General features: G+C 40.1%; 6 protein-coding genes, 1 non-coding gene and 2 pseudogenes across 9 annotated transcripts; 7 read left to right on the forward strand and 2 right to left on the reverse strand.

The window, feature by feature from the left end:
• The first annotated feature begins 52987 nt into the window (after positions 1-52987).
• Positions 52988-55676, forward strand: LOC122032901 (G-type lectin S-receptor-like serine/threonine-protein kinase At2g19130). Its single transcript, XM_042592215.1, has one exon. The coding sequence runs from the start codon at positions 52989-52991 to the stop codon at positions 55362-55364; it is 2376 nt and encodes a 791-aa protein (XP_042448149.1). The 5' UTR covers position 52988; the 3' UTR covers positions 55365-55676.
• A 649-nt stretch (positions 55677-56325) lies between these two features.
• On the forward strand, positions 56326-64501 carry LOC122031519 (annotated as a pseudogene).
• A 2130-nt stretch (positions 64502-66631) lies between these two features.
• On the forward strand, positions 66632-72817 carry LOC122030820 (putative disease resistance RPP13-like protein 1). 2 transcript variants are annotated; one of them, XM_042589865.1, is made up of 3 exons: positions 66632-67287; positions 70659-70734; positions 72651-72817. In XM_042589865.1, exons 1-3 carry the CDS (start codon positions 66675-66677, stop codon positions 72775-72777), a joined length of 816 nt encoding a protein of 271 aa, XP_042445799.1. In that variant the 5' UTR covers positions 66632-66674; the 3' UTR covers positions 72778-72817. The 2 variants fall into 2 exon arrangements, 1 of the variants encoding a protein (XP_042445799.1); XR_006125622.1 differs by lacking the exon at positions 66632-67287 and adding an exon at positions 70852-72235 and having other exon boundaries at positions 69152-70734; positions 72651-72739.
• Positions 72818-73459: 642 nt separating this feature from the next.
• LOC122032619 (50S ribosomal protein L15, chloroplastic-like) lies at positions 73460-76369 on the reverse strand. The gene is made up of 4 exons (XM_042591930.1): positions 76208-76369; positions 75781-76132; positions 74738-74889; positions 73460-73850 (listed from the first exon to the last, which is right to left on the reverse strand). The coding sequence occupies exons 1-4, from the start codon at positions 76280-76282 to the stop codon at positions 73623-73625; spliced, it is 807 nt and encodes a 268-aa protein (XP_042447864.1). The 5' UTR covers positions 76283-76369; the 3' UTR covers positions 73460-73622.
• Positions 76370-76678: 309 nt separating this feature from the next.
• LOC122030961 (protein CASP-like) lies at positions 76679-88822 on the forward strand. 2 transcript variants are annotated; one of them, XM_042590011.1, is made up of 19 exons: positions 76680-76874; positions 79118-79228; positions 79621-79799; positions 80031-80180; positions 81493-81581; positions 81890-81999; positions 82124-82218; positions 83181-83236; positions 83697-83859; positions 84102-84194; positions 85342-85470; positions 85659-85778; positions 85979-86056; positions 86421-86528; positions 86610-86741; positions 86829-86927; positions 88114-88193; positions 88398-88490; positions 88570-88822. In XM_042590011.1, exons 1-19 carry the CDS (start codon positions 76790-76792, stop codon positions 88616-88618), a joined length of 2019 nt encoding a protein of 672 aa, XP_042445945.1. In that variant the 5' UTR covers positions 76680-76789; the 3' UTR covers positions 88619-88822. The 2 variants fall into 2 exon arrangements, with proteins under 2 accessions (XP_042445944.1, XP_042445945.1); XM_042590010.1 differs by having other exon boundaries at positions 76679-76874; positions 86421-86741.
• Positions 88823-89770: 948 nt separating this feature from the next.
• On the forward strand, positions 89771-91137 carry LOC122030963. The gene is made up of 2 exons (XM_042590013.1): positions 89771-90234; positions 90643-91137. Exons 1-2 carry the CDS (start codon positions 89848-89850, stop codon positions 91135-91137), a joined length of 882 nt encoding a protein of 293 aa, XP_042445947.1. The 5' UTR covers positions 89771-89847.
• Positions 91138-109454: 18317 nt separating this feature from the next.
• LOC122030962 (serine/threonine-protein kinase PRP4 homolog) lies at positions 109455-115844 on the forward strand. Its single transcript, XM_042590012.1, has 11 exons — positions 109455-109513; positions 111509-111581; positions 111683-111839; positions 111939-112230; positions 112337-112451; positions 112646-112809; positions 112949-113023; positions 113125-113523; positions 113941-114203; positions 114816-114904; positions 115065-115844. Exons 1-8 carry the CDS (start codon positions 109463-109465, stop codon positions 113284-113286), a joined length of 1089 nt encoding a protein of 362 aa, XP_042445946.1. The 5' UTR covers positions 109455-109462; the 3' UTR covers positions 113287-113523; positions 113941-114203; positions 114816-114904; positions 115065-115844.
• Positions 115845-130144: 14300 nt separating this feature from the next.
• On the forward strand, positions 130145-142948 carry LOC122031520 (annotated as a pseudogene).
• Positions 142949-143931: 983 nt separating this feature from the next.
• LOC122033034 lies at positions 143932-144092 on the reverse strand. The gene has a single exon (XR_006126316.1). It is a non-coding gene; the product is annotated as a U1 spliceosomal RNA (small nuclear RNA).
• Positions 144093-144179: the final 87 nt, after the last annotated feature.

Raw genomic sequence — 144179 nt, forward strand, 5'->3', positions numbered from 1 at the left:
ACTATGTGTCCGAGCGGGCGGTCGTCGCCTTATAATATCCCTTGAGCCGTTCGGCCCTTATGCCAAATTCAGCCGCTCGGCTCTTCGTTTTGAATGTCTTGGCGCTCCACGTAGATGTTTGCTTGTCTAAATCTTCTCGAAAATCACGCAAATCCTTTTCATTAAGTCGAAGCACGCGCGGTATGGGCACATTAATTGCGCCTGGTGACAGAGCGCCACGTGGCTCTTCTCGTGTGGCGGTGATGATCCGTACGATGGGACGCCGATTGTTTTGAAATGGACGGCCCGATGACGTCCTTGTTTCTCGTGACCTGGATCGGACGATGGAGGCCAATCGACTTCGGCCGTATAAAGCCTTAGTCCTCCTCCTCCGTCGCATCTTTGCTCGTGCTTTGTCCTTCTGACTCCTCTGTTGCTGCGGCCTCCGGCGATCCAGTTCCCGTTTTTCGGTGGCTATCATCTCACCGGCGATCTTCTCCGCCCATCTCCTTCTTAGTGAGCCTTCTTTCCTCGCTTACCAGGTCTTTCCTAATCGTTTCACCTCTCTTTCGTTGCTATCCTTTTGTCTCTTCGAGATGGCGAGCTCTTCCGAACCCGCTACCCATGTTCACGGTCCATGGTATATGAGTATGGAAAGTAAATTTGTCGAGGAGGGCGCTCGGCGTCTTGTTCGGACGTACGGGATCCCGGACGACCATGAAATAGTTATAGCCGACCCGACCGATCGGCCCCATAACCCGCCGATCGGTACCATTTGCTTTTTTCTAGACCAATTCCAGGGCGGCCTTAGATTTCCTACCCATCCATTTATTTTGGAAGTTTGTAATTATTTCCGCATCCCGTTCGGCCAACTTGTGCCGAATTCCTTTAGGCTGCTGAGTGGGGTGATCGTCCTCTTTAGGCTGCATAGTATTCCACTTGACCCCAAAATATTCCACTTCTTCTTCTACCCCAAACAATCTGAGTTGGGCACCTTTATTTTCCAAAGTAGAATAGGCTTCAAATTTTTTGATAATATGCCGACCTCCAACAAGCACTGGAAGGAGTTTTTCTTCTATGCATTCAGAACTAAATGGCGGACCGCTGTGTCGACCCAGCCGGAGCTCGGCAAATTCAGAAGCAATCCAGCCTACCTTCATGCGGCAAACTGGTTGTCCGGTCAGCGGTACAAAATCGACCAGTTGCTTCTCAAGGGGGTGTTGTACATTTTTGGATTATCTCCCGTTCGAGCCAATCTTCCCTACCGCATGAGTAAGGACTCTTTACTCACTTCACCTTTTTTTGTCTAACTGATTTTAATTTTTTCTACTGCAGCTGAAGTCATGTGGCACTCCAAGGCTACTGATCATCGAAGTTGAAAGCCGTGAAATTGAGGCGGCTACAAAAAGAACTCGGGCGGTCTAATCCCCCGCCCGGCGGCTACAGGAGAGGGGGCGCATCGCCTTGCAAGCAGTTACTCCATCCGCTTCAGCAGAGGTTGAGGCGGATCCTACCTTGCCACCGATGCGGAGTCCCCAGTGGGGATTCACCACGGAAGTTCGGTGAAGCGTCGAAGAGACCCGACCTTCACCGACCCAAGAGGCGAACCACGGCGCCGATCGAGGTCGCCGCGGATCGCCGCGTCGCAGATCGGGACCTCGGTGGCCTCGCCCACCGCACAACCCTCTGGCTCTCCTCCTCGGACTCGTCGTCGCTTACGACGGTTGGGCGAAACATCAACCATAGGAGAGTCCTCGGGCCAGGCGATTGCGGCTGAGGAAGTGCCGGCCGGCCACTCGACCGTCAAGACTACCCTTCGATTCCCATCGGAGGAATATTTATTGTCTGTCGATCGGCCTTCAAGCCCCGTTCATGAGATAACCTTGAGGGGTCCGCTCGCCAAGCTTTTTGAGGACGCTCAGATTAGGGTGGCCCTCATGACGCCCAAGCAGCTTGGTGATAACCACATGCAGCAGGCCACTCAGGTAGGTTCATTTTTCTTCTTGTGTCCTGCTACTGTTTGGTTTCTGATTTTATTGTTTCCCTTACAGCATTGGGCCGAGCAAATCGCCACTAGCCATCGGCTGGCCGAGCTGGAGGATCTCATGGAAAAACTCCAAGTCTCGGGGGGTCCCTCGGCCGAGCGGGAGAAACAAGCCCGTGAGGCCGAGCAGAAGAAGGCCGCCGACCTGGCTACAGAGGTGGCTCGACTAGAAGGCCTTGACATTGTTGCCAATTAATAAAATATCATCTACGTATAGTACAAGAAATACCACCATGTTTCCGTTACACTTCTTGTATACACAAGACTCATCCGGACACTGAATAAATCCATATGACTGGATTACTTCATTAAACCGGATGTTCTAAGACCTTGAAGCTTGCTTCAGTCCATAAATGGACCGATTGAGCTTGCACACTAGATGCTCTTTGCCTTTTTCAATAAACCCTTCTGGTTGCTTCATATGGATGTTCTCTTCAAGACTTTCATTAAGGAAAGCTGTCGTGACATCCATTTGCCAAATCTTATAATTCATATGAGCAGCAATGGATAAGAGTATTCGGATAGACTTAAGCATGGCTACCGATGAAAAGGTCTCCTCATAGTGGATTCCCTCTTTCTGAGTGTACCCTTTCGCAACAAGCCTAGCTTTGAAGGTTTCTACCTTCCCGTCTGTCCCTCTTTTCCTTTTGTAGATCCACTTGCATCCAACGGCTTTTACACCATCAGGTGGTTCTACAAGCTCCCAGACCTTATTAGAGTGCATAGACTCTATTTCAGAATTTATTGCCTTTTGCCAAGATTCTGCATCTATATCTTGGAGTGCTTCGTCATATGTTCGGGGATCTGGTTCATGTTTACCCGGGATCAAGTCCGAAGACTCTCCCAAAAACATGAATCTTTCAGGCTGCCTTACAACTCTCCCACTACGACGAGGCACTATCTATGGTTATGTATCATGTGTGACACGTGTTTCAGTCTCTTATGGTACTTCATCTTGTACTGTTGGTACTGAAGTAGACGTGTCCTCTCTAAGTTCTTCTAAAACAACTTTGCTACTGGGCTTGTGATCCATTATATAGTCTTCTTCTAAAAACTGGGCATTGGTGCTAACAACGACCTTCTGGTCTTTAGGACTATAAAATAAACCACCTTTCGTTCCTTTGGGATACCCTACACACACGCGAACTTCTGTACGAGATTCTAACTTATCAACATCTGGTTTCAGCACATGTGCTGGACTACCCCAAATCCGAATAAGTCTTAGACTGGGCTTTCGCCCATTCCACAATTCTGTGGGAGTAGTAGAAACTTATTTAGAAGGTACTAAGTTCAGAATGTACACTATTGTTTCCAGAGCGTATCCCCAAAATGAATTTGGTAATTCTGAATAACTCATCATCGATCTAACCATTTCCATAAGAGTCTTATTCCTTCGTTCTACCACACCATTCTATTGGGGTGTACCAGGTGCAGACAGTTGGGATTGAATCCCGGCCTCTAATAAGTAATTCCTAAACTCTCCTAAGAGGTATTCGCCACCACGATCAGACCGTAGTGTCTCGATACTTTTACCTAGTCGTTTCTCCACATCAGCCTTGTATTCTTTGAACTTATCAAAGCACTCGGACTTGCGGCGCATTAGGTAAATGTATCCATATCTTGAATAATCATTTATAAAAGAGACAAAATATTCAAAACCTCCTCTTGCCTGGACAGACATAGGACCACACAAATCAGAATGAACCAATTCTAACACTTCTTTGGCTCTATACCCCTTGGCCTTAAAAGGTCTCTTGGTCATTTTACCTTCCAAGCAAGATTCATAAGTTGGAAAATTTTCCAACTCTAATGAACCCAAAAGTCCATCGGCTATAAGCCTCTGAATCCTACTTAAGTTAATATGACCAAGCCTTAGATGCCAAAGATATGCTTGGTTCATTTCCGAAGGTTCTTTTCTCTTATTAGAGTTAGAAGATGAGTTATAAATTTTCTTGTTTTGCTTTGTGGGAGAAATTGGATTTAAAGTATACAAATTGCCAACTAATGCACCAGAACAGATAATCACTTTATTTCTCTTAATAACTATATCGTTACTAAAGGAAACTGAATATCCATCCAAAAATAGTTTAGAAACTGAAATTAAATTCTTTCTGAAACTGGGTACATAAAGACAATTTTAAAACCAAATTTCTATTTCTATTAAAAGATAAGTAGACGTCTCCCACTGCAACAACCGCCACCTTAGTAGCATTGCCCATGTAGACGGTAATCTCTCCTTCAGTTAGTCGTCGGGTTTCCTGGAACCCCTGCAAGGAATTGCAGACATGATCAGTGGCTCCCGTATCTACACACCAGGTGCTGGTAGATAACACCGCTAAACATGTTTCAACAACTAGAGCATGAGATATACCTTTATTGTTCTGATTCCTACGAGGACAGTCCGCCTTCCAATGCCCTGACTGCTTACAGATGAAGCACTTGCCCTTCGGCTTCTTCATTCCAGCTTTGGGTCCTGTACTATGAGATTTATTCACTTTCTTTGCTGAACCAACTTGTTTCTTCTTCTTCTTTCCTTTCGGTTTAGAAGTAGAACCATTTTCAGCATAGTGAATATGAGAATTGTGACGAAACAAACCTTCTGCTGCCTGAAGTTCTGTCAGTAGTTCCGCCAATGAATATACCCTTTTGTTCATATTGTAATTCAGGCGGAATTGCTCAAAACTTCTAGGTAGTGTTTGGAGGATCATATTGATCTGGGTTTCCCCATCAATTTCTCCTCCAAGGATCTGTATTTCGTTCAGATAAGCCATCATCTTTAGGATATGATCCCTCACAGGAGTACCCTCTTGCATGGTAGCTGTCATTATCTTTCTCATGGCTTCTTGTCTAGAAGCCCGATCCTGATGACCAAAGAGTTCCTTGAGATTGTTCATAATATCATAAGATGTTGGTAAATCTTGATGCTGATGTTGCAATACATTTGACATTGAAGCCAAAATGTAACACCACGCCATCTCATCTGCCTTTATCCATTTCCTATGATATTCAATCTCTTCTTGGGTAGATTCACCAGTGGGTGCATCAGGACAAGGCTCAGTCAGTACAAACTTATAGCTTTCAGCAGTAAGAACAATATCCAGGTTTCTTTTCCAATCTATATAGTTAGGACCAGTAAGTCTATTCTGTTGTAGTATGATGGACAGTGGGTTGAAAGTCATCCTAAGAATCACAAATAACTTTTGGTCAGAACTCTAAATTTAGAATAATATTGATTCCTCAAACAATACTATTTTAAATTAACCAACACCTTAAAACACCACGAATATTGTATGCCACGATAGTGTGAACGTATACAAATTCAGCATTTGTAAAAGGAGGGTTTTAACCCATTAATTTTATTATCTTGTCAACCTAACTTTTTGACAAATAAAATTAATAGTTGGTATCCTTTGGTCACACAAATAATAGCAGTGACTCCGATGGAGAGGATACTATTAGATGTGCCTAAGTGTATACCATTACTTGACACTAAGTCCATTAATAAGATTGTGCCCCTTCCGATGGGGAAGATCACAAGCTCTTAATTAATTTTCTATAGTCATCCTAAATGGAAGTTTGTTCTAGTGATCCACAAACAAGCTCATCCGATATGGAGGAAGGCACTCAGAGCCAACGCGCAAGCTTGTTTGCACCACTTACAAACCAATAATGGAGACCGTGGAATTTATTTAAAATCCCTCTCCCACTTAGTTATTTATAAATGAGGAATTTTAACTATGCTAGCCTACTAAACATGTATACTAACATACACACACAACCAATATAAAAGCAATAAATAGAAAATCTAATTTTCAACTATTATGGCTTTTATCTATGGTTGTCCTCCGTGTGTTGTCATCCCAAGCTGCTGCCATATTTGGCCACCGCTACCGGGTCTAGCTGTCGCATCCATCTTGCTCCTTGTTCCGTTGTGCCTCTGGTCCTCAAAAGGTTCCACGTCTTGCAAGATTCGATCCGCGACATAAATAGAATTTTACATTTTTCGATCCTATATTCCTCGAAGGAATGTACATGTAAACTAGATCGAACATAAAATAAAAATTTACATCCATCGATCCTATATTCCATAAAAGGAATGTACATGTAACTAGATCAAAAATAAAATCCTAATAAAAACTAAATACAGCTCATACTGTATTTTATAATACAAACATGCACACACATATAAATGCCCTTGACATGTCCAAGGGTCCAATCACACACATAAAAAACTATAAGCCATAATAGTTGGATCCTGCATCCACAAAGTTAGCACATCCTACTATTAACCTGCCTAAATTATGTATGACATGTGCATAATTAAACTAATACCAAATACACAGAGGCAAAACCCTAGCTCTGATACCAATTGTTGGTTGCTACTCGGAAAACCTAATGGTTCCACTGTACAAAAATTTTGTACAAAGGTCTAAACCTTTTCCTAGCTACCATGTGTTCTTTTAAATTAAACTTGGATCGCCTGCGGAACTTAACACGTTTGATCCAAATTTAATTTATTTGTTCTTTTAGGTTTTGACTTGGATCTCCTACGGAACTTAACACGTTTGATCCAAATCACCTAGGTTATTAATTCCATTAAATATTAATTTCCAAAATTGATTTCCAGTACCGACGTGGCGAGGCACATGGCCTTCTTGGATATGGGAGCAACCACCACCGACTAGACAAAACCTTTTAAGGAAAGCTAATATTTAATTTCCTAAAATAACTTTAGGTTAACCGAAAGGAACAATCAAATAACAAGGAAAAGAAAAAACCAAAAAAACACAACATCGAAAAAAAATTCGAAATACTAGAATCACATGCCTCTTGTATTTGGTATTATTTCCAAAAATAATTAGTATGATGCGGAAAGGAAAAATAATAGTTATACCTTTTAGAAAGACCTCTTGATCTTCTACCGTATTCCTCTTCTAACCTCGGACGTTGTGTGGGCAACGATCTTCCGAGATGAGAAACCACCAATGCACCTTCTTCTCCTCCTTGCAAGGTTCGGCCAAGTCAATAGCTCCTCCAAGGATGAAGAAAAAACACCACCAATGCTCCAAGGGATAAAGCTTTCTCTCCTTCTTCTCCAAGCTTGAATCCGGCCACCACTTATTCTCCTAGAGGAAGAGAAGGTTCAGCCACAACAAGGGGAAGAGAGAACTTGAAGGGGCCGGCCACACCAAGGAAGAAGAGAGAGAGAAGAATAATAAAAGTTGTGTGTCATGAAGGCACCCTAACCCCTTCTTTTATATTCCCTTCCTTTGACAAATAAGGAAATTTAATTATAATAAAATTTCCTTAACTTTCCTTGACATGAATTAATTGAGAAAAATAAAATAAAATTTCTCAATTAACCTTGTAATGGTCGGCCACCTCATGGAGATCAAACAAGATAATTTTCAATCAACAATTAAAAATTCTTTATTTGTCTTCGGAAATTTTAAAAAATAAAATTTCCCTTTAAAATCCCTTCATGGTTGATAAAAAGAAATTTCTATAATTTTAATTTTTCAACATGTGAATAATTTACAAAGAGAAAAAATAAAATATCTTTCCTATCTACAAATAAGGAAAGAGATCTAATCTCTTTCTTTAATCTTTTGTAGATCCTTTTAAAAGAGATATTTTAATTTTTAATCTCTCCAATAAATTATATCTTTCACATAAGAAAAAATTAAAATTAAAATTCTTTTTAATTTAATGGGGGCCGGCCACCTAAGCTTGGGTTCAAGCTAGGGCCGACCACCCATGAACCAAGGCTTGGCCGAAGCTAGCTTGGCCGGCCCCTATATCATGGGTACGAAGGTGAGTATAGGTGGGTATAGTACTCTATAAATAAGAGGCTACGATAGGGACCGAGAGGAGGAATTGGTTTTGGTCTCCCGATAAAATTAAGCATCCCGTGTTCGCCCCGAACACACAACTTAATTTTATCAATAATAATTCATTCCACTAGAGAACTATTATTGAACTACCGCACCAATCCCAAATTACATTTTTGGGCTCCTTCTTATTATGAGTGTGTTAGTCTCCCTGTGTTTAAGATGTCAAATGTTCACTAATTAAGTGAGTTACTGACAACTCATTTAATTAATATCTTAATTCAAGAAAAGTACCACTCAACCTTATCGTCATGTCGGACTAAGTCCTCCTGCAGGGTTTTGTTAGAGTGTATACTAAAAGCCTAGCTTTTGGTATAAACATTTATCTAAAAATAAGAATCACATTGGTCAAATGTCTACATTTATGATAAATGTAGTTGCTCAATTAATTTATATTGTAGATAACATGGTGTGTGGTGTCACACACAGAAGATCATGTTATTGGTTCCTTATAAATTATAAACAGTAGCTCACGACCAAAATGGAAAGGAACAAACCATTAGAAGGTCGTAGTGTAATTAAGTATTAGTTTATCTTGACTATATAATTACACTAGTACACTCAGAGTGTATTGAGTAGGACCATTTGAGGTCGTTTCTTTTATACTGACTTTATAAAGGAACAAAGACCTCGATTATTATGGAAGTGTGTGCTCTTAATCCTAATATAATAACAAGCACATATATTTGATATTTATTTCTTTAATTTATCAATGGGTGAGATTTAGTTCGATGAATCAATAAGCCCGATAAGTTGGGAAATGATATCACTTATAGTGTGTGTTGTTGATTATAGAAGGAAACTGTGTCCTAGAGATACTAGGTTGATAATGTCCTCAAGAGGAGCTCATAAGGATTGTCATGTTAAACCCTGCAGGTGGACTTAGTCCGACATGATAATAAGGTTGAGTGGTACTACTCTTGGACTAAGATATTAATTAAATGAGTTGTCAGTAACTCACTTAATTAGTGGACATTCGATATCTTAAACACAGGGAGACTAACACACTCATAATAAGAAGGAGCCCAAAAATGTAATTTGGGATTGGTGCGGTAGTTCAATAATAGTTCTCTAGTGGAATGAATTATTATTGATAAAATTAAGTTGTGTGTTCGGGGCGAACACGGGATGCTTAATTTTATCGGGAGACCAAAACCAATTCCTCCTCTCGGTCCCTATCGTAGCCTCTTATTTATAGAGTACTATACCCACCTATACCCACCTTCATACCCATGAGAAGGGGGCCGGCCAAGCTAGCTTGTGGTTCAAGCTAGGGCCGACCAAGCCTTGGTTCATGGGTGGCCGGCCCTAGCTTGAACCCAAGCTTAGGTGGCCGGCCCCCATTAAATTAAAAAAAATTTTAATTTTAATTTTTATTATGTGGAAGATATAATTTATTACAGAGAATTAAAATTAAAATATCTCTCTTTAAAAAGATCTACAAAAGATTAAAAGAAAGAGATTAGATCTCTTTCCTTATTTGTAGATTGGAAAGATATTTTATTTTTTCTCTCTGAAAAATTATTCACATGTTGAAAATTAAAATTATAGAAATTTCTTTTTATCAACCATGAAGGGATTTTAAAAGGAAATTTTATTTTTTAAAATTTCCAAAGACAAAAAAGGAAGTTTTAATTGTTGATTAAAATTATCCTATTTGCTCTACATGAGGTGGCCGGCCACATACAATTAATTAGGAAAATTTATTTAATTTTTTCTTAATTAATTGTTGTCAAGGAAAGTTAAGGAAATTTTATTATAAATAAATTTCCTTATTTACCAAAGCCAAGGAATATAAAAGAAGGGGTAGGGGTGCCTTCATGGTGAACAACCTCTATTATTTTTCTCCCTCTTTTCCTTGGTGTGGTGGCCGGCCCTTCCCTTTCTCTCTTCTCCTCTTGTTGGCCGAAACCTATCTTCTTGGTGGAGCTTTTGTTTGTGGCCGGATCAAGGAAGGAGAAGAAGGAGAAAGCAAGTCTCATCTCTAGCATCCCTTGGAGCATTGGTGGTGGCCGAAATTATTCATCCTTGAAGAAAATTATTGTGGCCGGCCATCCTCTTTCTTTCTTCCTCTTTTGTGGTGGCCGAAACTTATCTCTTGCTTGGAGTTCTTGTGGTGGCCGGATACTACTTGTAGAAGAAGAAGAAGAAGGAGAGAAAGCTTGTATCCCTTGGAGCATGGTTGGTGTTTTGTTCTTCGTCCTTGGTGAAGCTTCTTTGTGATTGGCCGAACCTAGCTAGGAGAAGAAGAAGGTGCTTGGTGGTTTCTCATCTCGGAAGATCGTTGCCCACACAACGTCCGAGGTTAGAAGAGGAATACGGTAGAAGATCAAGAGGTTTTTCTACAAGGTATAACTAGTAATTTTTCTTTCCGCATTATACTAGTTATTTATGGAAATAATACCAAATACAAGAGGCTTACGATTCTAGAATTTCGAATATATTTTTCGATGTTGTGTTCTTTTGTTTTTCTTTTCCTTGTGATTTGATTGTTTTTTTCGGTTAACCTAAAGTTATTTTAGGAAATTAAATATTAGCTTTCTATAAAAGGTTTTGTCTAGTCGGTGGTGGTTGCTCCCATATCCAAGAAGGCCGTGTGCCTCGCCACGTCAGTACTGGGAACCGATTATGGAAATTAATATTTAATGGAATTAATAACTTAAGGTGTGGGTCGAACGTGTTAAGTTCCGCAGGAGATCCAAGTCAAAACCTAAAAGAACAAATAGATTAAGTTTTGGATCAAACGTGTTAAGTTCCGCAGGCGATCCAAAATTTAATTTAAAAGAACACATGGTAGCTAGGAAAAGGTTCAGACTTTTGTACAAAATTTTTGTACAGTGGAACCTCTAGGTTTTCCGAGTAGCAACCAACAGGTTTAACATAACAATCTTTATGAGCTCATCTTGGGGACATTATCAACCTAGATTACTAGGACACAGTTTCTTTCTATAATCAACAACACACACTATAAGTGATATCATTTCTCAACTTATCGGGCTTATTGATTTATCGAACTAAATCTCACCCATTGATAAATTAAAGAAATAAATATCAAATATATGTGCTTATTATTATATTAGGATTAAGAGCACATACTTCCATAATAACTGAGGTATTTGTCTCTTTATAAAGTCAGTATACAAGAAACGACCTCTAATGGTCCTACTCAATACACTCTAAGTGTACTAGTGTAATTATATAGTCAAGATAAACTAATTCCTAATTACACTACGACCTTCCAATGGTTTGTTTCTTTCCATTTTGGTCGTGAGCTACTGTTTATAATCTATAAGGTATTGATAACATCATCTTCTGTATGTGGCACCACATACTATGTTATCTATAATATAAATTAATTGAACAACTACAAACAAATGTAGATAATTTGACCAAATGTAATTCTTTATTCAAAATAAATATTTACAAAAGCTTAGGCTTTCAGTATACACTCCAACACCAGCCGCAGGGAAAGCTACATCCAGTCTTCCCGTGATTAAATGAGCAAGATGTCGTTTCTGCTACCTTGCCGAGTGGATGAGCCATCGACATATATCTTCCATGTTGCCTATGGCTCGACATTCTAAACTTTTATGATGAAATTCGCTAAGGTTTGTGCCTTGATTCCCATTCGGGGTTGATATTGTATGTCGAATTCGCTTAACTCCATAGTCCATTTGATTAGCCTCCCAGATGCCTCGGGATTGAGAAGGACCCATCCCAAGGCATTGTTATTCAGCACAATAATTAAGTGTGCTAGAAAATATAGACGAAGCCGCCGAGCGGCGAGTATTAACGCATAAGCCAATTTTTCCAGACTGGTGTAGCGAGACTCAGCATCCTTCAATATATGGCTTTAAAAGTATACAGGCTGTTGTTCTTGGTCGTTCTGCCTAACTAGAGCCGAGCCAACCGCATGTTCGTTGGATGATAGATAAATCTAGAGTGGCTCACCAACAATTAGCCTGGCTAATACAGGCAAGGAGTTAAGATATTCCTTTAACTCTTCCAATGCCCGATCACACTCAGTGCCCCACTAGAATTTTGTAGCTCGGCGAAGCACTTTAAAGAATGGCAGGCTCCGGTCGGATGACTTGGATATGAACCTGGATAATGTGTGATCCGACCGGTCAAACGGTGAGCTTCCTTCAAGCTCTAAGGCGGCGAGATGTCTTGTAGCGCCTTAACCTTGCTTGGATTGGCTTCGATGCCCCGCTCGGTGACGATGTAACCCAGGAAGCAGCCGCTCTTTGCGCTAAACAAATATTTACTCGGGTTCAACTTTATCCCATAAGCCCTCCGAGTCTGGCAAGTCTCCTCGATGTCTGCGTACAGGTCAATAGCTCGGAAGGATTTTATTAATATGTCGTCGACGTATACCTTCATGTTACGATCGATTTGCCGTTGGAACACCTTGTTCATCAGCCTCTGGTATGTGGTGCCGACGTTCTTCAGTCCGAACGACATCACATTATAACAGTATGTCCCGTCGGTCGTAATAAAGCTGACCTTCTCTTGGTCTTCTCGGGCGAGCGGCACTTGATGATACCCTTGGTATGCGTCGAGCATGCGAATCAGTTTGGAACCCGCCATTGAGTCCATCATCTGGTCTATCCTAGGTAACAGATAAAAGTCTTTTGGGTACGCCTTGTTCAAGTCATGGAAGTCGATGCAGACCCGCCATTTATTGCCCGGCTTGGAGGCTAACACGACGTTAGCGAGCTAGCTCAGGAATTGAACTTAGCCGAGTGTCTGGTCAGACATGAAGCTCATGCTGAGCCACACTTGGGGAGATACTGGGAAGTTCGTGTGTCGACCAGACGATCACATCGTGATTATTTCTGAGACGTGCGGTCAATTCTGCCTTCTTCCTGCTTTCCAGATCGACGGCGATGAAGGTGGTTGCCTCCGTCCGGCTTGGGTAGATCTGAACCTCCTCCTTTTCTTCATATACCAATGCAGGAGGCCTCTAGATGACAACGTTCACCTCCAAGCACGGATTCTTCCGAGCGCTTCTCGCTTTGGACTTGACCATCCCGGTTAGTATTTTGGTTTTCCTCCTTGGTGAAGTTTTTCCTTTGTGGCCGAACCTTGCTTGGAGGAGAAGAAGGTGGTTGGTGGTTTCTCATCTCGGAAGATCGTTGCCCACACAACGTTCGAGGTTAGAAGAGGAATACGGTAGAAGATCAAGAGGTTTTTCTACAAGGTATAACTAGTAATTTTTCTTTCCGCATCATGCTAGTTATTTATGGAAATAATACCAAATACAAGAGGCTTACGTTCTAGAATTTCGAATATGTTTTTCGATGCTGTGTTCTTTTGTTTTTTCTTTTCCTTGTGATTTGATTGTTCTCTTTGGTTAACCTAAAGTTATTTTAGGAAATTAAATATTAGCTTTCTATAAAAGGTTTTGTCTAGTCGGTGGTGGTTGCTCCCATATCCAAGAAGGTCATGTGCCTCGCCACGTCAGTACTGGGAACCAATTATGGAAATTAATATTTAATGGAATTAATAACTTAAGGAGACTTGGGTCGAGCGTGTAAAGTTCCGCAGGAGATCCAAGTCAAAACCTAAAAGAACAAATAGATTAAGTTTTGGATCAAGCGTGTTAAGTTCTGCGATTCAAAATTTAATTTAAAAGAACACATGGTAGCTAGGAAAGGTTCGGACCTTTGTACAAAATTTTTGAGTGGAACCTATAGGTTTTCAGAGTAACCAACAATTGGTATCAGAGCTAGGGTTTTGCCTCTGTGTATTTGGTATTAGTTTAATTATGCACATGTCATACATAATTTAGACAAGTTAATAGTAAGATGTGCTAACTTTGTGGATGCAGGATCCAACTATTATGGCTTTTAGTTATTATGTGTGTGATTGGACCCTTGGACATGTCAAGGGCATTTATCTGTGTGTGCATGATTGTATTAAAATACAGCAGGAGCTGTATTTAGTTTTATTAGGATTTTATTTTTGATCTAGATACATGTACATTCCTTTTATGGAATATAGGATCAAAATGTAAAATTCTATTTATGTCGCGGATCGAATCTTGCAAAGCGTGGAACCTTCTAAGGACCAGAGGCGCAGCGGAACTAGGAGCAAGATGGATGCGACAGCTAGATCCGGTGGCGGTGGCCAAATATGGCAGCAGCTTGGGATGACAACACATGGAGGACAATAAGTGATAAAAGCCATAATAGTTGAAAATTAAATTTTCTATTTATTGCTTTTATATTATGCTGTGTGTGCATGTTAGTTTACAAGTTTTAGTAGGCTAGCATAGTTAAAATTCCTCATTTATAAATAACTAAGTGGGAGAGGGATTTTTAAATAAATCCCATGGTATCCATTACTGGTTTGTAAGTGATGCAAACAAGCTTGCGTTGGCTCGAGTGCCTTCCTCCATAGCGGATGAGCTTGTTTGTGGATCACTAGAGCAGACTTCCATTTTGGATGACTATGGGAAGTTAATTAGGCGTGTGATCTTCCCCAGCGGAAGGGGCATAATCTTATTAATGAACTTAGTGTCAAATAATGGTATACACTTGACACATCTAATAGTATCCTCCCATCGGAGTCACTGCTATTATGACCGTAAGACACCAACTATTAATTTTATTTGTCAAAAGTTAGGTTGACAAGATAATAAAATTAATGGGATAAAACCCTCCTTTTACAAATGTTGAATTTGTATCGTCCACACTAACGTGGCATACAAAATTCACGGTGTTTTGAGGTGTTGGTTAATTTAAAATAGTATTGTTTGAGGAATCAATATTATTCTAAATTTAGAGTTCGACCAAAGTTATTTGTGATTCTTAGGATGTCTTTCAACCTCTGTCCATCATACACAGAATAGACTTATTGGACCAAACTACATAGATTGGAAAAGAAACTGGACATTGTTCTTCTTCTGAAAGCTATAAATTTGTCTTGGTGAGCAATGCCCGATGCACCTCTTGGTGAATCTACCCAGAGGAGATTGAATATCATAGGAAATGGGTAAAAGCGGATGAGATGGCGCGGTGTTACATTTTGGCTTCAATGTCGAATGTATTGCAACATCGACATCAAGATTTACCAACGACTATGATATTATGAACAATCTCAAGGAACTCTTTGGTCATCGGGATAGGGCTTCTAGAAGCCATGAGAAAGATAATGATGACCACCATGCAAGAGGGTACTCTGTAAGGATCATATCCTAAAGATGATGGCTTATCTGAGCGAGATACAGATCCTTGGAGGAGAAATTGATGGAAACCCGGATCGATATGATCCTCCAAACGCTACCTAGAAATTTTGAGCGGTTCCTTTGAACTATAATATGAATAAGAGGTTTATTTATTAGCGGAACTCTTGGCGAACTTGACGCGGAAGGATTATTTAGTCATGATGCTCAAATTCACTATCTTGAAAATGGTTCTACTTCTAAACCAAAGGAAAGAAGAAGAAGAAACAAGCTGGTTCAGCAAAGAAAGTGAATAAATCTCAGAGTACGGGATTTAAAGCTGGAATGAAGAAGCCGAAGGGCAAGTGCTTCATCTGTAAGCAGGCAGGACATTGGAAGGCGGACTGTCCTCGTAGGAACCAAAACAAAGGTATATCTCATACTCTAGTTGTTGAAACATGTTTAGCGGTGTTATCTACCAGCACCTGGTGTGTAGATACGGGAGCCACTGATCATGTCTGCAATTCCTTGCAGGGGTTCCAGGAAACCCGACGACTATCTGAAGGAGAGATTACCGTCTACATGGGCAATGCTACTAAGGTGGCAGCTGTTGCAGTGGGAGACGTCTACTTATCTTTTAGTAGAAATAGAAATTTGATTTTAAGAAATTGTCTTTATGTACCCAGTTTTAGAAAGAATTTAATTTCAGTTTCTAAACTGTTTTTAGATGGATATTCAGTTTCTTTCAGTAACGATGTAGTTATTAAAAGAAATAAAGTGATTATCTGTTCTGGTGCATTAGTTGGCAATTTGTATACTTTAAATCCAATTTCTTCCACAAAACAAAACATGGAAATTTATAACTCATCTTCTAACTCTAATAAGAGAAAAGAACCTTCGGAGATGAACCAAGCATATCTTTGGCATCTAAGGCTTGGTCATATTAACTTAAGTAGGATTCAGAGGCTTATAGCCGATGGACTTTTGAGTTCATTTGAGTTGGAAAATTTTCCAACTTGTGAATCTTGCTTGGAAGGTAAAATGACCAAGAGGCCGTTCAAGGCTAAGGGGTATAGAGCCAAAGAAGTGTTAGAATTGGTTCACTCTGATTTGTGTGGTCCTATGTCTATCCAGGCAAGAGGAGGTTTTGAATATTTTGTCTCTTTCATAGACGATTATTCAAGATATGGATACATTTACCTAATGCGCCATAAGTCCGAGTGCTTTGATAAGTTCAAAGAATACAAGGCTGATGTGGAGAAGCGACTAGGTAAAAGTATCAAGACACTACGATCCGATCGTGGTGGCGAATACCTCTTAGGAGAGTTTAGGAATTACTTATCAAAGGCGGGATTCAATCCCAGTCTACACCTGGAACACCCCAATAGAATGGTGTGGCGAGCGAAGGAATAGGACTCTTATGGAGATGGTTAGATCAATGATGAGTTATTGAATTACCAAATTCGTTTTGGGGATATGCTTGGAAACAGCAGTGTACGAACTTAGTACCTTCTAAATCAGTTTCTTCTACTCCCATAGAATTATGGAATGGAAAGCCAGTCTAAGACATATTCGGTTGGGGTAGTCCGGCACATGTCTTTGAAACGAGATCTTGATAAGTTAGAATCCGTCTGAAGTTCGCATGTTTGTAGGATATCCCAAAAGAGCGAAAGGTGGTTTATTTTATAGTCCTAAAGACGGAAGGTCATTGTTAGCACCAATGCCCGATTTTAGAAGAAGACTATATAATGGATCACAAGCCCGAAGTAAAGTTGTTTTAGAAGAACTTAGAGAGGACATGACTACTTGAGTACCAACAATGCAAGATGAAGTACCACAAGAGCGCAACACGTGTCACACATGATACACAACCACGAGACGGTGCCTCGTCGTAGTGGGAGGGTTGTAAAGCGACTGAAAGATTCATGTTTTAGGAGAGTCTTGGACTTGATCCGGGTAAACATGAACCTCCGAACATCTGACGAAGCACTCCAAGATATAGATGCAGCATCTTGGCAAAGGCAATGAATCCGAAATAGAGTCTATGTACTCTAATAAAGTCGGGAGCTTGTAGAACCACACGATGGTGTAAAAGCCGTTAGATGCAAGTGGATCTACAAAAGGAAAAGAGGGACAGACGGGAAGGTAGAGACCTTCAAAGCTAGGCTTGTTGCGAAAGGGTACACTCAGAAAGAGGGAATCGATTATGAGGAGACCTTTTCACCGGTAGCCATGCTTAAGTCTATTCGGATATTCTTATCCATTGCTGCTCATATGGATTATGAGATTTGGCAAATGGATGTCAAGACGACTTTCCTTAATGGAAGTCTTGAAGAGAACATTCATATGAAGCAACCAGAAGGGTTCATTGAAAAAGGCAAAGAGCATCTAGTGTGCAAGCTCAATCGGTCCATTTATGGATGAAAGCTTCAAGGTCTTGGAACATCGGTTTAATGAAGTAATCCATCGTATGGATTTATTCGGTGTCCGGATGAGTCTTATGTATACAAAAGTGTAACGGAAGCGTGGTGGTATTTCTTGTACTATCGTAGATGATATTTTGTTAATTGGCAACAATGTCAAGGTATTATCGGGCGTAAGGGTATGGTTGTCCAAAAATTTGATATGAAGGACTTAGGAGGTGTGCACACATTCTTGGGATCAAAATGATAAGGGATCGCAAGAAAAGAATCTTGTTGTCCCAAGCTTCATATATAGATACAATCCTTGCTCGTTTTAGTATGCGAGGATTCCAAGAAAGGTTTCTTACCTTTTAGGTATGGAATAGCTCTATCTAAAGAAATGTCTCCGAAGACATCAAAGGAGATAGAAGACAAGAAAGCTATGCTTGGTGTAGGAAGCCTTATGTATGCAATGCTATATACGAGACACGATATTTGTTTCTTGTGGGCATGGTCGTGAATATCGAGTAACCTCAGACAAGGACATTGGATGCGATAAAGCATATATTAAAGTACCCGAGAAGGACTAGAGATTATATGCTAATTTACCAAGCAGACGATTTGATCCCTGGGTTACCGGATTTCCAATGAGATAGGGACAATAGTAAGTCTACATCGGGCTATGTGTTTACTTTAGGAGGTGGAGTCATTTCATGGAGGAGTGCAGAAATGCGTGTCGGACTCAACCATGGAAGCGAGTATGTAGCGACCTCTGAGGCAGCTAAAGAAGCAGTATGGCTCAGGAACTTTCTAATGGACTTAGATGTGATTCCTGGTTTGCCCAAAATTATCACAATTTATTGTGATAATAGCGGTGCAGTTGCAAACTCGAAGGAACCACGAGCTCATAAGGCAAGTAAACATATAGAGCGCAAGTACCACCTGATACGAGATATCGTGAAGCGAGGAGAAGTTGTCATCGCCAAGATTGCATCAGCGGATAACCTGGCAGATCCTTTCACTAAGGCCCTTCCGGCGAAAGCTTTTGATCGGCATGTGGAGGGAATGGGAATCAGATGTATGGTAGAAGATATGGCAGCTTAGTCATTAGTATAAGTGGGAGATTGTTAGAGTGTATACTGAAAGCCTAAGCTTTTGTAAACATTTGTCTTGAATAAAGAATCACATTTGGTCAAATTATCTACATTTATTTGTAGTTGTTCAATTAATTTATATTATAGATAACATAGCATGTGGTGTCATATGCAGAAGATAATGTTATCAGTACCTTATAAATTATAAACAGTAGCTCACGACCAAAATGGAAAGGAACAAACCATTAGAAGGTCGTAGTGTAATTAGGTATCAGTTTATCTTGACTGTATAATTACACTAGTACACTTAGAGTGTATTGAGTAGGACCATTTGATGTCGTTTCTTTTATACTGATTTTATAAAGAAACAAAGACCTCGGTTATTATGGAAGTGTGTGCTCTTAATCCTAATATAATAACAAGCACATATATTTGATATTTATTTCTTTAATTTATCAATGGGTGAGATTTAGTTCGATGAATCAATAAGCCCGATAAGTTGGGAAATGGTATCACTTATAGTATGTGTTGTTGATTATAGAAGGAAACTGTGTCCTAGAGATACTAGGTTGAGAATGTCCCCAAGAGGAGCTCATAAGGATTGTCATGTTAAACCCTGCAGGTGGACTTAGTCCGACATGACGATAAGGTTGAGTGGTACTACTCTTGGACTAAGATATTAATTAAATGAGTTGTCAGTAACTCACTTAATTAGTGGACATTCGATATCTTAAACACAGGGAGACTAACACACTCATAATAAGAAGGAGCCCAAAAATGTAATTTGGGATTTGTGCGGTAGTTCAATGATAGTTCTCTAGTGGAATGAATTATCATTGATAAAATTAAGTTGTGTGTTCGGGGCGAACACGGGATGCTTAATTTTATCAGGAGACCAAAACCAATTCCTCCTCTCGGTCCCTATCGTAGCCTCTTATTTGTAGAGTTCTATACCCACCTATACCCACCTTCTATTCCCACTCAATAGGGGCCGACCAAGCTAGTAGGGCCTAGGTATAAAATTGGGTGGCCGGCCCTAGCTTGAACCCAAGCTAGTAGGGCCGGCCAAATTAAATTAAAAAAGAAATTTAATTTTAATTTTTATTATTATGTGGAAGATATAATTTTAAAGAGAATTAAAATTAAAATATCTCTCTTGTAAAAGATCTACAAAAGATTAAACAAAGAGATTAGATCTCTTTCCTTATTTGTAGATTGGAGAGATGTTTTATTTTCTCTTTAAAAATTATTCACATGTTGATAAAATTAAAATTATAGAAATTTCCTTTTATCAACCATGAAGAGATTTTAAAGAGAAATTTTATTTTTTAAAATTTCCGGAAACAAATTAGGAAGTTTTAATTGTTGATTAAAACTTGTCTAATTTTTTCCTTCATTGATGTGGCCGGCCATTGGTTTTAATTTGGGAAATTTTATTTTATTTTTCTCAATAAAATCATGTCAAGGAAATTGAGGAAATTTTATTGTAATTAAATTTCCTAATTTGCCTAGGCCAAGGAATATAAAAGAAGGGGTGAGGGTGCCTTCATGAGATACAACATCTATTATTCCTCTCCCTCTTTTGTTCCTTGGTGTGGCCGGCCATCCTCTCCCTCTCTTCCTCTTGTGGTGGCCGAACCTCTCTCCCTTCCTTGGAGCTCTTGTGGTGGCCGGATACTACTTGGAGAAGAAGAAGAAGAAGGAGAGAAAGCTAGCATCTCTTGGAGCTTGGTTAGTATTTTGGTTTTCCTCCTTGGTGAAGTTTTTCCTTTGTGGTCGAACCTTGCTTGGAGGAGAAGAAGGTGGTTGGTGGTTTCTCATCTCGGAAGATCGTTGTCCACACAACGTTCGAGGTTAGAAGAGGAATACGGTAGAAGATCAAGAGGTTTTTCTACAAGGTATAACTAGTAATTTTTCTTTCCGCATCATGCTAGTTATTTATGGAAATAATACCAAATACAAGAGGCTTACGTTCTAGAATTTCGAATATGTTTTTCGATGCTGTGTTCTTTTGTTTTTTCTTTTCCTTGTGATTTGATTGTTCTCTTTGGTTAACCTAAAGTTGTTTTAGGAAATTAAATATTAGCTTTCTATAAAAGGTTTTGTCTAGTCGGTGGTGGTTGCTCCCATATCCAAGAAGGTCATGTGCCTCGCCACGTCAGTACTGGGAACCAATTATGGAAATTAATATTTAATGGAATTAATAACTTAAGGAGACTTGGGTCGAACGTGTAAAGTTCCGCAGGAGATCCAAGTCAAAACCTAAAAGAACAAATAGATTAAGTTTTGGATCAAACGTGTTAAGTTCCGCAGGCGATCCAAAATTTAATTTAAAAGAACACATGGTAGCTAGGAAAAGGTTCAGACCTTTGTACAAAATTTTTGTACAGTGGAACCTATAGGTTTTCCGAGTAGCAACCAACAGTATCAACAAAAGTTCAGTGAATAGTACAATTAGCAATTACCGCTCGGATGATCAGTGCGTTGTCGTGAGGGATCTCCACTCCCTCTAAATCTCTGGGACTGAAGCTTATCTTGGCCCTTCGACCTTCTCCCTGCTGTATCCCACAGCGTGGATTTTCAGTTGTTGAGCGTACGACTTCCTGGCCCTGTTGGAGTTACCGTCGGTCGGTCCTCCAACGATCATGCCTATTTCTCCTCGGGCCACATTGCTTATGTTTTCTTCCTCCCGAGCGGAAGATCTATTTTGCTCAGCTGCTACTCGGGAGGTATTCGCGTTATCCCTCCTCTAGTGTTGATGGCGTTGCTTGGGCTCCCTTCGGCCGCCCTCTCGCCGCCCAGTAGATTGATGTCTATGTCGTCGATCAGGAGATGGATATCAGCGGAGGTATTCTCTTGGGGCCAGTCAGCTGATGATCGGTGTCAGATCATAGCAGTCGCACGTGTTGTGTGTCGTCGATTGATGAAAAGAGCAGAACATTGGCGTTCATACTTTGCCTCTTGTCATCTTCTGCCGATTGGAGGCCACATGCTGCATGACATGCATCCTGACCTCTGGGTGTCGCCTTGCTCCCTCTGCCCTTGGCCCTTTGGGCTGCTGGTAGCTATTCAACGGTCGCCACTCAGGCATCGGCGCAGGCTCGGCTGGCGTTTCCTTCTTCCTCATTGCCTGGGCTTCTTCTACATTTATGTATTCATTGGCCTTCCTGACCAGGTGGTCGATGTCCCTGGGTGGTTTCTTGATGAGCGACCGAAAGAACTCTCTTTCGACGAGCCCCTGGATGAAAGCGTTCATCAGCATCTCGGAAGAGACCGATGGAATATCCATGGCTACTTGGTTAAAAGCGCCTGATGTACGCTTTGAGCGCTTCCTTGGGCCCCTGCTTTAGGGAAAAGAGGCTGACGCTCGTCTTCTGATAGCGTCAGCTGCTAGCAAAATGGTGCTGGAATACAGCTTGGAAGTCCTTGAAGCTACGTATTGATCCGTCTGACAGTCTTCAGAACCAGCACTGCACTGAGCTAGAGAGAGTAGTGAGAAAGACTCGGCACTTCACCACATCTGTGTATTGGTGCAGCGTGGCCGCATTATCAAACTTATCCAAATGATTATCTAGATCGGTCGTTCTATTGTATTCCTAGATCGCGAGTGGGGTATAGTGCCTAGGTAGAAAGTCACACAAGATCTCCTGAGAGAACTACTGGTTGATCCATTCAGGAGAAGCGTGGCTTTTGGGCGTCTTTCCTTTTCACACATCTCGAATGAGAGCGTCGTCCGAGGATGATCCTCATTCCTGGTTCGCCTGGCTATTTCTGAGGGGGTTTGGAACAAGGCGCGGTGAAAGGGGATGGGCACGGGTGATGCTTCCCCCTGGGTACTGATCGACCCTCTGTTCTGCCCCCATATGGAAACTTGTTCCAGTCGGTCTTTTAATCCCGCTCGCCCTCCTGCTGCCGACGTCGCCAGCTGCTGCACTTGCCGATCGGCTAGTGTCTGCTGTTGCTGCTGCTCGAACATCTTCGCCGCTCGGGCTTGTACGAGCATGTCGAGTTCCTCTTTGGTGAGCGTCACAGTGGTGAGTCATCCAACGCCCTCCATCTTCTCAACTCAGATGCAGGTTAAGTTCTCACAAACGACGCTAATATGATCCTATCCGAAGGTCGATGAGATGGAAAGCTGGGGATGTGGACGTGCCGTTGACCGCTTGTAGACTCCACTTCGCCTTACAAAATATATGACATTAGTGTCGAGCCAGGGAAAGGATCCCCGGCATTGGCCCTCCGATGCTCAAGTCAGTCACCGGCGATGAAGTAGAAGGCGGAGCAACAAGAACGAAGACTGTAGCGCCAATAGTGTATTACATACCTCCGCTAATGCTTGGACCCCCTTTATATAGAGCTCCTGTAGCGCGCGTGCTCGCTGCCCAAGGTGGGCACACTTCCTAAAGTTTCCCTTAAAAAGACTTGTCAGTGAAGTGTCCCTGACACAATACCTCAACAAGCCGAGCATATCTCTGATGTGACAGTGGAAGTTTCCGTTGTACGATCTTCTGTTTGACCATGCTTGGTGTCAACGGCACTAACTCCCAAAAGGATGTCGATAGATAACACAGGGGATCTGTTACTAGGCCGAGTGGAATAGCCGCTCGGCCAGAGTTTCGCTGCATCCGTACTACGTCCGCTCGGTCGTAACTCCGCTGCGATTGCGGAATCCTATTGTCGGGCCGAGTGAGGTAGCTGCTCAGTCAGGATATCGTATCCTCCTAGCGTCCAACACCTCCTTAAGCGTCGGCTGTTCGGCGCATCCCCCAGAGTCAAAGGTAGGGGTAGACTTGGCCACAATTCGGAACCGACGGTTCGACGGTTCAGAACTACCGGTTCGACGGTTCCAGACAGGTCAACCCTTAACCTTAATTGCTTAAGACGGTTACGGTTCATGGTTTGGAACCGCCAGTTCACGGTTCGTCACGATTCGCCACAGTTCAATATTATTATGTTAAAAAATTAAAAATTATAAATTATAAATTATATATTATAAATTATAAATTAAACATTACAAATTACAAATTAGAAATTAAAATTTATTGAAAAAATGGGCTTGCACTTATTTAAGTTGCCTACGTATCCCTTTAGGAGAATCAAAGCCCACGTAGTTCTTTTACATTTTTATCCTTTTACATTTTCACTCACTTCCATTTCCTGTTCCTGTTGTATTTGTTCCTTCAATATCAAAATCTTCAACTTCGTTATCTGAAAGTTACATTCCTTGGATTGTTTTCTCCGCTCTGGTCTAATCATCCAATAATGCTTGAGCTTCCAATGAGTCAGGAGATAAAGTCGATCGTCGTTCATCTAATATGTTGCCGCCGGCACTGAACGTCTGCTCCACAGCAACAGTTGACACTGGACAAGCTAATATTTCTTTAGCGATCACGGAGAGAATGGGAATGCTTTGAGCCTTCTGTGACCACCACTTTAAGATATCGAAATTTTTGCTATCTGCTTCATTAAAATCAAAAGAAGGTGTAAAATAATTCTGAAATTCCTGTGTGGAACTTGAGGATCCTCATGGACGTTTTGTCTATTCTTTTAATAAGAATTGTGCTTTTGTAAGTTTTAAATTACTACTAGTAGTTTGTTGTATTTTAAAAATATTAATTTATGTTCTATATTTTGCATAATATTGATTATAAATATCATATAAATAAATTCTAACATTATATATAATATTAACTGGATCAGAGGAAGATGAATCTTTAATTGAAATTAAAGTGTCATAATATAAAATTAACATTTCTTGTAAAACTTCTAATTTAAATCTAGGATCTAAAGCAAATGCAATTAAATAAATTTCAGTAATCAAATAAAAATATTTTTCCCATTTAGTTTTCATAGCTAAGATGCAAGGAGATAAAGATTCATTATTAATATGTTCATTTAAAACTAATACTATATTAGAAAAAATTTCTAAAACTAATTGAGCAATGGGGTAATAAACACCGGAATGTTGTTCCGTTACATCATTAAATACTTTTAAAATTTCACAAATACTACTACAAATATTCCATTATAGTGAAAATAAATATATATTTGTATTAGTATTTTGTGCAAAAAATGAATATAATAATTCTTTATATTGAAATGAATCTTATAATAATTGGTATGTTGAATTCAACATGTTGGTACATCACGTGGAAATTTTTTAGGTCTCATTCCATTAATTTTACAAAACCTACTTCATTGTTTCATTATAGATGGATGAGATCATAAATAAGAAATTGCAATTCTAATTGGTTTAATATAACTTTCTAAAATTTTTAAACCATCTTGAACACATAAATTTAAAACATGACATACACAACAAATCTGAAAAAATAAACCGCCAATAATAGGTTGCAAACAAATTTTAGATCATCTATACAAGCGGTATTGGAACTAGCATTATCTAATGTGATCCGGTGGTGAAGGAGGGGGCCCGACCGTACAGTGGTCAGCGACCCGTGGAGGTCAAAGTCAAGATGCTCAGCCCAATGGTCTTGCCGATCGGAGAGGTCACCTCGCCGATCGGTCAGGATAGCGCCCAGGCCAAAGTGAAGACAACTCGAGCGCAGGTCGGGTTTCCGAGGCTCGGGAGTTCTTGTATAAAAGAGCCGATGCGCCGAGCGGCCTGTCTACTCGGCCGAGCTACCAAGCAACTAAGGCTGCATGCCCGTCCAAGTTTGTGACCGAGTGGCTTGCTCGCTCGGCCCAGTACGTTTTTCACTCTCGGACGCCAAGGAGGCCGATCGGCCCTCCCGCTCGGCCTAGTAACAGACAAAAGACAGAAGAGGACAAAAAGGACAACTGGTGATATCCTTCTCGAGACATGCGCCGCCGACAGACAGCATGGTGGACGACTGAACTGGATAGGAGATTGTACGGTGGAAGTTTCTACTGTTAGGTTAGAGATATACTCGGACGGTTGCGGTATAGCGTCGGACATACTTTTCTGACATGCCCATTTCGAGGTATGCTTGGGGAAGCGTACACACCTCGACAAGCGTGCGTGCGCCTCCCCGGGATCCTATATAAGGACCCATAGACTTCGACGGAGGTATGCGATATTCTTCACTGTAGCTACAGTCTCGTTACTCTGCTTCTACTTCATCTCTCCGTTACCTGACTTGAGCGTTGGAGGGTCGTCGCTGGGAACCCCTTCCCGGCTCAGCTTTGCTGCAGGTTCGCCGGAGGTCCACGCCATCTTGGAGGTCATCCGAAGACAGCTTAGAGCGCCACGTCCCCAGCATCTGTCGACTTGACTCTCGGATAGGATCCAATTGGCGCCATCTGTGGGAACGCACCTGAAACCGAGCGGAGAAGATGGAAGGAGATGGACGAACGCATGTCGTGACGCTCTCTTAAGAAGAGCTTGACGCTCTTATCGAGGCAAGAGTAGCAAAAATCGTGGAGCAGCAACAACAAAAAGCATTAGCCGAGCGGATGGCGCAGTAGGTGACCTCGGTATCGGGCGGTCGAGCGGCCCAAGAAGATCGACCGGAGCAATACTCCAGTTGGGCACAGAATAAAGGTCAGACTGGCACACCAGGAGACGCGCCGCCCGCCCCTATTCCGTTCCATCGGGCCCTGTTCCAGACTCCGTCCGAGTTAGCTTAAGCCAACCAAGGGTCATCTGATGAAGCCCCCGCCCGGGATGTTAAAAAGGGCAAGGCACCTCAGAATGAGTCATCTCCCGAACAGATTAATCGCCAATTTTCCGAAGCAATCTTGCAGGACCCGCTCCCGAGGCACTACACCCCACTGGCGATTGGGGAGTACAGCGGCGTAACCGACCCGGACGACCATCTCGGTAAGTTCGACAATGCCGCTACTCTCCACCAATATACTGACGGGGTTAAGTGCCGAGTCTTCCTTACCACGCTATCCGGCTCGGCCCAGCGTTGGCTCCGAAGACTGCCGGACGGGTCAATTCAGAGCTTCAAAGATTTCCGAATGGCATTCCTCCACCACTTCGCCAGCAGTCGACGCTATTAGAAGACCAGCGTCAGCTTATTTTCTATGAAGCAAGGGTCGAGAGAGACCCTCCGAGCCTACATCCAGCGTTTCAACCAGGCAGCCATGGATATCCCTACAGTCTCATCCGAGATAATGATGCATGCATTCACTCAGGGCTTAGTCGACGGGGATTTCTTCCGCTCGTCATCTGAAAGTCGCCCCTCGACTACAACCATATGCTGAAGAAGGCAAACGAATATATCAACGTGGAAGAAGATCAGGCGGCTAAGAGAAAAGAAGCCCCGCCCGAGCCTTCAGCTCTGGCCGAGCGGAGGCTGCCGGCCAGCCATCAACCGCCAAGAGAAGGAACGCGCCCTCATCAGGAAACAAGGCTGCACGTTGTCCAACATGTGGCAGCCGATCGACCCAAGCAAAAAAGAAAGGTATGGACTCCCATGTTTTGTTCACTTCACCAGTCAGCAACCCACAACACCCACGATTGTCGAATTCTTGGCCCGATTGCTCACCCGATGCCGAGAAGTTATCAACGCCGATCACCTTCGCCCGATCGACGCCATCGACACCAGAGTACCGAGCAACGAGTGGATAGGGAGTCCCCCGAACGGCAACATCATCATCAGCCGAGGGTCAATCACCGAGTCTCGCAGGAGCAAATGAGACCGTCCGCTCGGGAGGAAGAAAATAAGAGCAACACTGCTCGGGGTGAGATTAGCATCATTGCTAGTGGACCAACAGGCGGTGACTCAAACCGGGCCAGAAAGTCACACGCCCGGCAGCTAAGGATCCATGCAGTAGGCTACAGTCAGGAGCGGGCACAGGGCCTTGAGATCAGCTTTGGGCCCAGAGACCTTGAAGGAGTTGAAGTACCGCATGACAACGTACTCATCATCCGAGCGGTAATAGTAAATTACACTATTCACCACATATTCATTGATACAGGTAGCTCGGTCAACATTATTTTTAAGAAGGCGTTCGATCAACTGCAAATTGACCGAGCCGAGTTGCTGCCCATGACAACCCCACTGTACGGATCTACTGGCAATGAGGTTCTGCCGGTCGGGCAAACCAGGTTGGCCATCTCGCTAGGAGAGGAGCCGCTACAGAGGACACGGACCATAAACTTCATTGTGGTCGATGTCCCCTCCGCCTACAATGTGATACTGGGGCAACCGGCTCTCAATGAGTTCTGGGCGGTCATCTCTACTTTTTGTCAAAAGATCAAGTTCCCCATGGAGGATGAGGTGGGAGAAGTCCGAGGAGATCAGTTGGCTGTCCGGCGATGCTATGTGGAGATGATCCGAGCAGAATCGAAGTCCGCTTGGAAAGCGTCGTGCCTGGAGGTAAACACCATAAACGAAAAGCCTCCGACTTTAGTTTATGAAGAAAAAGAGGAGGTGCAGATCCAGACAAGCCGACCGGAGGCCACCACATTCATTGCATCCGACCTGGAAGCGGGACGAAAGGAAGAGCTGATCAAGTGCTTGCGGCACAACCACGACGTCTTTGCATGGTCGACACACGAGCTACCGGTCATCTCGCCTAGCGTCGCGCAGCATGAGCTCCAGTTCCGGCCAGACGGACAACCTGTGAAGCAGAGGAAGAGGGACTTCAGTGCTGAGCAGAACGTCATCATCCGAGCGGAAGTCGAGAAGCTTCTAGAGGCCGGCCATATACGGGAGGTGCAATTCCCGAGCTGGCTTGCGAATGTGGTGCTAGTCTCCAAGCCAGGTAACAAGTGGAGGGTCTGCATCGACTTCCAGGATCTGAACAAGGTGTGCCCAAAGGACTTTTATCCTTTTCCCTGAATCGACCAAATGGGGGACTCCACCGCTGGGTGCGAGCTGATATGCATGCTGGATGCCTATCAGGGATACCACCAAGTCTCGCTCGCCAGAGGTGATCAGGAGAAGGTAAGCTTCATCACGGCGGATAACACCTACTGCTATAATGTGATGTCATTCGAACTGAAGAACGTCGGGACTACATATCAGCGGCTCATGAACAAGGTGTTCCGGAAGTAGATCGGGCGGAACATGGAGGTATATGTTGATGACATACTTATTAAATCACTCCGAGCGGCCGACCTTTCTACATATATAGAGGAGACCTTCCAGACACTGAGGACGTACGGAATTAGGCTAAATCCCCAGAAGTGTCTGTTCGGAGCGAAGAGCAGTCACTTTTTGGGCTATATCGTCACCGAACGGGGCATAGAGGTGAATCCCAGCAAAGTGAAGGCACTGCAAGACATGTCGCCTCCCAGAAATATGAAGGAAGTACAACGCCTTACCCGTCGGATAACGACCCTTTCGCGGTTCATATCCAAAACGACCGATTGGAGCTTGCCCTTTTTCAAGATTCTGCGCCGAGCTACCAAATTTCATTGGGATGAAGAATGTGACCGAGCGTTCGAAGAATTGAAGGTTTATCTGAACTCTTTACCTGTATTAGCTAAGCCGACTATCGGCAAGCCGCTCCGCATCTACTTATCCTCGACCAAACATGCTGTTGGCTCGGCATTAGTGTGGTCGGACGGTGAAGAACAGCCAGTGTATTTTCTGAGTCACATTTTAAAGGATGCTGCATCCTGCTACACTGGCCTCGAGAAGCTTGCCTTCACGTTGGTCCTCGCTACCCGGAGACTCCGACCCTACTTTCTTGCACACACAATTGTCGTCATGACGAACAACCCTTTGGGAAGAGTACTTCTTAATCCCGAGGCGTTCGGACGATTGATCAAGTGGACAACGGAGCTCAGTGGGTTCGACATACAGTACCAACCCTAGATGGCCATTAAAGCCCAATCATTGGCAGACTTTGTCACCGAGGTACAAAACCCCGAGCCCGAAGCCACTTGGAAGGTGTATGTGGACGGGTCATCCACGCGGCAGGGAAGCGGCATCGACATTCTGTTAATTTCACCACAAGAAGAGCGTATGCATCTGGTCGTTCGGTTGGATTACCACGCAACTAACAATGAGGCAGAGTATGAGGCCCTCATAGTTGGTTTGCAGGCCGCTCGGCACGTAGGAGCCAGTAAGGTTCTAATTTATTCAGACTCACAGTTGGCCTCTCGGCAGCTCTTGGGAGCCTTCGAGATAAACAATGCAAGGCTAAAGTTGTACGCAGAGGCCTTCGAAAAGCTCAAGGCCAACTTCGACGAAGTCAGTCTGCAGAAACTTCCCCGAGCGGATAACTAGGCGACAGATGAATTGGCTAAACTTGCGAGTTCGATATCACCGATCATCATCCAACAACCGATCGAGCAAGTATCCTTAGTGGCTCACATTGACAGGATGGAGGGTCTCACGTTTCCGAGCGACTGGAGGACGACCATAGTGGAATTTTTGCGATCGGAAGCTACGCCGTCCAATCGGGAAGAAGCTCAGTTGCTGAGGAAGAGAGCTGGTCGGTTTACCCTCATTGGGGATTAGCTTTACAAAAAGGATTTTTCCAAACAGCTGCTAAAATGTGTTAGCTCAAAAGATGCGGAGTACATTTTACAGGAAGTGCATCGAGAATCCTGCGGAGGGCATCCGGGCGGTCGCTCGCTGGCAAGGAAGATTATGCTGGCCAGGTACTTTTGGCCGACTCTCCAGGAAGATGTTGCTCGGACCGTCACTACCTACCCGTCCTGTCAAAAATATCACAATTTCTCCCATCGGCCAACGAAGGAAATGAAGGCGTCTACAGTATCCTGCCAGTTCGACCAGTAGGGCATGGACATTGTGGGACCGTTCCCTATGGCGACCAGGCAGCGGAAGTTTTTACTCGTGGCGGTAGAATATTTCTCCAAATGGGTCGAGGCCGAGCCACTGACAAAAATAATCGAGCAGATGGTCAAGAAGTTCATCTGGCAGCACATAATATGTCGGTTCGGCATTCCACGTCAGCTCGTGTCCGACAATGGCTGAAAGTTTATCGGTCAGCATCTCCGAGAATGGTGCGAGGGGTACGACATTCAGCAGCACTTTACCTCTGTGGCCTACCCGCAAAGCAACGGACAAGCCGAAATCGCTAATCGGGAGATCCTTCGGATTCTTCGAGTTCGACTCGACCATGTCGGAGACAGCTGGGTGGACGAGCTCCCAGGCGTATTGTGGGCGATTCGCACGACCCTTAAGGAGGGAACGGGGGCCACTCCTTTCCACTTGGTGTACGGAGGGGAGGCTGTCGTTCCCGTGGAGGTTGGAATAGAATTCGATCGGGTGCAACAGTACGACGCGGATAACGCCGAGCGGAGGCAGCTGGAGCTGGACTTGATAGACGAGGCACGAGCCAAAGAAATCGTCCGGTTATTGGCGTACCGGCAAAGAATGAAGCAGAATTACAACAGGCGAGTAATTCCCAGAGCGTTACAGGTCGGCGACCTAGTATGGAAGAAGGTGAGGTTGATCGGCGACGTAAGCAAGCTGGAGGCTCCCTGGGCTAGGCCCTTCAAGATCATCAATAAAGCTCCGATTGGGCGCCTATTACTTTGAAGATGAAGACGGATGACAGCTAGAACGATCATGGAGCGCAAACCATCTCCAGTCATACCGAGTTGGGTGAAAGGTGCGGCAATGTAGTTCATTATGTGTATTTCCGTTCTTCGGTACCCTTTCACTGTAGGAATGAAATCATGAAATACAAGGGTATAACAAATTTACGCCGAACAGCTACGCTCCATCAAACCGTCGAGCGGTGACGTTAAACTCTAGAGTCGAACCGGAGACTATAAACCCTCCGGCCTGAAGACCGCCGAGCGGCAACATTAAACTCTAGATTCGAACCGGCGACTATAAACCCCGCAGCCTGAAGACCATCGAGTGACGACGTTAAACTCTAGAGTCGAACCGGCGACTATAAACCCTCCGGCCTGAAGACCGTCAAGCGGTGACGTTAAACTCTAGAGTCAAACCGGCGACTATAAACCCTCCGGCCTGAAGACCGTCGAGCGACGACGTTAAACTCTAGAGTCAAACCGGCGACTATAAACCCTCCACTCTGAAGGTCGTCAAGCGGCGACGTTAAACTCTAGAGTCGAACCGGTGACTATAAACCCCTCGGCCTGAAGACCATCGAGCGGCGACGTTAAACTCTAGAGTCGAACCGACAACTATAAACCCTCCGGCCTGAAGACTATCGAGCGGCGACGTTAAACTCTAGAGTCGAACCGGCGACTATAAACACCCCGGCCTGAAGACCATCGAGCGGCAACGTTAAACTCTAGAGTCGAACCGGTGACTATAAACCCCCCGGCCTGAAGACCGTCGAGCGGCGATGTTAAACTCTAGAGTCGAACTGGCGACTATAAATCCCTCAGCCTGAAGACCGTTGAGCGGCAACGTTAAACTCTAGAGTCGAACCGGCGACTATAAACCCCCCGGCCTGAAGGTCGTCGAGCGGCGGCGTTAAACTCTAAAGTCGAATCGGCGACTATAAACCCCCCGGCCTGAAGACCGTCGGGCGACGATGTTAAGCAACAGAGTCGAGCGGCGACTATAAAGCTCAGCCTTGGCATAGCTTCAACCTGACAGGTCCTACGGAAAAGAGGTGGTCTTGTACTCGATTGTCGAGCAGAAGCTCAGAGGTATAAAGAAGAGGCTCTCACGAATTCAGTAGCGATCAAGGGAACAGGTAACTCACTCGGATATATACAACGATTGAACAGGAAAACAATGGAAGGCCAAAAGAGCGCATTAATCAAAATAGGCCGAACGGCGAATACATGCAGTGAAACAGGCCGAACAATCAGTACATATCAACAACTTTACTCTAGATAAGCAAAAATTTCATCAGGGATCGTGGTAAGAAGCTCGGCATGGTCATGGACAGGAATGGTGAAATTCTCAGGAAGGCGGCCCTTTGTCTCTAGATAGTCAGCCGTCGCAGTGATGGCCAGCTCGAACGCATGGACAAGCAGAGCGCAGGCTTTCTCTACGAACTTCTCCGAACGGATATAGTTTTGCTGTGTGACAGCGAACCGGCTCCGCTCGGCCTCCTGATATTCTTTTAGGGCGGCTCGGGAGGCCTCAAGTGCATCCTGAAAGGTCTTCAGTTCACCCTGGAGAGCGATCACCTCCGCTGAGCGGCCCGCTTTCTTGGCGGTGAGCAGATCAGTTAACTCCTTGACCTTCTGCTCGAGCGCTCGGGCAGAAGACATTCTTTGCCTCCAGGTCGGTGATGACCCTATTCTTTCAGGTGTTGGCCTGCTCAATCTTTTTGTTGTAGGACCGTTGCGGTCGGCTAGAAGGGGGATTGAATTGCCCTGTAAAAATAAAACACAATCCTTCCTGACTTTTCAAACTAACACTTGCATATAAAATAAAAAAGTAATAAATCAAAACAGAAAAAGACGAGGCACCAGATGTTTACTTGGTTACAACCGGGGAGGTTGTTAATCCAAGGAAAATGATCGCTCTATTATCTCCTTCAGGTGGAGAAACCTCTTTTACAGCAATGTAGGCACAGAAAGAAAGAAGCTAATCTAAACAGTGGAAGCGCACAAGCGTTGTTACAATTTCTGAACTGATTGAAAAGCTTCTGGACCAAAGCTATATTTATAGCCTTGGTCGGGGCGCCTGGAAGGGTTTCGGGTGCCCTGAGGGGGATAAATTTTATCCCCCAACGTTTATATCGAGATAAATCTTGATCTGGTCAACATTCAAGGTCCGGGCGCCCGGAAGCATTCCGGGCGCCCCGGACTGCTCAGGGCGCCCCGGAGCCCAAAGTCAATAGAAGTTGACTTTTTCGTCCGGAACCTCTTCTCCGGTTCAGTCCCGCCTCGGTCTGGTTCTTCTACTCCAGATTCGCTTGCTTGGGTGATTTCTGTCATCCGGAAAAGGGCTCACCCGAACCCAACTTCCTGTCTTCTCAAGCGGACTTCCCTCTGGCCCTCGAAATCACCGTGTGTTTCCTTCTCGTCCGTCGGCGTACTCATCCGCAGTCTTCGTCCCTCGGACACACCGCGTGTCGTCCTTCTCGCTAGCTGCGTCTCTTGCTCCTCGAGCAATCTTCCGCTCCGGCTTTCGTCCCTCGGAACGGAGATCGGTGGCCGACTTGAAGGGGGGGTTGGATAGACAACGCCCCCAAATCGTTGATTCCTACACTTGTTAGCTTGCGCAGCGGAAATACAAAATAAACAAGCTAAACTAAAGGCAAGAATAAGAAAGAATGCAAACCGCTAACAAGCTCGTTTACGTGGTTCGGAGATAACTTGCTCCTACTCCACTGCTGTCCATAAGGTGGACGATCCCTCAATCCATCGGTGGATTAATCCCCGGAAACTCCGGCTAGCACAATCCTCCTTGTCGGTGGAGAAACCTCACCACAACTCGATCAAGAGCACTTGGATTGCTAGAGCACTAGTTGACTACTAATTAGAGGTTACCCACCACTAATTTCGTAAACTATAACCAAGCTCCCAAGATTTGGTTATATAGGTCACGAGTTGAAATCCCTGCCTACCAGTCGACTGCCAAAACATGCAGTCGACTGCCCTCTATAGAAATTCAACCGTTACATCCCAACGGCTCGATACCAGTCGACTGCTAAAACTTGCAGTCGACTGGTGCAGTCGACTGCTAAAACATGCAGTCGACTAATCCCCACTGACCGAACGAACAGAACCATTCTGTTCGCACCTAGTCGACTGCGCGGTCGACTGCACTAGTCGACTGCTAAAACATGCAGTCGACTACTACAGTACTGCTACAGTAAAACCCTAAAACTAGGATTTTACTCCGAGTACAATCTCTCGTGCACTCGTACCCTCACCCTTATGACTCACTTGACGCTTCTTTACAACCTTGACCTCTTGCCTTTAAGCTTACTTCCTTTGGCTCTCGTCCCTTGGATGCATTCAAGCCCGCGGCTCGTCCCCAATGTCATTCTTCGCGTATGCCTTGAAGTCGCTTCCCTCGCCCCTTGTCCTCGCTGCCTTGTCCACGGTCCCTCGGATGCTCCATCCTTCACCGGACCCGAAGCCATCAACTTGAGTCACATGTGTATCCTGTAAACCTGCACAACTCAAATACACATATCAAATACAAGAGTGAACCTAACTTAAACCCTTTGCCTAAACACCAAAACACATGGTCGCACGGACCATTGGGATTGCTCCAACAATCTCCCCCTTTTTGATATTTGGCAATACGTTTAAGTTAGGGAAAATAAATAGCAAATAAACATGCTAAAAATAATGGACTTACGATGCCAAGGCTACACACTTGGACTTACAACGCCAAAACAATGTATCATGCATTAGAACCTATCCTAAGGCTCCCCCTACACCTATGCTCCCCATTGAGCTAGGAATTTTTCCATATGGATTTTTAAGAACCTATTCCAAGGCTCCCCCTACGCAAAGGCACTAAGGTTTTCCCAACTAAACCTTACTTCTCCCCCTTTGCCTAACATCCAAAAAGCTTTCGAACAATATCCCAATTGTTGAAAACTTATCATCCAATTGACCCTAAACTCATGTATTTATCCCCCATGGATCTCATACATCTATACGAGTTGACCCGGTCAAAATCCAGTGCTGAAAACACTTTCAGACTAGTATCAGTCGACTGAAAGAAGTACCAGTCGACTGCCCTCATGAAAACGAGCTTACAGAGACATTCTGTGCTCAAATCTATTGTTACCAGTCGACTGGTAACTGTACCAGTCGACTGGTACACTATTCATGAAAAAATCAACCTTTTCTGGCCAACTTCATAAATACGCCAGAAATTCCACAGACCTCCAAAAATCTCCAAATTTTGTGGAGAGGTCTATTTTATCAATGTCTACTTGGAAAAAATATATAGAAAAATATATCTATCACCAATCCCAAGATTGACATAAAACACAAAACTAGCTAAAAAGTTCAATTGAACCTTGACCTAAAGTCCTAGTTTTGGCTTCCTCTTGATGTATTTGCCCATACTAACCCACAATCCATCCCTAGCATTGGTTTATATGGCATCTTTACATCCAAAACCAATTATCATGCTATATAACCCCAATGTCATATTTTCAAGCATGAAACACAACCCATGTGTGTCAATTCCCTAGGTTTGAGACTCAAATCCGTCTCCAAACCACTTGGCACATTCCATGACCCAACCTAGACTCCCAAGTAAAACCCACTTGAGATCCATTTTTCATTGGTCACAAATTGACTCTTTGAGCTCCCCCTAGAGCTCTTAACCTTAGCCACCTCCCTAGGTGGCTCACCCACAATGGCTAGGCCACATCGGTGCACCTCCGGTGACACTTGACCTACAAACCTAACTTTCTTAACCCTAACTTTCTTAACCTTGGACACTTTATCCGTGGTTAATTTTTCCTTACCTTTAAATGACTTTCCCTTGCCATTTATTGGCTTCTCCTTGCTGTAGTCATATGCAACCCTAGCATAAGACTTTCCCTTAGTTTTGGATGATCCTCCCTTGCCATGATCATTTGCCACCCTAGTATATGATCTCTCTTTGGCCTTTGAGGTGCTAGATCGGTATCCCAAACCCGATTTATCATTGTTGGGTTTTTGGCTATCCAACACCATACCTAAACCCTTAGATCCAACATTGAATCTTTCTAGGGTTTTCTCCAACTTATCAAGCTTTGCCTTCAAAGCTTGATTTTCCCTTTCTAGGTTCCTAACCCTAGAGTCAACATGTCCACCATGGACATTCCTAGACCTACCCACTTTTCTAGGCATATGTCTCCCCTTCTTGGGATTAATGCCTTGGGTCTCCCTAGGTCTATTGTTTCTAGATTTTTCATGCATAGATTTCCTAGGGTTTTGATCGACAATTACCCTAATTCTATCATGATATCTAAATCCAAAATTTTTCATTGCTACATGATGATAATCATTATTTTTCCTAGCATGCATGGAGGAATTTAAATTTGACTTTAAATTTAAATTAGGGTTTATCTTACCCTTTACCTTTGGAGCTCCCCCTTGACATGAGCCTCCATTCTTCCTCCACTTCTTTTCCTCCTTCTTCAAATGTGCCAACTTTTTGATCTCTTTCTTCTTTGGGCATTTGGTGTGGTAATGACCCTACTCACCACACGTGAAGCACACTATGTGCTTTTTCTCCTTCTTCTTCCTACAACTCAAATTAGATTCAAAATAAATTGAATTGAGTTTAGGAGATACCTTCTTCTTACCCATAGGACATCTATTCTTGTAGTGTCCCTTCTCATTGCACCCGAAGCATATTATATGGTCTTTTGACTTCACTTCGGTGGAGGTGCTTGCTAGGTTGATTTCCAAGACTTCTTCTTCTTCTTCACTTGTCTTTGATTGTTCTTCAATCTTTGAGGATGTCTCCTCATCCACACTAGTGGATGGCATTTCTTCATCCTTCTCCTCTTTCTCCTCAGAAGTTAAGTGCTCTTCACCTTCCGGTTGCTCCTCCTCTACTTGAGTTTCTTCATCCGTTTCTTCGGATTTTTCTTCTTCTTGTGTAGGCATAGGTTCTTCCCATTGAGCCTTCTTTATCTTGCTCCAGAAATCGTGAGCATTCTCGTATTTACCTACAAGGCTCATTACGTCATTAGGCAAAATATCAATTAATATTGATATTACCTTGTCGTTTGCCTTTGACCGAGAGGTTTGCTCCTCCGTCCAATGTCGTGGTCGGAGCTTCTTCCCTTTCTTGTTCTTCGGGACTTCGAACGACTCTTTGACCGCCATCATGGTGTCCCAATCCATGTTGAAGAAGACCTCCATCTTCATCATCCAATATGTGATGTCCCATAAGCCTCTACCTTCAAGCTTTGGCGGTTCAATTAAGTCGATCATCTTTGCTTCCTTGGCGGTTAGTCCAATGGAGAGCGGCCTCGCTCTGATACCACTTGTTGGGAGATCGGTGGCCGGCTTGAAGGGGGTTGGATAGACGGCGCCCCCAAATCGTTGCTTCCTACACTTGTTAGCTTGCGCAGTGGAAATACAAAACAAACAAGCTAAACTAAAGGCAAGAATAAGAAAGAATGCAAACCGCTAACAAGCTCGTTTACATGGTTTGGAGATAACTTGCTCCTACTCCACGGTTGTCCGTAAGGTGGACGATCCCTCAATCCGTCGGTGGATTAATCCCCAGAAACTCCGGCTAGCACAATCCTCCTTGTCGGTGGAGAAACCTCACCACAACTCGATCAAGAGCACTTGGATTGCTAGAGCACTAGTTGACTACTAATTAGAGGTTACCCACCACTAATTTCGTCAACTATAATCAAGTTCCCAAGCTTTGGTTATATAGGCCGCGGGTTGAAAACCCCGCCTACCAGTCGACTGCCTTCTATGGAAATTCGACCATTACATCCCAACGGCTTGATACCAGTCGACTGCTAAAACTTGCAGTCGACTGGTGCAGTCGATTGCTAAAACATGCAGTCGACTGATCCCCACTGACCGAACGAACAGAACCATTCTGTTCGCACCCAGTCGACTGCGCGGTTGACTGCACCAGTCGACTGCTAAAACATGCAGTCGACTGCTACAGTATTGCTACAGTAATGCTACAATACTACTGCAGTAAAACCCTAAAACTAGGATTTTACTCCGAGTACAATCTCTCGTGCACTCTTACCCTCACCCTTATGACTCATTTGACGCTTCTTTGCAGCCTTGACCTCTTGCCTTCAAGCTTACTTCCTTTGGTTCTCGTCCCTCGGATGCATTCAAGCCCGCGGCTCGTCCCCAATGTCATCCTTCGCGTATGCCTCGAAGTCGCTTCCCTCAGCCCTTGTCCTTGCTGTCTTGTCCACGGTCCCTCGGATGCTCCATCCTTCACCGGACCCGAAGCCATCAACCTGAGTCACATGTGTATCCTGTATACCTGCACAACTCAAATACACATATCAAATACAAGGGTGAACCTAACTTAAACCCTTTGCCCAAACACCAAAACACATGGTCGCACAGACCATTGGGATTGCTCCAACACTTCCTTCTAGTCCGCCGACGTACTCTTCCGTAGCGCCTCATCCCTCGGACGCACCGCGTGTCGTCCTTCTCGCTATCTGCGTCTTCCACTTGAGTACCTGTGCTCCTAAGCTCCTGCATACTTAGATACAAGGTTAGAAACACACAGGACCTAACTTAACTTGTTGATCACACCAAAACAACCTTGGGGTTCCAACATTTATCATAGGTCTTAACCTCGGTCTGGAGCCGATCCACCATAGTCTACAGGCCAGAGGATTTGTGCTGCTCGACCTCCAGTAGTCTCTTGGTCTTGTCAAGCTCCGCCTTTAACACGGCGTAAGGGGGGCCTTGAGGGGGAGCCCCACCAGATACCTTGAGCTTTTTGAACTCCTCTTCTAGGAGCGTCAGGCGGTTGCTTACCGCAATAATTTCCACCCAATACTGCAACCAGATCGGAAGGGAAAGGGTCAATGTCGGACCGAAACGAAAAGGAGAAGGTTATAATGAGAGTTACCCCGGTGGCCTGTTGTATGTGGTTGTCGTCGAATAGCCCCGGAGGCATCAAAGCAACGCGCACCTGAGCGTCCTCCTAGACCTTCGTCAGGGGTCCCCGGATGGTTATCTGGTGCTCGGGGCCCGCTGGCCGGTCGGTCGCCCACAGAGTTTCCTCCGTCGGAAGATGCAGTATAGCCTTGATAATCCTTCGCCCGCCCAGGGTAGACTGAGCAGAGGAGAGGATTGGCCAATCGGATCGGAGCGGATAAGAGATCGCTTGATTTTATGTTGAGCAGGAGGGAGGGTCCTAAGGGGTTGGATGGTGATGGGGTCAGAAGGCCAATCGCCCTGAGAGGGAGTCCGATCGGAAGATAGTGCTTCCACTGTCGAGGGAGCCAACGGAGGGGGAATGTCCGTCTGCTCGAACACGCGCACGGCTGAGGTGGTCGAGCGGGAGGGGGTGCCCGTTCGGCGGTGTTTGCGTCCAACCAACGTAAGTTCGTCACCAGAAGACCCGGCGTCCTCGGCCTGAATGGCCGGTTGAGTACCCGACGGAGTGGTCTCTCCTGCCGCATCGATAGTGGTGGTCCGAGCGACAGACACATCACCTGTCGTCTGCGCCTCTTCGCTCTCGCCTTCATGAGAGCCGACCGGGGCGATGCCAAGTCTCTCCGCCTCCTGCGCTGCAGCTGCCTCTATCTCGACAGCCTTGCGTTTTAGCATGCCGAGCACCACCGATTTCATCATGGTGGCTGCTGCAAGAAAGAGAAGAGAAATCAGTTAGACCCAAAGAAAATGAGAGAAAGTTATTTCTTACTGAGGCCGTTCGGAAGCTGCGTTCGGATCGGACTTAAACCGAACAGATACAGCATCCTCTCGGGCAGCAACTTGTGGATGTCTAACTTCAGCCAGGTCAGCAGGTTGGCCGTGTGGAGAAAAACGGACTCGGTCCTATACCTTTTCAGGTCGAGGGGAGGTGGCAGAGCAGTTTGCCATTGGGTTCGGAAAGGTGGCGACTCAGGAAAACTCAAAAAGAAAAAATAGTCTTTCCAGTGCTTGTTGGAGGTAGGCATTTTATCAAAGAAAACCAAGCCAATCCGAGACTGAAACAAGAAGGTGCATATCTCGGACTGTTTGGGATAGTAAAAATAATGAAAAATCTAGGGCTTAAGGGGGATGTTATGCACTTGGAAGAGCACCACTACACCGTACAGCAGCCTGAAGGAGTTGGGTACAAGCTGGCCGAGCGGAATATGAAAGTAGTTACACACTTCTATGATGAAGGGGTGGATGGGAAACCTAAGGCCAGCTACGAATTAGTCGCGAAAGAAAGTAACAGCACGCGGAGGTAGCAGCGATGGAACAGAATTCGGCGCCGGTGCTTTATAAAGATCGGGCCCGGTCAACCCTAGTCGTCCGATCTAAGTCACGAGGATCGAAGTTGGCATCCAGCCGCTGCATTCAAACCGCTGCATGTCCCATAAGATTTGACACCCTCACCTCACGATGACGTCGACGGTTCCACGTGGCGCCAGGTTACAGGGCGGCATTTAATGAAGGCCATCGTTCAACGTGGTCGCATGCTCGACTTTAATGGCAAGGATTTACACGAATTCCGAGGAGATTCTAAAGATGTCAGCATTAATCGACCTCGGGTCGGAAAGGCAATCAGCAGCAAGCAAAACTTTTCAAGGCCCAACGGGTGGGTCGCCGATCGACTGCATGGCACCCTCATAGTGCCCGAGTGGAGAAGCACTCACAACAGTAGCCGAGCGACCGTTACATCACCAAACTAATGGTCCAGTCAGTCGGACTTTCAACCTCCTTTGACTAGACTTTAGGGGAAGGCACGTGATCCGGTGGTGAAGGAGAGGGTCTGACCGTACAGTGGTCAGTGACCCGTGGAGGTCAAAGTCAAGATGGTCAACCCAATGGTCTTCCCGATCGGAGAGGTCACCTCGCCGATCGGTCAAGATAGTGCCCAGGTCTGTGTGAAGACAACTCAAGCGTAGGTCGGGTTTTCGAGACTTGGGAGTGTTGGTTGCTACTCGGAAAACCTAATGGTTCCACTGTATAAAAATTTTGTACAAAGGTCTGAACCTTTTCCTAGCTACCATGTGTTCTTTTAAATTAAACTTGGATCACCTGCGGAACTTAACACGTTTGATCCAAATTTAATCTATTTGTTCTTTTAGGTTTTGACTTGGATCTCCTGCGGAACTTAACACGTTCGATCCAAATCACCTAGGTTATTAATTCCATTAAATAGTAATTTCCAAAATTGGTTTCCAGTACCGACGTGGCGAGCCACATGGCCTTCTTAGATATGGGAGCAACCACCACCGACTAGACAAAACCTTTTAAGGAAAACTAATATTTAATTTCCTAAAATAACTTTAGGTTAACCGAAAGGAACAATCAAATCACAAGGAAAAGAAAAAAACAAAGAACACAACATCGAAAACAAATTCGAAATACTAGAATCGCATGCCTCTTGTATTTGGTATTATTTCCAAAAATAACTAGTATGATGCGGAAAGGAAAAATACTAGTTATACCTTTTAGAAAGACCTCTTGATCTTCTACCGTATTCCTCTTCTAACCTCGGACGTTGTGTGGACAACGATCTTCCGAGATGAGAAACCACCAATGCACCTTCTTCTCCTCCTTGCAAGGTTCAGCCAAGTCAATAGCTCCTCCAAGGATGAAGAGAAAACACCACCAATGCTCCAAGGGATAAAGCTTTCTCTCCTTCTTCTCCAAGCTTGAATCCGGCCACCACTTATTCTCCTAGAGGAAGAGAAGGTTCGGCCACAACAAGGGGAAGAAAGAACTTGAAGGGGTCGGCCACACCAAGGAAGAAGAGAGGGAGAAGAATAATAAAAGTTGTGTCTCATGAAGGCACCCCAACCCCTTCTTTTATATTCCTTGGCTTTGGCAAATAAGGAAATTTAATTATAATAAAATTTCCTTAACTTTTCTTGATAACAATTAATTAAGAAAAATTAAATAAAATTTCCTAATCAATTGTATATGGTCGACCACCTCATGGAGAGCAAATAAGATAATTTTCAATCAACAATTAAAAATTCCTTATTTGTCTTTGGAAATTTTAAAAAATAAAATTTCCCTTTAAAATCCCTTCATGGTTGATAAAAAGAAATTTTTATAATTTTAATTTTTCAACATGTGAATAATTTACAAAGATAAAAAATAAAATATCTTTCCTATCTACAAATAAGGAAAGAGATCTAATATCTTTCTTTAATCTTTTGTAGATCCTTTTAAAAGAGATATTTTAATTTTTAATCTCTCCAATAAATTATATCTTTCACATAAGAAAAAATTAAAATTCTTTTTAATTTAATGGGGGCCGGCCACCCATGAACCAAGGCTTGATCGGCCCTAGCTTAAACCACAAGCTAGCTTGGCCGGCCCCTATATCATGGGTACGAAGGTGGGTATAGGTAGGTATAGTACTTTATAAATAAGAGGCTACGATAGGGACCGAGAGGAGGAATTGGTTTTGGTATCCCGATAAAATTAAGCATCCCGTGTTCGCTCCGAACACACAACTTAATTTTATCAATAATAATTCATTCCACTAGAGAACTATTATTGAACTACCGCACCAATCCCAAATTACATTTTGGGCTCCTTCTTATTACGAGTGTGTTAGTCTCCCTGTGTTTAAGATAACAAATGTCCACTAATTAAGTAAGTTATTGACAACTCACTTAATTAATATCTAGGTCCAAGAGTAGTACCACTCAACTTCATCGTCATGTCGGACTAAGTCCACCTACAGGGTTTAACATGACAATCCTTATGAGCTCCTCTTGGGGACATTCTCAACCTAGATCACTAGGACACAGTTTCCTTCTATAATCAACAACGCACACTATAAGTGATATCATTTCTCAACTTATCAGGTTTATTGATTTATCGAACTAAATCTCACCCATTGATAAATTAAAGAAATAAATATCAAATATATGTGCTTGTTATTATATTAGGATTAAGAGCACACACTTCCATAATAACTGAGGTCTTTGTTCCTTCATAAAGTCAGTATAAAAGGAACGACCTCAAATGGTCCTACTCAATACACTCTAAGTGTACTAGTGTAACTATATAGTTAAGATAAACTAATACCTAATTACACTACGACCTTCCAATGGTTTGTTCCTTTCCATCTTGGTCGTGAGCTACTGTTTATAATTTATAAGGAACCGATAACATGATCTTCTGTGTGTGACACCACACACCATGTTATCTACAATATAAATTAATTGAGCAACTACATTTATCGTAAATGTAGACAATTGACCAATGTGATTCTTATTTCTAAATAAATGTTTATACCAAAAGCTAGGCTTTTAGTATACATCCTAACAATCTCCCACTTATACTAAAAGACTAAGCTGCCATATCTTCTACCATACATCTGATTCCTAACGCTTCAACATGCCCATCAAAAGCTCTTGCCTTAAGGACCTTAGTGAAAGGATCTATAGGTCATCACCAGATGCAATCTAGGCGGCAACAACTTCTCCTCGTTTATATGATTTCTCGTATTGGGTGGTACTTGCGCTCTATTGTGTTTACTTGCCTTATAGACTTATGGTTTCTTCGAGTTTGCTACTGCACCAATATTATTACAATAAATTGTAATAATCTTTGGACAAACCAAAAATCATATCTAAGTCTATCTTGAGGTTATTGAGTCATTCAGCTTTTATGGCTACCTCGGAGGCTTGCCATATACTAAGCTTCTATGGTGGAGTCCAGAAAAACACCTATGCTTATCACTCTTTCATAGTTATGACTTTACCTCCTAAAGTAAACACAAAATCCTGAGGTTGACTTATTATTGTCCCTTTCCGATTGGATGTTAAAATCCATGCAACCCACAGGGAACAAATTATCTGCCTTATAAGCTAGCATATAATCTCTAGTGCCTCTAAGGTACTTCAATATATGCTTTACCGCAGATCAATGTCCTTGTCCAGAGTTGCTTTGATATCTACAAACTATGCCCACGGCAAAATAGATATCCAGTCTCGTACATAGCATTGCATACATTAGGCTTCCCACAGCCGAAGCATAAGGAACTGCCTTCATGTCCTTTATCTCCTTTGATGTCTACGGAGACATTTCTTTAGATAAAGTTACTCCATGCTAAAAAAGGTAAGAAACCTTTCTTGGAGTTTTGCATGCTTAAAATGAGCAAGGATTTTTTTTCGATATATGAAGCTTGGGATAATTAAAATATTCTTTTCTTGCGATCCCTTATTACTTTGATCCCAAGAATATATTCATTCTTCCCAAGTCCTTCATATCGAATTGTTTGGACAACCATACCCTTACTTCTGACAACATTTTGATATTGTTTCCAACTACCAAAAATGTTATCTACGTATAGTACAAGAAATATCACCACATTTCCATCACACCTTTTGTATACACAAGACTTATCCGGTTACTCATAGGTCAGAATTGTTTTGATAAACCTGATGTTCCAAGACCTTGAAGCTTTGCCTCAGTCCATAGACTGATTGAGCTTGCACACAAAATGCTCTTTGCCCTTTGCAATGAACTCTTCTGGTTGCTTTGTATGGATGCTTTCTTCAAGACTTCCATTAAGGAATGTTGTCTTGACATCCACTTGCTAAATAGATAAAAGAATCCGGATAGACTTAAGCATGAATACCAGTGAAAAAGTTTCCTTTTTCATCAAGCCTTGCTTTGAAAGTTTCCACCTTCCTGTCTATCCATCTTTTCCTATTGTAGACATATTTTCACCCAATGGCTTTTACACCATCTGGTGGTTCTACAAGCTTCCAGATTTGATTAGAATACATATATTCTAATTCTGAATTCATTGCTCTTTGCCAAGATGCTGCATCTTTATTTTGGAGTGCTTCATCATATTTCTGGGATCAGACTCATGTTCATTTGGGATCAAGTCCAAAAACTCTCCCAAAACATGAATCCTTTTGGTTGTTTGACAACCCTCCCACTATGATGATATACTGTCTATAATTGTGTATCAATTGTGATATGTGTTGCAGTTTCTTGTGATATTTCATCTTGTACAGTTTGTACTAGATTAGACATGTCCTTTATAATTTCTTTAAGAACAAATTTACTTATGGGCTTGTGGTTTATTACATAGTCCTTTTCTAAAAATCGATCATTGATGCTAACAATGACCTTCTGATTTTTAAGACTATAAACCTACTTTCATTTCTCTAGGATAACTTACAAACAAGTGAATTCCTGTCTAACTTATCATTGTCTCTCTTCAGCATATGTGCTGGACTACCCGAATCCGAATATGCTTCAAAATAGGCTTATGCCTATTAGCAATTCTATATGAGTAGAGAGTTCTGACTTTGGAAGGTACTATGTTCACTTCCGTTTCCAGAGTATATCCTTAAAATGAATTTGGTAATTTTCCAAATAACTCATCATCAATCTACTTATTTCCATAAGAGTCCTATACATTCCTTTTTCTACACCATTCTGTAGGGGTGTACCAAGTGTAGTTAGTTGGGATTGAATCCCTACTTTTGATAAATGATTCCTAAATTCTCCCAAGAGGTACTTGCCACTACGATCTCACCGTAGTGTCTTGATACTTTTACTTTGACGTTTCTCCGCATCAGCCTTGTACTCTTTGAACTAATCAAAGCACTTAGACTTGTGGCACGTCAAGTAAATATATCCGTATCTCAAATAGTTGTCTATAAAATAGATGAAATATTCGATACTACCTCTTGTCTGGATAATCATAGGATCACACAAATCAGAATGAAACAATTCCAACATATCTTTGGCTCCATACCCCTTAGACTTAAAAGCTTCTTGGTTATTTTTCCTTCCAAGTAAGACTCGCAGGTTGGAAAGATTTCCACTACCAATGAACCCAAAAGTTCATCAACTACCAATGAATCCTACTCAAGTTAATATAACCTAGCCTTAGATGCCAAAGATATAATTGGTTCATTTCCGAAGGTTGCTTTCTCTTAAAGTTAGAAGATGTGTTACTAATTTCCATTTGTTGCATCATGGGAGTTATTATATTTATAAATTGTCAACCAATGTACCAGAACAGATAACTTCCCTCTTTTTCTTAATAACAACTTTGTTATTAAAAGAGGCAGAATATCAAGTTCTTTGAATGATTTAGAAACTGAAAACTAGTTCTTTCTAAACTTGGTACGTATAGACAATTACTTAAAATCCATATTTTATTCTTATCAAAGCATAAACATCTCCCACTGCAACAGCTGCCACTTTTACAGCAGCGCCCATGTGGACGGTGTTTTTATTTTCATTTAGTTGTCGGGTTTCCTGGAACCCTGCAATGAATTGCGGACATGATTAATGACATCTGTATCTACACTCCAGGTTCTGGTAGATAACACCACTAAACATGTTTCAACTAATGAATTAAATACACTTATATTGTTCTTAGTTCTAAGAAGACAGTCTACCTTAATGTCCAAGTCCTATTTCTAATCATTACAATTGGGACTTCTAAGTCTTTTCTATAGTATAACAACTAGGGAATTGACAAACATTTTTAATCCTAAGAATCACAAAAATATTTGGTCAAGATCAATTCTTTAAAATCCCTATGAATTTTGTATGCCACGTTAGTGTGGACGTATACAAAATCAAAAAAAAAATATATCCATTAATTTTATTATCTCGTCAACTTTACGTTATGACGAATAAAATTAATAGTTGATCTGTCTTTGATCAAATATTGGGTCAAAACCTTTTGAATTTAAAATAACATTGATTCCTCAAACAATATTATTTAAATTCACCAACACCTCAAACACCGTGAATTTTGCATGCCACGATAGTGTGGACGTATACAAAATTTAAACATTTGTAAGAGGAGGGTTTTACCCATTAATTATCTTGTCAATAAATCTTTATGACAAATAAAATTATCTCAAACACCGTGAATTTTGTATGCCATGATAGTGTGGACGTATACAAAATCAAACATTTGTAAGAGGGGTTTTTAATTTTATTATTTTGTCAACTTATTTATTTGACAAATCAATAGTTGGTTTTCTTCGGTCACACAAATAATAGCAGTGACTCCGATGGGGAGGATACTATTAGACGTGCCCAAGTGTATACCATTACTTGACACTAAGTCCGTTAATAAGATTGTGTCCCTTCCGATGGGGAAGATCACACGCTCTTAATTAACTTCCTATAGTAATCCAAAATGGAAGTTTAAGCTAGTGATCCGCAAACAAGCTCATCCGATATGGAGGAAGACACTCAAAGCCAACGCGCAAGCTTGTTGCATCACTTATAAACCAGTAATGGAGACCGTGGAATTTATTTAAAAATAAATCTCTCTCCCACTTAGTTATTTAAAGTGAGGAATTTTGACTATGCTAGCCTACTTAGTATGCATACTAACAAGCACACATAACACAGCATAAAAAGCAATAAATAGGAAAAACTAATTTTCAACTATTATGGCTTTTATCTATTGTTGTCCTCCGTGTGTCGCCAACCCTAGCTGCTGCCATCTTTGGCTACCGCCACCGGGTCTAGTTGTCGCATCCATCTTGCTCCTTGTTCCGTTGCGCCTCTGATCCTCAAAAGGTTCCACGCCTTGCAAGATTCGATCCGCGACATAAATAGAATTTTACATTTTTCGATCCTATATTCCTCGAAGGAATGTACATGTAAACTAGATCGTACATAAAATAAAATTTACATCCATCGATCCTATATTCCATAAAAGGAATGTACATGTAACTAGATCAAAAAATAAAATCCTAATAAAACTAAATACAGCTCCTGCTATATTTTATAATACAATCATGCACACACAATAAAATGGCCTTGACATGTCCAAGGGTCCAATCACACACATAATAACTATAAGCCATAATAGTTGGATCCTGCATCCACAAAGTTAGCACATCCTACTATTAACCTGCCTAAATTATGTATGACATGTGCATAATTAAACTAATACCAAATACACAGAGGCAAAACCCTAGCTCTGATACCAATTGTTGGTTGCTACTCGGAAAACCTAATGGTTCCACTGTACAAAAATTTTGTACAAAGGTCTGAACCTTTTCCTAGCTACCATGTGTTCTTTTAAATTAAACTTGGATCGCCTGCGGAACTTAACACGTTTGATCCAAATTTAATCTATTTGTTCTTTTAGGTTTTGACTTGGATCTCCTGCGGAACTTAACACGTTCGATCCAAATCACCTAGGTTATTAATTCCATTAAATATTAATTTCCAAAATTGGTTTCCAGTACCGACGTGGCGAGGCACATGACCTTCTTGGATATGGGAGCAACCACCACCGACTAGACAAAACCTTTTAAGGAAAGCTAATATTTAATTTCCTAAAATAACTTTAGGTTAACCGAAAGGAACAATCAAATCACAAGGAAAAGAAAAAAACAAAGAACACAACATCGAAAACAAATTCGAAATACTAGAATCACATGCCTCTTGTATTTGGTATTATTTCCAAAAATAACTAGTATGATGCGGAAAGGAAAAATACTAGTTATACCTTTTAGAAAGACCTCTTGATCTTCTACTGTATTCCTCTTCTAACCTCGGACGTTGTGTGGGCAACGATCTTCCGAGATGAGAAACCACCAATGCACCTTCTTCTCCTCCTTGCAAGGTTCGGCCAAGTCAATAGCTCCTCTAAGGATGAAGAGAAAACACCACCAATGCTCCAAGGGATAAAGCTTTCTCTCCTTCTTCTCCAAGCTTGAATCCGGCCACCACTTATTCTCCTAGAGGAAGAGAAGGTTCGGCCACAACAAGGGGAAGAGAGAACTTGAAGGGGCCGGCCACACCAAGGAAGAAGAGAGAGAGAAGAATAATAAAAGTTGTGTCTCATGAAGGCACCCCAACCCCTTCTTTTATATTCCTTGGCTTTGGCAAATAAGGAAATTTAATTATAATAAAATTTCCTTAACTTTCCTTGATAACAATTAATTAAGAAAAATTAAATAAAATTTCCTAATCAATTGTATATGGTCGGCCACCTCATGGAGAGCAAATAAGATAATTTTCAATCAACAATTAAAAATTCCTTATTTGTCTTTGGAAATTTTAAAAAATAAAATTTCCCTTTAAAATCCCTTCATGGTTGATAAAAAGAAATTTTTATAATTTTAATTTTTCAACATGTGAATAATTTACAAAGATAAAAAATAAAATATCTTTCCTATCTACAAATAAGGAAAGAGATCTAATCTCTTTCTTTAATCTTTTGTAGATCCTTTTAAAAGAGATATTTTAATTTTTAATCTCTCCAATAAATTATATCTTTCACATAAGAAAAAATTAAAATTAAAATTCTTTTTAATTTAATGGGGGCCGGCCACCCATGAACCAAGGCTTGGCCGGCCCTAGCTTGAACCACAAGCCTGCTTGGCTGGCCCCTATATCATGGGTACGAAGGTGGGTATAGGTGGGTATAGTACTTTATAAATAAGAGGCTACGATAGGGACCGAGAGGAGGAATTGGTTTTGGTATCCCGATAAAATTAAGCATCCCGTGTTCGCCCCGAACACACAACTTAATTTTATCAATAATAATTCATTCCACTAGAGAACTATTATTGAACTACCGCACCAATCCCAAATTACATTTTGGGCTCCTTCTTATTATGAGTGTGTTAGTCTCCCTGTGTTTAAGATAACAAATATCCACTAATTAAGTAAGTTACTAACAACTCACTTAATTAATATCTAGCTCCAAGAGTAGTACCACTCAATTTCATCGTCATGTCGGACTAAGTCCACCTGCAGGGTTTAACATGACAATCCTTATGAGCTCCTCTTGGGGACATTCTCAACCTAAATCACTAGGACACAGTTTCCTTCTATAATCAACAACACACACTATAAGTGATATCATTTCCCAACTTATCGGGCTTATTGATTTATCGAACTAAATCTCACCCATTGATAAATTAAAGAAAAAATATCAAATATATGTGCTTGTTATTATATTAGGATTAAGAGCACACACTTCCATAATAACTGAGGTCTTTGTTCCTTCATAAAGTCAGTATAAAAGGAACGACCTCAAATGGTCCTACTCAATACACTCTAAGTGTACTAGTGTAACTATATAGTTAAGATAAACTAATACCTAATTACACTACGACCTTCCAATGGTTTGTTCCTTTCCATCTTGGTCATGAGCTACTGTTTATAATTTATAAGAAACCGATAACATGATCTTCTGTGTGTGACATCACACACCATGTTATCTACAATATAAATTAATTGAGCAACTACATTTATCGTAAATGTAGACATTTGACCAATGTAATTCTTATTTCTAGATAAATGTTTATACCAAAAGCTAGGCTTTTAGTATACATCCTAACAGGGAGTTCTCGTATAAAAGAGTCGATGTGCTGAGAGGCCTGTCTACTCGGCCGAGCTACCGAGCAACTGAGGCTGCATGCCCGTCCGAGTCTATGACCGAGTGGCTTGCTCGCTCGGCCCAGTACGTTTTTCACTCCCGGACGCCAAGGAGGCTGATTGGCCCTCCCGCTCGGCCTAGTAACGGACAAAAGACAAAAGAGGACAAAATGGACAACTGGCGATATCCTTCTCGAGACATGCGCCGCCGACAGACAGCATGGTCGACGACCGAACCGGACAGAAGATCGTACGGTAGAAGTTTCTACTGTTAGGTCAGAGATATGCTCGGACGGTTGCGGTATAGCATCGGACATACTTTTCTGACACGTCCATTTCGAGGTATGCTTGGGGAAGCGTGCACGCCTCGACGAGCATGCGCGTGCCTCCCCGGGATCCTATATAAGGACCCCTAGACTTCGACGGAGGTATGCGATATTCTTCACTGTAGCTACAGTCTCATTACTCTGCTTCTACTTCATCTTGTCATTGCCTGACTTGAGCGTCGGAGGGTCATCGTTGGGAACCCATTCCCGGCTCAGCTTTGTTGCAGGTTCGCCGGAGGTCCACGCTATCTTGGAGGTCATCCGAAGACAGCCTAGAGTGCCACGTCTCCAACGTCCGTCGACTCGACTCTCGGACAGGATCATAATGATATTAAAAATATTTTATGAGTTAAGTCATATTCTTCTAAAATTAAACATAATAATCGTGCGATGTTATGAGCATTATGTGATTCATCAAAAACTCTATAAGCTAACAATCTTTTTTGGTGGTTCCAAGAGTTATCGATCCAATGGCAAGTCACACTCATATACGAATGTGTTTGCCAATGATCACTCCAAATATCGGAACATAAAGAAATTTTATTATCTAATTTACTAAATTCATCAATTAAATTCTTTTTCCCTTATTTTACTAATTTTTTAATTGTACGAGTAAGTGTAGTCCTAGGAACACGTTTAGCACATGGATTAAGAGATTCTTTACAAAAATCTTCAAATGTGCATTTAGATCCAAAACTAAAAGAAAGATGTTCTACGGAAATAAATTTAGTTAATGATTCTCTTAATTTATTATCTGAATATAAAAATAAACCGGAATCGGTACTATCGCTAGTTGAAGAAAATCTTGATAATTGTGTTTGAGAACGGTCGAGTCCATATTCCGTCGGGTGCTTCATTTTTACATGTCGTTTCAATGACCCATAGCCATCGCCGGCTTGGAATTTGTAGGAAGCATTGCAGTGATTACATTTTGCACGCATTTCTCCCGACGGAAGAGTAACCTTCTCAAAATGTTTAGTGAAAATAGAAGACTTTAGAGGAGGAAGTTTCCGAACCTTAGAAGTAATTGCATCGGTACTTCCTTGTGTTTCGAGTGTCGGATTCGGAAGATGCTCGATCTCATCATCGGTGGATTGAATGTTGAGGTCCTCCTCCAGCGGATTCATTATTTGCTTTCCCTTCCGAGCTTGAGATGATGCACCTCTGCGATCTCCTTCCATTGTAATTGAAAATTGGAAACAAAAGCGTGTAGAGGATACGAACTTGAGATTAAGAGTAGAGTAGATAAGATGTGTGTGAAAATGATGAAATGAGTTCTCTATTTATAGAGTTTTGATAGTAACGGACACTAAATCATAGTCATTGATCAAAAAACAATCAAATGATCCTAACCGTTGAAAAAAAATACCAAAAAAAAACTCCTCCAATGGCTATGAACCGCCGGTTAACCAGCGGTTCAAGCTGTTACAAAAAAAAAAAAAATTACAACTGAACCGGCGGGCTGAACCACCCGTTAATCGGTGGTTCACCAGTTTTACAGCAACTGAACCGGAACCGGCCTGACAACTTGTCGGGCCGGTTCCGGTTCGACCCGGCGAACCGGGTCAACGGGCAACTGGCCCGTTGACCCAGTTACGAGCCTGGGTCGGGTTCGTGCCAGACCCGACCCGGGGTCGGGTATAGGTAGGGGCGGATCGGACACCTCCCCCCGGTTGAGGACCTGCTCGTCCGACCGGTTGATACACTTATCATTCGTTCAATCATATGATAGCCGAACGTTGACTACCTTGACTTTGATCTCCATCGTGACAACTATTCTCGCAAGATGGACCTCTCCTTATTACCGCATCATTTATTTATTTATTTATTATGTTGAAAAAAAATTATTAATAAACACGTTCATGAATATTATTAACACTATTTATAAATATTATTCATAAATATTAATAAATTAAATATATATTTAAAATTTTTCGTTTAGTTTAATGAACCGTTTAAATTTATTTATTTAATTGATCTAATTACTGAATGAATATAAATAAGTTCGTAACAAGTGAACTTATTCACTGATATTCGTTCAATTCCCTTTCCAACTGTATCCTTGGACCATGCAATAAATTGAGAAGGTGTTGGTACATCTCACTTTCTTCGTTCCTCTGTGGATCGGCCTCATAATCTTCGGCGACGATCTCTCGCAGCCGCCACACACTGTAGAAAAAATCACGTAACCTCATCTTCTTTCCTATAAGATTGGCGATCGCGGTGATTGCTCAACTACCAAACATGGCTGCCTCCATTGCTTCATGCTTCCTAATATCCTTCTTCCTCAGCGTAGCTCTGCTTGGGCATGCTGACGACAGGCTCCTCCGAGGCCAATCCCTCTCCGGAGATCAAACCATGGTCTCCGAAGGCGGGAAGTTTGAGTTGGGCTTCTTCTCTCCGGGACACTCCGGGAACTACTACGTCGGAATCTGGTACAAGGTCCCCAAACAGCAAGTGGTTTGGGTGGCCAACAGAGACGCCCCTGTTTCCGATCGCTCATCCTCGCAATTCAAACTCGATGGCCATGGCAACCTTGTCCTCCTCGCTGGCCCAGACCGCCTGGTTTGGTCATCCAATTCGTCGAACACCTTTCCTTCAGCCTCCGCGGTCGCCGTCCTTCTCGACGATGGCAACCTCGTTCTGCTGGAAGATAATCGCACTTCCGGTGAATTATTGTGGCAGAGCTTCGATCACCCCACCAACACTTATCTCCCCCGAGCTAAGCTTGGGTACAACAAGTTAACCGGCGCCAACCGGTTCCTTACGTCGTGGAAGAACCTGGAGGACCCTTCGCCGGGGAAGTTCACCTTCGAGATCGACCCGAACGGTGTCACGCAGTTCTACCTGGTGAAGGAGAGGCGGGAGAGGTACTGGACCACCGGCGTTTGGAACGGAGAGATCTTTAGTGCCATGCCGGAGATGAGATCAGGCTACTTCGTCAACTTCACCAACGTGTCGAACAGGGACGTCAACGAGTTCTCCTACTACGTCTTCGACCCCAACGCCATCCACAACTTCATGCTGGATTCCTCCGGCGAGATGGTTCGCAGAAAATGGGACAACGGAACCGGCGAGTGGCTGCGGTTCGCAATGCTGCCGAGGGATCCTTGCGACGTGGAGGGGAGGTGCGGGGCTTTCGGCAGCTGCAACAATTACAGCTCTTCCTTCTGCCAGTGCTTGCAGGGGTTCCAGCCGCGGTCTTCCAAGGACTGGAATTTGGGAGATCAAACTGAGGGATGCATCAGAAACGTTCCTCTTCGGTGCGGAGAAGATGATGGATTCGTCGTCTTATCGAACACGCTGTTGCCGGTGAATTCCACGAGCTTGTCGTCTTCCAGCAGCAGAGAAAATTGTCGAACTGCTTGCTTGAAGAATTGCTCCTGTACTGCTTACGCTTATGCTTCACGGTGTTTGGTGTGGCACGACGATCTCTTCGATCTCAAATCGTTGTCTTCCAGCTCAAGCGTCGAAAGCTATACCGTTAACGTTCGAGTCGATGCTTCAGAATTGCGTGATCGTAAGAGTGGCAAAAAGTGGAGGACAATCGTTCTCATCACGATGGTGGGCGGTGCTGTCATCGTCATGCTTGTCGTTTTGGGGAAGAACTGGAGTCGCCGGAGAAGGAAGAGTGAAACTTTGGAAGTAGTGGAAGGCCCTCTGGTTTCGTTTGATTACAAGTTTCTGAAACGAGCCACCAAGGACTTCTCGGAGAAGATCGGGCGGGGAAGCTTCGGAGCGGTGTTTAAAGGCGAGCTGCCTGACTCCGGTGAACTGATCGCCGTCAAGCGGCTGGAGAGCGTTCGGCAAGGCGAGAAGCAGTTCCGGATGGAGGTCACCACCATCGGGCTGATCTACCACATCAACCTCATCCGCCTCCGTGGCTTCTGCTGCCACGGCGATCACAGGCTGCTCGTCTACGACTACATGGTGGGCGGTTCGCTGGATTCGTTTCTGTTCAATCCCGACGCTTCCCGAGTCCTGCGCTGGAAGAGGCGGCGCATGATCGCGGTGGGGATCGCCCGCGGCCTGGCTTATCTCCACGAGAACTGCAGGGACTGCATCATGCACTGCGACATCAAGCCGGAGAACATCCTTCTCGACGCCGACATGACCCCCAAGATCGCGGACTTCGGCATGGCCAAGCTCCTCGGCCACGAGTTCAGCCGGGTGCTCACCACCGTGAGAGGGACCTTCGGCTACCTCGCCCCCGAGTGGATCACCGGCTCCGCCATCACGCCCAAAGCCGACGTTTACAGCTTCGGAATGGTGCTCTTCGAGATCATTTCCGGCCGGCGAAACAGGGACCGATGCGAAATGTGGAACCATCTCTACTTCCCTCTCTTCGCTGCGATCAAGTTGCACGAAGGAGCCGGCGGCGGTTGCTTGGCGGACTCTAAGTTGAAGGGAGAAGCGGACGAAGATGAGATCGCGAGAGTTTGTAGGGTCGCCTTATGGTGCATACAGGATCTGGAGAGCAGCAGGCCGACCATGGGAGAAGTTGTGAGGCAGCTCGAAGGAGTCTTGGACGTTGCTTTGCCACCAATTCCAACTCTGCTCAAAAACATGAATGTGTGCGATGAAACGGACGAAGAGGACAAGCCCTCCAGCGTCTGGTGATGAAATATGAGCAGTGTGGTAAATTTAGATGAACAATCATCATCATTTCTGTGACAAACATTGAAAGTTTACTTGAAGGGTTCCAGATCAGGCGAAATAGATCTGCCCCAGCTTAGAAGTTGAGCAAAGATCAAAGAACAAAGGGAACAAAAAATTTAAACGTGGACATATTGGAACTTCAATGATTGTACGTGGAATGACATTAGAAACAAACAAAAACAATGTGCTTGCTAGCAGAACTTGTAGAATCAAAGAAGTAGGTTAAAGACCATTGAATATAGATCATTGTTGGTCAATTATCAAATTATGTAGAAGGTAACAAATAGCAGTTGGTGTTTAGTTCATTAAAATCATGATGAGACACATTTAAGATAGTACAAACATACACTCAAACTATGAACAAATGGTTTAGTTAGGCAATAGGAAATTATGACAAGTGTATATATCAAATGAGTAAGAGGAAAATAAAAAAAAACTTTATTAGCAATAATAAAATAAGATAAAATTTATTTAAATATAAATGTAGATATAGTAGGGGATATAATCTAATGACGTAGAAGAATTCATATAGTTGACTCCACCTAATAGGATAAAACTTGATTGTTATAACTGTACTGACTAGATTCAACCCATGCACTATTTCGAACTAAGACCAGTGTAGACATTCAAAGCAACAAATCGTCAAAATTTACATGATCTTCAACTTTATTCTAAAGTAGAATGTAAGGTAATTGAGGATTAAATCCAGAATTTATGGAATCTTATTTATTAAATTCTTTATAATTCAGAACATGGAGGGAGGGTAGTATGAAAAAACCTAATATTCTACAGAAGATACCTTTTTTTAGAGAAGATAATAGTTTGCAAGGGAATATCATAAAACATAAAGAAGCATGGGAAGAAAGCAATCTCAATATACTTTTAATGGCAATCGCCTTTCCCTGCCTGATGGGTTAATCATATGTTTGCTTTCAAGGATTCCAATGAAACTTCATCACCTTCATTAAATCCAGCATCTTCAATGTCTTTTAAGTTGACAGGCACAAACTTTGGTAAACCAGCATGCATGCCTACATAGATTAGTAAACAAATGTCATACATAAAGCTAATCCATCAAGAACTTCAAAAGGAAAAAGGTTAGCAAAATAATCTAGGGGTTTATTAGGTCAACATCTAAGGTAACCATGTGTTCCAAAAGCGTTTACTACAAATTAACATAGTTTATAGATTCTTGGTCTAACATCTATATCAGTAAAGTAGAAATAAGCTTGAACTTGGCACCCAATTGCATTTAGAACACAAGACAAAGATGAAATGGCTTAAGTTGATTAGCCATATATGGTCGATTAAACAATGAAATCAAACAAAACACACACTCGCACAAGCAATATAGATTTCAAACTAATGAAACAGTGTTAGTGCAGAAGGGAAAAACCACTGGGTTTAGATTGCTTTAAAGTACCCTACTTTTGTGCACAAAACTTGACAAATGGATACGAAAAAGAACCAAATGCTTTAACCTATAGCTTAGGGCAAAGACTCTACCTAATGGATCAGCACATGGAATTTGCATGGTGCAGAATGGTGGGCAATATGATATTTGGTATATAGGCACTTGGCATAGAATCTACTGCTGAACTGATGAAATACACACTAGTAAAGGAGCTGCCTTACATTTCATTAATCCTAGTAATTATATCTTTAATGCATCATTTTCCCATACTAAAAAAACTTGTCTCTGACCAACTCAAGTTGATATATAGTTGTGATGTTTAATTTGATCTGAAATTCAAAGTATAAATGACACAGTTAGAATTACAATTGTTCTATGAAATCTTCTAATTTAACTTTCCAAAGGTTTGATGAAATCATGCCAAGTTCTTTGAGTGGTGATTGTTTGCATATCGTAAATTGATGGTAGGCCCAAAGAGAATCTGACCATTTAAATGTAATTTTTATAAGTGATGTTGGTCATTTGGAAGCATGACTTGTCTGTACAAGACAAACCATGCTTTAATAGCAGATGGAAGGATAGCATCCTTTTCTTGTCTCAAGGATTGATTGTTGACGGATTGCATTGAAGTAATGGAAAGTGCAAAGGGATCTTGTGGAGGTGTTTGTTCAAGGATACTTTCTTGAAAAGTAATAAATCACTATGAAGAAAAAGAAAAGAAAAGAAAAGGAGGTTGATGTAAGGAGTTTGGAGGGAAAAAACATAGAACTAGGATTAGGAAGAAGTAGAGGAAGGAGCAAACTAGAACCAAGAAGAGAAGAGGAAGAGGGAGAAAGCAGAGGAAGTAGATTGGTAAAACTGCTTTTCTATATATCAGGAAGGAGATGGAAAAGAATGGATCTATAATAATTCTTTAAATTCTAACAAGTTGACGGCTTTAAACATTACACATGATGCCTGCATACAGCCATTTTACATAGAAACTTCCCACTATTAATTGATAGCAATGGAAAGACCCTAAATTACATTAATTTACTAAAAGTCCTAGTAATTATTTAAATTTTGCATACCTCATGGCTTTGAGCTTTCAATACAAAGAAATAATTGCTAATTAAAAGTGCCTGATTTCCCTTGCTTTCTATAAAACATGGTTTTCCAGAATTTAGGATCGACCTTACTTGTATCATATTTTTTATTTAACAACCATCACTTTTATAATTGTCAATTTTTTGCTTCAAAAAATAGATGGTTATTCTTTGTGAAATGACAACTGGTCTCTCTTAAGTCTTGATTAACTGTTTGGTCACTGTTATTAAACTAATATATTTTTAAAATAATGAAATATTTCATGTTCATCTTAAACTTTCTTTCAATTATGGCCATTGCTTAAAAATTATATAATGCAATAATGTAAGAATAATGCATTTGCATATATACTTTTGAAGTTTTCTTCTAAGCTGCTTGTAGTTTTATTGTTGCTACTTTTCTTTTGATAGCTAGCTCTGTGTTAATCTGTTTTTCTAGGTAATTTTGAGACTGAAAGTTGAGTTTTCCTGCCTTTTGTGTAATGCTGCAGCTGCAAGCATTGTGGCAGAGAATGTTATGCATGCTCTTAGCATCTGGTCGGTCTCGCATAGTGGTTAGTAAGAAAAGCTTTTGATATGAAAAAGAAAAAAATGTGCTATTATTTTCTGAATTATGCACCATTGCATCTGATCACGATCTTTTCTTCTTTATGATGACACGTTGAGAATGGCTACCCTTGACTTTAAGTTATTTTTCAAAGAACAGTTCTGTAGTAACAAAACTTTTACTTGGGAAAATTTTCTAGTTTCTGATACTTATATATGCCATATATGCGTATTTTTTTGTTTGATTTACAGATTTTAAGAAAACATCTGCAGATGATAAGCTGAATTTGTTTAACTCCTTGCTTAAGGGTTATCAAGAAGAAGTTGACAATCTAACAAAGAGGGCAAAATTTGGTGAAAATTCATTTCTTAACATCTACCAGAAACTTTATGAAGCTCCAGATCCTTATCCAGCTCTCGCATCTATTGCTGTAAGCTCCTTTTTCATCAATGACTCTGATGTTCTGTCCTCTTTCTTCTTTTGATATCCTTTGCTTTCACTTCATTTCCTTGTTTTTTCTGATAGCATAAGCTTACTTCCTTAGGAAATCATGTCATGTAACTTCTACATCTCTGGATCATATACTGGCTGAAAGATTGTAGTTCATTTGCAACCTATTCTATTGTTGACGACATCTTGGTTATATTGCTTTCTTATTAGGATCAAGACCAAAAGTTGTCAGAAATAGAGTCCGAGAATCGAAAAATGAAGCTTGAACTCGAAGAGTATCGGTCTGAAGCCACTCATCTGAGGAACCAACAAGCTACAATTAGAAGACTCGAGGAGAGAAATCACCAATTAGAGCAACAGGTTAGCACAATTGCATTATCTTGCTTAGCTGTTGTTTGTTTCTTGCTAAGATTTTCTTTTTGTTCTATTCATCTGTTTGTGTTTTAATAGCGCTATTGAGTTAATTTATCACTTTATTGTGTAGCTTAAGATCAATTTGGATATAATCAACAATGTAGAAGAGGAATTATTTTAATCCTTGATCGCTACAGTCCAGGACACCCATAGGCAACTAGCTCAACAAGTTTATAGTTATGAATTTTTATTTCTTTAGATATACTTTAAGTTAATATTGAGGATGAGGTTAAGTTTGATAGAAATTTGGATTGCCATTGTTGCATTATGCACTTGATGCACTACACAAGGTTTAGAGGTCGACCTATCAATTTACTAGTCTTAACCAAATCCATTGCATAGTTGAATATGGAACTGATCTGCACTTCAATTGACTTGATCACAGAGATGGATTCCTTTATCAAGGCTTTAAAAGGCATTTCAAAGTAGCAAGTGATTGGCCCATCGCATGGTGCACTGCACATGCAACATAGAGAATTTATATTAGGGTGTTTGTGGTTGCCTGGTTGGAACTAAAAATATTTGTATTGATAAAAATGGTTAGCATACATCCAACAAATATACAAATTATCATCCAGTCCAGTAAATTGACTTAAAAGATGTCAACCGTACGATATAAAACACAATAACGGTGTAGAATAGGTTATACTTAAAATATAATGTTTGTAATTAATATGTGAATTGTTTATCACTTGCAAAACAAATATTTAACAATTAAAAATTATGTGCTACCCTTTCAAAAACTTACTTTAGTATTTCAAATTCAAGTTCTCTTCTTTAGTGGAGAAGATCATTACAAATGCTCTTATTAAGTTCTTGATCATCAGGTCATACTTCTTTTCGCTGCATAGACAACCCCCTGTCTCACAAGAAACACCAACTTGCTTCACCTTGCTATCCAAATGCCTAAATGGATTGCATATTGTATATGCAATTCAATCCCTAGTCTTAAACTCCTAGGAGGTCAAAGAAAGCTACTTTTTAAAACACTAACCTCTTTTATGGCATATGATTTAGTATCATCATCATCTAGATGCATTTATCTCAACTATTTAGGTTGCGTACATGGACACATTCTCCCACATTGATCTTTGTAAAGCTATATCACAATAAATGAATAAATCAAACCATTTTTTTTGTTATGTTTGTCTCTTACTCCTTACAGTTTCCACTTTGTACAACCTGATGATTTTTGTATCTTGTACATATTTTTGTTCCACTGAATTTTTAGATGGAAGAAAAAGTAAGAGAAATTGTTGAAATCAAGCAACGCAGTCTGGCTGAAGAAAATCAGAAAACTCTAGAAGTCCTCAAAGAAAGGTACCTATGCTTACTTTGAAAACTCAACATGCTATCCTGCTATATTTCTCAAACTTGGGTACGAATATCCAACACAGACATGGATCTAGATGTCCAACATAGTTGTTTCCAAATATTTTTGCATATCCTGAATGGCCTGCTAGTGTTCTGATTGGAGTGTCAGTTCGAGTTGATGCTGGAGTATGGGATGTCCTAACACAGACAAAAGAAGATAAATGAAATGTCCAAATACCAAAAATGCCTCATGGTTTTACTAGATTTAGTCTTGACCACTTCATTATCCTATCTTTGTTTTTTTTCAGGGAACTCTTGATGCAGGTTCAGCTAAGGCAGGCCAAGGAAAGTGTGATCAATATGCAAAAATTGCATGAGATTGCTCAAAGCCAGTTGTTTGAACTTCGCACTCAATCAGGTAGCATGTTTACAATTACCTCTATTTTTTCTAGGGACCTAGATGATTTCAGCAACATATGTAGATGTAGCTGTCAGTTACATGTAAGATCCCAGAAGTCATATTAACTTCATTTCTTCTGTAGAGGAAGAAAGTGCTGCGAAGGAAGCTGAGGTAAATCTCTTAATGGATGAAGTTGAACGTGCTCAAACTCGGCTACTTAGTCTGGAGAGGGAGAAGGTTACAATTTCTTCATTTGCTTATTTTCATTCTATTCCAGTTGTGTCATAAAGAGTTTGCTTGAGTATGTAATGCTTCTGTGTCTTTGATGATTTATTTTATAAAAATCTAGCTTTTATGTGACTTTTTTATGCTTATGAAGACTTATTTCTTCTGCCGTATTCTAGTGCTTGCTGTGTCTCTGTTGTTGCTTGATATTCCAATTAGATACCATCATCATCATCTTGTGTATTTGTCTTAACTATTTGGAGTAAAAAAGGCTACATTAATTTTATCCCTCCATTGAACTCTTTGCACGGCTAAATCACTAGTGTTTAAATCAATTAAAATCCCTTTTTTCATCCATTAACTAGGTTTTCCATTGGCCTCTTTCTACACCTTACACCTTCCAATATAATTGGTTCAGTTTAGAATCTATTGGTCTCCTTCTATTCTGTTTGCACTATCTCCACTTATTTATCATTTATTGGAGCTACACTAAATTTCTCCCTTGAAATAGTATTTTTTATATCAATTCTCCTACTACAGAAAAGCAAATTTCTTTTAGGTTGGCCACACAAATTTCCTTAGTTGCTCTTTGTAGCTTAATTTTCTGGAGGACATATTGAAGAATCAATGACAACAACAGCCTAGCTGTATTGCCCCAACATTTTGCAGTCAGCCTTGTCTAACTCTAAGAACACATTGAAATGTCTTTTTCTATATATTCATGAGTGATAGCACCATGAGATCCTATTGAACTCCTTGTACATTGCTTTCGATGCTTGCTTAGTTACCAAACTTGGAGTTCACTTTTGAATCTCTCTTCTTTTCAAGCTGAAGCTTGTCTACAGAGATTTTCAGTATATTTGTATTTCTTATATTCTCTGTATTACTATTCCTATATTCTCTGTATCACTTATTTATTTTTTATTTTTCTGCCAAGTTACTTTATAATATTTTACTGTTACTTTTTGTGCAGGGACTTTGCGTTCCCAGGTGCAATCAACAGACGAAACCAATGAAGACAAGAAAAGATTTTATACTCTATTTCTTACAAAATAGACAAATATTTCTTCACCAATCGGTACAAAGACAACAATTGAAAGTTGTAACTATCTGATTGATAAGTCCTAGACTATTTGGTTGAGTTCAAGTGATCATTGCAGCATTTTCAATGTTTCATTAATGTTCAAGCTACATACTAATTTGCATGCCTAGATGTTAAGCCTACCTAGGGCTAGACTGATCTTTAATCTTTAGTTTTTTTTATATTTCATTCCTGTATTTTGTAATACCTTTTATGCGTAGATGAAGATCTATACAACTTTTTATTGGTATGTTAAAAACATTTTGCTCAATTCATTTTTCCAATTAGCGTAAATTAAATTCCTTGACGTTTGCAACTGTTGCACCCATTTCATAATTGATGAAATTAATTGTTTTGTTTAAAGCAAATTCTTATTAGATGTTGTCATTTTTCCCTGGTTATTATTCAATTCTTTTTTTTAATGCATCTGTTGTAGTGATGTGGAGATGAACATTATGTTGGAGAGCTCCTTGAATGCAAAGGAGAAAATAATCTCTGAGTTGAATATGGAGCTTCATAAAATGGAATCCACATTATTAAAGGAGAGGGAGCAGCATTTGAATGAGATAAAGAAGTTGAATGCAAAGGTTTCAGTTCTTTGTTTATACCTAATTTTTTATACGATAACTGATATGAAGTATAAGTTGCAACATTTTGGCATTTGAGATGACCAACAATTATAGTTCAATTAAAATTTTATCACAATTTCCCGGCACAACAATATGATCTTGGACATGTTTAAAGCTATCACATCCTTTATTAACACAATTAGATTTGATAAAATAGGAATACTTACCGTTCCTAATCTCTATATCTCTATTTTCTTGCAGGATAGTGCTCTTTTGGAGATAAGAAGAGAACTTCAAGAAAGACCAACCACAAGATTAGTTGATGATCTGCGTAAAAAAGTTAAGGGTGCGTTTGGTTTGCACCGTTTTCATTTTCATTTTCTTGAAAACGCGCGTTTTCTAGAAAACAGAAAATGACTTTTTGTCATTCTCTGTTTTTCTAGAAAACGATAGCCAATTTTTTAGAAAACGTGCGCGGAAAACGCAAACCAAACACCGTTTTTCAGAAAATGCGCGTTTTCCAGAAAATGAAAATGGAAAACGCACGTACCAAACGCCCCCTAAAATTCTTCAGGTCCATAAAATGCAATTGACCATTGGATTCACCTTCCTAACATTTGTGTACATGCATTCTTCTTTTGGATTCCTCTATACTGTTTGATATTGCATACTCAAGAGCCACGCTTAAACAATTTTGCAATATAACTATACTTTTGAAGATCCACTTAAGTATTTAGCCAGTAATTGTTTCAGTTCATCTACATTCTTCCTTTCTTTATTCTTAGTAGTTTGTTCCTAATTGATGATGTGTTTAGCCATGCTTTGCTCCCAGTGTAATTATTTAGAGAGATAGTTTAACATACTTGTAGTTTGTCCATTGGAGGATTTTTGACGGTACAGTTCAATGCTAGATTTCACTTATTAAGTGTACATATGGTGTTATTCCATACCAATGCAACAGTGATATCAAAGGTCCATTTTCAATGCTTTGCTCTCAAGTTGTTTCGGTTAGTAATGATCCTAAAGATAACCTTTTATTCTTACAAAATTGTTCTAGATAGCCTCTGTCACAATATTATTTACAATTTTCCCTTATCATGACTATTTCAGATATATAATTTAACATAATTTCAATTTATTTAGTTAAGTCACAGTCCTACTTGAGTGGACTAACAGGCACAATGCATTCAGCAATAGAATTTAGTTGCTCAGGAAATAGTTGAAACAAATGTATTAGCTTGTTCATTGATATAGGATATGGTGAGTAATGAATTAAGTCAGCTGAACTCTTTTCTACAAAAACTTAAGCTAGTGAATAGATGAGCAGGCTTGAGTTTCTTTTACCTGACAAATTGGCCACAAGAAAATTTTGCCTCATGATAAGTATTGATAAAAGCCTTGACATTTATCGCTTAAGCTCGCTTGCATCATGTAACTGGACTTTATACACAAAATTAATATTTGATTTCTGTGAACTAGAGCTCTATTTAAACTTATGACCATGTTTCATTCTTTTTATCAGACTGGAAAAGTGGGAAAGCTGAATGGAAATTATATTTATGGCTTACCTATTCTGTCCTTCATGGTCTGGAAGTTTAGACTTTTATTTGAGTATATCTTACTAGGCGCTACCCAATTATTTTATCTCTAGCCCGGGGATTTTAACTCAAATGCATAGTGAAAAAGAATATCATGTTGACGTTTTTTTAAAGAGATAACTATTGATTGTAATGATATTTTGTCCTAGTGAATACGTAGGAATCAGAATTATTGATATTGTAATCAATCATTGCTCATATCATATACCATCTCGGGGTGCAGATCACAGATTCACAGCTTCAGATCAAGACCAAAGTTCGATGCTCAAGGCCACATGTAGCCGACTTGTTTGTCTCATTCAGTCTAACTTGACTTGTCTGTTTTTCCCTGGTTTTCTTAGCTTGTTCCATCAGTCCATTTCAATCCACTTTGCTTGCCTCACCCATCCTGTCCAATTGCCTCAGTCTGCCTAGCCTGCTCAGCTACACAATTTGCCTGGCTTGGTCAATTCACTTAATCTGCTTGGTCTCCTGAATCATCCAGCCTGCTCGCTGAAGTTATGTATTTCATATTTGGAAGGGTTCTTTATTCATTTTTGATTTCTTTGTCTACTAATATGACCTGTCCCCAATTAGAATTTGATTTCAGTGATATATAATTAGGTTCATCACTATTTCATCTACTTATTTTGATGAGAGGTGCACCCTCTGTGTGACAGTGGAATTAGGACACTATTGTAATATTATTATGCTCATGTCTCACTAAAAATCTTCACGTACCAGGAAAACGGTCAAAGGTACAAGGAGATTGGCTTACTGGATAAAATTACTCTTAGCAGTGGCCGTTTTCTACTTAGCAACAAGTATGCTCTAACCCTTTTTTTTTTTTCAGACACCTTTTTCTCAACCTGCAAATTACCTTCATATCCGCTTTATTTTGTTTTGCTATTTACTCCTTTTTCATTGTTAACCATTGACGTCTGTTTGAAATATGATATCATTGATTATGTATACTGGAAGTTTCAATCTTCCATAATAATCTTAGATTAACAAGGGTTTGCCTTCCTAGATATGCCCGGACATTCATTTTCTTTTACTCCATTGGTTTGCATCTCCTTGTTTTCACATGATACAAAATGCCAGCTTTGAGCTATCCAAGGTACAATTTCTTCTGCTAGACCTATTTTTCGCCCTCTATTCTGTTTTAGTTTTATTAATGGATTATCACTTTGAGCAGAACAACACCCGGTAATAACGAAGCCATTCTAGATGCTGGTAATCCAACACTAGTTTAGTGGCATCTAAAATCCAAGTTCTGGTACTACGACTTGTCTTGATAGGAACCAGTTATTGTATATTAGAAGGAAAATTATTGTACATAATAATGAGTCTTTCTGATTTTCTGGTAATCTCACACTAGTCTTTCTGATTGTACATTAGAAGGAAAATTATTGTACAATGTCGAGGAACTCCATCCTAGAATTTGTTGCAGAACTGCAAGGACTACGCTGTCACACCTACAATGTCCTCGAAGTGGAGAAAGGAAGTTGGAAAAAAAAGAAAAGAAAATAAGTGTCGCATGTCATAAATTAACTATATATAATACTTAATTTTGTGAGTGAAATAAGGATATTTGTTTGGCAGTGACATTTTGTTTTCAATATCATCCCATCCCTGATTGATGAAGTTTTCTTGAGTTGAGATCCTCTGTCCCGAAAATAAAGTGTCTTCGTGTCCCCTTGTCGATCGGATGGGTTAAATCATATCTCAAGTATGCAATGCACATCACGATGATATCATGACCGTCCGATCGATAAGGGGACATGGGGACACGGCATTTTCGGGACAGAGGATCTCAACTCAGTTTTCTTCCAACTTAAAATTTTTAGAAGTAAATAGTGGGAAAAAAAAAAATTTAATGTGAGAAATTTCCTTCGTTTTCTTTCCGCTCTCCCTCCCAAATTCAAAGTTACACTATTAACCCCAAAATAAAAATATTAGAATTTTCTAACGGCGAGAAAGATATATATTTTTTGGGTTAGCCATTTAAAATCATGGCTTTAGGATTGGGTATAGTATTAAAAGTCTAAAAAAAATTAAAATAAAAAAATACGTTAGGTCAAGTGATCACGGTAAGGTGTGCTCCGTACCATTCTCTTTCTAACGGATCTAAATTTAAGACATTGGGCCGCCCTTTGTTCCACCCTCCATCTCCCATCTTCCCGACCTTCGCCATGGATTGCATCGACAAGCTCCTCCCAGAGTCGGGCATCATCTGGTCCATTCTTATTGCGGTCTACACCAAGTTCTCCCTCATTCAAGGCCTCGAGGATGCGGTCGACAAGCTCCAGAGAACCCACAATTCGATCCAATGCTTACTCATTGACGCTGAAGCGCTTGACATCGTCAACGAAGCAGTCAAGGGTTGGGTCTGCGAGATGAAGACCGCCGCCTTCGACGCCGAAAATCTTATCGACGAGTTCCAGACTCTCGTCGACATCACCAAGCACGCAGAAGCTCCTTCCCGTAGAAGGAAGAGGTCAATCCCCTATCTCGGAGGCTTCATGACCCTCGTCAAGCGTCGCAGAATCGCCGATGATATTGCCAAGATTGAGGACAGACTCGACGAGATCCGCAAAAGCCGAATGAATCTCGGATTGGAGCCCTCGGATGGACAGCGGCGAAGCTACGGCTCGAATGAGATGGTCTGTTTTCCTACCAGTGCAAACTTTGATGAGTCTAGAATTTTCAGAAGAACTAAAGAGTGTGATTCTGTTGTAGCTGCTCTTAAAGCTAAATCAGTTTCGAATTTGCGTATAGTTGTGATCCACGGCCTCCCTGGAATCGGTAAGACTACACTTGCACAATTAGTTTTTAAACATTTCTCATCTACAAATTCACAAAACGTTTCCAAAACAGGCATGTCTTTTATCGTAAGAGTCTCCAGAGATGGGAACCCCATCATATTCTCCAAGTTTCTCAATTTCTTCATCCCTTCTATATGCAAGTGTTTGAGCTTAGGTAGCTGCCCAAGTAGTGGCAAGAATTCACACTCTTCGGAGCAAGATAGCCTCACCATTTCTATACTCGAGAAACAAGTGTCCGCCAGCCAATCAGAAAATTCGCTACCAGGATAATTCAAGATCCACAAGCATTTTAGATACTCATGTGGCTGCAATTCATCAGCTACCAGGATAATTCAAGATCCACAAGCATTTTAGATACTCATGTGGCTGCAATTCATCAGCAACTACCTTTTAATTATCTGTGCCTTGTTGCATACTAGAGGAATCATTGCTCCACCACAGCATCAGCCTATCAATGTGATCCTTCGCCCTCAAATTAGCTTCTCTAGCATCACTTGCATTTGTAACGTTTTCAAGCTTGCAGATGCAGAGCTCCCCATGAAGGTTCAAGTCCTTCAATTCCCTTAGGTTGTAGCCATCCTCCTTGGTCACAGTGAATCTTGACAATGTCTTCAGAGAAGTCAAGTAATTGATTCCAGTAGGCATGGAACTCAAATCCTCAATCTGTTCCCAATCAAGATGCAAAATGAGATGCCTTCTCAAGACCCTGTAATTGCTCGAAATGGGGATCAGTCATCCCCTCCAAATGCCAACGTTCCGAGTCGTGATCAAAACTCGGCTTCCTTCTGCTCCCTCTAGAAGAGGAAGCCTCAGCCTCTCCCAGAATATGGGTTCCTTCGTGCAGAAATGATCAAGTACAAGTAAGAACTTCTTGCCTTTTACAAGTTCCGCAAGACGATCCTGCAGGTGGTTAAAGATTTGAAGCCGACAGTTTTCCCCAGTTATCTGCTTGATGATCTCTTTTATTACCTGCAGGATCGTCTTGCGGAACTTGTAAAAGGCAAGAAGTTCTTACTTGTACTTGATCATTTCTGCACGAAGGAACCCATATTCTGGGAGAGGCTGAGGCTTCCTCTTCTAGAGGGAGCAGAAGGAAGCCGAGTTTTGATAATGGCTCGGAACGCTGGCATCTGGAGGGGAATGACCGATCCCCATTTCGAGCAGTTACAGGGTCTTGAGAAGGATGATCGTCAGAAACTGTTCAATGATATAACATTTCCCCAAGCTAATGGGGACGTCGATAAGAAACTTAAAAACATTAGTGAAAGCATAGCTGACATCTGCCAGGGTTTGCCTCTTGCCACAATCTCCCTTGGCGAACTCTTGAAATCTGAAACTAATGTCGACAACTGGAAGACCATTTGCAATGAAACACTATCTTTGGAAAACAATAGCATTTGTCCAATCTTGAGGAGTTTAATGCCAAGTTACCATCAATTGAACTATGAATCGAAGCAATGCTTTGTTCTTTGCTCTATTTTTCCAGAGAATTATTAGTTTGACAAAGATGAGCTAGTTAGGATGTGGACAGCACAACGTTGGGTACAGAGAATGTCGGAAGCCATTGGTGGCATGCTCTTTAACAATCTTCTATCAATGTCATTCTTCGTACGCTCCACCAAATCTTGTTCAAGCAAAACTACATGCAAATACACAATGCCCAACCTGATTCGTCGTCTTGCATGCTCTCTCTCTAAGAATGAGTTACTCATTATGGAAGACAATGAGTTGATTCCTCCATTAGGACAATTTCGTTATGTGTCTTTATTTCATAAAAAGGACCAGATTTTGTTTGAGAAACTATACAATCAGGTGAGCTTGAGGGTCCTAAAATTGATCAATGAATCTGGGGCAGGTGTGGGCAGGATTCCAAATGATTTATTTAACCGATTAAAATACCTATGGTTGTTGGATCTGAGCAACAGTGGCATAGAAGAATTGCCAGATTCAGTTGGTAAGCTAGTTCACCTGAGATACCTTAGCCTTGCTGGAACCAATGTCAAAGAGCTACCTGAATCTGTAGAAAACCTGTACAATTTGCAGACTTTGGAGCTCAAATTTTGCTACAACCTTTTATCGTTACCGCAAGGAACAAATAACTTGGTCAACCTAAGGCATCTCATTTTGCATCTTGATTGGGAACAGATTGAGGATTTGAGTTCCATGCCTACTGGAATCAATTACTTGACTTCTCTGAAGACATTGTCAAGATTCACTGTGACCAAGGAGGATGGCTACAACCTAAGGGAATTGAAGGACTTGAACCTTCATGGGGAGCTCTGCATCTGCAAGCTTGAAAACATTACAAATGCAAGTGATGCTAGAGAAGCTAATTTGAGGGCAAAGGATCACATTGACAGGCTGATGCTGCGGTGGAGCAATGATTCCTCTAGTATGCAACAAGGCACAGATAATTGGAAGGTAGTTGCTGATGAATTGCAGCCACATCAGTATCTAAAATGCCTGTGGATCTTGAATTATCCTGGTAGCGAATTTCCTGATTGGCTGGCGGACACTTGTTTCTCGAGTATAGAAATGGTGAGGCTATCTTGTTCTGAAGAGTGTGAATTATTGCCACCACTTGGGCTGCTACCTAAGCTCAAACACTTGCATATAGAAGGGATGAAGAAATTGAGAAACTTGGATTATATGATGGGGTTTCCATCTCTGGAGACTCTTACGATAAAAGACATGCCTGTTTTGGAAACATTTTGTGAATTTGTAGATGATGAATTTCCTGAGCTCATTCAGATTGCTATTTCTGGGTGCCCCAATTTACCTAATACTGAGGTTGAATATTCCTGGGAGGATATATGTTTCAAGAAATTGATGCACCATCCACTGCCAATGGCAATGGAAATGATAGGTATTGATCTCTCATTCTGGGTATTAGCAATGCGTTTGATGATTTGTGTGTTTACTATCCAGGCTCAGCCATTGTTTTTTTTCTTCTGTCATTTCTTGAATTACTTGGCATGTATTTCCTATGCTCCGTAAGATTGTCATATCTCTGTGCCCCAATTTACGTGATAGGCTAGATGTTATCAAAATGTCCTTTTGCAGTTCAGGGGAGTTCACAAAGAGTGACCCAATCTATTTTTTTTTAACTGAGTTTTTGCTAGTTTATATACAGAACCTCTGCTTTCTACTTTTATTTTTATTAATGTTTTCCATATAAATCTGAAGACAATAGTTCAGCCTACATTACTAATGAATTAATGTCTTATTGTCATTTTCTTGGTTCTTCAACTTCAAGATTATGCAAAGCATCCTTCGGTAAAGTTTAAGAAATTGCAACATTGCAACATTGATTTTTGGAGATTGAAAACACAGATCTTGGTTGCATGTCAGGCACATACAAAATACTTGTGTTACATCTGATGAAGGTTTGTATGAAGGGTTTGATTGGCTCTCCAGCAATATCAAGGTATCTACATTTTGGTTTTTCTAAGTAGAATCCATTATCGATTACTTAAAATCAAAATCATTTTATAATTTTATTCTTGTAATGTAATAGTTCCTCATAATAACTATTTGTCTACAGTAATCAAAACTTCTTGAGACTTTTTATCTCAGCAACAACAATTGTTAGCATTTGATGCTCGGGCAACATCGTGGAAGCAAGAAAACTGTCATCGTGCCTCCTTTTTTTCTGCCTTATGAAAACCTTAATACTTGTCTGTAGAACAAATACGTGTTTGGTTCACTTTTTTCTGCCTTGATACCTTGATTCTTTTTTCTGCCAGCACCTTATTCTCTTTTCTGAAAGAGCTACATATATTTTTTTTCCTGAATTTAATTTCATTTGCAATTTTGCTCGTCTGGTTTATGGATCTTGTGGTTAAATTTGCTATATAATTCAAGGCACAGCACACCAAAGTTTATTAGCATCACATGAAATATGAAAGATGATATATTCTTATTACTCATCTGGATTTCTATAAGAGAAAGCATTTTCCAAATCAACTCTCTTGATACTCAAGATATTAATAATAACCCAACCTTTTACCCTTCATAAGCAAATTAGTGTCATTATCTTGAGAAGACAATAATACGCATCTAGCTTAGGCATATTTAATATGACAAAATCCATTGTATGATTGCTATTATTTTTGACTGGTTTATGATAATTCAACATATATTCGAAAAATTAATTGCTAAAAATGTCATATCGTAGATAAATAAACCAAAGAGAAATGATATGGCAGCGACATTTTACCGTGACAAAGAATCGTGACGTTGGCCACCTTTGTGGTGTTCAACTTCTTCGTCGTCTTCTTTAATGTTCAAGTTTGCTAGGTGGAATTCAAATGTTCAGGATCTTGAAGAATTTGCCTTTTTTATCCCATCTTGTGTCTATCTTACCAATCAGTCTGTATACTATTGTTTTCTCAGTTGTTTGAAATCTTAATGGCTACAAACTTTCATAGTAGTTAGATTTGGATTCAAATCAGGGGATCTGGTTAGTACTAGACTGCCATTTTAATATCTAACCAATCAATCTGTTGTCAATTAAATGCCCTTTTACCTCTCCTACTATATTTCTACTGCATTTTAAGTGTTTTTTAATAGAAAATACTAAGCAAATACTGCTATTTGTAAACCTCTTGTACACTAGTAGACCAATTTGTATACTGAGCTATGGTTTCTGCTTCCGGTTCATGTTTTTTCATAGAGCTTGGCTCAGCATCTAACACGATATTCTAAAATCATAGCTTGTGTCATGTTTAATCTCATGCTATTCCCCTATTTGTTCGTATAGGCATGGGGAATTCACTTGTTCTTTTGGTTGGTTTTTAATAAATGTAGGTGAAGAAAGTGTAATGGAAGAAAGAAAAATTGATTCAAATGAGATAAGGGATAACAATGACCATGCGGATCAAGACTCATCTCCATCTAGCGTAAATGAAATCAAGCTTTCTGAAATTGTAATGTCATTTTCATCTGAAGAAGAAGTTTGTATCTTTTATAATTCCTATGCTTGCTGGTTCTGATCCCAGTAATGCAAGTTTTATTTACTAGCAGTTGCTAATGTTGGTCGCAATGCTAGCTGTGAGTTCCATCTTTAACATACCTGCTTCTACAGATCAAATTGATTTATATGCTGGTTCTTTTGTTTTATTTATCATTTTTATTTCTACAGATCAAATTGATTTATATGTTGGCTCTTTTGTTTTATTTATCATTTTTATTCAAGCAGATCATGCCTTCTTTAGCGACTTTTGGAAGAACATGAAATCCTGTTTTGCTTCTGTTACGATATATGACTTGTTGAAACTATGCCTTCTCTAGCGATTTTTAAAATTTGTTTCTGCGATATATGACTTGTTGAAACTGTTGCAGGGAGTTGCTGGTTCTGAAATTAAATTGGTGGTTGAGCTCATATGTATCTGAAACCTACTTCATTGCTGAAATTGCTATTAGCATGGTTATTCTCCTTGTAATGAAACAGTTTCTCTTTTTGACATAGTTTACCTTTTTGATGTTTGAATTTGCATCCTATGTTAGCATGGAGCTTTGTTGGTTTGTGAATCAAAAACCAATTGATGTTTGAATTTGTATCCTATGTTAGCATGAAGCTTTATTGGTTTGAAAACATCAATGCTAGATGTGTGTGCCTGTATTTGTTTTCTTTCTTTTTTTTTTTATCCGATTCTTAATTGTTTAATCTACGAGTCAAGTTGAAATCAAGCTATCAAACTGAATTTGATTTCTCAAAGTTATGAAAAAAGTGGACGTGACTCTTTTTTGTGTGTGCCTGTACTTGATTTCCCCAGTATTTGATTCTTGAACGGTTCCCATCCACTCTTTCGGTTGCAGTTTTGTGTATTCCAAACTCTAAGCTTTGGGTCTCTGAGCTATTTGAGTCACTGGCCATATCATTTCTCTTCACGAGATGTGGAACCATCTCTACTTCCCTCTCTTTGCTGCGATCAAGTTGCACGAAGTAGCCGGCGGCAGTTGCTTGGCGGAGTCTAAGTTGAAGGGGGAAGCAGACGAATATGAGATCATGAGAATTTGAAGGGTCGCCTTATGGTGCATGCAGGATTTGGAGAGCAGCAGGCCGACCATGGGAGAAGTTGTGTGGCACCGCGAAGGAGCCTTGAACGTTGCTTTACCACCAATTCCAAGTCTGCTCAAAAACATGAATGTGTGCGATGAAACAGACGAAGAGGACATGCCCTCCAGCGTCTGGTGATGAAATATGAGCAGTGTGATAAATTTAGATGAATAATCCACATCATCTGTGACAAACATTGAAAGTGCCAGGGGGAAAAAAAGGCTGTATGACCAGCAAAAGTAGCCATGCGCGCCTCAAGCAGAAGCACCATCGTTGCTACCAGCTTGAGCTGCTGCTCTCTTCTTGGCAAAGTACTCCTCTGCGCGTGCTAGATTTTTGGCTACTGATGGTTTTACCCACTTCTTCCGACCTGGTAACACAGTAAGAGTGCAACCAGCAGCTTCAAGCTTTTCTTTGGCAGCGGCCGAGAAGGCCTGTGCCTTGATGTTCACCTTAACTGACAAATCCCCATCTGCCAGAACCTATAGCGAAGCAGACAATTGTAAATAACAAGCTTACAACACACGGTATGCTGAGAAACCAAGAATTGGGAAAAGTTTACTTGAAGGGTTCCAGATCAGGCGAAATAGATCTGCCCCAGCTTAGAAGTTGGGCAAGGATCAAAGAACAAAGGGAACAGAAATTTAAACATGGACATATTGGAACTTCAATGATTGTACGTGGAATGACATGGGAAACAAACAAAAACAATGTGCTTGCTAGCAGAACTTGTAGAATCCAAGAAGTAGGTTAAAGACCATTGAATATAGATCATTGTTGGTCAATTAGCAAATTATGTAGAAGGTAACAAATAGCAGTTGGTGCTTATTTCCTCAAAATCATGATGAGACACTTTTAAGATGGTATAAACATACACTTAGACGATGAATAAATACTTCAGTTACTGAATGTGAAATTATAACGAGGAAAATGAAACAAAAAAAAATCATTAGCAACAATAAAATAAGATAAAATTTATTTAAATATAAATGATAATATAGTAGGGAATAGAACCTAATGTGTAGATGGATCCTTATAGTGGGATAAAGCTTGATTATTGTAACTATACCGACTAGATTAGACCAATGCATCTATCTCGAACTAAGACCAGTGTAGATCATTCAAAGCACCAAATCGCCAAAATTTACATGACCTTCAACTTTATTCTAAAGTAGAATGTAAGGTAATTGAGGATTAAATCCAGAATTTATGGAATCTTATTTATTAAATTCTTTATAGATTCAGAACATGGAGGGTAGCATGAAAAAACCTAATATTCTACAGAAGATACCTTTTTTTAGTGAAGATATAGTTTGCAAGGGAATATCATAAAACATAAAGAAGCATGGGAAGCAAGCGATCTCAATACCTTTAATGGCAATCGCCTTTCCCTGCCTGATGGGTTAATCAAGCCCTTTGCTTTCAAGGATTCCAACGAAACTTCATCACCTTCATTAAATCCAGCATCTTCAATGTCTTTTAAGTTGACAGGCACAAACTTTGGTAAACCAGCATGCATGCCTACATAGATTAGTAAACAAATCTCATACATAAAGCTAATCCATCAAGAACTTCAAAAGGAAAAAAGGTTAGCCAAATAATCTAGGGGTTTATTAGGTCAACATCTAAGGTAACCATGTGTTCCAAAAGCATTTACTACAAATTAACATAGTTTATAGATTCTTGGTCTAACATCTATATCAGCAAAGTAGAAATAAAGCTTGAACTTGGCACCCAATTGCAGTTAGAACACGACAAAGATGAAATGGCTTAAGTTGATTTGCCGCATATGGTCGATTATAATGAAATCAAACGAAACACACACTCACACAAGCAATATATAATTCAAACTAATGAAACAGTGTTAGTGCAGAAGGGAAAAACCACTGGGTTTAGATTGCTTAAAAGTACCCTACTTTTGTGCACAAAACTTGACAAATGGCTAAGAAAAAGAACCAAATGCTTTAGCCAATAGCATAGGGCAAAGACTCTAACTAATCGATCAGCACATGGAATTTGCATGGTGCAGAATGGTGGGCGATGAGAATCGAAAAGAATAAACTTAGCACGAAACAAATGCTTAAATGAGCTATATTTAGCACAAATGCAAAAGAAAACACAGGACGACAAGTTGCAAATCACATTTGCAAACCTACAGCGCTTAAGTGGGTGGAATAAGGTCAAATACTCGAAGGGCACGCCAAAATATGCCTGTTATTTGTGGTAGTTAGGGCTCCGATTTCAAACACTATTTTCCTTCTCAACAAGTAGTAGAGGAAGTTGATATGTTGTCGTCCGACTAAAAGATCAACTCGTCGTCCACAAGTCAATAGCAAAGAACTCTCAAGCAATCTCTTATACTAAAATTAAGGGTTAGTATGAAATAGCAATTCCATTCCAATAATTCTGTACCTCCAGCGATACCACGAAGCTTAGGAATGCGCCGGTAGAGTGGCATTTGCCCTCCTTCGAAACCCTTACGGACGCCTGGCCCCGACCGCGACTTCTGGCCCCGCATACCGAATCCGCAACTGTTCCCCTGCCCTGCGGCGATACCCCTGCCCTTCCTCTTGTTTCTCTTCCTTGATCCTGGTTGAGGACCCAGGTTATCAAGCCGGAATCGGTTTGCGGTCCCGGAAGACGAAGGAGCGGAATCGGCGGCACAGATCACTGCAATTGGATGCCCCCCAGTTCGAAGAACAAGGCGAGACTTTGACGATGAAATCGGACAGGATACCGAGGGAAGTAGAGTCTTTATGCTTCCCTGCAATAAAAGAGGCAAAAATGGAGACAAATTGAGAGAAGCAACTATGTGACGCAAAATCTAGAGAGAGAGAACCTTGAAAGGGAGAGATGGAAAGCGGAGGAGAGGAGTCGTGGGCGTCGCCGCGGAGAGGGATAGGAGGGCAGCCATTGATGACCGGAGTAGTGGAATGAACGAGGAGGCGGTCCAAGAAAGAAGAAGCGAGTGGATGAAAAGAGATCGGGATATAGAGAGAGAGGGGCTCCATTGTAAGACATAAAATATGAAAGGGCTATATGGAAAATGAACTTGATAACACACCCCCTATGGTTCAGCTCTATGTCGCTGTCACGTGATCATCACGTGACACAGTTTCATTTTGCATCGACTTGATCGAGTGGATTCAAATCCACGTTTGATTCGAACCGCTTGAATCAAACTGCTTCATCTAATGAACCGATTTAACGAAGTTGAATCGCAGCCGTCCATTGATGCAGTTCGCAGTCACGCGAACTCCTCGAGTCGGTGGCCGGTTTACTCCGGCTCCCCCTAATTCATTTTAGTCCTCCTGCCCCCTCGCCCCGTTAATTAGAATCGAAGCTTAAGCGAGGTGCGAGAGCTCGAGTCTCAGATCTGATCTCTGCGGCACCACCTTCGACACCGCCACCGGCATCGTTCATGGAGGCGAGTCAATCCGGTCCCGAGAGAGACAGAGGCAGCGGTTTGCCGTCGTCTATCAACGTTGTCTGCAGCTTCTGGAGAGGTACCTCTCGCTCTCTCCATTTGCTCCCCCTCGTGGCAATTTGCTTTTAAATTGGCGATAGAGTTATTTCCGTTTTGATGATTTATTCCTGTTGAAAATCTATCCGATCGGTGACTGGCAATGCGAAACGCCTTATGCTATCAATGAGGACAGTAGCAGGGTTTTATTTTGAAACTTAATACGATCGTTTGTGTTCATGTTGTGCTTTTGTAATCAGGAATTTTGTTTGATTTCTTTGAAGATAATTGCTTAACAAGAACAATGCTTAGTACAATCACTAACGCTGTCATTCTTAGATTTGTTTGGCGGTTCCAATATAATTTCACTTCTTTCATTGTGTCAGTTTAAGGATGTCTCAGCGTAACTAAGGTGTTTCTCGACCAAGTAGATCCTGCTACTTTGTGCGTTCTGTTGAAGGAAGAGGAACATTTAATGATTGATTTTCCCCCACCTTAGTGAGGGGTCACACCAACCCACCTTGATTGGGCTGCTTCAATCCATTTGCATCATCCTCAGGGATGAGAAGTAAATTGAAATCTGAAACCCGGGTGGCTGTAGAAGAGGAGATTTTTATGCTCCACCACATTTTTGCCCCGATTGCCTTGCTTGAAATCCATTTTTTTATGTTCTATCCCATTTTTTCCCTATTTGCCTTGCATGAAATTCAAACAATGTTTTATTTCTAATTAGTGTTTTTATTAGGAATTAATATAATATCAAATGCAGAAATGATAAAGGAGGAAATGGGAGAGAATGAAGATATTTCTTTAAATTGTTACGGTTAGACTTCTTAAGAATTGAACATGAATATGATATTTGGTATATGGGCACTTGGCATAGAATCTACTGCTGAACTGATGAAATACACACTAGTAAAGGAGTTGCCTTACATTTCATTAATCCTAGTAATTATATCTTTAACACATCATTTTCCCATACTAAAAAAACTTGATTTTGACCAGCTCAAGTTGATATATAGTTGTGATGTATAATTTGATCTGAAATTCTAAGTATAAATCACAGTTAGAATTACAAATGTTCTATGAAATCTTCTAATTTAACTTTCCAAAGCTTTGATGGAATCATGCCAAGTTCTTTGAGCAGTGATTGTTTGCATATCTTAAATTGATGGTAGGCACAAAGAGAATCTGACCATTTAAATGTAATTTTTATAAGTGATGTTGGTCAGTTGGAAACGTGACTTGTCTGTACAAGACAAACCATGCTTTAATAGCAGATGGAAGGATATCATCCTTTTCTTGTCTCAAGGATTAATTGTTGACAGATTGCATTGAAGTAATGGAAAGTGCAAGGGGATCTCATGAAGGTGTTTGTTCAAGGATACTTTCTTGAAAAGTAATAAAGCACTATGAAGAAAAAGAAAAGAAAAGGAGCTTGATGTAAGGAGTTTGGAGTGAAAAAACATAGAACTAGGATTAGGAAGAAGTAGAGGAAGGAGCAAACTAGAACCAAGAAGAGAAGAGGAAGAGGGAGAAAGCAGAGGAAGTAGATATGGTAATAGTGCTTTTCTATATATCAGGAAGGAGATGGAAAAGAATGGATATATAATAATTCTTTAAATTCTAACAAGTCGACTGCTTTAAACATTACACATGATGCCGGCATACAGCCATTTAACATAGAAACTTCCCACTATTAATAGATAGCAATGGAAAGACCCTAAATTACATGAATTACTAAAAGTCCTAGTAATTAATTAAATTTCTCATACCTCATGGCGTTAAGCGTTCAATACAATGAAATAATTATTAATTAAAAGTGCCCGATTTCCCTTGCTTTCTATAAAACATGGTTTTCCAGAATTTAGGATTGACCTTACTTGTATCCTATTTTTTATTTAACAACCATCACTTTTATAATTGTCAATTTTTGCTTCAAAAAATAGATGGTTATTCTATGTGAAATGACAACTGGTCTCTCTTAAGTCTTGATTAACTGTTTGGTCACTGTTGTTAAACCAATATATTTTTGAAATGTTGAAATATTTTGTGCTCATCTCAAACTTTCTTTCAATTATGGCCATTGCTTACAAATTATATAATGCAATAATGTAAGAATAATGCATTTGCATATATACTTCTGAAGTTTTCTTCTAAGCTGTTTGTAGTTTTATTGTTGCTACTTTTCTTTTGATAGCTAGCTCTGTGTTCTATTTTTCTAGGTAATTTTGAGACTGAAAGTTGAGTTTTTATCTGCCTATGTGGCATAATATTTTGTGACAGATTTTGATCTAGAAAAGGAAAGAAGTGGGCTTGATGAACAAGGGCTAAAGATTGCTGAAAACCAGGAAGTTAGTCAGAAGAATAGACGGAAGCTTGCTGAGAGTACTCGTGGTATACTATATATCAAACCAATTATTTGTATTTACTTGAGCATTGTAATATGTTCCTGCCATATGTGTAATGCTGCAACTGCAAGCATTGTGGCAGAGAATGTTATGCATGCTCTTAGCATCTGGTTGGTCTAGCTTAGTGGTTAGTAAGATAAGCTTTCGCTATGAAAAATAAAAAAAATATATGTGCTTTTAATTTCTGAATTATGTACCATTGCATCTTATCACGGTCTTTTCTTCTTTATGATGAAACGTTGAGGGTGGCTACCCTTGACTTTAAGTTCTTTGTCAAAGAACAGTTTTGTAGTAACAAAATTTTGACTTGGGAAAATTTTCTAGTTTCTGATACTTATCTATGCCATATATGCATATTTTTTTTGGTTTGATTTACAGATTTTAAGAAAGCATCTGCAGATGATAAGCTGAATTTGTTTAACTCCTTGCTTAAGAGTTATCAAGAAGAAGTTGACAATCTAACAAAGAGGGCAAAATTTGGTGAAAATTCATTCCTTAACATTTATCAGAAACTTTATGAAGCTCCAGATCCTTATCCAGCTCTTGCATCTATTGCTGTAAGCTCCTTTTTCATCAATGACTCTGATGTTCTGTCATCTTTCTTCTTTGATAGCCTTTGCATTCACTTCATGTCCTTGTTTTTTTCTGATAGCATAAGCTTACTTCCTTAGGAAATCAGGTCATGTAACTTCTACATCTCTGGATCATATACTGGCTGAAACATTGTAGTTCACTGGCAACCTATTCTATTGTTCATGACAGTCTTGGTTATATTACTTTTTTATTAGGATCAAGACCAAAAGTTGTTAGAAATAGAGTCTGAGAATCGAAAAATGAAGCTTGAACTTGAAGAATATCGATCTGAAGCTACTCATTTGAGGAACCAACAAGCTACAATTAGAAGACTTGAGGAGAGAAATCGCCAATTAGAGCAACAGGTTAGCACAATTGCATTACCTAGCATAGTTTCTGCATTTCCTTTCTTGTTTAGCAGTTGTTTGTTTCTTGCTAAGATTTTCTTTTTGTTTTATTCATCTGTTTGTGTTTTAATAGCACGATTGAGTTAGTTTATCACTTTATTGTGTAGCTTAAGTTCAAATATAATCAACAATGTAGAAGAGGAATTATTTAATCCTTAGTCACTACAAGCCAGGACACCCATAGGCAACTAGCTCAACTAGTTTATAGTTATGAATTTTTATTTCTGTAGATATACTTTAAGTTAATATTGAGGATGAGGATAAGTTTGATAGAAATTTGGATTGCCATTGTTGCATTATGCACTTGATGAACTACACAAGGTTTAGAGGTCGACCTATCAATTTACTAGTCTTAACCAAATCCAGTGCATAGTTGAATTTGGAACTGATCTGCACTTCAATTGACTTGATTATAGAGATGGATTCTATCAAGGCTTTAAAAGGCATTTCGAAGTAGCAAGTGATTGGCCCATTGCATGGTGCAACATAGAGAATTTATATTAGGGTGTTTGTGGTTGGTACTAAAAATATTTGTATTGATAAAAATGGTTAGCATACATCCAACAAATATACAAATTGTCATCTGGTCCAATAATCGACATAAAAGATGTCAGTCATACAATATAAAACTCAATAACAATGTAGAATAGGTTATGTTTTAAATTTTATGTTTGTAATTATTATGTGAATTGCTTATCACTTGCAAAACAAATATTCAACACTTAAAAATTATGTGCTACCCTTTCAAAAACTTACTTTAGTATTTCAAATTCAATTTCTCTTCTTTAGTGGAGAAAGATCATCACAAATGTTCTTACTTCTTATTAAGTTCTTGATCATCAGGTCATACTACTTTTCACTGCATAGACAACCCCCTATCTCACAAGAAACACCAACTTGCTTCACCTTGCTATCCAAATGCCTAAATGGATTGCATATTGTATATGCACTTGAATCCCTAGTCTAAAACTCCTAGGAGGTCAAAGAAAGCTACTTTTTAAAACATTAACTTCTTTTATGGCATATGATTTAGTATCATCATCATCTAGATGCAGTTATCTCAACTATTTAGGTTGTGTACGTGGACACATTCTCCCACATTGCTCTTTGTAAAGCTATATCACAATAAATAAATAAATAAATAAATAAATAAATAAATAAATCAAACCAATTTTTTGTGATGTTTATCTCATACACCTTACAACTTCCACTTTATACAACCTGATGATTTTTGTATCTTGTACATATTTTTGTTCCTTTCAATTTTTAGATGGAAGAAAAAGTAAGAGAGATTGTTGAAATTAAGCAACGCAGTCTGGCTGAAGAAAATCAGAAAACTCTAGAAGTCCTCAAAGAAAGGTACTTATGCTGATAATTACTTTGAAAACTCAACATACTATCCTGCTATATTTCTCAAACTTGGGTATGAATATCCAACACAGACATGGATCTAAATGTCCAACATAGTTGTTTCCAAATATTTTTGCATATTCTGAATGGCATGCTAGTGTTCTGATTGGAGTGTCAGTTTGAGTTGATGCTGGAGTATGGGATGTCCTAATCCAGACAAAAGAAGATAAATGAAATGACCAAATACCAAAAATGTCTCATGGTTTTACTAGATTTAGTCTTGACCACTTCATTATCCTATCTTTGTTTTTTTTCAGGGAACTCTTGATGCAGGATCAACTAAGGCAGGCCAAGGAAAGCGTGATCAATATGCAGAAATTGCATGAGATTGCTCAAAGCCAGTTGTTTGAACTTCGCACTCAATCAGGTAGCATGTTTACAATTACCTCTATTTTTTCTAGGGACCTAGATGATTTCTGCAACAAATGTAGATGTAGCTGTCAGTTACATGTAAGATCCCAGAAGTCATATTAACTTCAGTTCTTCTGTAGAGGAAGAAAGTGCTGCGAAGGAAGCTGAGGTAAATCTCTTAATGGATGAAGTTGAACGTGCTCAAACTCGGCTACTTAGTCTGGAGAGGGAGAAGGTTACAATTTCTTCATTGCTTATTTTCATTCTATTCCAATTGCGTCATATTGAGTTTGCTTGAGTATGTAATGCTTCTGTGTCTTTGATGATTTATTTAAAAGAAATCTAGCTTTTATGTGGCTTTTTATGCTTATGAAGACTTATTTCTTCTCCTGTATGCTAGTGCTTGCTGTGTCTCAGTTGTAGCTTGATATTCCAATTAGATACCATCGTCATCATCGTGTCTATTTGTCTTAACTCTATAGAGTAAAAAAGGCTACATTAATTTTATCCCTTCATTGAACTCTTTGCACGGCTAAATCACTAGTCTCTAGTGTTTAAATCAATTAAAATCCTTTTTTTCATCCATTAACTAGGTTTTCCATTGGCCTTTCTCTACACCTTACACCTTCCAATATAATTGGTTCAGTTTAGAATCTATTGGTCTCCTTCTATCATGTTTGCACTATCTCCACTTATTTTAGCATTTATTGGAGCTAAACTAAATTTCTGCCTGGAAATAGTATTTTTTATATCCATTCTCCAACTACAGAAAAGCAAGTTTTTTTTAGGTTGACCACACAAATTTCCTTAGTTGCTCTTTGTAGCTTAATTTTCAGGATAACATATTGAAGAATCAATGACAACAACAGCCTAGCTGTATTGTTCCAACATTTTGGAGTCAGCCTTGTCTAAGGCAAGAACTTATTGAAATATCTTTTTCTATATATTCATGAGTGATAGCACCATGAGATCCTATTGAACTCCTTGTATATTGCCTTGCTTAGTTACCAAACTTGGAGTTCACTTTTGAATTTTTCTCCCTTTTTTCCAGATGAAGTTTGTCTACAGAGATTTTCAGTTTATTTGTATTTCTTATATTCTCTGTATTAGTATTCCTATAATCTCTGTATCACTTATTTATTTTTGATTTTTTCTGCCAAGTTACTTTATAGTATTTTACCGTTACTTTTTGTGCAGGGACTTCTGCGTTCCCAGGTGCAATCAACAGACGAAATCAATGAAGACAAGAAAAGGTTTTATACTCTATTTATTACAAAATAGACAAAGATTTCTGTACCAATCAGTACAAAGACAACAATTGAAAGCTGATTAATAAGTCCTAGACTATTTGGTTGAGGTCAAGTGTTCATTGCAGCATTTACAATGTTTCATTAATGTTCGAGCTACATAGTAAATTGCATGTTTAGATGTTGAGCCTACCTAGGGCTAGACTGATCTTTGATCTTTAGTTTTTTTATATTTCATTCCTGTATTTTGTAATACCTTTTATGTGTAGATGAAGATCTATAGAACTTTTTAGTGGTATATTAAAAACATTTTGTTCAATTCATTTTTAAATTCCTTGACGTTTGCAACTGTTGCACCCATTTCATAATTGATGAAATTAATTGTTTTGTTTAAAGCAAATTCTTATCAGATGTTGTCATTTCCCCTGGTTGCTATTCAATTCTTTTTTTAATGCATCTGTTGTAGTGATGTGGAGATGAACATTATGTTGGAGAGCTCCTTGAATGCAAAGGAGAAAATAATCTCTGAGTTGAATATGGAGCTTCATAACATGGAATCCACATTATTAAACGAGAGGGAGCAGCATTTGAATGAGATAAAGAAGTTGAATGCACTAATCAATGAAAAGGTTTCAGTTCTTTGTTTATCCCTAATTTTTTATACGATAACTTATATGAAGTATAAGTTGCAACATTTTGGCATTTGAGATGTCCAACAATTATAGTTCGATTAAATTTTGTCACAATTTCCTGGCACAACAATATGATCTTGGACATGTTTAAAGCTCCCACACCCTTTATTAACACAATTATATTTGATAAAATAGCAATACTTGCAGTTCCAAATCTCTGTATCTCCATTTTCTTGCAGGATAGTACTCTGTTGGAGATAAGAAGAGAACTTCAAGAAAGACCAACCACAAGATTAGTCGATGATCTGCGTAAAAAAGTCAAAATTCTTCAGGTCCATAAAATGCAAAATTGGCCATTTAATTCACCTTCCTAACATTTGTGTACATGCATTCTTCTTTTGGATTCCTCTACACTGTTTGATAATGCATACTCAAAAGCCATGCTTAAACAATTTTGCAACATAACTATACTTTTGAAGATCCACTTAGGTATTTAGCCAGTAGCTGTTTCAGTTCATCTACAGCCTTCCTTTCTTTATTCTCAGTAGTTGGTTCCTACTTGATGATGTATTTAGCCATGCTTTGCTCCCAGTTTAATTATTCAGTGAGATAATTTAACATACTTGTAGTTTGTCCATTGGAGGATTTTTGATGGTATGGTTCAATGCTAAAAATTTCACTTATTATATTAAGTGTACATATGGTGTTATTCTATACCAATGCAACAGTCATTTCAAAGGTCCATTTTCAATGCTTTGCTCTCAAGTTGTTTCGGTTAGTAATGATCCTAAAGATAACCTTTTATTCTTACAAGACTGTTCCAGATAGCCTGTGTCACAATATTATTTACAATTTGCCCTTATCGTGACTATTTCAGAGATATAATTTAACATAATTACAATTTATTAAGTCACAGTCCTACTTGAGTGAACTAACAGGCACAATGCATTCAGCAATAGAATTTGGTTTCTCAAGAAAAAGTTGAAACAAATGCATTAGCTTGTTCGTTGATATAGGATATGGTCAGTAATGAATTAAGTCAGCTGAACTCTTTTCTACAAAATTTTAAGCTAGTGAATAGAAGAGCAAGCTTGAGTTTCTTTTACCTGACAAATTGGCCATAAGAAAATTTTGCCTCGTGATAAGTATTGATAAAAGCCTTGACATTTATCGCTTAAGCTCGATTGCATCATGTAACTGGATTTTATATACACAATTAATATTTGATTTCTGTGTAGTAGAGCTCTCTTTAAAATTATGACCATATTTCATTCTTTTTATCAGACTGGAAAAGTGGGAAAGCTGAATGTTTGTGATCTTATTTTAGTGTGAATTACTTAGATTGAGCAAAAGATTTTCTTCTCTATTTCACCACCTTTGAAATAACTCCGCTAGTGGATGCAATTATCTTCTTTTGAATTTCAGATATATGTTATTTCTGTTATAAAAAATTTCACATCTCTTAATTTTTTTCTTCAGGCAGTTGGATATAATTCCATTGAAGCTGAAGATTGGGAACTAGCTAGTACTGGTGAAGAGATGAGCAAGCTTGAGTCTCTTTTACTTGACAAAAACCGCAAGATGGAGCATGAGCTAACACAATTGAAGGTCTGAAGTGGCATTCGTATATTTAATTCATAGTATTTGTTCTGGTGAATGTTTATCTTGATGAATCTAACAGTTAGAAACATCATATTATTTTTTTGCTCTTTGTTTGGTGCTTTCTAGTTTTGAGTTTTTCTACTCGTTGTTTATGCTAAATTTAGTACCTTCTGTTAAAAAAAATATGTTCTAAGGTCAAAATATCAGAGAAAACTAGTATTCTAGAAGCTGCTGAAGCTAAGATTGCAGAACTTACTGCCAAGGTGGATGAACAACAAAAGCTTATTACAAAACTGGAAGATGATATTTTAAAGGTAAAATGGCTTTTGGATCTGCAAGTGCCCTTATACTGTTCTTGTTATTCTTTTTAAATTAGCTTATTTTCTAGACCTAGATTTCTATAAGTTATTTCTAGATTTTATTTATTTAGTAACATGGTGAAATTTCTGAGTATTATATGTTATTTTTTACTAAAATTGTATTTGACATTTTTTTGTAAAAAAAATTGTTGCAGGGTTATAACTCTACGGAACGAAGAGGATCACTTAATGATTGGGATATTCAGGAAGTTGGCTCAAATGATGTATCTGAGGTGATTTTCCAGTATGTCTTAGCAGTTGACTTGATATCAAATCACTATAGCCTTTTTTTCTTTGGATGCTTTTTATATATAAACTGGAAATTATCTTTATGGCTTACCTATTCTGTCCTTCATGGTCTGGAAGTTTTGACTTTTATTTGAGTATATCTTACTAGGCTCTACTCAATTATTTTATCTCTGGCCTGGGGATTTTAACTCAAATGCATATCTTGTTATGAGTGAAAAAGAATATCGTGTTGATGTTTTTTTAAAGAGATAACTATTGATTGTAATGTTATTCTGTCCTAGTGAATATGTAGGAATCATAATTATTGATTTTGTAATCAATCATTGCTCGTATCATATACCATCTCAGGGTTCAGATCACAGATTCACAGCTTCAGATCAAGACCAAAGTTCGATGCTCAAGGTCATATGTAACCAGCGTGACCGTTTCAGAACACGCTTACGAGCATCAGAAGAGGCATGTGATCATACATTACCAAATGGAAATTATGTTTTCTATCTTTGGGTGCTTGCTTCATTATTTTTTATAATGTATCAGGAAGTAAGGCAATTGAAGGAGAAGATGGGGACACTGGTGGTAGAACTGGAAAATACTAAGGCTGATAATGTAAAACTTTATGGCAAGATCCGTTATGTTCAAGACTACAATCTTGAAAAGCGCCCTAAGAAGGTTCTGACACATTTTTCCTTGAGCTTCCAAGTTGTATGTGTATCAGTACCTAGCGGCAACCTTTCATTTTGTTATGTTCTTTTTCAGTTTGCAGAAGACATTGAAACAGGTAATTCTGATGTTGAGTCCAAGTATAAGAAAATGTATGAGGATGATATAAATCCTTTTGCTGCTTTCTCAAAGAAGGTATATATCCCTCATAAAGTGCAAAGTTGTATCAATTGATTAAATTTGCTCCTATTTTGGCTTACCATTTTGCATGAATCAGTGAACATTATCTGTCCCAATGTGTTATAATCTGCTCAATTTGCTGAAGATTTTTGTCAGCCCTGTTTTCAGGACAATAGTTGAGTTGTTTGTCTGTTCTCTCGTTAAATGTTAAAAATAGTAGCAGATTTCAATGATTTTCAATGTTTTTACATTTCATTCCGTGAATAACTTGTGGTTTGTCTTGGTTCATGGGAGAGGATCGATGAGTAATGAAATAGTTATCCTAGAGATTGGAATAGAGTAAGAATCCTAACTAATAGACAAGGAATGGCCATCCCAATACTAAATATCTCTACAAAAACATATTCCTGTCTAGCCAACCCAGTTCAATCGGTCGCTTGTGCTATGTATCAGGTGGCCTGATTGTCTGCTTGTCATGTCAGCTCATTCAGTTGCTCATTTTGCCTAAACTGCCCAATGCATACGACTTGTTCAGATTGCTTGGTTTGTCTCATCTATCAAGCCAATTTGATTGGGTTATCTGGTCTACTGACCTGCTTGACTTGTCATCCAGCTGCTTAGACGGTTTAGCTTACATGACTTACCCGACTTGTTTGTCTCATTCAGTCTAACTTGACTGGTCTGTTTTTCCATGTTTTTCTTAGCTTGTTGGATCACTCCATACCAATCCACTTTTCTTGCCTCACCCATCCTGTCCAATTCCCTCAGTCTGCCTAACCTGCTCAGCTACACAATTTGCCTGGTTCGGTCAATTCACTTAATCTGCTTGGTTACCTGAATCATCCAGCTGCTCGCTGAAGTTATGCATTCCTTCAAGAATGGACAATCCTTATGCACCATTAGTTATGACTTCGAAATATTTATCACAAGCATGTATATAGTATAAAAGCCCAGGCAGAATCATATTTGGAAGGATTCTTTATTCATTTTAGATTTCTTTATCTACCAATATGACCTTTCCTCAAGTAGAATTTGATTTCAGTGATATAAAATTTAGGTTCATCACTATTTCATCTACTTATTTTGATGAGAGGTGCACCCTCTTATGTGATAGTGGAACTTGGACATTATTGTAATATTATTATGCTAGTTTCATGTCTCACTAACAATCAGGTTTAACCTTCTATATCTCATGTATCAGGAAAGGGATCAAAGGTACAAGGAGCTTGGCTTACGGGATAAAATTACTCTTAGCAGTGGCCGTTTTCTACTTGGCAACAAGTATGCTCTAACCCTTTTTTTTTTTCGAGCACTTTCTCAATCTGCAAATTAGCTTCATATCCGCCTTATTTTGTTTGCTATTTACTCCTTTTTCATTGTTAACCTTTGACTTCATTGAGAAATATGATATCATTGATTATGCATACTTGAAGATTCAATCTTCCATAATAATAATCTTAGATTAACATGGGTATGCCTTCATAGATATGCCCGGACATTCGTTTTCTTTTACTCCATTGGCTTGCATCTCCTTGTTTTCGCATGTTTATACAGAATGTCAGCTTTGAGCTATCAAAGGTACTATTTCTTCTGCTAGACCTATTTTTCGCCCCTCTATCCTGTTTTAGTTTTATTAATGGTTTATCGGTGTGAGCAGAGCTACACCCGAAGCCATTCTAGATGCTGGTAATCTCACACGAGTTTAGTGGCATCTAAAATCCAAATTCCGGCACTACGACTTGTCTGATGGGAACCAGTTGACTGTGTATTTGAAGGAAAATTATTGTACATAATAATGAGTCTTTCCGATTTTTATTGACCAATTGGTTACTCTTATATCAGACATGCTTATTGTAAAATAAAGATCAATTGCACTTTTCTGAAAAATATATAATTGATTTTTTCTGATATTCCTTTTTTTGCTGTGGCTGTTTTTTTTGGGGCTTCTCGTCGTACTGTTTGTCACTATACACAGCATAGTCGCATGTTTTGGGATTTTATGCCTATTTTGTACTGTAATATTTTATTTATTTTATCAAAAAGCATTTTATATATATCAATTTTGAGTTTTTTTTTACTTTAATCAATATTTTTTTTGTTTAATTACCAAGAGATTTTAAAAAATAATGACCATTAATGGTTATATTTTCTCTAAAGCTTTCTTAATGATGTTATAGGTCTAATTGATAATTAACTAGAATTTAATCTGACTTAAAATTTTAGATCAACTTTAAGTCGTCACGAGTCAAGTCAATCATTGATATTTAAATTATTATCAAAGGATTTACTAATGTCAATACCAAAATTTATATAATTAAAAAATATTTTAAATTGAATAGGATAAATCAATTATGATTATAACTGACCAATTGGTAATAATACTGATTATAAGAATCAATTAATATTTTGTTTTACAAATTGAACCATTAAAATTTTCTATTAAAATCGAATAAATTGAAACGATAAAAAATTAATTAATTTGATTAAAAATTAAAATAATTATTTTTTTAAATAAACATACGTAACAGTCTATTGCTATGTATATGTTCGATTTAAAAAATAAAAATTTTGAATTAACTGATCTGAAGTTTTTAAATTTGATAAATTCTCTCGTTTAATTTGATTTAGTTTCTTTTACTCACTAAAATTCAGGAAGACTCGGTATTATCACATAAAGATTAATTTTCTTTTCTTAATTCTAAATATCAATTGGTATATTTGTCAATTAAATCATTAAAAAAATCTAGAGTTAAATATATTTATAACAAATTTCTTCAACATATTTGAACCAAATCGTGAGAAAATATTATAATAGTTACAAATATTTGTTAATCAATTGATAGATTTGTTAATCAAATCATAAAGAAAATTAGAGTTAAACATATGTATAACTAATTTTCCGTTTAACAAATATTGGCATCTCTGAGTCCTTGCCATGGCCACCGGGGAGCAGCTTTCCCTCTCCTCGAGCGGCGGCAAGCACCCGAGGTCTTCAGACGATCATTGCGCCGAGGCCTCGTCGAAGCGGCGGAAGCACCGTCATCACCATCACAGCTGCCGCCGCCACCGTCATCGAAGCAAGCAGGGATGCGAGATCGGTGAAGATGCTCGGGCTACCTCCCCCGCGGACCATGCGGTGGCGGGTTCCTCCGTTGTGCCTATGCCTGTTGATGACAAGATAGAGGAGGGAGAGATTTTCGAGGAGGACGAGCTTCGACCCGAGATTAATGGAGAGACGGTTGAAGGATTCAAGCTCGGTGGAGGCTCTGACGCTGAATCAGCCGATATTAACTCCTCTGGTGTTGATGCTGACACTAATCCGGTCGGTTTTGTTGAATTTCGCCTCTCTCATACTTTTAATTTTCAAGGTTTTAATTTTGGAGTCAGAATCTCACTCTTTTTCTCTCAGTAATTTAGTTAATTAGCTAATATCTTAGTTTGCGATATGGATGCTGTTAGCCCAGTGAAGTGAAGTGAAGTGATGTGGAAAACGAACCTAGTTTTACACTTTCATGATATGTACATGCATATGCCATTCTTAATTGCCTTTCATCTGAATTGATGTATGTACAATAGGGAAGCAATTATCGAGAAGAAAAGCCTTTTCCCCACTAGAAGTGAAAAAACCACCCACTCCTATTGACTATTGCCTTTATCGATTTATTTAATGTCTTAACGATTTTTGAGTTGTACTTTAGGAATTTACTTACCCATGCTGCGATGATTGCAGATCTTGCATGCGTCAAGTGATACTCCATTCACACAAAGTATGAAGGTGTTTGCTCACAATCAGGATGTTCCTAAAACTGATATTTCTAGACGTAGTGGGAGAGCTATATATGATGAAGATACTTTAGCCCTGAAAATTGAGAATGTGCCTTTGATTATCGTGGAGAAAGATATTACATTTCAAGAAAAAGCTAAACAAAGACAACTAAAATCATCAGAGAATGATGTAAATGACGCTAAATTTTATGTAACATCAAAATCTCCTGTTTCTAGAGAACATTCTCATTCAATAAATCCTGGGAAAGAGGATGACTTTGGAAGAAGGTATTCTGACAATGACTCAGAGATGCCTGACTCAAGGGATTATATGGATTCGAGGGATACTTGCAGAAGACAGTCTGATAGTAACAAATGCATTCCTTCTGAAAGATTGTCCAACAAGTACCATGAAATTGGAAGATCTCAATCTTCCAAAGGATTCCATGATAAAGAATGACATCTCTTAGAGTGTATACTAAAAGCCTAGCTTTTGGTATAAACATTTATCTAGAAATAAGAATCACATTGGTCAAATGTCTACATTTGTGATAAATGTAGTTGTTCAATTAATTTGTATTGTAGATAACATGGTGTGTGGTGTCACACACAGAGAATCATGTTATCAGTACCTTATAAATTATAAACAGTAGCTCACGACCAAGATGGAAAGGAACAAACCATTTGAAGGTCGTAGTGTAATTAGGTATTAGTTTATCTTAACTATATAATTACACTAGTACACTTAGAGTGTATTGAGTAGGACCATTAGAGGTCGTTTCTTTTATACTGACTTTATAAAGAAACAAAGACCTCAGTTATTATGGAAGTGTGTGCTCTTAATCCTAATATAATAACAAGCACATATATTTGATATTTATTTCTTTAATTTGTCAATGGGTGAGATTTAGTTCGATGAATCAATAAGCCCGATAAGTTGGGAAATGATATCACTTATAGTGTGTGTTGTTGATTATAGAAGGAAACTGTGTCCTAGAGATACTAGGTTGAGAATGTCCCCAAGAGGAGCTCAAAAGAATTGTCATGTTAAACCCTGCAGGTGGACTTAGTCCGACATGACGATGAAGTTGAGTGGTACTACTCTTGGAGCTAGATATTAATTAAGTGAGTTGTCAGTAACTTACTTAATTAGTGGACATTTGTTATCTTAAACACAGGGAGACTAACACACTCATAATAAGAAGGAGCCCAAAATGTAATTTGGGATTGGTGCGGTAGTTCAATAATAATTCTTTAGTGGAATGAATTATTATTGATAAAATTAAGTTGTGTGTTCGGGGCGAACACGGGATGCTTAATTTTATCGGGAGACCAAAACCAATTCCTCCTCTCGGTCCCTATCGTAGCCTCTTAATTATAGAGTACTATACCCACCTATACCCACCTTCTTACCCATCCTATAGGGGTCGGCCAAGCTAGCTTGGAGACCAAGCTAGGGCCGTCCATGTTTTTGTTCATGGGTGAATTCATGTGGCCCTAGCTTGAACTCAAGCTTAGGTGGCCGGCCCTATTAAAATAAAAAGGAATTTTATTTTTAAAATTTTTCTCATGTGGATAACATGATTTAAAAGAGAGTTTAAAAATTTAAATCTTTCCTTTTATAAGATTCTACAAAAGATTAAGAGAAGAGTTAAATCTCTTTCCTTATTTGTAGATTAAAAGGTTGATTTTAAGTTTGGTAAAAACTTTCCTTTTAATCATGTTCATGATTTAAAAGAGAGTTTAAAAATTAAATATCTCTTTTATAAAACTTCTACAAGGATTAAGAAAAGATTAGATATCTTTCCTTATTTGTAGATTGGAAGAGATTTTAATTTTTAAAGATAACTTTCTTTTTATCCACATGTTTAAAAGAAATATTTTAATTTATAAAATTTCCTTTTTACTGACCATCATGAAGGGAAAATTATTAGAGAAATTTTTTATAAAATTTCCGGAAACAAATTAGGAAAGTTTTAATTCTTGATTGAATTAAATTTCCCTTGCTTGGTTTAAAGTGGCCGGCCACATTGTTGATGAGAAAAAAATTATTTTTAATTAAATAAATTTTCCTTATCAATGACAAAAGAATTAAGGAAATTTTTATTTAAATTTCCTTATTTGCTAAGGCCAAGGATTATAAAAGAGAGGGTAGAGGTGCCTTTATGGCTAACAACTCTATTATTTTTCCTCTCTCTTTTTCTTCCTTGGTGTGGCCGGCCATCCTCTCCTCCTTTCTTCTCTTTGATGGCCGAACCTCATCCTTCTTGTGGAGACCCATATGGTGGCCGGATCAAGTTTAGAGGAGAAGAAGAAGAAGGAGAGAAAGAAAGCTTTGTTTCTAGCATCCCTTGTAGCATGGTGGTGGTGGCCGAACCTCTTCATCCTAGAAGAAGTTTTGATGGCCGAAATTTGCAAGGAAGAAGAAGGTGCTTGGTGGTTCTCATCTCGGAAGATCGTTGCCCACACAACGTCCGAGGTTAGAAGAGGAATACGGTAGAAGATCAAGAGGTTTTTCTAAAAGGTATAATTAGTAATTTTTCTTTCCGCATCATACTAGTTATTTTTGGAAATAATACTAAATACAAGAGACATACGATTCTAGAGTTTCGAATTTGTTTTCGATATAGTGTTCTTTTGTTTTTTTTTCCTTATGATTTGATTGTTCTTTTCGGTTAACCTAAAGTTATTTTAGGAAATTAAATATTAGTTTTCTATAAAAGGTTTTGTCTAGTCGGTGGTGGTTGCTCCCATATCCAAGAAGGTCATGTGCCTCGCCACGTCAGTACTGAGAACCGATTATGGAAATTAATATTTAATGGAATTAATAACTTAAGGTGACTTGGGTCGAACGTATTAAGTTCCGCAGGAGATCCAAGTCAAAACCTAAAAGAACAAATAAATTAAGTTTTGGATCAAACGTGTTAAGTTCCGCAGGCGATCCAAAATTTAATTTAAAAGAACACATGGTAGCTAGGAAAAGGTTCAGACCTTTGTACAAAATTTTTGTACAGTGGAACCTCTAGGCTTTCCGAGTAACAACCAACAATTGGTATCAGAGCTAGGGTTTTGCCTCTGTGTATTTGGTATTAGTTTAATTATGCACATGTCATACATAATTTAGGCAGGATAATAGTAGGATATGCTAACTTTGTGGATGCAGGATCCAACTATTATGGCTTATAGTTTTATATGTGTGATCGGACCCTTGGACATGTCAAGGGCATTTATATGTGTGTGCATGATTGTATTATAAAATACAGCAGGAGCTGTATTTAGTTTTATTAGGATTTTATTTTTGATCTAGATACATGTACATTCCTTTTATGGAATATATGATCAAAAATGTAAAATTTTATTTATGTCGCGGATCGAATCTTGCAAAGCGTGGAACCTTCTAAGGACCAGAGGCGCAACAAGGAGCAAGATGGATGACAACAGACCCGGTGGCAGTGGCCAAATATGGCAGCAGCTTGGGATGACAACACATGGAGGATAACTAGAGATAAAAGCCATAATAGTTGAAAATTAGATTTTCTATTTATTGCTTTTATATTGTGTGTGCATGTTAGTTTACAAGTTTAGTAGGCTAGCATAGTTAAAATTCCTCATTAATAAATAACTAAGTGGGGGAGGGATTTTTAAGTAAATCCCATGGTCTCCATTACTGGTTTGTAAGTGATGCAAACAAGCTTGCGCGTTGGCTCTGAGTGCCTTCCTCCATAACGGATGAGCTAGTTTGCAGATCACTAGAACATACTTCCATTTTTGGATGACTATAGGAAGTTAATTAAGAGCGTGTGATCTTCCCCAACGGAAGGGGCATAATCTTATTATTGGACTTAGTGTCAAGTAATGGTATACACTTAGACACATCTAATAGTATCCTCCCCATCGGAGTCACTGTTATTATTTGTGTGACCAAATGAAACCAACTATTAATTTGTCATAAAACTAGGTTGACAAGATAATAAAATTAAAGGATTAAAACCCCTCTTACAAATGATTGATTTTGTATACGTCCACACTAACGTGGCATACAAAATTAACGGTGTTTGAGATAATTTTATTTGTCATAAAGTTACGTTGACAAGATAGTTAATGGGTAAAACCCTCCTCTTACAAATGTTGATTTTGTATACGTCCACACTAACGTGGCATGCAAAATTCACGGTGTTTTGAGGTGTTGGTAAATTTAAATAGTATTGTTAGAGGAATCAATATTATTTAAAATTTAGAAGTCTTGACCAAATATTTGATTAAAGATAGACCAACTATTAATTTTATTCGTCATAAAGTAAGGTTGACGAGATAATAAAATTAAATGATAAAATTTCCTCTTTGAATTTGTATACGTCCACACTAACGTGGCATACAAAATTCATGGGATTTTTAAGGAGTTGGTCTTAACCAAATATTTTTGTGATTCTTAGGATGATGGTCAATCCCTAGCTGATATACTTTAGGATAGACTTAGTGGTCCCAATTATAATTGATTGGAAATAGGATTTGGACATTAAGGTAGACTGTCCTCTTAGAACTAAGAACAATATAGGTGTATTTTATTCATTAGTTGAAACATGTTTAGTGGTGTTATCTACCAGAACTTGGAGTGTAGATACAGATGTCATTAATCATGTCCGCAATTCATTGCAGGGTTCCAGGAAACCCGACAACTAAATGAAAATAAAAACACCGTCCACATGGGCACTGCTGTAAAAGTGGCAGATGTTGCAGTGGGAGATGTTTATCTTTTGATAAAAATAAAACATGGATTTTTGAGTAATTATCTTTACGCACCAAGTTTAGAAAGAACTAGTTTTCAGTTTCTAAACTATTCAAAGAACATGATATTCTGTCTTTTTTAAATAACAAAGTTGTTATTAAGAAAAAGAGGGAAGTTATCTGTTCTGGTACGTTGGTTGACAATTTATAAATCCAATAACTCTCACGATGCAACAAATGGAAATTAGTAACACATCTTCTAACTTTAAGAGAAAGTAACCTTCGGAAACGAACCAATTATATCTTTGGCATCTAAGGCTAGGTTATATTAACTTGAGTATGATTCATTGGTAGCTGATGAACTTTTGGGTTCATTAGTAGTGGAAATCTTTCCAACCTGCGAGTCTTACTTGGAAGGAAAAATAACCAAGAAGCTTTCAAGTCTAAGGGGTATGGAGTCAAAGATATGTTGAAATTGGTTCATTCTTATTTGTGTGATCCTATGACTATCCAAGCAAGAGGTTGTTTCAAATATTTCGTCTATTTTATAGACAACTATTTGATATACGGATACATTTACTTGATGTGCCATAAGTCTAAGTGCTTTGATTAGTTCAAAGAGTATAAGGCTGATGTGGAGAAATGTCAAGGTAAAAGTATCAAGACACTACGGTGAGATCGTAGTGGCAAGTACCTCTTGGGAGAATTTAGGAGTCACTTATCAGAAGTAGGGATTCAATCCCAACTAACTACACCTAGGTATATCCCAACAGAATGGTGTAGAAAAAGGAAGGTATAGGACTCTTATGGAAATAAGTAGATTGATGATGAGTTATTTAGAAAATTACCAAATTCATTTTAAGGATATACTCTGGAAACGGAAGTGAACATAGTACCTTCCAAAGTCAGAACTCTCTACTCATATAGAATTGCTGAATAGGTGTAAGCCTATTTTGAAGCATATTCGGATTCGGGTAGTCCAGCACATATGCTGAAGAGAGACAATGATAAGTTGGACAGGAATTCACTTGTTTGTGGGTTATCCTAGAGAAATGAAAGTAGGTTTATAGTCTTAAAAATCAGAAGGTTATTGTTAGCATCAATGACCGATTTTTAGAAAAGGACTATGTAATAAACCTCATGCCCATAAGTAAATTTGTTCTTAAGGAAATAATAAAGGACATGTCTAATCTAGTACCAACTGTACAAGATGAAATATCACAAGAAACTGCAATACGTATCATAAATGATACACAATTACAGATAGTGCCTCATCGTAGTGGGAGAGTTGTTAGGCAACCTAAAAAGATTTATGTTTTGGGAGAGTTTTTGGACTCGATCCTTGGAGGACATGAACCTGATCTCCGGACATATGACGAAGCACTCCAAGATAAAGATGCAATATCTTGGCAAAGAGTAATGAATAACAAAATTAGAATATATGTATTCTAATAAAATCTGGAAGCTTATAGAACCACTAAATGGTATAAAAGCCTTTGGGTGTAAAAAGGTCTATATTAGGAAAAGAGGGATAGACAGGAAGGTAGAAACTTTCAAAGCAAGGCTAGATGAAAAAGGAAACTTTTTCACGGGTAGCCATGCTTAAGTCTATCCGGATTCTTTTATCTATTTGGCAAGTGGATGTCAAGACAACATTCCTTAATGGAAGTGTTGAAGAAAACATCCATATAAAGCAACCAGAAGGGTTCATTGCAAAGGGCTAAGAGTATCTTGTGTGTAAGCTCAATCAGTCTATGGACTGAGGCAAAGCTTCAAGGTCTTGGAACATCCGGTTTATCAAAGTAATCCAGATCTATGGATTTAGTAACCGGATAAGTCTTGTGTATACAAAAGATGTGATGGAAACGTGGTGGTATTTCTTGTACTATACTTAGATAACATTTTTGGTAGTTGGAAACAATATCAAAATGTTGTCAGAAGTAAGGGTATGGTTGTCCAAACAATTCGATATAAAGGACTTGGGAGAATGTATATATTCTTGAGATCAAAGTAATAAGGGATCGCAAGAAAAGAATATTTTACTTATCCCAAGCTTCATACATCGGAAAAATCCTTGCTCGTTTTAAGCATACAAAATTCCAAGAAAGGTTTCTTACCTTTTCAGGATGGAGTAACTTTATCTAAAGATATGTCTCTGTAGACATCGAAGGAGATAAAGGAAATAAAGGCAGTTCTTTATGCGACGGCTGTTGGAAGCCTAATGTATGCTATGCACGAGATCAGAAATCTGTTTTGCCAAGGGCATAGTTAGCAGATATCAAAGTAACCCTGGACAAGGACAGTTGACTGCAGTAAAGCATATATTGTAGTACCTTAGAAGCACTAGAGATTATATGCTAGCTTACAAGGCAGTTAATTTAGTCCTTGTGGGTTGCATGGATTTTGACTTCCAATCGGATAGGGACAATAATAAGTCAACCTCAGGGTTTTGTGTTAGGAGGTAAAGTCATAACTATGGAAGAGTGATAAGCATAGGTGTTTTTCTGGACTCCACCATAGAAGCTTAGTATATGGCAAGCCTCTGAGGTAGCCATAAAAGCTGAATGACTCAATAACCTCAAGATAGACTTAGATATGATTTCTGGTTTGTCCAAAAATTATTACAATTTATTGTAATAATGTTGGTGTAGTAGCAAACTCGAAGAAACCATAAGTCTATAAGGCAAGTAAACACAATAGAGCGCAAGTACCACCCAATACGAGGAATCGTATAAACGAGGAGAAGTTGTTGCCGCCTAGATTGCATCAGGTGATGACCTATAGATCCTTTCACTAAGGTCCTTAAGGCAAGAGCTTTTGATGGGCATGTTGAAGGGATGGGAATCAGATGTATGGCAGCAGATATGGCAGCTTAGTCTTTTAGTATAAGTGGGAGATTGTTAGAGTGTATACTAAAAGCCTAGCTTTTGGTATAAACATTTATCTAGAAATAAGAATCACATTGGTCAAATGTCTACATTTGTGATAAATGTAGTTGTTCAATTAATTTATATTGTAGATAACATGGTGTGTGGTGTCACACACAGAGGATCATGTTATCAGTACCTTATAAATTATAAACAGTAGCTCACGACCAAGATGGAAAGGAACAAACCATTTGAAGGTCGTAGTGTAATTAGGTATTAGTTTATCTTAACTATATAATTACACTAGTACACTTAGAGTGTATTGAGTAGGACCATTAGAGGTCGTTTCTTTTATACTGACTTTATAAAGAAACAAAGACCTCAGTTATTATGGAAGTGTGTGCTCTTAATCCTAATATAATAACAAGCACATATATTTGATATTTATTTCTTTAATTTGTCAATGGGTGAGATTTAGTTCGATGAATCAATAAGCCCGATAAGTTGGGAAATGATATCACTTATAGTGTGTGTTGTTGATTATAGAAGGAAACTGTGTCCTAGAGATACTAGGTTGAGAATGTCCCCAAGAGGAGCTCAAAAGGATTGTCATGTTAAACCCTGCAGGTGGACTTAGTCCGACATGACGATGAAGTTGAGTGGTACTACTCTTGGAGCTAGATATTAATTAAGTGAGTTGTCAGTAACTTACTTAATTAGTGGACATTTGTTATCTTAAACACAGGGAGACTAACACACTCATAATAAGAAGGAGCCCAAAATGTAATTTGGGATTGGTGCGGTAGTTCAATAATAATTTTTTAGTGGAATGAATAATTAAGTTGTGTGTTCGGGCGAACACGGATGCTTAATTTTATCGGAGACCAAAACCAATTCCTCCTCTCGGTCCCTATCGTAGCCTCTTAATTATAGAGTACTATACCCACCTATACCCACCTTCTTACCCATCCTATAGGGGCCAAGCTAGCTTGGAGACCAAGCTAGGGCCGGCCATGTTTTGGTTCATGGGTGAATTCATGTGGCCGACCCTAGCTTGAACTCAAGCTTAGGTGGTCGGCCCTATTAAAATAAAAAGGAATTTTATTTTTTAAATTTTTCTTGTGTGGATAACATGATTTAAAAGAGAGTTTAGAAATTTAAATCTTTCCTTTTATAAGATTCTACAAAAGATTAAGAGAAGAGTTAAATCTCTTTCCTTATTTGTAGATTAAAAGGTTGATTTTAATTTTGGTAAAAACTTTCCTTTTAATCATGTTCATGATTTAAAAGAGAGTTTAAAAATTAAATATCTCTTTTATAAAACTTCTACAAGGATTAAGAAAAGATTAGATATCTTTCCTTATTTGTAGATTGGAAGAGATTTTAATTTTTTAAAGATAACTTTCTTTTATCCACATGTTTAAAAGAAATATTTTAATTTATAAAATTTCCTTTTTACTGACCATCATGAAGGGAAAATTATTAGAGAAATTTTTTATAAAATTTCCGGAAACAAATTAGGAAAGTTTTAATTCTTGATTGAATTAAATTTCCCTTGCTTGGTTTAAAGTGGCCGGCCACATTGTTGATGAGAAAAAAATTATTTTTAATTAAATAAATTTTCCTTATCAATGACAAAAGAATTAAGGAAATTTTTATTTAAATTTCCTTATTTGCTAAGGCCAAGGATTATAAAAGAGAGGGTAGAGGTGCCTTTATGGCTAACAACTCTATTATTTTTCCTCTCTCTTTTTCTTCCTTGGTGTGGCCGGCCATCCTCTCCTCCTTTCTTCTCTTTGATGGCCGAACCTCATCCTTCTTGTGGAGACCCATATGGTGGCCGGATCAAGTTTAGAGGAGAAGAAGAAGAAGGAGAGAAAGAAAGCTTTGTTTCTAGCATCCCTTGTAGCATGGTGGTGGTTGTTGGTGCAACTTTAGGTCAAGGTTGACCCGACTCGAGTTGACTTGACTCGAGTTGTATTTTGATGTTTGACTTGGGAAGATTGTTGATGCAACTTTAGGTCAAGATTGACCTAGTTGAGTTGCATGTTGATGTTTGACTCTTGTGAGAGAGTTCTATTCTTGTTATGGGACAAGAATAGATGGTTGGGAGATTATTGGTGCAACCCTAGGTCAAGGTTGACCTGGTTGACCTGAAAAGTCCAAGTATGGAGACTTGGCAAACGGAAAAGTCCAAGCAGGGAGCTTGGCACGCGAAAAGTCCAAGTATGGAGACTTGGCACTGGAAAAGTCCAAGTACGGAGACTTGGCACGGGGAAAAGTCCAAGCGGGTAGCTCGGGAAAAGTCAAGTATGGAGACTTGGCAGGGAAAGTCCAAGCAGGAGTTTGGCACGGAGAAAGTCCGGTGAGTGAAGCCAGGCTGAAAGTCCCGTGAGTGAAGCCGGGCGGTTGGAGAAAGTCCTGGGCGAGGCAGGGGGAAAGACCTAGTGAGTGAAGCTAGGCGGTGGAAATACTTGGCACGGTGAAAATCCTAGTGAGTGAAGCTAGGTGAAAGGGAAAGTCCGGGTGAAGCCGGTGAAAGTCCTGGTGAGTGAAGCCAGGCAATGGGAAAGTCCTAACTGGATGTTAGGCGGTGTGGAAATCCTGGTGAGTGAAGCGGGTCCCTAAGTGAAGCCGGCAGGAAAATCCAGATGGATCGGGGATGATCGGACATCCGGTGTTGAGGAAAGTCCAAGTAGGTCAAAGGGATTGACCGGACACTTGGCGAGGAGTTCTAGCAGTCAAGGGTGACCGGATGCTAGGGATGAAGTACCAATAGGTCAAGGTTGACCGGATATTGGTTTGAAGTCTTGGGACTTGGTTTGGGCAAAACCAAGCTCGGATCGGTCACCGGACCGATCCGGTGTCTATGTTTTCTCGATCGGTCCGGTGACCGATCGATCAACAAGCTCTGTTCGATTCTTGATCGGCGGCCGTCGAAGAAAACAGAGGCGAAAGAGGCTGATCGGTCCACGACCGATCGATGTCTCGATCGGTCGTGGACCGATCGAGACGCAGCATCGCGAGAAGGAAGGAAGGGATCGGTCGTGGACCGATCCACCTCTTCCCGATCGATCCGTGGACCGATCGGGTCCTGCTGCCGCAACGCCAGTTTCTTCACCGCTTTCTTCTTCGCAGTATAAAGGATCAAGGGCATCTGCTGGGCGTCTCGCTCCTTCTTCCTCTTATTTCGGCTGCTGAGCGCTGCTGAGTTCTTGAAGCGTTGAAGCTTTGCGTGAGCTTCCTTTTGGCTGGTCACCTGCTGTTGTAGGCGCTTGGAGCTGCTGCTTCTTCCAGTCGAAGAGAAGGCAAGCAAGAGTTTTCTTACTGTTGTATTTCTTGCTGTTTTTCTTTGTATTTCTGTACTCTCCTTACTTGCTGTTGCAAGAGTGTGTTGTGGCGAGGTTTCTCCACCCATAAGGAGTTTGTATTAGCCGGTTCTCCGGGGACTCATCCACCGACGGATTGACTGGAGTCGTCCACCTTACGGACACGCCGAGGAGTAGGAGCCCTAATCTCCGAACCTCGTTACATCGGTTTGTTTGAGGTTTGTAGTCTTCCTTTCGTTTCTAGTTTATTTTTCCGCTGCGCTAACGAATTGTAGGAAGAAACGAGCGATTTGGGGCGGCTATTCACACCCCCCTCTCTAGCCGAGTACGAAGGATCCTAACAAGTGGTATCAGAGCGAGGTCGCTCTTCATCGGATCAACACCCGTGGGAGCACAAGCTAGAGATGGATCAATTTGGAGAAGACATCACCATTCCACCCTTCTACAACGACAACTTCGCATATTGGAAGGTAAGGATGATGTATTTTCTTAGGACTAATATGTGGAACTGGTTTTGTGTACAAGAAGGGTTTACTCCTCCAATGGATAAAGAAGGAGAGCCTCTAGAGAAGAACAAGTGGACGAAGGAACAAGTCCACCAATTCACGATCAACAATGAGGTAACTAAAACAATTGAATTTTCATTACCTACTAGTGTTTTGTGTAAGATAGGTAAATACAACAATGCCAAGGAGTTGTGGAACAACTTGGCAAAGTTCCATGAGGATAGCTCAAGTTCAAGCCATGAAGAGGAGCTAAGTGAGCCAAGTAGCTCACATCATGGAGGGAGCGAATTGGGAGTTGAGGGCTACTCAACATCCAAGGAAGAAGAGGAGGAGAGTTCCTCTTGTTCAAGTTCGGAGCAAGAAGAAGAGGCATCTACCTCCGGAAGGGATGAGGAAGAGAGCTCACACCCATGCCCAAACCTAGGTAACTCAAGCATTTCAATTTCAAATAAGTTACATATAATATGCTTTGAGTGTAGGGAGTGTGGACATTACAAGAGCAAATGTCCAAAGAGAGTTAGGAAGACTCCACCGGCACCAAAGGTCAAGGAAGCCGGAGTCCCAACACGCAAAGGCAAGAAGCACGTGGTGTGCTTTCAATGCAAGCAACGGGGACACTATAGGAGCCAATGTCCGAAGGGGAGGAAACCTCGCAAGGACAAGAGATCGAGCACATCGATAGGGGGAGCTAAGGCAAACCCTAAGGTATCTTTTAAGGCTCATTCGTGCAATTCTAGTAGGATACATGCTAGTAATTTTATTGCATTAGTCAATAATGATGAGCATGTTAACACTAGAAATCAACACATGTGCTTAGGTGCTAAACATGTCAACCTAGATAGGGATACTACTAGGAATGCTAACCCTAGGTTTAACACTTCTAAGGTTAAGGAAAACCTAGGTAGAAACCCTAAATCAACTAGACACATGCCTAGGAACACCTCAAGAAAGAATGACAAACCAAAACTTGAGGTATTAGAGAAAGAAAATCAAGTCTTGAGGTCAAGACTTGACTCTCTAGAAAAGGCTCTTAAGGATTTGACTCTAGGGTCTAGGGGTCAAAAACCCAAGTCCAAGGACAAGAAAGGTTTGGGTCACAAACCTAAGTCCCAAATGGTCAAGCCCACCTATCATAATGTTCCATTCGATTATGGAACAAAACCTAGGGCTAGGAAGACCATTACCAAGGTTACAAGGGGAGTCACCCCTATAGTTGACCTTGATGAGACCCAAATGACCAAGGCTTCAAAGCCTAAGAGGGTCATTAGGAGGGTTGCTAGGGAAGTTATCCCTAGTGAATTTTTAGTGAACCCAATGAGCTCAAGTAGGTATTGGGTTCCTAGGAGCATTTTCTCTACCCCATAGATGGGTTAGAGAGTGTCAACTCCAATAAGAAGGGTAGTTAACCCAACTTTGAGGAAATTGACACTCAAGGAGCGTTTTCAAGGTTTTTGGGAACCTTTGAAAATGAAATGGAATAATCTTTATCATTCACTCCTTGGAAGAGTAAAGTGTGCCAAAGTGAGAATATATTAATCTCACTTTAAGTTGACACAATTTTGAAAAACCTAGAGAAATATCAAATTGGGATTTTGATATTCTCTTAGGTAATCAAGGCAATCCGGGCCTTAAATTAGAAGTGCTACTCTTGTAGAATTTTAAATGGTATAAATCAAACAAGAGATCAAGAAATGCCAATTTGGGTTTTGACATTTTCTTGGAGCACTTTGGGCAATCTAGGGTTAGATTTTAAGTTAGCAAAGTGGTTAAGGATACTTAGATAGGTAATCTAGGTATATTTATCTATGCTAACTTACCATGATTGGTTGCCATATGCCATGCCATGACATCATATTTATCTTATTATCATTTGAAATGTCATGATAATGCTTAGGTTATCTATATGTCATGTGTTAGTTTAGTTTCAAACTTTATGCCATGACATCATGACATTGGCACATGTTTTCATTTATGATACCATTTTATGCCATGTCATCATCTCTTGCATTAATAATCAATTGAATTGATTTAAGGACAAACATATAATTTGATATTGAGATCAAATTGGTGTTTAGAAAATGCATGAGAACTTAGCCTAAGTTGACCTTAACCCATATCTCACATCAAAATTGACTTGGATGTGTTTGATACACTTTAGATGTGTGTGAGATATTAGGATCATGAGTTAGGATCAAGGTGCATAGGTTTTGTACCTAGATGAGCCTAATTCAAGAAAATAGGGATCATAGGAAAGCTTGTGTACAAGTCATGTACATTTAGCCCTAAGATTATGGTCCTAAATTCAAATGGTTTTAAAAGCATTTTAAAATTGATTTGAAAAACCTTGATGAAGCTTTCCTAGTGATAGCATTCTTCATTGAGCAAGATGATACAAAGATGACTTAACTTTGAACTATTTCAAAGTTTTCGAATTTTGTATCAAGATGTGAAAATGGAAACTATTTTCATAGAAAACTATTTTTCCATGATAATGTATGTTATGAGGAATGTATCCTCAAAATTTCACAATTTTTCGAATTTTCTGGAATTTATTAGGGGTTTCTGAATTTCGGGAGAAGAAAAATCAGAAATCCCTGTGATCAGTGTCTGGATCGGTCGCTGGACCGATCCAGGGAGGGCTGGATCGGTCACTGGACCGATCCAGAGTGCTGTGGATCGGTCTGGTGACCGATCCAGTGAGGTCTGATAGCGTGCCAATGTGCTGAAATTCGACTGCATGTCTGAAATTTCGGCTGACAGTTGGTTTTTAGATTTATAAAGGTTTGAAACTCTTGTTTTGTTGGTGCAATGGTCAAGGGGGAGTTGGCTTTTAGGGGGAGTTTTTACTCCTTGAGGATTAGTGATATGGGATTATCATTAAGTGGATTGTTGAACTTAGTATCAAAGGGAAAATAAGAGTTTCAATGAAAGGTATGGGACTTTCATTAGGAAGAAACTCTTGACCTTGATACCCTCCTTTTTCTTTTTGATGTGTGTCAAAAAGGGGAGAGTGTTCATTGGAGAATTATTAGAGAACCCAAGTTAGGTTATCGGTTTAACCTAAGCTAGGGAAAGAATGTCAAGGAATGTTCGAGGAAGAACATTGGAATACCTTTTGATGTGTGTCAAAAAGGGGGAGAATTATTGGAGAACCCAAGTTAGGTTATCGGGTTAACCTAAGGGGAAAATGTCCAGAGAATGTTCAAGGAAAGAACATTGGACATTGGAAGATGGTTGGAAAACCTAAGTTAGGTTATCGGGTTAACCTAACTTGATTATGATTTTGTCAAACATCAAAAAGGGGGAGATTGTTGGTGCAACCTTAGGTCAAGGTTGACCCGACTCGAGTTGACTTGACTCGAGTTGTATTTTGATGTTTGACTTGGGAAGATTGTTGATGCAACTTTAGGTCAAGATTGACCTAGTTGAGTTGCATGTTGATGTTTGACTCTTGTGAGAGAGTTCTATTCTTGTTATGGGACAAGAATAGATGGTTGGGAGATTATTGGTGCAACCCTAGGTCAAGGTTGACCTGGTTGACCTGAAAAGTCCAAGTATGGAGACTTGGCAAACGGAAAAGTCCAAGCAGGGAGCTTGGCACGCGAAAAGTCCAAGTATGGAGACTTGGCACTGGAAAAGTCCAAGTACGGAGACTTGGCACGGGGAAAAGTCCAAGCAGGTAGCTTGGCACGCGGAAAGTCCAAGTATGGAGACTTGGCACGGGGAAAGTCCAAACAGGGAGTTTGGCACGGGAGAAAGTCCTGGTGAGTGAAGCCAGGCAGTCGGAAAGTCCTGGTGAGTGAAGCCAGGCAGTTGGAGAAAGTCCTGGTGAGTGAAGCCAGGCAGGGGAAAGACCTAGTGAGTGAAGCTAGGCGGTGGAAATCCTGAGATGGCACGGTGAAAATCCTAGTGAGTGAAGCTAGGTGAAAGGGAAAGTCCCAGTGAGTGAAGCGGGGAAAGTCTGGTGAGTGAAGCCAGGGGAAAGTCCTAACTGGATGTTAGGCGATGTGGAAATCCTGGTGAGTGAAGCCGGTGAAAGTCCTGGTAAGTGAAGCCAGGCAGGAAAATCCAGATGGATCGGGGATGATCGGACATCCGGTGTTGAGGAAAGTCCAAGTAGGTCAAAGGGATTGACCGGACACTTGGCGAGGAGTTCTAGCAGTCAAGGGAGTGACCGGATGCTAGGGATGAAGTACCAATAGGTCAAGGTTGACCGGATATTGGTTTGAAGTCTTGGGACTTGGTTTGGGCAAAACCAAGCTCGGATCGGTCACCGGACCGATCCGGTGTCTGTTTTCTCGATCGGCCGGTGACCGATCGATATCAACAAGCTCTTCGTTGATCGATCGGCGACCGATCGGAAAACAGAGGCGAAAGAAGATCGGTCCACGCATCGATCTGATCGATGCGTGGACCGATCGAGACGCAGCATCGCGAAGGAAAGGAAGGGATCGGTGCGTGGACCGATCACCTCTTCCCGATCGATCGTGGACCGATCGGTCCTGCTGACGCAACGGCTAGTTTCTTCACTGTCTTCTTCGCAGGTATAAAGGATCAAGGGCATCTGCTGTGCGTCGCTCTCCTTCTTCCTCTTCTTTCTGCTGCTGAGCTCTGCTGAGTTCTTGAAGCGTTGAAGCTTTGCGTGAGCTTCCTTTTGGCTGGTCACCTGCTGTTGTAGGCGCTTGGAGCTGCTGCTTCTTCCAGTCGAAGAGAAGGCAAGCAAGAGTTTTCTTACTGTTGTATTTCTTGCTGTTTTTCTTTGTATTTCTGTACTCTCCTTACTTGCTGTTGCAAGAGTGTGTTGTGGCGAGGTTTCTCCACCCATAAGGAGTTTGTATTAGCCGGTTCTCCGGGGACTCATCCACCGACGGATTGACTGGAGTCGTCCACCTTACGGACACGCCGAGGAGTAGGAGCCCTAATCTCCGAACCTCGTTACATCGGTTTGTTTGAGGTTTGTAGTCTTCCTTTCGTTTCTAGTTTATTTTTCCGCTGCGCTAACGAATTGTAGGAAGAAACGAGCGATTTGGGGCGGCTATTCACACCCCCCTCTCTAGCCGAGTACGAAGGATCCTAACAGTGGTGGCCGAACCTCTTCATCCTAGAAGAAGTTTTGATGGCCGAAATTTGCAAGGAAGAAGAAGGTGCTTGGTGGTTCTCATCTCGGAAGATCGTTGCCCACACAACGTCCGAGGTTAGAAGAGGAATACGGTAGAAGATCAAGAGGTTTTTCTAAAAGGTATAATTAGTAATTTTTCTTTCCGCATCATACTAGTTATTTTTGGAAATAATACTAAATACAAGAGACATACGATTCTAGAGTTTCGAATTTGTTTTCGATATAGTGTTCTTTTGTTTTTTTTTCCTTATGATTTGATTGTTCTTTTCGGTTAACCTAAAGTTATTTTAGGAAATTAAATATTAGTTTTCTATAAAAGGTTTTGTCTAGTCGGTGGTGGTTGCTCCCATATCCAAGAAGGTCATGTGCCTCGCCACGTCAGTACTGAGAACCGATTATGGAAATTAATATTTAATGGAATTAATAACTTAAGGTGACTTGGGTCGAACGTATTAAGTTCCGCAGGAGATCCAAGTCAAAACCTAAAAGAACAAATAAATTAAGTTTTGGATCAAACGTGTTAAGTTCCGCAGGCGATCCAAAATTTAATTTAAAAGAACACATGGTAGCTAGGAAAAGGTTCAGACCTTTGTACAAAATTTTTGTACAGTGGAACCTCTAGGCTTTCCGAGTAACAACCAACAGCATCGAGATAGGTCCAGGTCCTGTGATCACACACAGAGGCCCTCTTAGGAGAAGGTTTTACGACCCTTAGCCAATGATGATGATCTGGTTGATTCAGAAAGAGGTTCAAGGGATGATTTTGAAAGATATAATATGTTCGATAATGGGGTTGCTATTAATCGAGCAAGCATTAGAGAACTACATAATGAAAGAGAGAGTAGCATCACCAAGATACAAGATGACAGGCATAGAAATCGGGACAAAGATGGCATAGAAATCGGGTCAAAGATAGGGAGAGGGAAAGAAACAGTAGAGGCTCCAGAGATAGGGATAATGGGGACTTGGATAAAAGGACTTGTGAGGAAAGAGTGTGGATTGGAAGTCATAACAGACGTGATACTAGAGAGCACCGGCATGGAAATCATGGAAGAGATAAAGAAAGGGAAAGAACCAGAGGCATCATCAAAAACAAAGACAACAGTGAGTTACAAAAAGAAGGTCGTCCAGAAAGAGAAAACTGTAGTTATAGTAGATATAGTAGAAGGGAGAAAAATCATGATGCCCGAGACAAGGATAGAAATAGAGAAAGATACAGCAATAGTATAATTGAAAGAGCAAGAGATTCCCATATAGATTTTAAGAGGGAGAGGAACCGGGATAGTAGATATGAAAGAGACATAGTTAACAATCATAGAGATAAGAATCACGCTCTAGACAGGGAAGTTAATGTGCATAAAGATAGAAATCATGAACAGATAGAAAAAGATAGGGCTACTAACCAGGATAAACATATGGAATCCAGACACACAAGGCGTGATGAAGTGCAGCATCACAAGGACAAATCACGGTCTAAGGAACCTGATTTTCATATTGACCAACCCAAAGAAGACAAATACAAGTTTACTAGGTATGAGACATATGGGGCAGTATGTTAGACTACAACATTTTAACTTAATCTTGTTGCCAATAATTTCTCATATTGTATATATATGTCAGGGAAGAAGAAGAAGACTACCAAGAAAGGATTGAACAACAACTTGCCAATCAAGATGAAGAAGATGTTGATAAGATCAAAGAAGAAAGCAGAAAGAGGAGGCAAGCTATATTGCAAAAATACAGACAGCGTCAGTTACAACAAGTTGAATCTTCATGTGATGGCAATGTAAATGGTAATACACTTTGCTCTTAACTTCCATATTACTAGGTATCTGAAAAAGGCTAGTCTTTATGCCTTTACTTTCATGTATCAATTTTTCCTCCCTGTAATTTACTCTGAATGATAAGTCCTGGTCTTTTTACTTGAAGCAATCGATAAGGCTATTTTGGACAAGAAGCAACAAAGCTTGCAAGCTACAGTGCTAGTTGATAAACCTAAAGATCATGAGCTTGAAAATGCAAATGATTTTGGAGATGCATCTAATGTTGATACATCATTTACCGTAAAAAGGTCATTTTTGCAAATTGTAAATTCAGCTGATAAAGCATTGAACACTGCTGGAGGACTTGGGGAGGGTACACCAAAAGTTAGTTTCATCATAGTTATTTACCTTTTGAATTCATTATCAAAGTTAGTTACTTATCTGTTTATTTGATTTAGAGTGAGAGATCTGCTGACATGTTTAGTGATGACAGATTTGGAGAATCACCTGCTGGGGTTAGCAAAATGGTAAACTCTTTGACCTTGCATATTAATTTTTTCTATCTGCTGTGCGGTTTTCCTCTACAAATTCAGATTTTGATGTGACAACATTTTTTATTTAGTCGCTATTTTTGGATTATTGGTTTGGCTACATTTGTTGGTTTCTAGCTAGCCATTATATTATTACTGCATTTAGAAAAGTAGTAAACATGAACTATTTTAGAGGAAATGCAGCATTTGGCAAAGTAGTAAAAAATGGATTAATTCAGAGGGAATGGAGAATATAGGTGCTTCTAATTTTTTTTAGAGATGACTCTTCCAGTTCATGCAGGTCAAGGCTCTTGAGGTTCTAGCATGGCTCCAATGTTTAATGCATGGTGATAATAAGCCTTGTGGAGGATTTTAGCAATGGAAGAAATCAACTGGTATGGTGATTAGTTATCTTGTGATGGAAATCTTCCACCCCCAAGCAAAGTTATGTTATAGTATAAAATACACAAGGATATATTCGTGTTCACATTAGATTAATTGATTAACTCTTAGAAAATGAAACACGTGTACTGGTTTACAAGAAAGAATTATGATAGTTTTTATATTCTAGATAAAAATATATTATATTGGCATCGACTCTTATCTAGTTTTGCTTCCTTGCATTTTTATATTATTGATTTGGCACTGATGTTTCATGTTTGGATGGTAGGAGACTAGTAAGCAAGGGAAAGTTAATGAAAGGGAAGGGGAGGATAAGGATATAGCAAGTGAAACAAAGAGAAACATCATAGTAGTTTGAATACTAGTTAGGAGAAGAAATGAAGGGAATCAAAAGTTAACAATTTCCTCCAAAAGTTCTTCAAATTGGAGGCTTTGTAACTAAATAGAGAGCAAAATTATTAATTCTCTCTATAATTTTATCAATTTTGAGGCTTTGTAACTTACGTATAATGAAGTAGAGAAGCATAAAATCTTATTATCATGTCCGCCACGCCACACTGAAATATTTCTCTGAATTAGAAGATTTTGAACCTCTACTTTTCTTTTCTATTCTTCTCCTCGAACCCGAAAGCCTATGGTTTCTTGCAACATGTGCTGGATTAGTAGTAACAGTTTCTTTAGGATGTTTTAAGGAATTAGACATGCTATTATGAGTGAAATGAATTTCTTTTACTAATAATCTGATATTCAAGGAAGCCAACATGGTTAAAAGTGAACCTTTGGACAATTTCATGACATGTTTTTAAGCATTATACAAGAAGGCTTCTAAGTCTTTTTTCTATTGCCATTGGGAGGTAATAATTAGCTGGTACTCCCTTAACTTTTGTGTATGGGAGAGGGAGAATGGTACATGAAATAATTTAAGCATGAAAGGAGGACCAAGTGATATGGCTCCAAAAATGGAAGAGTAGGAATCATTGATTGGGAAATTGGAATTGACAGCAAAGGATACCGACTCACATGTGACATCAACAAGGTATCAGTAGTTCAGCTTTTGAGCTGTCAACTTGGCATTGGAATATAATTTTTAAAATTATGTTTTTTTTTTGTTTCTGTTATTTCTTGTTGATGCTGGAAAAGGTCTCCTGTTTCTGAAGGTGATCTCATTAGCCAATTTCTCACCACTCTAATAGTTAGATAAGACTATCTAACTAGAACGTCAGATTATATCTTATTTTTGTTTTTCTTAAACTTTATTCCATGAGCTATTATTTGATTATGAGGACTTCAATTGCCTATCTATAGATGTCTGAGAGAGATTTGCATTACTTAATGCGTGTATAGTAAGTAAATGGTTGTGCTAAATTGTCTGCTGTTGATTTTTTGCATTTATCTCCTTGATCTGCTGTATTATCTGTAAATGTTGTGGGTGTTAAATTCACCTTATTCCCAATGCTTAACACTTCTATTTGTTGATACATTGCACTTGGAGTAGGTTTCCAGGCAATCTACATTGATTGGTAGAGTTGATACCTAATGCTAATTAAAATTATCTTTCTTATGCCAGTATACGCTTCTTATGTCCTGTAGGTCAAGGATGAAGGGCCTCAAATAGATCGAAGTTGCCTTAATGATAATTGGGATGATGCAGAGGGTTATTATAGTAAGTTTGTCCATAGTTTGATCTTGCATTTTATTTTCCCTCTCAATTATTGTGTTGGGACTTCAGAATTTGCCTTTTCATGATCTAGCTTCCTTCTTCAGGTTATAGGTTTGGGGAAGTGCTTGATGGTCGTTATGAAGTTATTGCATCACATGGAAAGGGTGTTTTTTCGACTGTTGTTCGTGCAAAGGATCTCAAGGCCAGGAAGAGTGATCCTGAAGAAGTAGCTATTAAAATAATACGCAATAATGAAACAATGTAAATAATATAACTTTTGTATTTACTTGGAGAAAGTGTTTTTCAAGTTGCGTTAAATTATTGTCATCTATTTAATCTATAATTTTAATTTTTCTCTAGGTATAAGGCTGGTCAAGATGAACTTGTCATTTTGAATAAATTGGCTGGAGCTGATCCTGAGGATAAGCGGCGTTGTGTTAGGTTTATCTCATCTTTCAAGTATCGAAATCATCTTTGCTTAGTTTTTGAATCTCTTCATATGAACCTTCGTGAGGTTCTAAAGAAATTTGATCGTAACATTGGACTCAAGCTTACTGCTGTGCGGGCATATGCAAAGCAGCTTCTCACTGCACTGAAACATCTCAGAAATTGTGGCGTTCTGCATTGTGATATTAAGCCAGACAACATGCTGGTACCTATTCTTGATTACTTTCTGTTCTCATTTCATTCTGTTCGAACAAGTTTAGACATACTTTCTGATATTTAACCTTATGTATGCATTTTGATTTTACACGTAGGTAAATGAGGCCAAAAATGTTCTGAAGCTTTGTGATTTTGGGAACGCCATGTTTGCGGGTAAGAATGAGATTACCCCATATCTTGTTAGCCGGTTTTATCGTGCACCTGAAATAAGTAAGTTGTGATTCAAATCAATTACTTTTCCTTACACGCATATTCATTCAATACATGTTGTGGTTGTCTTTTTTAATTCATCATAACTCTTGTATTCTTGAGCATTTTTTCTCTTTATGTCCACTACATATGTCTATATATCATGGTGTTATCATGCTATCAGATGACATACTGATTGAGTTCCCTTTTTGTAGTTCTTGGATTGCCATATGACCATCCTATGGATGTGTGGTCAGTTGGCTGTTGTCTCTATGAACTTTACACAGGAAAAGTGCTCTTTCCAGGGCCATCCAACAACGACATGCTTCGACTTCATATGGAATTGAAGGGTCCTTTTCCCAAAAAGATGCTTCGCAAGGTGAGAACCAAACAGGGATTTTTTTCTCTCTTGTAGATATTGATGTCTTTGAAATATCTGATGTTGAATTGAAATTGTGCCTGTGAAATTTGTGGCATGTTACAAAATTTTTGTTATGTTTACATTTTGTTTTGTTCAGGGTGCCTTCACAGATCAGCACTTTGATCAAGATTTGAACTTTCATGCCACTGAGGAGGATCCAGTTACAAAGAAGGTTTCTAGTGCTATGCTTTTGCTATTTCTTCAAACACCACTTTTAATATTCTTAGAACGTATAATTTTTGCAGACTTTTAACAGCTCTCTCTTGTGTACAGCCTATTAAGAGACTACTGTTCAACATTAAACCAAAGGACATTGGCACCTTCGTATCAAGTTTTCCTGGCGAGGATCCCAAATTGTCATCAAATTTTAAGGATCTTTTAGATCGAATATTTGTATTGGACCCTGAAAAGAGGATGACAGTATCTCAAGCATGAAGTCATCCATTTATTACGGGCAAGTGAAATATGATGCTGATATTTCTGACTGAAAATGCTGCTCACATCTACTTTGTGAACTAATTTTTTTTCTTCCCATCTAATTCTTCGGCATTTATCTGTGTTTTCACTTGGCTGGAGCATCATGGATCGTGTTAATGAGGAGTACAAGAGATCAATGGTTTAAAAGCCTTCTCACATGGGAGTTCTTAACATTGGGATGTTAATCTGTTTCTTGTAAGATAACTTGCTGAAGGCATTTTCTTTGTAAATTATTCTTGTTCTTGGCCTTTGTAGATATAGAACTGATCATTGTTTTGTAATTGCTGTTTGATTCAGTCTGCGTGGCAGTATTGAAATATATACATCCTTGTTAACAATTCAGTTCTTTTTCTTGTGTTTTTAAAAATACAAGTAGATTTGGCATGAGACTAAAGGGAATTTTCATCTGTGTCATGCTCATGCCAGACATCAATTTGCTCAACTTGAAATAATTTGATTGAAGATAATCTCATTTAATTGTACAATTTTATGGGTTCTTTGGCCTCAAAATTCAAACTGTTGTACTACTCTAGTTACAACCTTTGCAAAATCTGTTCTGTACACTAAGCTTTCGGGCATTGGAGCATCTAATTCTCTCTTTCATTCTATCAGGTCTATGTTTTAATTTATTCGGAGCTATTAGAGCGGGATCCACTTTTTGGGGAATATGAGTCGAACCAATAACAAGAATATTTCTAGTGGAATATCTTTCACAATCTCTGGAGAGATAGTTCTGTAATAGACCGAAGGATCTGTAATTCACATACAGATCATGAATGTTTGGAATCCATATTATGCAAGGAGACATTGCTCTTGCTAATGCGAATCGAAAGCTATCAACACTCTTTTAGGTGCTAAAAAGGAAACCAAAGAAGGTACTATGGTTAGTTTAATGGGCACCTTAATATGCTTATAATTGATTTTGGACGTGAACTTTTTGGCACTGTAGCCATTACAGCTCTTCAGAGAAAGATAATCTTTGGTCTTGAACCTACATTATGCATCTATTGTGAAGTATATTAGTTATGTCCATTGATTATAAAGATATTGATTTCACAGTTTCTTATTCTTCTGCCAATTTGACTTTCTGTTATGTAGTATTAGTAAAAAAGAGCAGTCCAGTGCACGACGCAGCCTTACCTTGTTTTTTGCAAGAGGCTGTTTCCAGGATTCGAAACCGTGACCTTTTGGTCACATGGCAACAACTTTACCGTTGCGCCAAGACTCCCCTTCTGTAGTATTAGTCAGCATCAAAAATACTTCACTGAATTTATGAATTCTTACTTAACATTACATTTTATATTATATTCTTTATATGTAATTAAGCCCTAGTAATTCTCTCTCTCTGATCTACTCACTTTGTATATCCTTATTATACATTATTTTCTGCAACTATGGCTGTATGGACTGGTATTTTATTGTCAATTTAAATTGGTTTAGCAAATAGATATCCTAACTGTTTTCTATTTGTTTATCCAAATCCAAAGCTCTTCAAGTTTGATTTTTGGTTCTTTGCCTTTCTGGAGACTTTAGATTGGAGTGGCTGGATCTCTTGCTAGTGCTGTTAAAATCAATGGTAATATCTACTTGTTTTTTTTTTTCCTTTCAATTTTTGTTGAATAAGATTATCTAGTTACACAATCACTCTTTGTTTTGAATTATTTTCATTTAAATTGAGGCTACAATTACCTCACACTTACTTACCTGTTTGTGTGACCAATTTTTGTGCCACCCAGTAAACCGCTCAACAATGTCTCATCAACTTTATCTGTCTCGCCTTCTAATGAGGTGTTTAATTTGAGTATTGAGAGCACATAAGATGCAAAACACAGAGACCTTATGCTCATCTCTTTAGCCTCCTGACGGTGTGCATCGAAGGGGCAGGATGTTGAGGAGAAAGACACATAAGTAGAGGAAGGGTCGATGGAATTGGAGGAAGAGTTTGATGTTCAATTGGAGTAAGATGAGGTCTATTGTCTGTATTACAGAGGACCTTGTCTTTCTGGTGTCAACGTGTTTTGTTTACTGGTTGACCACCCAAAAGAAATACTTTTAACCTTGAGTTGCGCTATCTATTGTCTGTATTACAGTGATCTTACTCTTCAGCGCTTGTTTGAAAAATTATTAACAAGGGAGAGAAGGTAAGAGATGAAAGGGTGATTGAATTTTCCTCATTATGAGGGGTTGAAAATAATGCATAATTGTGTTGAAGGAAATGAATTTTGAGGAATCTGATTAGTTGGTTTATTTCATAATATCAGATACTAGTAAACAAACCATTTCATATGATAAGCTACTGACAAAATGACTTGTAATGATCACTGAACATTTGAGATTAGATATGGTGATGACTAATTAGGTGGATGCTTCAGACACTATCTACTGGGATACTAGATTTATATTACTCTCAAATCTTATATTTATGGGTGGGTGTGAACTTGTTTTAAAATCATGTAGGTGTTTTTTATAGCTTGAGTTTTTATTTATTTCACTTGGGGTGGGTTTTGGTAGGATTGATGTTGAGTGTTCCCATTCTATTAAAATGCAAATAAATTTCCTCTACCTTTAAATAACACTTCAAAAGATGGTTGAATTTTATTTGGGATCATTCTGAATCATTTTGTAAATTCTATGGTTAATGGTTTTCTTTTTATCCCTCTCTCTGTCTTTTTAAAATTAGTTCTGAATTCTGCTTATCTTTAATTCTTGGATCTACTGCTAGCTTTTATTACATTAGTTGCTATTTTTAGACCATTAAACCTAACTCCATCACTGTTGAAGTATAAATACAGGTGTACATGGTAGTTTCTTATGTCACTTTCTATAAAAGGTTTAAGGTGATTGATAGGGATGTCAAGTTTTAGTTGGGATCCAAGTGTTTTTTTTTTTAAAAAAGGTACAAAGGAATAGTCCAAGTATCATTACATAACGAATTGTGTTTCAATTTGAAACAGTTTCTTTGTGACTCCATGATTTATTGATTTTTGATTCCTTAGTGCCAATAATTTATTTGTTCACTGCTAGCTAACTCCTTTGTCCAATACCTCATTCTTGCATTTCTATCATGAGCAGAATTGACTGACATTTCTTTTATTTATTGCCTCTTTTTATTATCATCTTTTGCTTTGATATGTCAATACCTAATATACATCCATATGTGTTATCTTGTTGATTGAACATTTTGTGAATTTAGTTATAGGTAAAGTCGTGTCCTTATAATTTTGTTTGTGTTTTGTCTATTAAACTTTGCCTCTGGGAAATAAGCTCATCATATAATGATTTGGCAAAGTTAGTAGATGGAGAGTCTCTAGCATGTCGGCTGGAATTAGGATCATGTTTTGTATATAAAGATATTTTTCCAGGAACAAAGCATATATCAAATTCCTTGTCTATTTTCAATATTTGTCTAGACAAGTTCTTGTCATTTTATCAATTCTGCCTATAACTCAGTAAGTCTGTATCCTAAATCGATATTTGAATAGCTGATTTGTTATGACCTCCTACAAGTTCTAGGTTTAGATGCATTTTTCACTACAGCTCGTCTCCTGCTTCTGGTTTAATCAGTGAACTATGGCGATAATTCCCGGTAACTAAACAACGACCCACTCTCGTCAAGAATCCATCATGTTTTCTTTGTTATTCAAGGTCCGGCTGCCAACAAGAAGTCTGAACTTGAAGCTTTTATCTGAGGTTGCATTAGTTGTTTTTCTGGTCTCGGGTTGTTTTAATTCAATGTTAGTTTATGGAGCTTAATCGGTTTCATCTGAAAATTTGAGGCCCAAATAACCAATTATTTTCGATACAAATCTTGTAACATCAATGTTGTCTCTTACATTGTGCTGTGGTATTCTTATTGCTGCCATGAGTATCTTTTAAGAACGTTCATTATTTATAAACTCAATCAAGGGTAATGACAAGGTCAATGAATTCATTCATTGATGGAATAGTGCCTTTATAAACTCAATCAAGATAATGGCAATGAATTCATTCATTCAATGAATTCATTCATTGATTGGATAGACAGACAGAGTAAACTTATTCTACGAATGTAAAACTACGTGAATAATTTTTCCAATGAAAGTTACCGAGACAACTCATAATCGAGTGCAAATTTAAATTATTTATTTATTTTCTTACTTTTGCTTGCATGGGGAAAATACTGAAGAAGCCTTATTTAAACTACTCACCAATTTAATTTCCAAAAACAATTATATCATCTAAAAAAATAGAAGTTTATTATTACTTTTACTAATTTAATGATTTTTTTTTCTGGTGTACGTATATGTAATAAAGAAAATGTATAATAACCTAAGTAATTTTTTAAGAATATTAAATCACAGTTTTCTACAAATATTATTTGAGAAACACACGTTTTTCCCTATTTTATCTCGGTTCTAAATTTTTGAGTAAAGATGTTAGCCGATTTGAATCTTAAACAGAAAATAATAACTATTATTAAAACAAATCTAGAAAATTAATGTCAAATTGGAATTTGAAAATCGACAAGCTTTTGAGACATTTGTCACATTTTAGAATTTTAAATAATAATATTAATAATTATTATTTTTAAAAAAGTTACTCTAAATACAAATCTAGAAAAAGATACGTTCTGAAATGTAGATCTTATTCCTAATAAATTAATGTCAAATTAGAGTTTAAGAACTGTCATATATAAAGTTCACTTGATTAAATTGTCGTGTTATTTTTAATTTTATATTTATATTTATATTTATATTTATTATTATTATTATTTAGTTTTTAAATTTTGAAAATAAACCTAAATAATTAATATCAGATATGCCATATTAAATTTTAAAAGGTCGTTAAGATTCAAATAATTTTTTTAAAAAAAAATTATCAAACAATTTTATTTTTTCACATCACGTGTAAGAAATTATGAATTATCTTCGTATATTTTAAATTTTTTAAACCTGTTCAAATTTAAAGATCTAGAAATATTATTTTTTTAAAAAAAGGAAAGTTCTGACAATCTAATTAAATCTCTTTCCTAACAAATTAATGTAAATTTAGAGTTTGAAAGCTGACAAAGACGTGATTGAGACATTTGTCACATTTTAAAGTTCACTTGATTGAACTGGATAGGCTGACTAATTCCAAATTTGTTGGAGAAAATTGTTAACTTTCCAAAAAAATCGTTCTCTGACCGGAAATACTATAAAACATCGTTAGCCATTGAGATTACAAGCACATGTGTCGCCCTAACTTCTTCGCCTCTTAAATCGAGTGATCGCTCGATATCTGCACTGGTTTTGCGGGATTCTCTGGAGGCTTCCTGCTCACGCTCAACACCCAGTAAATCTTACTGCTCATCTTCTTGCCGTCAGATTTGATTTATGATTGATGTGTGTAATTTAGTGCCTAAATAAAATCAACATAAAACCTTGTAGCTAGATAACGATCGGTCAATATATCTATTGATCCGGCAGTAAAAATGGGGGATCCCATTTAGCAGTCAACGCCGCGAGGAGGGACAAAGGCCTTGGCCGAGCGGATAAGGAGGGCGACGACCAACTGAAGCTTCCGAGCGGAAGCAATACACCCCGCCGGAGTCGGGGTTCCGACGCTCATGATGAACAATAGGAAAGGCCGAGCAGAGGGCCTGCTCGGCTGAAGGAATAAAACATCAACGCTGCGAACAGTCCAGAGAGCACATGACCAGGAAGCTCCCGCGCGGATCAGAACACCCGATCGGCCGGACGCGAGGAAACTGCCGACCGGTCGGACGATCGACGGGGAGTAAGAAAAGGCAAGGATAGAAACATCTTCTGACAGCAGATGATATGCAGGATCTTAGGACGTGCGCTCACTGTCCCATCAAAGACGCGCTCACTGTCCCATCAAAGACGTGCTCACTGTCTCATCAAAGACGTGCTCGTACTGTAGCAATAAGGAGTCAGGCAAGCTCCTCTGACAAGCCCATACTGGGTATGGGTTGAGGACATGTGTGTGTGCCTCGGTATATGTACATCAGCCTCCTCAGAAGTCTATATAAGGCCTCCACTTCTTCAACCGGAGGTACGCGAGTCTTCATCCGGCAACCACTTTCATCTATTACTTCGCCTGACTTGAGCGTCGAAGGGCCGTCGCCGGGACACCCCTCCCGGCTCGGTTTTGTTGCAGGTTCGCCGGAGCACTCGAGGATCCAGCAGGGAACGCCACGTCCCCAGCGTTCGTTGACCCCTGGTTCGGACAAGATCAATTTGGCGCCGTCTGTAGGAACGCACCTGCATCTGAGCAAAGGTAATGGACGAGGCTGGAAGAATACATACCGTGGCACTCTCACAAGAAGAGTTGGACGCTCTGGTCGAGATAAGGGCCGCCAAACTTGTGGAGCAAAAACAGAAATCAGCAGCCGAACGACTGGAGCAACAAGCAACGTCTGCGTCAGGTGGCCGAGCGGAAGCACCTCTAGCCACTGTCGCATTCCATCGAGCCTTATTTCGTACCCCTGAAGTCATACCAGCTCGAAGGGATAGAGGATCTTCTTCAGACGAGATGCCTAGGCGAGATGACAGAAAGGGGAAAGCTCCCCGAGCGGACTCATCTCCCGAGCGGATCAATCGCCAATTTTCGGAGGCTATTCTGCGAGACCCTCTGCCCAAGTACTACGTGCCTCCGACGATCGACGAGTACAATGGAACAACTGACCCGGATGATCATCTGGGTAAGTTTGATAACACAGCCACGCTCCATCAATACACCGATGGAGTAAAGTGCCGAGTCTTCCTTACCACTCTCTCGGGATCGGCTCAACGGTGGTTTCGAAGGCTGCCGGACGGATCCATCACAAGCTTCAAGGACTTCCGAACGGCCTTCCTCCGCCACTTCGCCAGCAGTCGGCGTTATCAAAAAACAAGCGTAAGTCTGTTCGCCATCAAGCAAGAGGCCCGGGAATCGCTTCGAGCTTACATCCAGCGATTCAACCAAATGGCGATGGGCATTCCAACGGCCACTTCGGAAACCATGATGAATGCCTTCACACAAGGCCTAGTGGATGGAGATTTCTTCCGATCTCTCATCCGAAAGCCGCCCCGGGATTATGATCACATGCTACATCGGGCCAACGAGTACATTAACGTGGAAGAAGCGCAAGCTGCCCGGAAAAAGGAAGCTCCAACCGAGCGGGCACCTATTCAGGCCGAACGGAAACAGCACGCCGCTCATCAACCGCCGAGAGGACCAAGGGCCGAAGCAATCCACTCCCCTCGTGTAAGGTCCCAAGTACAAGAAGTAGCTGCCGCTCAAAGCAAGCCAAAGAAGAAATGGACCCCTATGTTCTGCTCCTTCCACCGGACGGATACGCACAACACAAGGGATTGTCGAAGTCTTCCCTTCGTGGCTAATCCCGTTCCCAGGAAGGCCGAGCGACGGTCTCCTTCCATCGACAGGAGGCGAAGGATCCATGAAGCCGACCGGACTCGCACAGAGAGGCAACATCAACAGACGCCCGATCGGCATAGATCTCCAAGGCAGGAGAATCGCCGAGCGTCAAGAGAACGATCCCGGCCGTCCGCTCGGGAAGAGGAAAATAGAAGCAATACTTCCCGAGGCGAGATCAACGTTATTGCTGGTGGGCCGACCGGAGGAGACTCCAACCGAGCCAGAAAGGCGGGTGTCCGGCAGCTACAGATCCACGCAGTCGGTTGTAGCCAAGAGCGGGCAAGTGGGCCGGAAATCACTTTCGGGCCCGGAGACTTAGAAGGAGTAGAAGTGCCCCACGACGACGCTCTGCTCATTAAAGCGGTAATAGCAAATTACACTATTCACCGCATATTTGTTGACACAGGGAGCTCGGTCAACATTATATTCAAGAAGGCGTTCGATCAGCTGCAAATTGATCAAGCCGAGCTGCTGCCCATGACGACGCCGCTCTACGGGTTCACGGGTAACGAAGTACAGCCGGTCGGACAGATCCGGTTGGCTACCTCACTGGGAGAAGAGCCGCTCAGGAGGACCAGGACAATAAATTTCGTGGTGGTCGACTCTCCCTCGTCCTACAACGTTATTTTGGGACGACCGGCGCTCGGTGAATTCCGAGCGGTCGTCTCAACCTTCCACCAGAAGATGAAGTTCCCCGTCGAAGACAAGGTGGGAGAAGTACGAGGAGATCAGTTAGCGGCTCGGCGATGCTATATAGAAATGGTCCGAGCAGAAGCCTGTTCCGCTCGGAAGGCGCCCCGGATCGAGGTACACGCCATAACCGAGAAACCTCCTGCTTTAATTTATGATGAAAAGGAGGAGGTTCAGATCCATCCGACCCGATCGGAGGCCACGACTTTTATCGCTTCTGATCTGGAGGAGGAGCAGAAGGAGGAGCTGATCCAATGCCTCCAACGAAATCATGATGTCTTCGTCTGGTCGACACATGAGTTGCCCGGAATTTCGCCAAGCATAGCGCAGCATGAATTGCATGTCCGACCGGACGCTCGGCCAGTGAAGCAGAGAAAAAGATATTTCAGTGTCGAGCAGAATGCCATCATCCGGGCGGAAGTAGAAAAACTTCTGGAAGCCGACCACATACGCGAGGTGCAGTTCCCGAGCTGGCTGGCTAACGTAGTATTAGTCTCCAAGCCGGGCGGCAAGTGGAGAGTCTGCATCGACTTTCGGGACTTAAACAAAGCATGTCCCAAAGATTTTTATCCCCTGCCCCGGATAGATCAGCTGGTGGACTCTACGGCCGACTGCGAGTTAATATGTATGCTCGACGCCTACCAAGGCTATCATCAAGTGCCGCTTGCCCGTGAAGATCAAGAAAAAGTTAGCTTCGTGACTGCCAACGGCACATATTGCTACAATGTGATGCCGTTCGGATTGAAGAATGCCGGGGCCACCTATCAACGCTTGATGAACAAAGTGTTCAGGGAGCAGATCGGGCGGAATCTGGAAGTCTATGTGGACGACATTCTTATCAAATCAGTCCGAGCGGCCGATCTCTTCAAGGACATGGAAGAAACCTTCCGAACGCTATGCAAATATGGAGTCAGGCTAAATCCCCAGAAGTGCCTGTTCGGAGCAAAAGGAGGGCGTTTCTTGGGGTACATAGTGACCGAACGGGGAATTGAAGCAAATCCTAGCAAAGTGAAAGCTCTACAAGACATGCCGCCTCCCAGAAATACAAGGGAAGTGCAGCGGTTGACCGGTCGGATAACTGCTTTGTCCAGATTCATCTCCAAAACCGCCAACCGGAGCCTACCATTCTTCAAGATCCTGCGCAAGGCTACTAAGTTCCAGTGGGATGAAGAATGCGACCGAGCGTTCGGAGAATTGAAAACATATCTCAATTCTCTGCCTGTACTTGCCAAGCCGATCGGGGGTGAGTCACTTTATATTTATCTGTCGTCAACTGAGCATGCTGTAGGATCAGCACTTGTGAGGGCGAGTGGCGAAGAGCAGCCGGTGTATTTTCTGAGCCACATTTTAAAAGATGCTGAATCTCGTTACACCGGGCTCGAGAAGTTGGCCTTTGCTTTGGTTCTAGCCGCTCGGCACCTTCGACCATATTTCTTGGCTCACACCATCATTGTCCGGACGAACAACCCACTAGGAAGAGTGCTGTTGAATCCCGAAGCGTCCGGACGGCTCATCAAATGGACGACAGAACTAAGTGAATTTGACATCCAATATCAGCCCCGCTCGGCGATCAAAGCACAATTCTTGGCTGATTTTGTGACCGAAGTGCAAAAGCCAGAGCCGGAAGCTCTGTGGAGAATATATGTGGATGGGTCCTCCACTCGGCTCGGAAGTGGGATTGGAATATTGCTGCTCTCGCCTCAGGAAGAAAAGATGCACTTATCCGTCCGGCTGGATTACAAAGCTACCAACAATGAAGCAGAGTATGAGGCCCTCATAGCCGGATTGCAGGCAGCACGACATGTGGGAGCCGGTCGGGTGACACTTTATTCAGATTCACAGTTGGCCGCTCAGCAACTGTCGGGCACCTTTGAAATCAACAGCGCTCGGCTTAAACTCTACGCGAAGGCCTTTGAAAAACTCAAAGCTAATTTCCGCGAGGTTCTTATTCAGAAGATTCCCCAAACGGAGAACCAGGCAGCCGATGAGTTGGCCAAACTAGCAAGTTCTATAACGCCGGTCATTATCCCGAAGCCCATCGAACAAGTATCTTTGGTGGCACATATTGACCGGATGGAAGGCCTCATGTTTCCTGATGATTGGAGGACACCTATCATGGAGTTTTTGCGCTCGGGTACCACTCCTGCCGATCGGGATGAAGCCCAGCTGCTCAGGAGGAGGGCCGGTCGGTTCACACTCATCGGCGATCAGCTCTACAAGAAGGCTTTCTCTCGCCCGCTGTTGAAGTGTGTGAGCTCGGAAGACTCGGCTTACATCCTCCAAGAGGTACATCAAGGATCGTGCGGAGGACATCCGGGCGGACGATCACTAGCCAAGAAGATTTTGCTAGCTGGATACTTTTGGCCGACCTTACAAATGGACGCCGCGCGGACAGTATCTACGTGCCTCTCATGCCAGAAGTATCACAACTTCTCGCACCGACCGGCAGAGGAGATGAAGACATCAGCCGTTTCATGTCCTTTCGATCAATGGGGAATGGATATTGTGGGTCCATTCCCGATGGCGACCGGGCAGAGGAAATTTTTGCTGGTGGTGGTCGATTATTTTTCCAAGTGGGTGGAGGCCGAGCCACTAGCCAGGATCACCGAGCAGATGGTCAAAAAATTTATCTGGCAACACATCATTTGTAGGTTCGGTATCCCTCGCCGATTGGTTTCCGACAATGGGCGGCAATTCACAGGGAAGGTGCTAGAAGATTGGTGCAAAAGCTATGGCATTGAGCAACACTTCACGTCCGTGGCTTACCCCCAAAGCAACGGTCAAGCCGAAGTAGCCAACCGGGAAATTCTCCGTATTCTGCGCGCTCGGCTCGACCACGTGGGAGGAAGTTGGCCGGATGAAGTGCCGAGCGTTTTATGGGCCATCCGGACGACTCCTAAGGAAGCGACGGGCGTCACACCTTTTCATCTGGTGTACGGCGGCGAAGCAGTCATTCCGGTTGAAGTCGGCGTCGAGTCCGTCCGGGTCCAATTGTACGATGAAGGCAACGCCGATTGGAGGAACATGGAGCTGGATATGATTGACGAGGAGCGAGCCAAGGCATTCGTTCGGCTGATGGCATACCGTCAACGAATGAAGCAAAACTACAACCGCCGCGTCATTCCCCGATCATTCCAGGTCGGCGACCTTGTCTGGAAGAAAGTCAAACCGGTCGGCGACGTCGGCAAGCTTGAAGCTCCATGGGCAGGGCCCTTCAAAATTATCGAAAAGCTCCGCTCGGGTGCGTATTATTTGGAGGATGAGGACGGTCGGCAGTTAGATAGGCCGTGGAGCGCGAACCACCTCCAGCCTTACCGGGCGGGATGAAAGGTGTACCACTGTAAATCATCCTGTGTACTTTTTTCGACTGAATACTGGAAATGCAGAAATGAAGAACCAAGAGAACAAATATAAGGCATTGTCAAGAAACGAAGGCCCCGCGTCGTCCGGCCGGAGGTAAATGGGTCGAGCCAAGCGCTCAAGGATCGAAGACCCAGTACCTTCCGGACGGAGGTAAATTAGCCGAGCCAAAATGCTCGACGAAGCAGACCCTGAGCTGTTCGGCCAGGAGTACGTTCTCCAAGCTGGGTGAAAGGGCCATATGGATTATCCGAGCCAAGCGCCCGAATAGTGAAGGCCTCCCAGCCGATTGGATTCGCAAGCAAATGACCCGTGCCGTTCAGCCGGGCACAAAGACTGTTCAAGCGCGAGATAAGTTATGAAGGCCAAGGTCGCTCGACCTGATAAGGAGTTAGCCTTAAAGGCCGTCTAGCCCAGACGTTAAACCGTAGAGCCGCGCCGACCGGCTATAAATATCCGCGCCGACGAGCTCCGTCGTTAAAGATCGAGAGCCGCGCCGACCGGCTATAAATAACCGCGCCGACGAGCTGCGTCGTTAAAAATCGAGAGCCGCGCCGACCGGCTATAAATATCCGCGCCGACGAGCTCCGTCGTTAAAGATCGAGAGCCGTGCCGACCGGCTATAAATAACCGCGCCGTCGAGCACCGACGTTAAAGATCGAGAGACGAGCCGGCGTCTATAAACTCTCCGAGCGGAAGACCGACGAGCCCCGTCGTTAAACATCGAGAGCCGCGCCGACCGGCTATAAATAACCGCGCCGACGAGCTCCGTCGTTAAAGATCGAGAGCCGCGCCGACCGGCTATAAATAACCGCGCCGTCGAGCACCGACGTTAAAGATCGAGAGACGAGCCGGCGTCTATAAACTCTCCGAGCGGAAGACCGACGAGCCCCGTCGTTAAAAATCGAGAGCCGCGCCGACCGGCTATAAATAACCGCGCCGACGAGCTCCGTCGTTAAAGATCGAGAGCCGCGCCGACCGGCTATAAATAACCGCGCCGTCGAGCACCGACGTTAAAGATCCAGAGACGAGCCGGCGTCTATAAACTCTCCGAGCGGAAGACCGACGAGCTCCGTCGTTAAAAATCGAGAGCCGCGCCGACCGGCTATAAATATCCGCGCCGTCGAGATCCGACGTTAAAGATCGAGAGACGAGCCGGCGTCTATAAACTCTCCGAGCGGAAGACCGACGAGCCCCGTCGTTAAAAATCGAGAGCCCCGCCGACTGGCTATAAATATCCGCGCCGTCGAGATCCGACGTTAAAAATCGAGAACCGCGCCGATTGTCTATAAACATCCGCGCGACGAGCATTCGCAAAAACTAAATTGTTTAAGTCCGATCGGCCGTCGGTTTGCCAATACTTCGCATTCAAACAGTATAGCCAAGTGCTAAACGATTTCGAGGAAAACGAGTCAATTGATCAACCTGATCGGTCGTCTAGTGGGGAACACGTGGAGCTTAACTGATTCTACGAATAAGCACCAAACAGACAAAAAACGGCAATGAAGGGCAAACAAAAATACAAGCAAAGGAGCACAACTAGGCCGAACGGCACGTACAGAAATTTTACATCCGCAAAACGGATGAAATACAGAAAGTACTTGGAAGAACTCGTCTCACTCCGGGTCCTCAAAATTAAAAAAGGCGTCCGGGATATCGTCAATCATAGCCGCCAGATCTGAAGAGGGAATGCTCAGGTCAGCAGGAAGATGCCCACCTTTCTTCAGGTACGCCACGGTGACCTTGACCGCCTCGGCGAAAGTTGAGGAGACGTTGCCACCAAATTTTGCGTTGAACCGCTCCGAGCGGAGGTATTCTTGGCGCGCTGCTGCTAGGCGACTCGGCTCCCCTTCCTTGTACTTTCTGAAAGCCGCTCGGGAGGCAATTAGCGAGTCCTGGAGAACTTTCTGGTCCACCTCCGCTTTAGTGCGTTCAGCGGAGCGCCCATCCCGTTCGGCAGCTAGTTGGGCTTCCAGATTCTTAGATTGCTGATCTAGGGCTCGGACTTCAACTTTCATCTTGTCCAGATCAGCAATTGGCCGTTTCTTCCGGCTGCTGGCGCGCTTCACATCTGCGTCGCGTGTCTTCACCAGGCCTTCAAGTCGAGCCACCTCTGTAGCCAGGTCGGCGGCCTTCTTCTGTTCGGCCTCACGGGCTTGTTTCTCCCGCTCGGCCGATGGACCCCCCGACACTTGGAGTTTCTCCAGGAGATCCTCCAGCTCGGCTAGCCGATGGCTAGTGGCGATTTGCTCCGCCCAATGCTGTGAAGAAAATAACAAAGTTAGGAACTGAACAGTAGCATGGCACAGGAAGAAAAATGAACCTACCTGAGTGGCTTGCTGCATATGGTTATCGCCGAGCTGCTTGGGCGTCATGAGGGCCACCCGAATCTGGGCGTCCTCGAAAAGCTTGGCGAGCGGACCCGTCAAGGTTATTTCATGAACGGGGCTTGATGGCCGATCGGCAGACAGTAAATATTCCTCCGATGGGAATCGAAGGGTAGTCTTGACGATCGGGTGGCCGGCCGGCACTTCCTCAGCCGCAGTCGCCTGGCCCGAGGACTCCCCTATGGTTGAAGTCTCGCCCAACCGTCGTAAGCGACGACGAGTCAGTGGAGGAGAGCCAGAGGGCTGTGCGGTGGGCGAGGCCACGGGGATCCTGATCTGCGACGGCGTGCGACTGGGCGAAGCAACCTCGATCGGCGCCTGGGGTTCGCCTTCTTGGGTCGGCGGGAGGCTGGGGTCTCTACGACGTTTCCGCCGAACTTCCCGTGGTGAAGCCCCGGCCTGGGGAACTCCCAGCTCGGCTGGGGCAGAGGAAACAGGATCCGCCTCAACCTCTGTTGAAACGGATGGAGTAGCTTCTGTTTCAGGGGCGGACTGCGTCCCCCCTCTCCTGTAGCTGCCGGGCGGCTGGGGATTAGACCCCGCTCGGCGAGTTCTTTTTTGGTAGCCGCCTCAATCTCCACGGCCTTCAACTTCAGATGATCGGTGGCCTTGGAGCGCCACATGACTTCAGCTGTAATGGAAGAAATTAAAATCAGTTAGACAAAAAAGGCGAAGAGAGTAAAAAGTCCTTACTCATGCGGTAGGGGAGATTGGCCCGAACGGGAGATAATCCGAAAATATACAACACCCCCTTGAGAAGCAACTGGTCGATTTTGTACCGCTGACCGGACAACCAGTTCGCCGCATGAAGGTAGGCCGGATTGCTTCTGAATTTGCCGAGCTCCGGCTGGGTCGGCACAGCGGCCTGCCATTTGGTTCTGAATGCTGGCCGCTCGGGAAGTCGTATGTAGAAGAAGAACTCCTTCTAGTGCTTGTTAGAGGTCGGCATATTATCAAAAAATTTAAAGCCTATTCTACTTTGGAAAATGAAAGTGCCCAGCTCGGATTGTTTGGGGTAGAAGAAGAAGTGGAATATTTTGGGGTCAAGTGGGATACTGTGCGGCTTAAAGAGGACAACCACCCCGCTCAGCAACCTAAAGGAGTTCGGCAGAAGTTGGTCGAGCGGGATGCGGAAATAATTACAAACCTCCAAAATAAAGGGATGGGTAGGAAATCTAAGGCCGCCCTGGAATTGGTCCAGAAAAAAACAAATGGTACCGATCGGCGGGTTATGGGGCCGGTCGGCCGGGTCGGCTATAACTATTTCATGGTCATCAGGGATCCCATACGTCCGAACAAGACGACGAGCGCCCTCTTCATCAAACCGACTCTCCATGGTCATGTACCAAGGGCCATGAACATCCACAGTGGGTACGGAAGTGCTTGCCATGACTGAAGTATCAAGAAAAAGAAAGAAGGAAGCCGAAGGAAACTCGGAAACGGAGGACAGATAAGAGTTCGCAAGCAAGGGAACGAAAGGAGTTCCACGCGAAAGGGAAAGGCCGAACGAAAGGAAGGGAGAAGCTTACTGAGGAAAGGTGAACGGAGAAGATCACCAGAAAGCCGAAAACCACCGAGAGGCGAGAGCTAGGACAACCGGAATGAAGCAGCCGCGGGCACCTTCGACGGAGGATGAGCGATGAAACAGAGAAATGCGGCGTAAGGGCGGAGACGAAGGCTTTATGCGAACGAGGCTGGTCGACCTCGTCCGTCGGATGCAGGTCACGAGAGACGAGGTCATCATCTAACCGTCCATTTCAAAGTAACCGCGTCCCATCGTACGGATCATCACCGCCACACAAGAAGAGCCACGTGGCGCTCTGTCACCAGGCGCAATTAATGCGCCCATACCGCGTATGCTTCGACTTAATGAAAAGGATTTGCATGATTTTCGAGAAGATTTAGACAAGCAAACATCCACGCTGGACGCCAAGACATCCAGAACGAAGAGCCGAGCGGATGATGAGTTATGAGGGCCGAACGGCTCTAGGTATATCATAAGCGACAGTAAGGCGACGACCGCCCGTTCGGACACATAGTCCAGTCAGTCGGACTCATTGCCTCCTTCGACTAGACTTGAAGAGGAGGCAAGTGATCCGGCAGTAAGAATGGGGGACCCCATTTAGCAGTCAACGCCGCGAGGAGGGACAAAGGCCTTGGCCGAGCGGATAAGGAGGGCGACAACCAGCTGAAGCTTCCGAGCGGAAGCAATACACCCCGCCGGAGTCGGGGTTCCGATGCTCATGATGAACAATAGGAAAGGCCGAGCAGAGGGCCTGCTCGGCCGAAGGAATAAAACATCAACGCTGCGAACAGTCCAGAGAGCACATGACCAGGAAGCTCCCGCGCGGATCAGAACACCCGATCGGCTGGACGCGAGGAAACTGCCGACCGGTCGGACGATCGACGGGGAGTAAGAAAAGGCAAGGATAGAAACATCTTCTGACAGCAGATGATATGCAGGATCTTAGGACATGCGCTCACTGTCCCATCAAAGACGCGCTCACTGTCCCATCAAAGACGTGCTCACTGTCTCATCAAAGACGTGCTCGTACTGTAGCAATAAGGAGTCAGGCAAGCTCCTCTGACAAGCCCATACTGGGTATGGGTTGAGGACACGTGTGTGTGCCTCGGTATATGTACATCAGCCTCCTCAGAAGTCTATATAAGGCCTCCACTTCTTCAACCGGAGGTACGCGAGTCTTCATCCGGCAACCACTTTCATCTATTACTTCGCCTGACTTGAGCGTCGGAGGGTCGTCGCCGGGACACCCCTCCCGGCTCGGTTTTGTTGCAGGTTCGCCGGAGCACTCGAGGATCGAGCAGGGAGTGTCACGTCCCCAGCGTTCGTTGACCCCTGGTTCGGACAGGATCATCTATCATGAATTAATCTCATTCTCTGAATTAATATTCTTAAATAGTAGAGCAATATATCTTAATATTGTTTGCTCCTTTCGTTGGATATACATGACATGACTATGGTATTGGTACTGCATCCTCTATCAAGTTTTGAGAATAAAAGAAAGAGCTATTATACTATCGGGTGAACTGTACTATTTGAGATCGATATTAAATATATACCTATCGAGCCCATCAAGAGAGGCGCTTATGGCGTCATATGTTCGTAGATCAATCGTGAAACAAAAGAGAAAGTTGCTATCAAAAAGATAAACAACACCTTCGAAAATCCCATCCGTTCATTAAGGATTCTGAGGGAGATCAAGCTTTTGAGACCACTGAAGCATGATAATATCATCGCATTGAAGGACGTCATGGTACCTCCCAACATGAATTCATTCAAAGACGTTTACCTTGTCTTTGAACTTATGGATACGGAATTGTATGATATCATCCAATCACCTCAGCCACTTTCTGATTTCCAATGTCGATACTTCCTTTTTCAGGTATGCATTCACTATGAAAATATTAATTGAAAAAAAGACTATATATATATATATATATATATATATATATATATATATATATATAGAATGTTAGCCTGCGGTGCATTTCTTGCGGTTTTGGTGCGGTTGCCTTCCTGATCGGTCTGGTGACCGATCAGGGAACCTCCTGATCGGTCTGCAGACCGATCAGATCATTTTTTGATCGGTCTACAGACCGATCAGGAGTTTCCCTGATCGGTCAGGAGGTTCCCTGACCGATCAGGAGTTTCCCTGATCGGTCTGTAGACCGATCAGGAGGTTCCCTGATATACGTGGACTAAACCGCACCGATGCCTCAGCATAAGCACCGCAGGCTAACATTTCTGTATATATATATATATATATATATATATATATATATATATAGAAGAATTTATTATCAACAATATAATCAATAACAATGAATTAATTTTCTTAATGCAGTTGCTTCGAGGACTGAAATATCTAAAAGAGATATAACAGAATTATCCAAATTGACCGGATCAAATTACCAAATCAAATCATATTAGTATTTGGCTTATTCAAATAATTCTGTTATAATTATTCTCAGAATTATTCTAATAATTCTGTTATAATTATTCTCAGAATTATTCTTAGAATAATTCTGTTATTTATTAATTAGTTATTTGACCAAGTACTTTTGAACATTATATATATTGTATTGTCCTTAGGGCAAATATCAATGAACAATAGATTTTATTGTTCTCATCTTATTCCTTCCTCTCTCTCTCTATTATTCTTTTTACATGGTATCAGAGTCATCTCTCTTTTTTTATCTTCCCTCAACTTCTTGGGGCGGAGATCGTATAAACGGCAAATTTTTAAATTTTTCCCTTAAGCCTCTTTTTTCTCCTACGTGTTTTAATTTTCTTATTCTTCTCTATTTTTCAGAACAAACGAAAAATACTTATTTTCTTCCGTTGCCAACCCCTTTGCTTCTCTTTCCTCTTCCGATCCTTAATCTCTCTTTTTTTTTTTCCACTACCACCGAACAAGTTATTTTTTACTTTAGATGTCAAATACTCGACGACATCAAAGAGGACAAAAGCAAAATCCAGACCGATGTCAAATTTGTCACATCGTTGGTCATACTGGAAATATATGCCCTAAAAGACTTGATTGGTCTAGGGTAAAATGTCAAATTTGTCTTGGAATTGGACATTTTGGTATTCAATGTCCTAGTCCATTTGATTCAAATTTCATTGGTGGTCCTACAGCCTCAAGACAATCATCTATTTCACAAGTATATCCTAAAGTTCTTTCGTCTGTGCCTACTTGTGGTAAAAACCCAGAGTTCTCATCTACTGATTGGTATATTGACACTGGAGCAACTCATCATGTCACATCAGATTATAATATCCTTACAGACGTAATGCCATATTATGGCTCAGATACGGTGTAAGTAGGCGATGGTTCAGGTTTGCAAATTGCTAATCTTGGAAACACATATGTTCATTTATCTAATCGAACTTTTCACATGCGCAATGTCTTTCATGTTCCATCTATCACTAAAAATTTACTTTCTACACGCCAATTTTGTCTTGATAACAATGTCATTTTTGAATTTCATCATAATCATTATCTTATAATGGATAGAGGAACAAATGCTATTGTGTTTTATGGGAGAATCAAAAATGGCCTCTATTGTCTTCAGAGTTCTTCAATCAAAGCTTTTGTTGGTGAACGCACAAATAAACCAGCTTGGCATGCTCGACTTGGTCATCCTTCCCTTCGTATTGTTCAGTCAATCATCAATAGGTATGGTTTACCTACTTCTATTACCTCCTCTCCATCTTATTCATGTAGGGCCTGCATGGAATCTAAAAGTCATAAGCTACCTTTCTCTTTATCTGATCATGTTTCTAATTTTCCACTTGAAATAATCCATTCTGATGTTTGGGGCCCTGCACCTATTTTGTCTAATCAAGGTTTCCAATATTATGTTACATTCATTGATCATTTTAGTAAATATACTTGGCTTTATCCTATGAGAAGGAAATATGATTTATTTGATATATTTTGTAATTTTCAAATTCAAGTTGAACGATCTTTTAATCGTAAAATACTCTCTTTTCATTCTGATTGGGGAAGTGAATATCAAGCTCTCCATCGTCATTTTGTCTCTTGTGGAATTGTTCATCGAGTTTCTTGTCCTCACACTCCAGAACAAAATGGCTCTGCTGAGAGGAAACATAGACATATAATTGAAACTACCTTAGCTCTTCTTCATCATGCATCAGTTCCGCGCAAATTTTGGGATGAAGCTGTTAGCACTGCAGTATATCTCATAAATCGACTTCCTACACCATTGCTCAATCATAAATATCCTTTTGAAAAACTTTATAAGCAAACCCCTGATTACACTTTCCTTCGAATTTTTGGTTGTGCATGTTATCCATGGTTACGCCCCTATTCTAAACACAAACTTGACTCTCATTCACTACAATGTGTTTTTCTTGGTTATAGCAATTTGCACCATGGTTATCGTTGCTTGCATATACCAACAGGACGAATTTATATTTCACGACATGTTACTTTTGATGAGTCTTTATTCCCTTTTTCGGTAGCTTCTTCAATCTCTCCTCCAGATACAAGTGGCACCTTCTTAATGCCACCTAATATTATCAGAAGTGATGGAATTCTAGGTCCTGGTCCGGAGCTCTCTAATAACTCTCCTATACCATCAGAATCACCTCCGGTTGCTGCTCCAATCTTAGAAGTCTCGCCGATCGAAGATAATATGCTCTCTGGTTCCTCGGATAATGCAAGTCCGTCATCTACATCACCATGTCAGCCTACTTCCTCGTCGTCATCAACAAGTGATTCAGATGATAATGCTCCTCGTCGCATGCTTCCCATTAGTGATATTTATGAGCGTTGCCCACCAAATGCAACTCGATATCCCCTTCCACGAGCTCTAGTGGTTTCTTCCAAATCTATTGAACCAACCTGTTTTACACAAGCAAACAAGGATCCAAACTGGCGTAGTGCAATGGCTACAGAATTTGATGCACTTCTTCGCAATGGAACATGGACTCTAGTTCCGCGCACTCCCTCAATGAATGTTGTGGGCTCTAAATGGGTATTCCGTCTTAAGCATCGAGATGATGGTTCTCTTGAAAGATACAAAGCTCGACTTGTAGCTAAAGGATTTAGTCAACGACCAGGTAATTCCAGTCATCAAAATTACATCTGTCAGACTATTATTATCAATAGCTGTTAGTTCTAATTGGCTTGTACGACAATTGGATATTTCAAATGCATTTCTCCATGGTCATCTTGAGGAAACTATATTTATGGAGCAACCACCTGGTTTCATTCATCCACAATTTCCATCTCATGTTTGCCAACTCAAGAAATCCTTATATGGTCTTCGACAAGCTCCTCGTGTATGGTTTCATCGACTATCTAAATGGTTACAAGCTCAAGGATTTTCTGGATCAAAGACTGACTCGTCTCTATTTCACAAATATAATGATGAAAATATGATATTTTTTCTTATTTATGTGGATGACATTCTGATAACTGGCAATGATCACAAGGGTATCACAACTTTATTAAGTCTTCTCAATCAAGAATTTCCTACTAGAGATTTGGGTATTGCTCGTTTTTTTCTTGGTATTGAGCTTATTCCACATGAGGATGACTATCTTCTCTCTCAGAGCAAATACATTACTGGACTTCTTCAAAAAGCCAAAATGGATGGAGCACGTCCGGTCTCTACACCAATTGCTATAAACAACTCTCCAACTTCATCCTCTCCTGCTCTATCTACACTACAAGAAAAAAGCTAAACAACAACGCTTTTTTGGCGTTGTCGTATGTACTTAAAAAGTGATGTTGTAGATGGTGTTGTAGAAAGTCATATCAAAGACAACGCTTTAAAAGTGTTGTGGTTGGTCACAAAGACAACGCTTTTTAAGCGTTGTCTTTTCGTTCTTAAAAAGCGTTGTTATAGATGTTGTTGTAAAAATGCACATATCAAAGACAACGCTTTAAAAGCGTTGTGGTTGGTCACAAAGACAACGCTTTTTAAGCGTTGTCTATTCGTTCTTAAAAAGCGTTGTTAAAGATGCTGTTGTAAAAATGCACATATCAAAGACAACGCTTTAAAAGCGTTGTGGTTGGTCTCAAAGACATTGTTATTTAAGCGTTGTCTTTTATTACTTAAAAACGTTGTCTTTTTAAATTTATAAAAAATAGTGTTTTCTTAATTAAATAGAAAAATTATAAAAATACTCAAAATTTACATATAATTGAATATCCACAACCACAATCATTTTTATAATAAGACTATTTAACAAATAAATAAAACTTTATATTATACAAACAAAATGTATACATATTGATCCACAAATTAAATTTGTATCATACAAGTTATCCTTAACTTCATGACAATAATTTTTCAAACACACAAGTTTTACAAAACCTCATCATTGACTAACCGCTGTTGTTGGTGTCCATCGCATGGAATTGCTTCTTTAAGTCCAGCAATCTCTTCTTCTGAAAGGCTTTCAGCTATCACTCTTAGAGCCATCTTCTTCAACTTGTCATCAACACACCTGGGGTTGTAGGCAATCAAGAAATTTTGTATGAAAACTTTCATACATGTAAATCTCGTACTAAATAATATGTCAATGTTATATATACATGTAATTCATACCGTAAGTGTGTTTATATCGTAACTGACAAGTTTTCTTTAGGGCCAACTTCTACTCAAGCTCTTTAAACACTGCATCAAAATAAAAAAATTGGCATTAGTTCTATGCTAAATGAAAATCATATTTAGAGGAAAAAGCGGGAGTGCTGTAGATGGATATATTAACCAAGCATATTAATGTTTGACCTGTCTTTACAAGTTCTAAGCATATATATTAACCAAGCATATAACCTAAGAGGAATAAGTTACAAAATGCTACTTGATGTTTGACCTGTCTTTATTGGATTTTACGGCCCCGGTCTTCTTGTAGCCAGGCACAATGTAATACTTGATGTTGACTCTACCTTTGCAGTTGTTTCGGCTTGAGGAGTGGCAAAGAATGGTGGAGTAGAGGATGGATTTCAGGTATTCATCCGTGCCATCGAGGAAATGACTCCAGTAGGTGACTAGCATGTTGACCAGGGCATGCTTGGAGAAGATGACTTGTTTCAGAAGCTTTTTAGATCAAAGATACGAAGTGCATTGTTATAAAACTAGATGCACGAACACTTGCTTATACGGTTCTTGAAATAAAATACATTCGTAACCGTCACTAGCCCAAGCTCAATAAGAAAAATTCACGGTAAATGTGCATAGTATACCTCAGATACTGCAGATGATAGGGAAGGCCAGAAGACAGTTTGACGCAAATATTGAGATTGCCCAAGCCAATCCATGGTACTAATCCTGACAGCTCCTCCAAATCGCACTGACTTGATTGTGTCCACCCATCCTTGTTCATCAGCTTGGAACCTTTGAAATGAAAGCTGCATTGGGTACATGGAAAAAACAACAAAAAGGGAGGATAAATGATAGCCACCAACCTAATTGTTCACAAATATCTGTATAAGTTATTAAGGGTGTTCATAGAAGTTGATCCTTTAGCCGTGTCTATTAGATGGTCAAATCTAGGCGCCAACTCAAAAATGTTGGCGTCCAAGTGTTAGTGTTCAACTACTTCTGATTTTCTTCATCTTTGAATTGTTAAATACATAGGGTATTTATAGGAATACTCAAGATGTATCTAAATAAATACATGAACCAATATTAAATGACATACATTCATCATCCGAAGAGTCATTCATGAATCCTCTAATATTCATGCTCCAGATGACCATACATTAGATTATAAGTCCAATTAATTTGATTGCAAGGTTGTAAACAGTCCTTGAGGGCTATTGATAGTGATTCCAGTACGTACTGGAAAATAATGGAACAAACCTATGAAACAACTATCAAGGGATTCACTTCAACTTTCCTAAACCAAAGAAGAAATAGATGGATTACAAAAGAAAACAATTTGCACCATCAAACTGAAACTTATAATAAGCCTTAATAAATTAATGAAAAAAGAATTGTTTAGAAGTTCACTGAGAAACATATGAAAATACAACAAATGCAACTGCAAAAAAAAAATAAAAAACTAGTATCCAATTAACTTTTTTTATACTTTCAGATCAAAAGGTCAAATTTATATACTTTGGTTCATGTTCAAGCAAGAGGATAACAATCTCATCGACGATTAGTATTTCCTTTTAATATAGAACACTAAAAAGAAGGAATATCAATGATGAAACAAACCTGAAAATGCGAGCTACTGAGGCAGCGAGCAATCTGCTTGAACAAGGTAATCATGCAGCGTTGGAACTCTGTCGTGAGCATCAAAGACCAAATATTACCAAATATTAAGATCACTGACAAACCAAATAATACCTTATTTTTAACAGCTATCTAGAGGATCTGGCTTTTTGACTTGAAGTTGGTTCAAAGAAGACAAATCAAATATACAAATACTAAGATGAAAGCATAATGAAGTAGTTAACTTTTTCTACTTTACCTGATTATAAGATCTACAGCTTCTTGCTCAATATTTTGCTGCACGAGTAATTATTAGAAAAACAAACCCAATAGTGGAACAAAAGCTAGATAAAGAAACTAGATAATTTACACTGACAGAACTTTACAGAATAACATATAATACAGTGCTTTGTACTTGCATATTAATCCAGAAAACATCCTTTCACCTAAGTGACAATTTTTCCAAAACATCATCATTCACAAAACATCATCATTCACTAAAAATTTTCACAAGTTTTTAAACTTCAGTGACAACTTTTCTTTGGGGTCAACTGCTCAAGGTCGATCTGGTAACTATGCACTGCATCAAAAAAATTGGCATTAACTATGATTCCACCAAAAAACACCCCCATTCCATGAACTTAAATCTAAATAGAATTATGGCAACTATCATTCCATACCTCTTCATAAATATGATCTTGTATGCACTCCTCCAACTCGGACCGAACCCTAACAATTTGTTCACGAGAGTACCCTATTTTTGTGAACTGTGAGCATACACAATTTATGTTAATGGAAAAATAATCAACACTGATCACTTTACAATTTTAAATAGTTTATGTCAAATAATTTGAGATAAGCTAAATAATGTTACTATTGATTGCAGTGAATCTCTCTCAATAGTCTCAACTTCTTCAATAATTTCTCTCATAAATCGCATCACAAAAAAACCACATTGTTTCGCATCCGGTTGTTGAGGAGCCTATATATAGTAATTAGAGTCAAATTGTTAATGAAAATTATACACATTACAATATATGTTAAACAAAAGTACACATACCTTAACTACTTCCCACTTAACATTTTTCCTACCTTTCCTTCCCTTGGTTGAATTAAACAATTTTAAGGCCCTTCATACGTTAAGAATATTTGTTAAATAAGATTTTTATTATAATAAATATTTACTAAAAGAAATCTGAACTCACATTTCCATTACGTATTTTGAATCATCATCGCGAATGCGGCAACTTAGGGAATCCAACAAGTAAATAGCATCCTTGTAAGGTTCAATAACACTAAGATTCCAATGGAAACTAGGCAAATACATAGGATTAGATCATAAAATTGAATAAATTATCGAAAGGAAGCAATTGAAAGTGATGTTTTACTTCTTGCTTACCCGACATTACATGGCACTAACACTAGTTGATCTGTTGATGCACTTGTCAGCTTATCTGCTAAAAGAGTTGCCCTTTGATTCAGGGTTTCAAGCTTAACTGATTTGTCTTGTGCCGTTTTTGCCAGATATGGGAGTTTGTGAGGATTCATAAATCTGAATTTCTTTGTCTTGGTATCTTTCACCATCTTTTTATACAGACACCTATCATTGCAAAGAAAAAAATATTTAGATACTAAATAATAAAATTTAGATACAAAACACTCATAATAAGTTGGAAAAAATAATGATCACTCATAACACTAAGTTATGGCTGATGATAGTAACATCCATACATGAGAACTTACTATGAACAGTCTTGCATATTAAACATACCAGAAATGTATACATGCAAATTCTTTTATTTCTTGAGGACAAGCACATTTAAGATACTTAAAAATATACAAGAAAAAAGATATGAGCAAAGTACTTCCTGTCTAGAAGAACAAATGGCAGAAGGCAAACATTAAGGGCCGGTTGAAAATGAATGAGCTATATTTATGTAAAGTGTACCACATCAATTGATATTAGTAAACCTCTCAATAGAAATGATGAACTATTAACTTAATGAGAATAACATGGTATGAGAAAATTACTAGAAGTTGAATTTTTCAAGAGTAAACTTGTTCACACAACAATATTAGTAAACTTCTTGCAGTTCAAATCAGGGATTTTCTGTCTTGCTAGATATTAGAATTTCCCAGCAAACATAAAGCAATGCAGTAATTTCCCAGCATAAGTAAAGCAATGCAGTTGCAACTGAGAAAATAATATTTAGATACAAAATAATAAAATTTAGATACAAAACAATCATGTGGATTAAAAAATAATGATCACTCATAATAAGTTGGTGAAATTGTAACAATAAACCATAATAAGTTGCTAAAATTGGGAAGCAAACATGTGATGAAAAAGTTGCTGAAATTGCTTAAATAAACTTACTTACCATATGTAGGCAACGATCAAATTTCCTGAAATTGACTCCAAATGATACAAAGAATTGATGTCCTCAAGGTCAAGAAAAAGTTCACAATCTTCATCAAACACTTCATTATCTAAGCACATTGATATACATTTTCCTCCATCTAGAGCATGCTTACTGTAACAATATAACATATGTAATGCTCTTGGGACACTTGTTGACAAAGTAGGTTTTGATTTTTTTCGTTCAAACTTCTTCCTTCTAGGCTTCTAATAATTTCAAATATAAACAAGTTAGATAGCTAGGTTGAATAATAATAAAGTGGCAATATAATTAGAAATATAATAATAAAGTGACAATATAATTAGAAATATAATATCTCATATACCTCATCTTGCTTCACAATCTGCTGTTCAGGCCAAGCCACAACAGTTCCTATGGCATCACCAATTACTTCACATTCACTTGGAATTGGATATGGCAAAGGAGCGGATTTGTCCACTGCTTGATCAATGGAGACTCGAATGCAATTCTTGGGAAATGGAATACCATGAAGCATTTTTTCCATGCCATTGAAACAAACAATTGTACCATATGCAGCAATATTTGAGCAAGATTCCAATGTCAATGCAACTGATTGACCCTAAAATATTAAAAAAAACATGTTGATTATATTTAGTTTATAATGCTATAATAATAATGAATATCACTATAACTTGTATTTTACCTGTAAAACTTCGTCTTTACCCACAATCATACGTCATCTTTTCAATATTCTTCTGATGAAACTTCACCGAGCAACTGCCTTTGTCATCAATTGAATTGTCCCACCCACCCCTTTTATGCATTAATGCTTCAAGTTTTTGGATGCGTACATCTTGTTCTAAAAATTGAATCTTCGCCTCCATCAGCTCCCTTTTATGCTCAATGATTATATCTAGGGTAACATCATATTTCTTCCTTGTTCTACCAACATTGAAATAGATTGTTGGGTTGATATGACCTCCGATACCCCGGACACGCCTGAATATTCCTGAGTTTCAAGTGCCTTGGTAAGAATATCCTCTTTTGCTCCTTCGCATTGCAACTTACCCTCCCTCTTTTGCTGTATATATTCATCCTGTAATGCAACATTAAAAAGAATTATCAGTACTTTACCAAGGATAATTACCAAGGATATGCAATATTGGTTTAAAAAATACTGATGTCCAGGCCGGTTCTTCCCGTGATAGCTCAAGTCAAGTGCTTAGTAAGTCATATTGAACAAATATGAAGTTGACTTTGAAATATTTTTTCCTTTTTTGGCATTCAATCATATATTTACTTCTGCATAGTTCTAAAAAAGGCACATATTTGATTGAGCAATTGACTACAAGTTTAATAAAATGACAAAATTTTAATAAATTTTCACTACACAAACCCATAAAGAGAGGACCACCACATAATTGAAGCTAATTGTCTGGAGTTGCAGGAAAGAATAATCAAAAGTAAAGTTGTTCCCAACCTCTCAAGTTCCGATTCATGAATCTTATGCTTTAATTCAAACTAAAACAGCACAAAGAGAATGCTCAAGGAGACAAGGAGCTTTATTTGTCACCAATCAAGTGGGAAAACATAATAGAAGCTTCAGAGCAGTGGTCTGGGGAACAACTTTACTGGCCCTTGGGTTACTGAAGCTTACAAATTGCTTACTGCCAAGAACGTTTCAAACCTGGTTGATTTATCTGCATCTGTTCTATAGAAACTCTAGCTATCACCTCTAAGTTCTCAATGCATTCACCATTAATTGATTGCAGCAAAAGGAAACCACTGCATGTAATAGACTTTTCGACTTGATCTCTTCTCCAAGTAAGAACATTTCAAACCTAGATACCTAGTAAATCCACATCTGTTCTATATAAACCCGTCACCTCTAAGCTCTCAATGCATTCATTCACCATTTACTTCCTCAATACATGCTCTAGTACTGAGAATTCAAGCTATGCAAGGAATGGCTGTTAAACTCCTCATTGCACTGCTTGCCTTGGCTTCCTCACGCAAAGGGTAAGCTAATCCACAAATTTATCGAAGTATTGTTGGGACCTTACAATATGTCACTATCACACGCCCTGATATTACTTTTGCGGTAAATCGTGCTTGTCAATTCATGCATGCTCCAACTGAACAAAATTGGGATAATGTAAAAAGAATACTTCGCTATCTCAAAGGTACTATTCTACATAGTCTTCTTTTATATCGACAATCATCTCGAGATTTACATGCATATAGTGATGCGGATTGGGCAAGTTCTCCTGAAGATAGATGCTCTACTAGTGGATATGCAATATTTCTTGGACGAAATCTTATCTCATGGAATTCGAAAAAGCAACCTACGGTATCTCGTTCAAGCACTGAGGCAGAATATAAAGCTATAGCAAATACAACATCAGAAATTATTTGGCTTCAATCACTTCTCTCCGAACTTCATCTTGCATCAAATATTGCACCAAAAATTTGGTGCAACAATATTGGAGCAACATATCTCACAGCAAATCCAGTCTTTCATGCTCGTACAAAACATGTGGAAATTGATTTTCATTTTGTTCGTGAACGTGTGGCAACTCAGCAGTTATCCGTCTCTTATATTTCTACTGAAGATCAAATCGCTGATATCTTTACCAAGCCACTATCCAGACAACGCTTCAACAAGTTAGCAAGCAAACTCAACGTCAGAGATCTCCCGTTGAGTTTGTCGGGGGGTAAAAGAGATATAACAGAATTATCCAAATTGACCGGATCAAATTACCAAATCAAATCATATTAGTATTTGGCTTATTCAAATAATTCTGTTATAATTATTCTCAGAATTATTCTAATAATTCTGTTATAATTATTCTCAGAATTATTTTTAGAATAATTATGTTATTTATTAATTAGTTATTTGACCAAGTACTTTTGAACATTATATATATTGTATTGTCCTTAGGGCAAATATCAATGAACAATAGATTTTATTATTCTCATCTTATTCCTTCCTCTCTCTCTCTATTCTTCTTTTTACAGTATCTTCACTCGGCCAACGTAATTCACAGAGACTCGAAGCCAAAGAACCTTTTTATCAATGGCATCGATTACAAGCTTAAGATCGGTGATTTCGGACTGGCTCGCTCCATGACTCGGAGTGGCCGAGGAATGAGTTCATATATTGCTACTCAATGGTATCGAGCACCTGCTCGTTTGCTCAGATAGATACGATACTTCCATTGATATGTGGTATGCCGATTGCATTCTAGCTGAGCTACTTGGGCGCAGACCTCTCTTTCGCGGCACCGATGATATCAACCAGCTCGAGTGCATTGTCAATGTTCTTGGAGTTAAGGGCGATGGTGATCTCAATTTCGTTGGCAATGAACATGCTCGCAAGTACATCAAGTCACTGCCACAGAGTTTAGGCGTTCCTTTCGCTAGCATATACCCCCATGCCAATCCCTTGGCCATCAACTTGATGAAGATGTTAGTTTTTCATCCATCAAAGAGAATCAATGTCACTAGGCACTGCAGCATCCTTATACGACTTCATTTTACGACCCCTTGTTTGATCATGTTGTCGATGGCCCCGTCGATCTTGGTTTTGATGATGATGTCGAGGAAGACACGATCAAAGAGATGATGTGGGAGGAGATGCTTTTCTATCACCAAGAAGGAGAAGTTGCTTCCAGAGCCTAAAGATTCTGAGCAAGTCTTCATACAAAACATTAGACTGTGTTATGAGTATTTAGCACAGACCTTGATGCTTTGTTTCCTTGCCGTGACGTAACCTTGAAAATAGTCTTGAATGTGTTTTTTTTTTTTTTTTAATGTTAATTGATTGAACATGTAAAGGTTTGATGCTCAATTAGTAATTGATAAACTGTTGTCTTTTGCGTAAATGACAAATCTTAATTATGCGTCATAATATGTGAAACATTATCAGTTAAATGATTAATTATGCTTCGTAATATGTTAAATATTATCAATCTTAATTAAGCTTCATGATATGGGAAACAAATCTCAATTTCTCCTTCATCTTTATTTCCAAAGGTTCATTTTAATGGTCGTATCCTCTTTTATGCTAGAGCTATGATTTTAAATTGTGTTTAGTAAAGTAAATTCAGCTTAGCACATAAAATCGCATATCAACAGCGGCAGTGAATGATAACATACGAACAGGACAATAAACAATAAATGTAGGACTGAAAATACCAAACTTTGCATTAGCTTACCATTGATGTTAAAGGAGCCTTTGTTTTAGGTTCTATGACTATTACATCTATGTGACAAGCAAATAGATTAAGCATAAAAATATGAATAAAAATAACTAAGTCCTTCATTCTAAAAGAAAAAAATAAAATAAACTTTAGACAATGAACCAATTTATTTCACCTGGCCAATTAATTTTTGAAAGGTATACGTCCTATTTACATCAATTGAGTTCATCTCCCTCATCAACCGGCTTGCACACTGAACAAACTCCAAGCCGGTTGATTCATTTACAACCTTACATATACAAAACCATATCCAATACCTCATTAAAGCACTGCTAACATTTTATTTTAAAATACGAACGATACGAAAATCATGGGGCAGCGCACGAAAAACTTTCAGTATTCTTAAAATAAAAAGATATTAATTATACAAAGGGCAGAATTAAACTAAATTTTTTTTTATTGGCAGGGACCGCGCACGCGCGTATCCCCTCTGTCACAAATTATGACGTCCACTCTCCCACTTGGGGAGATGGTAAACCAACGCCCCTCCAAAGTGCAATGGAGGCCGTTGGTTTAGGCCACGAGCCTTCTTGATCGCCCGTCGACCCCGTCCAGGTAAGTATGATCCACTGTCGCACACAGCTCGTATCTTATACCCGTCTGTCTGCTCTCTCTCTATTCCACTCCGAGATGTGGGACTAAAACCCATG

Source organism: Zingiber officinale, chromosome 11A (genome assembly GCF_018446385.1).
Source record: "Zingiber officinale cultivar Zhangliang chromosome 11A, Zo_v1.1, whole genome shotgun sequence".
NCBI classification, from domain to species: domain Eukaryota; kingdom Viridiplantae; phylum Streptophyta; class Magnoliopsida; order Zingiberales; family Zingiberaceae; genus Zingiber; species Zingiber officinale.

Coding starts and splice junctions, on each gene's coding strand:
- LOC122030961 (XM_042590010.1), top strand. CDS start 76,790: ATGGAGGCGAGTCAATCCGGTCCCGAGAGAGACAGAGGCAGCGGTTTG. Junction 80,181..81,492: donor ATCGCCAATTAGAGCAACAG/GTTAGCACAATT, acceptor TTCAATTTTTAG/ATGGAAGAAAAAGTAAGAGA. Junction 84,195..85,341: donor AAAAAGTCAAAATTCTTCAG/GTCCATAAAATG, acceptor TTTTTTCTTCAG/GCAGTTGGATATAATTCCAT.
- LOC122030820 (XM_042589865.1), top strand. CDS start 66,675: ATGGATTGCATCGACAAGCTCCTCCCAGAGTCGGGCATCATCTGGTCC. Junction 67,288..70,658: donor CCACGGCCTCCCTGGAATCG/GTAAGACTACAC, acceptor GTTGCATGTCAG/GCACATACAAAATACTTGTG. Junction 70,735..72,650: donor GGCTCTCCAGCAATATCAAG/GTATCTACATTT, acceptor AAACTGTTGCAG/GGAGTTGCTGGTTCTGAAAT.
- LOC122030963 (XM_042590013.1), top strand. CDS start 89,848: ATGGCCACCGGGGAGCAGCTTTCCCTCTCCTCGAGCGGCGGCAAGCAC. Junction 90,235..90,642: donor TTGATGCTGACACTAATCCG/GTCGGTTTTGTT, acceptor CGATGATTGCAG/ATCTTGCATGCGTCAAGTGA.
- LOC122030962 (XM_042590012.1), top strand. CDS start 109,463: ATGTTTAGTGATGACAGATTTGGAGAATCACCTGCTGGGGTTAGCAAA. Junction 109,514..111,508: donor CTGCTGGGGTTAGCAAAATG/GTAAACTCTTTG, acceptor TATGTCCTGTAG/GTCAAGGATGAAGGGCCTCA. Junction 112,452..112,645: donor TTATCGTGCACCTGAAATAA/GTAAGTTGTGAT, acceptor CCCTTTTTGTAG/TTCTTGGATTGCCATATGAC.
- LOC122032619 (XM_042591930.1), bottom strand. CDS start 76,282: ATGGCTGCCCTCCTATCCCTCTCCGCGGCGACGCCCACGACTCCTCTC. Junction 74,890..75,780: donor GCTTCGTGGTATCGCTGGAG/GTACAGAATTAT, acceptor TAATCTATGTAG/GCATGCATGCTGGTTTACCA. Junction 73,851..74,737: donor AAAGGCGATTGCCATTAAAG/GTATTGAGATCG, acceptor GCTTCGCTATAG/GTTCTGGCAGATGGGGATTT.
- LOC122032901 (XM_042592215.1), top strand. CDS start 52,989: ATGGCTGCCTCCATTGCTTCATGCTTCCTAATATCCTTCTTCCTCAGC.